The following is a 121,896-nucleotide window of genomic DNA, read 5'->3' as shown; positions in this document are numbered from 1 at the left end:
TTATACATTTTACATTAAAATTAATTTGCACAATCATACCTGCAGTTGAATAATTTGCTTAATATAATATTTAGATTTTGCAGAATTTTGAGAGACTGGGTTTCGCTACCGCATTGTGGAGACAGGTGGGGGCACTCTAAACCCAGCCGAGGCCTACCTTAGTGAAACATAATCATCACATTTTAGACATCTTTCTGCAGTCAAGAGGCCTTTGTAAACATGTATAGCATCACTGCAAAATGCTATGGAGTGCAAAAGCTAGCAACTGTTTGCTGTATAAATAAGGTTACCGCTATGACATCCTGGGTAAAATGAAACTGAACCAATGTATCTAACAGAAAAGAAGTGAGATGCTTTTATTAACTTAGCAAGCACTAGAAATTGGAGAATGTATGAAGGTGGTAATTTCAAGAAGCTAAAAATAATAGGAAGCCCAGCTGCTGTAATAACATTTCCTTTAGAATATTACAGATCTGATGAATGCTGACAGGCACACATAAACAAGTATTATATATTCATTGAGAAAACTTTATTAGTATCTTAGCATGTAGGGTATCTTTTAAATTTCTAACAACCTGATTTCTGTTTCACTAGGCAAGTTACATAAGTAAAGAACAATGGATTCATGGCTTTTAATTTCAATAAGGAAGTCACAAAATATTTGTTGTCATATGAACTTTGATTAACTGGCAGGTCGTCTTGGGATACGTTCCATTAGGATCAGCCACACTTCTCTCTTACTTTCACTAAGCACTTTGCATATCACTAAATATTCTGTCTTTATATGTACTCTTTACCTTTTTGACATTGCAATACATTGTTCTTAAAAATCTACACACTCTACCCAAACAAACATGGCACTACCTCAAATCTGTTCTCCATCATTCCAGAGTATTAGTATGGTAGATCAATTTCAAGCAAGGGTTCCGGGCAAGGGTTCTTTTCAATATAGGCAAATTCTCAGCACAGAAAAGGACTGCAAATTTGCTGTTGATGTGGCAACTACACTATTATTACAATGGTCCCAAATGCTTAAAAAACAACAACACTCTCAGTCTTCAGTATAGAGGTCTTTATATTTAATGTTCATCAAGAGTTTAGTTACGAATACAAAGCCTTTACTTTAAAGCCATGTTTCTAAAGATCTGACTGTAAGAATAGAATACTGACATGTTTTAATGTGATTATTTATGTCATTGCCCGTAAAAAGTGGAAATTATACTTGAGACAAGGATGCTAACGAAAATTAGAGCTGAGATGAAATGGCAATCCAAATTTGCCACCGCATTTGTAGGTAGAGATGTAAAATTTTAGAATATATTAAAGCCATAGGAAAAAATAGTCATTGCCCCCAGACTTCCATTTTTTGGGGGGAAAACCGGAAATTTCGGGGGGAACCGAAAAATATTCAATACTATATTGGCACCCTTTACAGATCTAAAATTACTTGGTTACTTTAGGAACATAAGATGCATTTTATGTATAACTTGGTTTGCCTATAAAATTATCTTTAAAATTAAACATGTTTAAAAGTAAACTCAATTAGTAAATTTGTAATTATTGTTTGAGTAACCTATAGTTTTAAATTTAATATACCAAGCACGATAATTTAAGAGCAAATCAATACATATTACATTTTAGGTTCCTGTTTCACGTCTGACCAGGGGGAAGAAGCCAGAAGAAGCAGGAAGAGCAGAGGCAGAGGAAGGCTGGTATATAGCATCTGTTATTGTTTGTGAGGAATTGATTAGGATGGAATTTAGAGAAATCTGGTCTAAAGGAAAAGCAATTGAGAGTTTACTCTTACCTGTTAGGAATGGTAACCTAGCATGTTTAAGAACCCTGAAGCAATCTCAACCTGTTATTTGAAGAGTGACATTTTATCCCGTTTTGTAAATAAGGGCACAATCCTATGCATGTTTAGACAGAAAAAAAGACCTGCAACTCCCAGCCTCCCTCCAGCCAGCAATGCTGACTGGGGGATGATGGGAATTGTAGGACTTTTTTCTGTCTAAACATCCACAGGATTGGTCCATAAACGTGTTAATTTTTGAAAGGTTTTTCTCTAGTGGTGGTGTCAATCCAGTGCTTACACCATAGGAACCAGGCTACTGAGTTTCTTTTTGGGTATAGAGGATTTCTTTTGGTGGCAGCAGTTAAAGGTTTTATAGTTAAAGGTTAAAGGTTTAAAGCAGTTAAAGGTTTTATAAAGTGCCTAAAAACTTTGAGGCAGCATTCTCTAACAGTAAGATCTAACTGGGAAATTTATGACACTGAGTTCCATAGACTCAAGCCTCAAAGTTTTTTTTTTTTAAAGCATAGGAGGGATAATTCATGCATTCTGTCTCAAGTGGTAGCAGTGGTGGGAGAAACCACAGTAGTCCTGTTCAGGCAATATCTAAATGTATAGTTTTAAAAAGCAAGGAGGTGGAGCAGTCCAGCTCTGCCCCCTTCCGTTGTCACTCTTGTCACTCTGTACTCGTGGAGGATGAATCTGTGAAGACGAGAGCCGTCTCCTATCCATGAGAGGTCTCCGTGCAATTAGGAACCCTAGAAAATCAGACTGAGCATGACTTGGAGCATCCCTGTCTATCACTAAAAGATACATTAGATCAATAACTTTAATAAGGAAGAAATAGCTATGCTGGGAATCTTTACAGAGAGGATTAAAAAAAAAATTCTCCCCATTGCTTCAAGATTTCCAGAAATTTTACATCTCTGGTCTTACATAAAAAGTCTTCCTATTGCGTAGTTTTTAGAAATCATTTGGGGGAAGTAAATGCCAGAAGGAAATATATGAAGACTTTGTCTTAATAACTGCATTCATCATTCTAAAAGAAAATATTTCATTTTCCAAAGTTGGAAAGTTCATTTTCCAATTTTTTAGAATAAAAAATCTCTGGGAAAAAACCCAATTGTTTTCGAATTTTTCCAGTTCTTTTTTCAGGCCTTCACATCTTTATTCTTAGGTGGCAAATCTGAAGTGCCATTTTGCAGGTGGCTGGACTGGTTCATCTAATTTCAGGCTTCCTTTTTCTCACATTTAAAAGTCTCTGCCTGTAAGGGTAACAATGGTGGCAGGCTTCCCTTGTCGACCCCCCAGCATTTCAAACTGAAGGCATGGTGGAAAGAGCAAGAGCTCTGAAAGGAAAGGTTCCTCCTGTGCAAGCACCGAGTCACTGCTGACTCCTAGAGGACGCCGCTTTCGCTGGCGTTTTCATGGCAGACTGTAGCGGGGTGGTTTGCCATTGCCTTCCCCAGTCGTGACTACCTGGGTACTCATTTTACTGACCTCGGAAGGATGGAAGGCTGAGTCAACCTGAGCCGGCTACCTGGGACCCAACTTCTGCTGGGATGGAACTCAGGTCATAGGGAGAGTTTCAGTTGCAATACTGCCACCTACCACTCTGCGCCACACGAGGCTCTGACCACTGCAGTATTAGTTTTAAAGAGCAGTTGGGTGGGTGAAAAGTGAAATCCTCACAGGCAGCAAATTTTAAAATGTTTTAAAAAGAAAAAGAAAAAGAGACCCCATCAGTACGGTAAGTACTCCCACCCGAAACTGGACAGACCTGTCCCCCCCAGTCATGCCCCAGCTTTGGGGAGAAATCTAACCCTCCCACAAAAAACCTGGGGCAAACCCTGAAACTGGGCAAACGTATCCCAGCGAATCAAAATTAAAAATTAAAAAGAAAAATCTCCTACTTGGTGCAAGATGGCGAAGACAATTATTTCTTTAAAAATTTATGAAGTTTTACTTTTAAAAAAGCACACTTTTCCAAAAAGCAAAATCCCTTTAATAGGAAGACTCAACACCACAAATACACTTTTAAAACACACATTATTGTGCTTCACCTTAGCCAATTGAAAGGTGGCCCTTTTAGAGCTTTATATCCCACATTAATGATCTGGCCATGAGAAACTTGGGACTTCCTGTGTACGTTACATAGTTTGTTCCACTCTTTACTAAAGAAATGTTAAAACATCTGGGCGGCAATCCAGCCAGACAAACACTTTTAAGTCCCATTGATTTCATTGTGAGAATTAAGCACATCTGCACACACACAATGTGCCTGCTTCCAAACACTAGTAAACCAAGGTAAAGAGTCATTTCCCACCAATATCTTGACATCTGTACTACTAGTAAAGAAAATGTTTTTCATTGTTATTGGTAGTGTAAATAAAAATGAAGCTACACAGCTTCTCTCTTTGCCCAGAAAATGTCCATCACATAGCATGCTGATGGGGATAATTATTAAATTATTATTAAATGAAATGCATTTTTTTTTTTAAAAAGGAAGAAGCCTACGTGTTTAAATGAAAAGGCAGTGAAGCAGTTATTAAGCTTAATTAACTGGAGATGATTTCAGTTAGGACCATCACAAAAGTGTCATCTGATGGAGGCTAGTTAGAGTAGCTTAAAATGGCTTTTCCAAATGTTTATCAGCTTCTCAGTGTGAGCAGCTCATTTTCTACTTTCACAAAACAGAAGATAAAAAAGAGTGAGGTTTTTAGTCTGGATAGTTTTTGTGGACTGGGCACTGGTGAGTAAAAACACTGTCATCCATTAGTGATTTAAGAAGAGCTCATAAGTTTGTTATTTCCTCTGCTTCAAAGACCCCTCAATGCTGTCCATAGTTTCATTACTAGTTATCCATCCAGCATTAAATTCTCACGTGTGCTGAGAATTAAAACAGCAACAAAAATTCAGTTCTTTTTCAAACCACAGAATGGTCATTGCTATGTACTCCAGCCAAGATGGTGTGATTCAGCGATGAGGCAGACCGGTCAGAGCCTTCTGTCGGGCCGTTGGCACTCTCGCTGCGCTGACAGCAAAGAATTTGTTTAAAGGTGGCACTCATTTCCTTGTCCCGGTAGGAGTAGATGATGGGGTTCATGGCAGAGTTGAATTCAGCAAGCAACAAGAAGAACTTCTCATATGCCAGGACATTGCATTGTGGGCAGCAAACATCAAGCAGGAGCAAGACTAACCCTGGAGTCCAGCAGATTATAAAAGCACCTAGAAAGGATAGAGAGATAAATAATTATTTTTCTATACATTATCACATTTGTATCCCGCACTTCCTCCAAGGAGCTCAGTGGTACGCTTGAGTTTTGCCACATTTTATCCTCAGAACTACTTTGTGAGGTTTGCTAGGCTGAGAGATTAGTGATTAGTTTAAGGTAACTAAGTGAGCTTCAGGACTAAGCAGGGACTGGAACCTCTGACCAGGGAGTCAGAGTCTAATACTCTAATCTTGATGCCACACTGTCTCTCAAAACTCCCCCCCCCCCCGTAGATTTATAGTTTGCTATTTGGCCCCAAGAAGATCCTCAAGGCCAGCTTATAATAATAATAATTCATAAAAGCAGAATTCACACACATAAACCATCCCAATTTTTAAGGAATAAAACATCAAAATTGAACTTGGACTAAACTTAGCAGACCAACCAGCAGGTTGCCTTCCAAACTTCTCTAAAGCCTATGTAGAATGAAGAGGCCTGACAAGCTTTCCTAGCTAATGAATCCCACAGAGTAGGCACCACCACTCCAAGGGCCCTGTACCTTGTACCTGGCAGCTTCACCTCTATATTTGGAATCAATACACCAAAAAGGCAAAACTTTAATAGTAATCTGGGTGGCTTGGGAGAAAGTCTTATAGCCAGAAGGGTAATTTATTCCCAAGCCACTCAAGAGTATTGCACAACTGTGATTTAGATAATGAATATTCTACTCTATATAAAACCAAAAGCATATATCCTGGCCAGAAACAGCATGTTTTATTTTCACAGGTGAAAACAACAGATGTGAGGAATAAATACCAGAAAAGCAACATTTACTGAAAAAATTGTACTGAAGAAAAAATATATTTTCACCAAAACGGCAATTCTGGCTTGAGGGCATTTTCCAACTTCCATTAGAAGGATAAATCAGTTCATTTATTGCACAACAGAGGGAATATGTCTTTCCCTTTCTCTCTCTCAGACTTATACAATTAAGAGCGGGAAAGAATAACCCTAAAAGAAAATACTGTGTGAGATTTCCGAATTAATTTTAGGTCCACTGTTTAACTGAAAAGTATTGGACACATATACTTAGCATCTTAAAATGCCATTTCAATAGCTGTTATTTCCTTTCACCCCTAAACTCTATTCAACTGTAACAAACTGCAAGGCTCTTAGTGTGTTGAGCAATAACACAGCATAGACAAAAGAGAGTACAGTTCTGCTTATTTAAAAGTATCCCTTCCTTTTCCTCATTTGGAAGGTAAAGTTCATGATATCATTCAGTATTTAAAATGCTAATATGAAACTGTATTTATTATATGAATAAGGAATGATGAGTTGGCACTAGCATTCCTCTACATGAAGGGGTAGACAACCTTTTTGTGCCCATGGGCACATTTGGCAATTTGAGATACTGTTGTGGCCACCACCACAAAATAGCTGCCATGGGAGGTGTGGCTAGTCACAAAGGCTAGTCACTGTGTAGCCCAGATTCATTCACGGGAGATGAAGATGATGATGGAGGCTCTCATATTGCTTTGCAGCAATCCCAGCTGTCGAGGGAGAAAATGCACAATTTATTTATTTATATTTAAGCGGGAGGGGTAGGGCACCTTGGCAAGCATAAAGAAAAGTGTCCGTGGGTCACATTGGTGCCCGCAGGTGCCAAGCTGCCTGCCCCTGCTCTGCACTGAAGCACTTACACGTAAAAGAAAAGAAATGAAGATACGGTCTGTGAGCTGGACCCAGCAGAGCAAACTGCATCTGAAGAGTTTTCTGATTAGCTGATGCAAGAACTTGAACCTGAACGGGGAAACTGGCCATTCAGGTTAGCCATAGTATCTAGCCACATGCTTCCCCAGCTCTGGCAGGGCGGAAGTCCCAACTTTACATACTGAGTGGTATACTTGGATTCTCTTTTATTGGTGTGGTTCACAACCATTCCCTTGATGCACAAACACCAAATACACTGATACATGAAGTTACTACTGTGGACACTCAGCACTATATGCTTCAATGTCCCAAACTAGGCTATGCTAGGGGAACTGAATTTGAGATGGAGAAAGAACAAGTTGTTACAAGCTGCCAATTATAATGGTCAGGCTTCCATGTATAGGCAACTCCTGAGGTTGCCAAATGTTGTGCTTCCACTCAGCATTAGCAAGCCTTGGAGTGGGAAAGAGCCTTAATTCAAGGAAAGCTTGTAAGATATATTCAATGAAACATTGGATGCACTATGTCATGTTTCCTGACAATTATGAGAAAAATAAACGCAGTACTCTGCTTTGTATCCAGTATTGGTCGTATTTCGAGTCAACCCTTTGAAATGAATGGAATGCAAGTTAGACTAACATCGGATACAACCCTCTTACTCCCCTTCTTTAGTCAGATTCTCTTTTTATTACCCTTTTGCAGATATGCCCACGTGAAATGAGTAACTCTACCAAGGAGGACTGACCTTCCAAGATCTTGAACAGACGGCCCATTCATTATAGGTACGTGAGTAAGCAAGCAAGCAAAAATCATCCAGCTGATCTACTTGGCCTTGGGTGTTCTCCCTGTCCCCCCCTCCCCCCAAATAACTATGTGGATTTCTACAACTCAGAGTCTCCTCATGTTACTGGCTTTCTTACTACCTATTTAAAACACCCACAATGAGGGTGTGTAATAGTACATAGACTATTTTGATGATGCTATCCAGCTTTTAAGCACCCTAGGGAAATGGTTGTATCAAACAGCTAAACAACAGCAAAAGATACAAGAGGAACATGGCTAGGTGCCATATTTCTGATCTTTGAACACACCGGCTGAAAATCAGAGGGTGCAACCCTCTTGAAATGAACTATATATGTAATCGTGGCATTTGGAAGAATCCAGCATACTATTAACTCATGATCTACCAACAATGCCAAAGGGATTAAAATAGTTGTCTATTTCATCTCTCCCAGCATAGATATACTTAAAAATAAGGCGTTATACAGTAGTTTGTTGATTTAATTATCATTGAAGCCTTATACCAGTGGTTTCAGACTCTTCCTAGCAGGTCCACATCAGCACCTGGCATCCTTGGACACTGCTGACACCAGCATTGGACCTCCTCTCTTAAAAAAAAAATCAGGCCTGGCACTTCAAACAGCACTGAGCAGCTGCATCTAGTCACCATTCAAATTACCTACAATTAGGGTGGCCTCTTATGAACCACCAAAAAAAGGACACCGATTTGCATAAAATGTACATATGCTAAGTTATATGTATAGACACAAATTTAGAAATATTATTCAAATCTAAATAGAAATAAAGTACATCTCAACATAGTGAGACTGTGACCAGGTGACCTGAGTGCCTGCCTGTTCAATCTGCTGTTGAGGTATTAACTGTTGATGGGCATCAGTTCTTATGGTTCATTTTCTTTAAAATGGAATTGGATTGGGCATCCCTTCAAACTGAGGACTGTTTTCTATAAAGGAGGACACATGGCCACCCTAAGAGCTATGCCATGTTGGGGACATTGCTGGGAATTGAAATGGTGGCTAAACGTAACTGCCTGGTGCTGCTCAAGGGTTGCTACTGCCTCTGCCAGGTAAGCCACCAGGACCCACTGATGGACAATGGGCCCTACCAGGAGGCACTTTGCTCAGGAACCGCCCAAATCTGGAACTGGCTGTAGTTCCTAGAATAAGAACAGTTCCATAAAGAGAAATTCAGTAATAGCAAAGAGACTACCTGCAGACTGTTGGTGATGTTCTAGGATGCACACAGTTTACATGATGTGACAGCTAGGCCTGACATGTCTGGCCTACACAAGGCCTTATTTAAATGTGACACTGGGCATGTAAGAGAAACTTATCCATATAAGGTTCTATGCACCCAGTGTCTCGTTTAAACCAGGCTGCTTCTCTTGTGCGTGCACCCTTAGCACACTAGGGACGTCTGGTTAGGGGGAGCACTAGCATGCTAACTTTGAACATGCAGTGGAGGGGTACAGAACCTCAAGCCCAGGGGCCAAATGGTGTCCTAATCTGGCCCTCCAGGGTTTCCCAGATGCCCATGTCTGTTTTCCCTGGCCCAACTCTCTTTTCCCCAACCACTGGTCATTTCATGGTTTCCTGGCTTTTGTGCAGTTTCCCCATTCTAAAAGACTGAAATGCCTCTCCTAAGGCTTGGGGACTAAAAGCTTTAAGCGAAAATATGCTTGTATTTTGGCCCTGCCCCTTTTGCCTTTGGCCCTGCCCATCCCTGGAATGCAGTCCCCAACAGCATCTCCAAAGTGGAATTTGGTCCTTGGGCTGAAAGACATTCAACACCTCTGATGTAGTGGCTGTGCTCTGGGCTCCATTTAAACACAAAGCTATCTACATAGGTTAAGCTTTTCTTACACACTCAGTGTCACCTTTTAATCAGGCCTGAGTGTGCACCCTAGAATGCATCTCAGAATTTTCAGCAGCAGATCAACAGAGCAGACAAACTGATGTGGAAAGGGTTTTCTGAGGATAAGAACTTTGAAATCCAAAGCTTGAAACCACTGTAAATAACTGTGCTGTTTTAACAGATCTACTAATGGCAATGAGACATATTCTCATAATAATATATGGAAGTATACTTGAAAAGTTCTCCAATAAACAGATGAAGCATCTTCCAAGCATTACCCCATATGCAAAATGAAATGTGTAAGAGATTATCTGGTGACAGAGGAATGTGTCTGCCTCTTCCAAATCACACACCACTGGGAGTCTACTATTCTAAGCTACTCGATGTTCCAAAATATTTCCTCCCTTTCTCTTGAACATGAAAAGAGATCAGCACTTTTCATGAATTTAAAAAAAGGGGAAATGTTTGTTTCATTTGGAGAAGGAATCAATGGGGCAAAGCTAGAAGGAATGAACAGAGAATGCCAAAGTAATAAAAAGCTAAAAGGTGAACATGGCAGAAGGAAAAGGAAGTTGTTTCAAGCCTTTGATAAAAGGCGATGTATTCAAAAGAACTTCAGTTACTCCTGAATATATTATACCTCCTGGCTTCTAGGCCTGTATTATTTTTATAATACTGAGGAAACTATTTTGTTTTCCTCAACATTACTTCCAGATACCTAAATAAGGGATAATAAGGGCTGGGGTATGTGAATGTTTGCATATCCCAAGTTGTGGTCTAAGTCGCTTCAGCCCTGGAGTAGGTACCTGGTGGAGCTGTGTAGTGTAGCACGGCAAGATTAAACTTGGACTGAAGAGATCTGTATGTGAGCCTAAAAGCAGCCTTCCCCAACTGATGCCCTCCAGATGTTTTAGACAGACCACAACTCCCATCAGTCCCAATCAGCATGGTCAATGATGATGGGACTTGTAGAGGGCACAAGGTCGGGGAAGGCTGCATTGGAGAAAAGGTGAGATAAAAACTGGATTGGTAACAATTTGGCTTCAATTGACTTTTTTTTTTACCTAGTGTACCACCTAAAATTAATATCTGGCTCTGCTAATATAAAGTCCGTCATGTTTCCCTTTATTTTTGCTCTCTGCGCACCCAGGAACCTATGTTTTGCCGACAGAAGGAGACAGATCTGAGCTACAGCCGGTCTTTATGTTTTCAGAAATGGGGGTCAGTCATTGCTTTTTTGTCCCAGAATGCTAGGCGTAATCTGATACCTGCAACACCTAACAGTGACTCATTCATTCAGTCTGCAATCTCCATTTTGAGACCGAGTCTAAATTGCAGACGCTTCTCTTTCACTCTCCATCTCCTGCTTTTTGTTCTACTTAGCCTGATTTTGAGTTCCAGAGACCTTAAACGCTTGTGCAATCTTGTGTAGCATTTTGGTTGACCTTAATAAAAAAAAGGTATTGCCCAACTGTGGATTTTGGATTTTTTCCCGGATGTTGGATTTTTTCCCCATGGACCAGCATGGCCGGCTTTTTTGGTATTTTCAGTCATTTATCTTACTCTTTCACCTTATACTGAGATTGCCTGTCAAGTGGCTCTGGCTCATTGTGGGGTAACTGGCTCTCTGAGCACATGGTAAAGTAATCAGAAACATGCTTCTTCATATACCAACTGCAATTTGGGTTGAGCTTGACCCTTAGGTCAATACAAAGTCATGTGAATTGACCCTTATACTCAGCCACCTGGGGGAAAAATGTATCTGAAGTTTTCCCACAAATCCTACTTGCAGTTTCTCCATGTTACTTATTACTCTTATGTCCTTTGCAACTGGAGCAACTGAAGATACATCTTGGAATGCTTAGCAGAGAAACAGATATGGAAGGGTCAGGATATAGAAAGCACAGGATGAAGAGCAAGGTCACAGAATATCTTAATTGAGGCTGCAATCCTGTATCCAATTTACCAGGGAGTAAGCTTCATTGAAATCAATTGGACTTACTTCTGAGTATGCATGCACGTATAGGATTGTGCTGTTAGAGAAACCTTGTTCATACAGTGTTCCGAAAATAACCTCCTACTGTGCCACTGTGTTCAGCACAAACCACATCACATGCTTCCCTAAGGTCCACACTGTGGCTTAGCCAACACCATGCACACTTGAGCTGTTAGGCTTCACACATACATTTAACAATCAAACCTTATCAGCACCTGACTTCTTTGATTCTGAAGGACGAGGCAGCATTTGTGTCAAAATGGGGAGACAAAATGGCATAACTTGAGGGTGCTGTGTAGTGGCATTTTCTGTTTCAGTCTCAGGTGGGGAAAACTGAATTCACATCAAATTTAAGGAGTGGATTTCTTTATGACTCATGAAAACTGAGTTTACTTTCTTCAGTTTAACGAACTGAAATACTTCGATAAACAGAGAGCTTTAAAGATGACAGGAAGTCTTTAAATGAAGACTGTCAGGATTTTCAATGGTATCTAAAACCAGAAAGATATGTGAAACTAATGGTATGAATGAGTCCCAGCTGTTGTCAAGACAATTTGGAATATTTATCCCCTACAAAAGGGAGAAAACAGTCCCTATGGAATCTCATGGCTGCCAAAGGCCTAACACAAACAGGAAGCGTTTGAGTCTTTATCATCTTGTATCAATTATACAACAGCTCTGCTATGCTGGTCAGTGCAAATATTATTTAAAAAATAAAAGATATGGCATTGAACCATAACAGACATTTGGCCAACATTGGTACCTAAAACGTAACTGGAACAACCACACAGAACATTACACAACGTCTTTTAATTTGATATTTTAGGAGTAGCCTGCTAGTCAGAGAAAGTGTATTCTATTGTTGTTTTCCCCTTCTTTGAGGGATATGCCTGCACTCTTTACAATACTCTCAAATGGGAGATATACATAATACAGAGTAATTTAAGCTAAAGGAAAACATCAGTATTAGTAGGGGGGTGGGGTGGGTTCACATATGGTTTTGCCTCCCTGAAAAGTGCCCCTCACCCCTTCTGACTACTTTTTGTGGAAGAGTTCATGCGGTGGGAACACACTGGTCTGCCAAAGCAACAGGGCTGACACTCTCTGTCTTCCTTGCTGCGTTGGCAGTTTCCTTGCTTTCAGTAGCGATGGGGCAGCACACATTCCCTCTCCCTTCTCTCCAGTTAAATAAAGCCCTTGTACTGTCCTCACTAGAAACAGAGGGGAGGGGACACATTGACAGTCAGACTGATATATCGCCTCCATTCAGAATGTGGGGTTTGTTTGCCCTTAGTGACATCACCATGTCGCCAAATGGTTGGCTATGTAGCACTGTGGAGAGCCAGCGTAGTGGAGATGTTAGTGCTGAACTCAGAAGACCCTACTCAGCCATAAGGCTCACTGGGTGACTTTAGGTCAGTCACTGACTCTCAGCCTAACCTACCTCGCAGGGCTGTTGTGAGGATAAAATGGAGAGGAGGAGGAGGATCACCTTGGGCTCCTTGGAAGAAAGGCAGGATAGAAATGTAATAAATAAATACATAAATAATAATAAATAAAAGAATATCACAATGTGATCTCTGATTGGCTGGAATCATGTTGTGAAGAAAGAGAAATGGCACCGATGGCAGCACACAGGAAGCCCACATTGAATGGGAACAGCCATGAACCCCTCTCCCCAAAAGTACATTAGGCTTTTTTTTTGTAAGGAGAAGTGAAACTGTGGTCCTATTCAGTTATCGGCAATTGTCCCACTGAATTTAGTGGGATTATTTCCCAGTAGGCGTGCATAGATTGCATTGCACTTCTCATTAAACTCAGTGAGGCTAACTTCTGCGTAAATATGCTTAGGACTGTACTACAATTGCTGTATGAACAGTTTTAATCCAGTGTTTTAGGTCAGGCCTTGTGGGAAAGTGGATGGCACAGGTCAGGATAAACGCGGTTCTACAGTTTTTTTGGGCTCAAATATTTTGGCCACCTAATGCAAAGAGAAAAGTCACTGGAAAAGACCCTGATGCTGGGAAAGATTGAAGGCAAAAGGAGAAGGGGATGGCAGAGGATGAGATGGCTAGATAGCATCACGGATGCAATGAATATGGACTTGAGCACACTCCGGGAGAGAGCGCAGGACAGGAAGGCCTGGCATGCTATGGTCCATGGGGTCACGAAGCGTCGGACACGACTGCGACTGAACAACAACAACAAGAGTTCTTGGCCACACAACACAAGGGATGTTAGATGTTATTTTTAACCATGTGTTCTTGTGTCACTACAGCTGCAATCCTGTATACCTGGATGTAAACCCCATTAAACACAATAGGGCTTACTTCTGAATAGACATGCATATGATTGCATTGTAAATGCAAGACCATAACTTGAGTGAGAGTTGCATAACTCTCAAGACAATAACTCATGGCAACCTATAAATCTGGATAATATCAGCTAATTTATTAAGAATGTTTAGATACAAGATATCTTGCTTGAGGGCTGCATTGGAGGATATTCTTTCTTTCTGAAATGCTCTAAAAAAAAACGCAGTTGATGAAAGACTAATATAAGGAGATTTGTGCAGCATGTCTTGCCAATGGCATGAACCAAACAACATACTGTCACTCTGTAGGCATCAGGCAGGACAATTAAAGGATTCAGATTAAAGAAGGGCTGGTAACAAGAGAATGAGGCATTCATTAGGGAACATTCATCCTCTCCCCGCTCAAGGTTTTAATGTTGAATTGGGTTCATTAATTTTCTGATAGCTGAATGAAGCAGGTTGATTTTTGATGGCTCCCACATTCTGAGCATTGTTTTGGGAAACACCATGTCTATGTAAGATGGCAACATTTAAAAATGTTGTAATCTAAAGCTGCTTTTTAATACACAGACAGGGCTGAAGTTTCCCACAGCAGACAATGGCAGCCTAAACATATGGGTGTGTTATTCTGAGAAAATACCAAGCAACAATCCTTTGAAAACATTTCCCCTGATGGAAATACACAATGTAGGCAAGTCGAATCGTTTAGTCACCTTTCAAGATCGTGCCCAATACATTCAAAACCAAAAACAATTGCCAAATTTGCTTTAAAGGGAAAAAATAACTAAGTGTCTGTGAATGCCTACAAGTATTTTGAAAGCAAAACAGAATTCCTTTGAAAGAAGGGAGAATTATTTTGACAATATAGTCTTTGAAATTTTTCCATGTAAGCTATGAAGCTGCAATGCAACCATATTATTGCAATCTCTTTGGCTCACCACAAGAGGGCACCTGAGGCATGAAGACTTCGAAAGCTCTGAATAGTTCATGAACAAACTGTGTTCATGGCTGGATTTCTCAGTGCATGCTTAAGGAATTTAAGACCTTTTAAGAGTTTTATAATTTCTCTGTTTTTTTTGACCATCAAAGGGGAAAAAAACTTTTTAAATAGTGAAGTAATATATTCACTACCAAATATTTACATACAGCATATAAAGTTCAGCATAAAGTACTGCTCTTTTTTATTAATTACATTTTTTTAATAAAAAAATGCATGCCTAGGAACCTGGCCCAAGGGTATGATCCATCAGTAAGTTCTCCATAAAAAAGAATGAGATGCTTCTGCACAGCTCCCATTCATTTCAGTGGGGTTTACATTGCACCATTGACCTTCCTAAAGGATTCTGCCCCAAGTGACAAAACTGAACCAGTCTACGCTCTGGAACAAATTAAAACCACATTTCTTGCTTTATGCTTTTAAAAACATAGGGTTTCTACATTTTCCTCTGTTGTTAAAGTATCATATTTTACTAATACTTTCATGTTATATTTGCATGCACTCCAAAAGCAGATACTGACTTACACTGAGATTTACAGCCAGCCCTATCCCAGCTTAAATATTAGGAGCCAAAGTTGTACCATTACAAAAAGAAACGTGACAGCGGCACACAGAGAACACTACACAAGGGCTACAGAAATGTAGTGGTAAATAGTGCAATCCTATGTATGTATACTTGGAAGTATGTCCCACTGTGTTTAATGAGGTTTACTCCCCAGAATGTATGCATAGGTTTGCAGCCTAAAAGAAACAGCTGTGAGCTGTGAAGTCCCATTCAAGCCTCACATAAGCTGTCAGTTCACTGGGTGGTTTTGGCTAGTCTCAGCTTCAAGCTCTCTAGCTACATTATATGTACAGTATTATTTGTTATGTTGGAAATCTGTCCAATAACAATGTTCTCTGGGTGGATTACAAAAAGCTAAAAGAATAAAATAAAATACAAAACAAAACAAAACAGCAGAGGAATAAATATAAAATATATAAAAGCAGACATAAATCTAAACACTAAAATGCCTGGGAGAAAAGAAAAGTGTTTATCTGGTGCCCAAAAGATAACAATGTAGGCACCAGGAGACCCCCATTGGGGAGGGCACTAGATAAACAGGGCTCTGCTATGCAAGAACATTGGGAACAAGGAAAGTGCCTTATACCAGGGCAAACTATGTGTCTACCTAGCCCAGTATTGTCTGCTCTGACTGGCAGTTCCATTTAGGGCTTTTCATGGTATCTGGGTCTTTAAGTGGAGATGCCAGGGATTGAACCCGGGTCCTTCAGCATGCAATGCATGTGCTCTGACACTCAGCTATGGTCCCTCCCATCAGCCTCCAGCAAAGCACCTGGGCGGCAAACTGCACTTGCTTTCACCTAGGTCAGACACAACTGTGTTCAGACATGCCTCTGCTTCCGTGGGAGGGGCCCTGGCTCAGTGGCAGAGCGCATGCTTTTTGTGCAGAAGGCTCCAGGCTCGATCTCAGCATTTCCAGGGACATATGGGTGAGGAAAGACTCCTGCCTGAAACCCTGGAGATCTGCTGCCAGTCAGTGTCAACAATACTGGGCTAGGTGGATCAATGATCTGACTCAGTATATGGCAGGCCCCTATGTCCTCCGTCTTCTAGCATTATGCCAGCTTCATGCATGGCTCAGGTTCTCAGTCCCGAAGCTCTTTAAGACAAGGAGGGAGAGCGAGAGAGAACATTTATGTTCCAAATGCATCTGCCCTAGAATTGCACCAAGAGCTTACCACAGTGCTGTAAGGAGCAGCTGCTGTTTGCTACTTTCTCAAAGCAAGTAATGATAAATTACAGGGCTGATTTGTAACATGCTTTGAAATATGAGGAAACCACAACAATTGGTTACCAACAAAGACAGTATAAGATTAAGTACGCAGATGGAAGAGGGTATCATGGTGGCAGCTAGTCTTTTCATTGCCTTACGTAGATCAGAACAAAACTCTTAATTTAATTAAATCAGCTCAGACATAATTTCTATGGAAAAATGTGGACCTATTGTGGCTAATTTGCAGTGAAAGCGTCATCTAATAACACATTTAATTTGTTACATCAAGAAATCAGCATAATGGTGTAACATCAAATTCCACGAAGCCAAGAGCAAATTCTCTCTCAGGGTGTTCAGTTCAAAGTGGAAGATACAGTATTTCCTTATCTTAACTGAAGGTAAACAAATGATTTTTTTAGAAGTACATGTATGCCCAAGCACTGGCATTCAGAAGAGACTGAAATATTAAAAATGTATGTTCTTTGAAATCAAATAAAATTGTGGTAGAGACAATGACCCAGAGATTCCCCTCTCCTTTTCTTTTCAAGCCTATGCACACTTACGTAGGAGAAAGTAGGACACACTTGGGTCAGAAACAAACAGCCCCTCTACCGCTGCTCCCCCAAAATAAATCATCATAAGAAACAAGAGCAGTGTCGATGACGAACGTATTTTCTTTTATATAGCAAAAAGATTTAAAAGGAGAGAAAATGTCTACCATGCCAGAGGAGCAGTACAATGGCCAGCAAGAAGGAAATTGTGAGACATTCACCCAGATAAATTGCAGCAAGGTTTATTCTTTTGGAATGAAGTAGAACACTCATTGTGATAGAGCACAGGATGACGTGTCAGCTGTGCCAGTCCCTTGCACTATTTTCAATGAAAGATCATGTGAAAATGAGCTGGTGTAGACATCCAAGATTACCAGATTACTTTGTTGTCCCTTTGGTTTTATTTTGTTTCAGAGCTTGTCACCACATCCTATTTCTTTTTCTTTTTTTTTCTTATGAGAGTCAACCCTGCACAACCTTCATCACTGCAACAGGATAGCTGCCTTTCTGTGCTGGGATTAGTACTCAATATTATCACTGTTTTAAAAGCTAACAATCCTGCTGTCAGATAACACAAACTGTTTATGACCTGATTCCCTGTTCAACATGCAACTGGACCATCTTTCTGGGATATGCCAGGTGTGTGTCTGTGTGTTTTAAAGCAAATAAACAATTAAAGCATTCAGTAATACATTGCTGAATGGAAGAAACGATAAGCAAGAATTCAATCAGTTCTAACCACTTTCAGGGTCTCTCTTTGTTGGTGCCCCTTTAATAAGGTATTTGTTTTTAAAAATCCCAGTACTTGGGGTTAGTTAATAAATGTTAATCAAAAAACTGCGGTACAGAAAGACAGAGAGAGAGAGAGAGAAGCTTGGGTAATAAAGTATGTTTCTTCCTTGGACAGTGATTATTTGAGGGCCTGTCTAGTGTTAAACCTAACTGGGGACAGGGCGAGAGAACAGGGACAGCAAACAGGGCAAGTGAGTCACAGGCCCAATAAAATGTACATGATCTTGAAAGGAGGGGATAGCTTGTGTGTACACTCCCCCCCAGCTTGGATTGTCAACAATACCTCTAACTCCGTAGAAAAAAATAGAACTTCTAGGTATTTAACTGAAAACACAATGAGTAGCATCCACTGATGAAAGGCATCTGTCAGCAACATGGGAAGAAGTGATTTTTGGAGATTCCCCTTCCCCTCTGCACGTCCTCCCATGTTATTCCAAAGGGTCCCCTAACCCCATGGAACAAAGTGGGAGGGGCAGGGGGCTGCAAGGGGAGGGGGACTAATTGATAACTGTGCCTCTCCCTATTCTGCTCATATTTCTGCCTTTCATCAGCAGACGGACACCAACTGGATACCACCTACTATGCTTAGATTACAACTGGGCTTGCATAAATAAATGATTGGTGGTGATGGTGGAGATAAACCACATATTTGCTAAGAATTCATTTTCAGGGAGGAATAAATGTGCAGACTAGCTACCCAGTTACACAACATTTCCTGGTTATCCTATTATTTACCCTGTCTGCATGTATACCTGGTCTAGGTATAACTAGTTCCAGCCTAGACAGTTCACTAATTTAGCATCTTAGTAGGTATACAGACTGCTAGTTCTCTACTGTACATGCAGGTCTCTTGAAATCAAGATCACAAAACCCATTTCAATTTCAAAACAAGTTATATCTTTAGTAAGCTATAATAAACAAAGATGTAAGTCTTGTAGTAGAACTGGCCACACTGTCTTCTCAATTCCCACGCTGTCTTCAAAGGAGTCTGTATCTATGGGTGGAAATACTAAGTATGTGTAGTTTGTTATTCCTTTTAGCAGGTACTCTCTCTCCCCTCATGTACAATGCAGCAATTGAGGCTGCATTTGAAAGGGAATACCGGTACTCATATCTTTTCCACAATGGGGGGTAAAGGCATCTTGGGAGAGGGTTTTTCAGCAAGAAAACATGTCTCCTCTGCACCAGTCTTCTCCATCAAATTCCAGTCTTAGCAGCTGCACTGTGTAAAAGGCAAGAGAAATATCTAAAAAGAATCAGAACGACATGTAACAAGAAATTCTACTGTAAAATGCAGACACTGCTAGAAATGGGATGCTTTGCAGTATGAATGGTCACATGCCAATCTTTGGATGAGACAGCAAATTTTAATAAGGTTAAAATTAGACATTCTTAAAGATTTTGTCCAGTCCACATTTTTAAATGAACCAATTGACTCACACTTCCCAGACTTATACACAGATTGGAAAGCAGTTATTCTTTGGTTTTCATACTTCTCTGGATTTGCAACACACTTCTTGACTCAAAAAAGTACCTCTCTGTGAGGCCTCTTTCTCCCTGGAGCGTCAGATGTTAATATGTGATGCCTCAAATGCTGGCTGTCTCTCACATGCCAGGAACCCCAAGAAATCTAATTTTCCCTGGTGCTTAATGGATTTTGTTAGTATGGATGTCAGGAACCCTGCAAATGACATGTCCCAGGGCTCAATGCACCTGGACTGCTGTTACGAGCATGTTTTGCATGAACCCTGGAGAACTACAGTTCTGATGCCCAAGACTCTGCTGTTCTAGTGTTCAAGGAACAAGGAAGGAAGGAATGGAGTCCTTTTGGAGAGGACTCCCCAATAGGACAGTTGCTACTGTCCTACAGGAAGGGGGTAGAGGCAGCACTCAAGGGCTCACAGGGGATGTCTGTTGGCTTGTGAGGGGAAAACATTCAGACCATCTTTGCACTCCTGATGAGGTCATTGGGAGTGTGATGGGGCTGAACTCTGGAATGGGCTCATGAGAAAAGGGATTATTTTCAGATTGTTTGTGACCATTAGCTGAGCCCATTTGAACCAAGTTAAGGATAGTTTGTTGATTGCTAATCTACTACTGAGCCAGATTGGAGACACTGAGGGCAGTGCAGGCCTATGCTATAGGGTAGGAATTCTCTAGGGATGGCGGAGAATTTCTCCCCGAAACTTCGGGGGACCGAGCGCCAACGTGTTCGGCCCCCCGAACAAGTTTCGGGGAGAAATCCTCCGCCCCCCCCGCCCCCGCCCCCCCCCGGGACGGGACTTACCTTCACCGAATGTCCCCCCCGGTGGCTGGTCCGGCCGGCGGTTCGGCGGGTGTTCGAATGAGGCGGGAGCGGCAGCCGGTCTTTCGACCGGCTGCCGCCGCCGCCATTACAATGAAAGAAAAAAAAAAAAAAAACAACGCCCCCTGATAGGCTACGTGACGATTCATGTAGCCTATCACGGCTAGATTTGCAAAGTCAGCCGTGATAGGCTACGTGAATCGTCACGTAGCCTATCACGGGTGACTTTGGGAAAAAAAAAAAAAAAGAGTGTACGGATAATGGCGGCCCCCATAGGGAGCCGCCATTCCCGTTCCTTATTTGGTCGCTGTAGTCTACGTAAATGTTTACGTAGACTACGCCGAAAATAAGGGCAACGCTATTATACAATAGCGTTGCCCTTATTTTCGGCGTAGTCTACGTAAACATTTACGTAGACTACAGCGACTAAATAAGGAACGCGAATGGCGGCTCCCTATGGGGGCCGCCATTCGCGTACGCGCTTTTTTTTTTTTTAAAGTCACCCGTGATAGGCTACGTGACGATTCACGTAGCCTATCACGGCTGACTTTGCAGATCTAGCCGTGATAGGCTACGTGAATCGTCACGTAGCCTATCAGGGGGCATTTTTTTTTTTTTTTTTTACTTTCGCGTTCGCGGCCAGGCGAGGCGAGGCGCCTCCTCCCCGGCCTGAATTTCGGCCGGGCGAGGCGGGAAGCCTCCCCCCCCGGCCTGAACTTCGCGGGGGGAGCAGCGAAGCGCCTCCCCCCCACCGCAAACGGCCTTTGACGACAGGTAAGTGACTTTTGTCCACCCCTAGAATTCTCTTGCTCCTGTCTAGGGGGCTGTCTTCATGAGCGATTTAGTGCGAAGTTAGAGTAGTCTGAGGTCCTTCTCAACAGATGACGTTGTCACCAATCCGCTGCGAACCAGCTGCTTCCCTCTTGAAAAGCTACATTTTCTGAAACTCTTTTTACTCTGACTTTTTTTTTTTTACTGAAAGTGGCTCCCTGGTGGTTTTACCAAAATGTGCCATGGCCCCCTGCATTAAATCCTGGGTGTGCCTCTGTGACCTGGCAGTGATGTGGTCAAGGGTGCGGGGCACCCCATTCCCTTGTTTCCCCTTGTCAATGGGAAGTAATTCCCATCTTGTCAATGGGAAGTAGTTTTTCCCATTGACAAGATCCCCAGGAGCACAGCAGCAACCCCTCACATTACTGCAGTAGACACTCATTCACCTTAGCTAGCCTGCTTTTAATCTTTAACATATCCCCCCCCCTTTTCTGTGCATGTTTACTCAGAAGTCAGAAATAAATCTCACTCTCCTGTGGTGAAAGGGTTAAAGGCTAACTTTGGTAACTTGCCCTAAAGCTTCTTTCAGTCTCTAAGATGTTGTGCTTCTTTGATGTTGGGTTTACTCATTTCCAGCAGAGAAGGGGTGGTGGTGGTGGAAGCAATAGGCAAAAGTGCACACTTAGGAAAAAATGGGGTGGGAGCAATAACTCTACACAGATTGCTGGGATGCAGTGAAACTGGGGTTGTGGGGAGCTCTCAGGAGCTTTCAGATGATGCGCTGGAGAACTGGGGATTTTGGTTTCCTCAGGGTAACACACACACACACACACACCACACACGGGGAAAGTTCTTTTATCTCTATTCATAACGTAGTAGCTGTAGGGAGCCTGGACAGGGGTGGGAAACAAGCCTCTCTCATCGGTTCAGCAGCCCCTGCCAGTTTGATGATGATCAGTTCTCTATTCCCCCCACCCCACCCGGAAGTATGTTCCTTTCAAGCACTGAAAACCAGAATTTAAAGGTACACTACACTCAGCTTATCTTGCTTCATGTGTCCCTGACGGACCAAAGCCGATTCCATAAAAATTCAGCTTAATACTCCAACGTGCTTCTCATTCCGTTGTCATGAAGATTCTGCCCCCCCTCCCCAGAACCACATCCCTCATCTGCCTGTTCCTCAAGCTGGCTTGCCATACAGCCAGTCTTTTAAAGTTCAGATGGTGTTTCCCCAAATCACTGAAGAGTCTTCTTCTAAATAGCATAGGTTAAAAGTCAGGTTAAAAAAATACCTAACCCGAAATTACCTCAGTACAGTCATTTTGGTGAGAGCAATAGCAAGCATGCTTATTTCTGCTACTTAGCCCCCCCCCTTTTTAAACAAAGGAAGTGTCCCACTGTTATCACTAAACAGATGTTTCAGCTGAAAAATCTTGTAGACAATACAGCTGTGACACTACTGGTAGAAATGAAATTCAGTTTAAAAAAAAATTATTATTATTAGACAGACCACTTGGGAAAGAATACCCTTAGGGAATTACTTTGGTTTACGTTGGTACGCATATTGAATGTTAATTTCCCATTACGAAGCCCTCCAATACTTTATATTTAGTTGTTAACTCACAATGTCAAGTTGATGCAATATGATCTTGAAGCACGTTTATACTGGAATTTCTGACTGGAGATATCTAGTAGGAGTGTGGCTACAGTCCGATGCACACTTACTTTAAATAAAACTCTATTGAGTAAAGTGGAATACACAACCCACAAGAAATAAATAAGATCAATAATTAAAAACACATGTCCTGAAATGACCATGCATTATGAAGGTGTGTGACGTCTCCCTACTGGTCTTCAATTAAAAAAGAAAAATACCAGCACTGGATAAGCACACCAGAACCACGAATGTATAGCTAGGGAGCACACAACTACCAGAACATACAGTCAGGGCCAGAAATATTGGAATAAGGATAACTATTTTGGCAGTTGGCCTCTGTATACCACCAAATTGAAGTTGAAAGGAAACACACCCAGATGGGAGCGAAGTCAGGACTTCCAGCTGTAATTCAATTGGTTTGACAAAAGTGGGGCACTAACCATTCAGGAAGTACAGCCAGTGGCATACACCCCCCCCATTGTTGGTGGCTCATAAGTAATGGAACAAACCAACATCATTTCAAACTTAAGGATCGCCTTTAATACCTGGATGAAAATCCTTTGCAGTCAATGACTGCCTGAAGTCTGGAACCCATGGACATGACCAAATGCTGAGTTCCCTCCCTCGAGATGCTTTGCCAGGCCTTTACTGCAGCTGCCTTCAGCTGCTGCTTGTTTGTGGGTCTTTGGGTTGAGATCAGGTGACTGACTTGGCCATTGAAGAACATCCCACTTCTTTGCCTTGAGAAACTCTTGGGTAGCTTTTGCTGTATGTTTGGGATCATTACCCATCTGCAATATGAAGCGGTGTCCTACCGGTTTGGCAGCATTCGGCTGAATCTGAGGAGAAAGTATAGCCCTATACACTTCAGAATTCATCCTGCTGCTTTTATCAGCAGTCAGGTCATCAATAAACACCAGTGACCTCGGTTCCATTGGCAGCCATACATGCCCATGCCATAACACTGCCTCCACCAGGTTTGACAGATGATATGGTGTGCTTTGGATCATGAGCTGTTCCTTTCCTTCTCCATACTTTTCTCTTCCCATCATTCTGGTACAGGTTAATCTTGGTTTCATCAGTCCAAAGAATCTTATTCCAGAACTGGGCAGGCTTTTTAGGTGTTTGCTAGCAAAGGCTAATCTGGCCTTTCGGTTCTTGAGTGTTACTAGTGGTTTGCACCTTGTTGTGAAGCCTCTGTATTCACATTCACAAAGCCATTGCTTGACTGTAGATGTTGACAATGACATGCCTGCCTCCGCAAGAGCGTTCTTGACCTGGCTAGATGTTGTGAAAGGGTTCCTTTTCACCATGAGCAGAATTCTTCGGTCATCCACTTTAGCTGTGTTCCATGGTCTTCCAGGCCTTTTGCTGTTGCTGAGCTTGCCAGTTAATTCCTTCTTTTTCAGGATGTTCCAAACTGTTGTATTGGCCACTCCCACTGTTTTTGCTATCTCTCTGATGGGTTTATTTTGTTTCCTCAGATTAATGATGGCCTCCTTCACTCGCATGGACACCTCTTTGGACCTCATGTTGGGAGTTCCAGTGAACAGCTACGAGATGCAAATGTAACACTCAGAACCACCTCCAAGCCTTTTATCTGCTTGATTGGTCATGGGTACCCAGGAAACAGGCCACACCTGGCCATGCAGCTGCTTGTCAGCCATTCGTTCCATTACTTATGAGCCACCAACAATGGGTGTGTGTGTATGCCACTGGCTGTACTTCCTGAATGGTTAGTGCCCCCACTTTTGTCAAACCCCTTGAATTACAGCTGCAAGTCCTGACTTCGCTCCCATCTGTGTGTGTTTCCTTTCAACTTCAATGTCGTGGTGTACAGAGGCCAACTGCCAAAACAGTTATCCTTGTTCCAATATTTCTGGCCCTGACTGTAAAAATATCCCTAAATAATAAACATTTCTTAAAATGTCATAAGTATTATGGTTTAGGAATATTGAATCACTTGCTACTAATTAAATGCCAGACAATAAGCAATAGGGGTACTGTGATACTTGCCCATGAAGCATTCAACATGGAGGTTGCAATAGCTAAGAATGCACTACCAATGGAAGAATCCTGTTTTTATAGGTATAAAATAAAGTGTATTCTGAAAATTCCATAGCCCCACAACAGAAATGTAGCACTGAGAGAAGAGGCTGGACTGTACATAATGAATGGACAACACTATGTATTTATCATACTAAAAGCTGTGTGGGAACTGTGAGTAGTACCAGTGTGGGAGATCTATGTGGAAGAGCCATATTAAAAATGGCTAATTTATGTTTAGGTGAACATTAGCATATATTTGCATCATATGTTTGTAGTGTCAAGTTACTTGTAGTGTGCCATGTTGGACTCTGGCAATATTCTTAACTGTTATCATTACTTGAGTCAGTTCTTGAATACTTAATTAAGGCTTCTAAATGTTGTTTCAGTGTTTCTTAACCTTTTTTGTCACCCTAATTTCAGACCCACCCATACCGACTAGAATTTTTCTTCTTACTTAAGTCAACACTGGGATTCTAATGATAGAAACATTTGTAAGCAGCACAAGTTTCTTGGAGGCAGTATTTTTGGTTTATTTGCCATATGCTCTCTCCCTGCCCCCGCAGATTTAGGGGTAATTTATTGCACCTATCTATTTCTAAAAAGAAGTTAATTGTCATCACTGAGGTATAGTATCTTATCAAACACTTTGAATAGGGAGAAGCTACCAAAAAGTTTCCGATCAGAAACCTGTAGCTGGGGAAAATACATTGTTGAGCGGACGACGGCTGCTGAATGAGAACAGCAGTTTGCTCAGAATTATTTATTTTTAGCTGGGTTCTTCATCACCAGCACTTGTTATTTCAGCTCAACCCAGCATTAAGGGCTTCTATTGCTTTTCCACATGCACAGCTACTGGTACGTTTAAATTCCTCTCTCCTTAGTGGAAAACGGCCGTATTAACTCCCGGAATGCTAGGGGTGCAGTGGACCTTAAAGTCTGTATTTTTCTCACTTTAACACCCCACCCGCAAAGTGCCAAAGACCTTGTTTTAGATTCCCACAATGGACTATTTCCAGACTAGACATTAAATAAGGAGTCTGCCATAATGAAAATTAACCCAAGTAAATTCAACCCAAATATTCTCAAATGAGATGATATTCTTTTCCTCGCAAAGGTATTAATTTGAACTCAATTAAGGGTGTGTACTGGTGTGCCTTGTTTTGCACACCAAAATAAGCTTGGCTCCCATAGCCCCCTGCATGCCACAAATGACAAGTACTTGCTCCAAATCCAACACTGTTTCCCCCTACTTTCTTTTTGCCCCTCCCCTCAATCTTCAGATAGATTGTCCATTTTTTTACTATGCACCTTGCAAATTTATCTAATTAAACATTTGTGTGGCACCTTATTTAATTTTGTAGAACTTGAAAACTGTTCTGGGGAAGGTCTGTGGATTCATGATTGTCAAAAGGGGTAACCCATCAGCACTGTGCTCATCCCTTTTGGCTGCAGACAGGAAGAATAGGTTTACCCTGAACTTAATGCTTAAGAGAAGGTTGTACATCTGACCAAAATGGGCTCACATGTGCATGAAGAGTGTGCGCACGCACGCACGTGTGTATGTGTGTGAGAGAGATTTGGGTTAAAATGAGGAAAAATGCTTTTCGGTGGTTAATGAATTGCTGTAGGCTTAGTAAGTTAATAAAAGAGTAAAAATTGCCTTAGACCTATTTGTTGTGAACTCCTGCTCTATACTGAATGAGAAGTACTATAGAAATTACTAATAACAAGGATAAAAGATGATGGGTTGGATCCAGACTTAGTCAAACTTAGAGCAGACCCACTGAAATCAATGAGGCTTCAGTTAGTTGTGAGTAACTAAAGTCCCATTGGTTTCAATGGGTCTACACCAAGTAAGACTAAATTTGGATCCAATCCAAACATTTAGAGAGGTTAAGGTCAGTGACAGTAACTAAGCTTTGCTTGCGTATTGGTTAAAACTCACAGCTTGTGCATTTTAAAAATATACTTATCTAAGAAACCCACAAAGACTAAAATACTGCGGCTCTTGTGTCAGAACAGAAAATCATTGATGGACATGCACCCACTGGCGATGCCAGTTCCTGAGTTTACAGGCTTGTTGTTCCCCCTGTTAGCACTGAATCAATATACAAGCATCATTACTGTTTGTCGGGGGTCAAGTAGGGTTGGCAAAATAGAAAAAGGCTTCCAAATGTTGCTCTAGTGCTTTCCACTCACTGCAGCACCACTTCTTGAACCCCTTCACTCAATTTTTCAGAGCTATTTCTCAATCAGGTTTCATGACCTCATCAAGGTACTTTCTCTACTGAACATTTTAAGTAGTAAATGCCACCTAACTTCCACTGGCATCACCAATCGCCCTATGAAAGCTATGAAAATGTAACATTTTCCCCAAACCCTATAGAAAAAAGACAGTAAAATCTGTGTGTTCTTTAGATCAGCATCAATCTTGCAGGGACAGGATGAAGAGCAGAAACCACTGGGGGCAAGGTGGAGGTCCAAACTGCAGAATGTCCATTTAATCTCTACTCTATTGAACGATCCCTTCGTTGGTTTGTTGCATTGCTGAGAACCACTTGAGTCATCAAAAATAAAGCTTTCCTCTGGCAGAGGAAAGCCACGACCAAGCTGTGCCTATACCATACACCAGTCACCTCAACATGTAGCTGTTGTGTATAGGTCCGTCTGCTGTACTGTTGGCCAGGTAAGACATTTTGTAAGCTTTAAATTGAATCATTATTAACAACAATGATAAATAAGGCAATAACAAAAACAACAAAGAATATAAAATGTATGAGTCTGACAGGATACAGATTTTGATGATAGGATTTGTGTATAAAATGAAGTCATTGTGCAGAGTAAAACTACCTCCTTCCCCCACCTCTACTCCCTCTCTCACACACAGAGCAAAGTACTTGGACATACCCACTCTAAGAGGCATTTTTAGCTGCAGCTGTGCAAATAATGATCTGCTCCATTAAAAACCCTGAAATCCCAGTTATCTTCTAAAATCTCTAGGTGCACCAACATTGGTGTGCCAAAATACCCCTCAAACTGAATTCAATGGGGTGAATACTTTATTAAAGATAATCGCACCAATCAGCCAATGTACTTAGTGCTCTCTCCCATGGACTTGATTGTACCTAATATATTTATTCTATGTATACCCCATACTATCCCTTGGAAACTGTGTTGCTTACAATTGAATCAGTATCCATCTCTGTCAGCAGAGAGCTCGCTCTCTAAGCAATTTTGCTGAAATCATTTCCCCCTTGCAGAAGGAGACAGTAAGCTGGTCCATACCATCATATCTCAGCTTCATAAGCCAAGGTATGAATGAGTCTTGTGGCTGCGCTCTCAGGCTCTTCACTCCTCTTTTTGCAGCGGAAGTGGACAAAATCGGAACCTTTCAATTAACTATGCTTTCCCACTGTATCTGAACTGGGACACTTTGGTTTAAGGCTTCAGAACAAGCCAGGATATTAAGTCAATCTCAAACCATGGTTTCATATCCTGGCTTGTTCTGAAGCCGTTAACCATAGAAGACTTCCTGGTTTGTTCACTCGCTCATATAAAGGAACAAAGGGGCTGCATGCGCAACCACAAGTCTTGTTCATATCTCAGCTTATTTAGCTAAGTTATGATTGTCCTGATGCAGCCGTTATGTTTGCCACTGCAGTGCCACAGAATACTCTCTCACCCATGGCAACTGATTGCCACAGAATATCCCCTGTGCCATGGCAACTGATCCCTCACCTTCCTATAGTGCTCTTTCCATGTGCATTGGGGTCAATAAATTGTCAGTTTCCATTCCCCTTCTACATATTACTGGTAGTTTCAGCAGTGAGGACATGGCTACTTCCCACACCATTGGGGGCATGGGACACAGCCATATGTAAGCGGCTCCTGAGCTGCAAAGTTAACATACAAATCATGTTTTATTTGTTTAGGAAATTCTGCAAATCAAACTGGCAAAATTTGATTTTAACATTTCAGTCCTGAACAAAGTCTACTCAGTGGGATTTCAGAGGGACTTGGTTCCAAGGAAGTATGCTTGGGATTTCATATTGTTTGAAGCACAAGGATGTTGCACCAACAATGTTCCCACAGTGTTGCTAAATGGTCTAAAGCACATTTCAAATATAAAATGTTCCTATTATAATTTGAATCACTGCCTGACCAAGGTCCATTTTCATGCCTAAGTATGCTATATAAATCAATTCTATGTAAACCCCAGAGCAGAAGAGGCATGCTGTGGAGAAAGATTTTTATGTTCTCTATTACTTTAGATATTTCAAAAGCAGCCTTGTTAAAGAGAGAAAAGGGCTGAAACTATGAAATCATTTCCGTCTGTTTAACATATTTTGCTCAGAGGGGGGAAGAGAGCAGAAAGGGGATGGGGGTGGGAAAATCTCTTCTGTTTTGACTCTGCCCTAAGATGCAACATTTCAGCAATCCTGTGGGGTGATGCAGTGTGCCAGCTCCCGACTGCTCCAGCCAGAGGTTCAAGTCCTCTTAGTCATAACAAAAAACAATGAATCCTCTTATGAAACTAGATTGGATCCCACATCACTCATGCCATCAGGAGGAGATTTTTACCCCTCTGGAGAAAGGCTGGCCATCCCATTGGCGCAAAGCAAGGCTGTAAGGAGATGGCAGGCACAATGTCAGGCATTTACTGGAGCAGATAAACAAGCTTCTCTTGTTTGGCCCTTGAACAAGTGCAGGGGATGAAAATTGTTTTCTAGGCACTGGAAATATCCCCCAGCCCCCTACTATACTAGCAAGGGAGTAACTTGAGAGAGAGAGATTGCTTGAATTACAATGTGGGTTTAGAGGGAGTCACAGGCACATACAAACGATTGCATTAAACCTCTGATGCAGTATATCTTCATGACATGAGTGGGCTTATTTCTATTTATGTTTACATTTCTTTTGGAAGGGTTGCACAGTGTCACCATGTTCTATACTAGTAAATGCAGCTTGAATTCTGCAAACATGGGGTTATATCAAATGGTAGACCTACTGAAATTAACTGGATTTCAGCTGAACTACCATTCGATACAACCCATTGATATGTTCTTGTCTGCCACTGGGACTCCCCCACCCCCTGCCCCAATCCAAGAATTTCTGACATATCTGGAAGGAGAAGACTCACACGTTAATGGCTTGTGGCATTGCCAGATGATGTTCCTAGCTGTTGCAAGGGAGAACTCCCATGTCTCTTCATTCTGTCACATGTGCAGGAAGGCATGCTTTCTGTTGGTGTGCTGGCCGCTCCCCTATGGCAAGCTTTATCATATGTTCACGCAGTGGCCATGCAAATATCCTGCTTATCCAGTAATCAGATCTGGTGTGTACCAGTATCAGCCTTCTTGTACACTGTGGAAGTATTTACCTTTTTCTACCATCCCTCAGTTAATGAGTCAGTGAACGAGGCTTCTTAAATATATAATTTCAGTTCTCCTTGGTGCCACCATATGACTTATGCCACTGTAATCTGATTCTCCAAGATAAAAAAGACTGTTCAAACGTCATTACTGGGCTAGCTGTAGGGACTTTTCCTTCAGATGAACACAAATATTTTCTTTGCCCCTTCCCTCCTTCACAGCGAGAGACTTCATTTCGGGTCAGATACAGATGCAACAACCTGGTCCTAGGCCACTGGAGAAGCCTGTGTGCTTCTTCTCCACACAGTACTGTGTACAAGGTTTACTGATGCATAAAGCCCAAAGTTTATTTGGAAAAATCCATGCAACATGCGGATAAACATTCAGTAATTTTTTCCACACGCATGTCTGAGAGCATATATTAGGCCAATTTAGCTTTTCCAAGATCAGGAAATACAGTCTTGGCAGAGACAGATGGCTAACGTTGCTATTAATGCCATATAGAAAGAAATGCCCAACGCAGAATGCTGAATTTTCCATTCATTTGCTGTTTTAATGACAACTCTCAAAATATGAAGGATAATTGGCAGGTTAACCCTCTATTTGGGGAACCCTATTAAACATTGCAATTTGGAAGAACCCAAGTGTTTGATAAACTATAGCAGAATTGCACTTTTGAAGGTTTAAATCTGAAAGTTCAATTAGGAACTACTATGTCCCCAGTTCTTTAAGTCTACTAATCTGGTGTTGGATTCTGAATGATCATGCTTCTGGCAGTAAAGAAATAATTTGCCTGGGATATCTAAGGCAAAATATAGGAAGTGTGATTCAAACGTCCAAACAAAACCTACAGATTTTGGTTGACAGTCAGGCTGATATAGCTGTATTCAGATATGCTGAGCCTGACTGAGCTAAGTAACTATTTAAAGGTACTCCAAACCACAACAAATGACCAGCAATCATGCATCCAATTTATAAATTTAGAACAGATTTTTAAAAAATGTTTTAGCATAAAGTGCCAACCTCAGTCACAATTGAGAGTATGCTGCAATGCCATTTATAAACTGCAATGCTACTTATAAACTGAGCCAGAACCAGTCAGGAACAGACCAGGAACAAGACTCAATGGGAAACTAAGATTAACAGTTGACACCTGTGTTAACCAATCAAAACGTATTAATAATCACCATGGCTTGTTTCATCACATCCATCATATATCAGGTTTCAACTGATCAATAAAACATCACCTCCTTAATCTTTCTCCTTTGGAGGCTTCATTCAATTGCCAGCAAAGAGATCTTAACTGAGGCTGGTCTACCAGCATTTTTACCCCTCATATGAAGGGACCACAGTTTAGCAACCCATGTGGAATATCAATCAGGTGCTCCTTATATAATTTCAGGAGAGGTCTCCCAGTTTCACCAATGTAAAAAAGCACTGCATTCTAAACACTCGATTTTGTAAATAGCACCCCTAATTGCACAATCCCCTTTACAGATCAGACATTTCCATGTCTAGCATTTGTTATCATACAACTGAGATTTGAAAATATTTTGTTTCAGTGTCACTGGGGCAGTACAAACAACATTAGACTTGATATTACAGCAATCAAGGAACTTTTGGGCTTCCCAATCAAATCCATCAGTCACAAATGGAATTTTCAAAACAGGCTTCACACACCTAACAACTGGAACTAGCAAACTATAATGATTGACCTCTGCCAATTTTACTGCCTTTCATTTTGATTCCTCAGAGTAATTAATTGTGGACACCCCAATAGCTTTCTGAATCATATTCTTTACAACCTGCCTTTTCACCAGCACAGTCTGTGCAGAATTGCCATTCACTGGTATGTTTGTTTTCATGGGTTTCTTGTACCACCTTGTTTCTAATGGCCCATTACAGATCTTTAATTCCACATCCAAAGAGGGAAGCCAACCATCTACATTTGGCTGCTTCCATGTTAACTTTATGCTCATTCATTGTACCAAACTCTTTATCTGCTTCTATAACCCTATGTGTTATAATTATACTATCATCTATATTCAGACAATACACAATGTCATGATCAATACAAAAGGTATTTAAAGAGCAAGTTATTTAAACCGGTCCTGAAAGGAGAAGGTATAGAAATTGAAGGGTTGTGTTTTAAAAGTCCACTTTTGTGGCTTATTTCTGTGCTCCATTTTCAAGTGGGCTGTGCTTTGTATGTGTGAAAGCTGTTGCACTGGGGCTTACTCCTGAGTAGGCATGCATAGAATTGAGGTACGTCTTGTATGCTTGGTGAGAAAATGTCCAAATTGCAATGAATTACATCTAGTCCCACCCATTTTGCTTTGGCCCTGCCTACTCTGTTCTTGGCCCAGTCCCTGTTCCTTTACACCGCCCACTCTTAGGATAGGATCCCTGAGACCTTTCCCAACTTGGAATTTGCCCTGAGCCAAAAAGTTTCCACACCCCTGAACTATAGTTTCCTATTTTGTCCAAATTGCAAAAGTATGGTTAATGGCTTCAGAACAAGCCAGAATTTGAAAGCTATGATTTGAAGTTGACTTAAGAAACTGGCTTGCTCTGAAGCCATTAACTATAGTATCCCAGTTTGGATGCAATGGGAAACTATAGTTAATTGAAGAGTTCCTGGTTTGTTCACTTCTTCTGCGAAGGGAGAAGCAAAGGGATGAATGCATACCCACAAGACTAATTTATGTCTTGGCTTATGACGCTGAGATATGATGGTCTGAACCAGCTCACTCTCTCCTTATGCAAGGGGAAATAATTCCAGCAACATAAATTACTCAGAGAGTGAGCTCTCTGGGGACAAAGATGGATACTGATTCAGTTGGAATAATGCGTGGCATAATAAATATGTTAGATACAGTCAAATCCATGGAAGACAGCACTAAGGATATTAGTTGTATGGTGCAACTGTCTTTGATAAAGTATTCACTCTACTGAATTCAGTTCCTGAGGGGTGCTCTGGCACATTTAGAGATTTTGGAAGATAACTGGGTTTTAAGGGTTTTTAAATGGCCAATGGAGTAGATCATTGTTTGCAGAACTTTAGCTAAAATGCCTCTTAGAGTGGGTATGTACAAGCACTTTGCAGTGTGGGTGTGTCTGTGCACACGCCTGCATGAAAGTCAAAGAGAGAAGAGGTAGCTTTTCTCTCAACAATAGCTTAATTATATACACAAATCCTGTGATCAAAACCTTTATCCTGGCTGACTCATACACTCTATATTCACTGTTTTGTTGTTGCCTTATTTATAATTGTTTAACAACAACAAAAGCAACAAATAAAGCTTAAAGATTTCAATACGTCTTGCCTGACCACTAGTACAGCACAAGGACCTATATACACGGCAGCTGCATGTTAAGAAGACTGGTGTATGGTGTAAGCACAGCTTGGTCATGGCTTTCCTCTGCCAAAGGAAAGCTTTATTTTGATGATCCAGTGGCTCTTGGCAGTGCAACACATCAACTAAGCCTAGTGTGTTGTATAGATAAAAAGATTTGTTGGAGAAAACCAGCTGTTCAACTGTTTTAATGCATTTCTTTCTTTAAAAAGTAATTTAGAATTGGACTGGATGTGAGGCTGCTGGCCCTAGGTGCTGATGACAAAGCAGCCCAACCTGAAGAAGTCAACTTCAGAATCATGCCACTTTTCTTCTGTTACGTTAAAGGATCTGGAAACCACTTTTGTAAAGTAACTGACACTAGACATGAGGGGTTGGATCGACTGGAAATGGACTTCCCTGGCCCTTCATTCCCACAGGAAGCCCTCCAGCCCCTTGAAAATGCTTTACAGAGAGTCAGGAGCCCCTGTTGAATGGGGTAAACTGTGGTGTGGGGTGAGCCCCCAAAACTGGGCATAGGGCACTTCCACAAGCAGAGTCCTTCCTCTCGTGGAAGTAGATTCTGGATCCACCCTACCAACATGGAGGAAAATGCACCATGTTGCAATGAATTTAACTGTGTAGTAACGTATGATAATCTATAAAGAATCCTGTGGCAGATTTATTTCTTATATGTAGTAAATTGTGGAACACTCTGATCCAAATATATTGTGAATGAAGTATTTTAATCAGTGTTCTTCAGTATTATTCCATATCCATACAAGTTGCTGTTGTTCAGTTGTTAAGTCGTGTCTGACTATTCGTGACCCCATGGACCATAGCACGCCAGGCCTTCCTGTCCTCCGCTCTCTCCCGGAGTGTGCTCAAGTTTATATCCACACAAGGATCAAACCATAATCACTCGCTATAGTCACTATGGCATAGTGAGTTCTACATACCACGGCACAATTTTCTTTTATTCTGTACAAGGTAATAATGTAATAAAAGGGGAAAACCCTTCTAATTTACTGAAATGGAAAAGAGTTTTAGTGCCTATGACAAAATTACACCCCAGGCAACGCCGGGTATATCAGCTAGTAATGTAATAAAAGGGGAAAACCCTTCTAATTTACTGAAATGGAAAAGAGTTTTAGTGCCTATGACAAAATTACATCCTGGGCAACGCCGGGTATATCAGCTAGTAATGTAATTAAAGGGGAAAACCCTTCTAATTTAATGGAAAAGAGTTTTCTGAGGGAAATATCTCCATGCATATTTTTCACTCATCAAGGAGAGAGACTGTATAATGAGAACTGAGACTCCTGAGTCCTATATGTGTGTTTAAATATTCAGAAAGCCACAGCACGTGCTGGCTGCAAGTCTAACAATTACTATCAAAACAATGTAAGAGTCACCACTGTTACTTCATGAGGCTTGCAGTCATGTTAGGTATGACTAACACTAACCAACACACAGGGCTGTTGTTCTGTTTTCAGCAATGATATGGCAAGGAGTGTCTCCTTAGCTATCAGAATATACTTCCAGAATTCAGACTGTGCTTGTCTTTTTATTGAATCAACAGAATAAAAGAGAAAGATGCTAAATAACAGCCAACAAATTTCCTGCTGCCAGGACATGGTTAGTTGCATACACTAGGTATTAACTAATATGCAAATGTCTCTCGTTTACTGCTTTGATACAAGTCCTAATCAATATCCTTAAATACTGTATGTCATATAGACATGGAAGTGCCTCTCTTATGCCTAAAACGTTATCTGTCTCTTCCAATGTGACCTCGGCAGGAAGGAAGCCATTGCAATGGGCCCCCTTTCCATGCTGCTCCAGCAGCACCAGAAATCTGAGCTCATATGGGAAGACTCCAGGATATGGGTCTATCCCACACCAGCATTACTGCAGAGGCTCCCACACTTGTGAGATACCATTCAAAGGGCAGAAAGATGCTTCTTGAGTTACTTCATCTCAGTGCTTAAAGAGAAGTACATTAAGGGCTGGCCTGGATGGCTGATAATACCACTAGAAAAAGGAAAAAGATAACTCTGGAACTTGCATAATTTAGAATAGAGTTAGCCAAATTTTGAGTAAGGTAGCATCTAAAACCAGAAAAGCATATTAAACAAGTTATCCATCTCGGAGAGCAGTCTGTAACTTGGAAGTCACTGAAGGCAGCACTATGGAAATAGGAAATATTTCTATGTACATGTCAACATGTGTGTCTCCAGAGAAAGATTTTACAATTTAAATTCTTTTAATATGCAGTATTTCCATGAAATACAATACTGCAAGAAGAGTGGGGGTGGGGGGGACAAGTCTTTCCATCTTCCCAGTAAGGATTGAATGGTGTTCTATTGGGACGGCTGTGGGAAAAATGCTGTCACAGATACTCACCAAGCACGATGACCACAGTCTTCAGAAGACTCATCATGGTGTCCCGATTCCTACGTGGTCCAGAACTATGTCTAGACATTCTCATAGTCCTCTGGCGCACATACCCAAAGATATGAGCATACAAGACCACCATGACTACGAAGGTGACCAGGTTGAAAATAGCCCAGAAGACCAAGTAAGAGTCACTATAGAGTGGTGCCATGTTGGAACAGTGAGTGAGGTCACAGATGCAATTCCAGCCCACACTTGGTATAGCACCCATGACGATGGCCATAGTCCAGATGACAACAATTACCACCACCACTCGCCGATTACTCATCCGTGTATGTAGCTGCATGCGGAACACTGTGATGTGCCTCTCAATGGCAATGGCCAGCAAGTTGGCAACAGAGGCTGTCAGGCTAGTGTCAATGAGGCCCTGACGAAGGAGCCAGGTGCTTACAGTCAATCTTCTAGTGTTGGGTCCCGTGTTAAACATTAGGTAAAAATATGCCAGCCCTGCAAAGAAGTCAGCAGCAGCTAAATTAGCCATTAGGTAATAAATAGGAAAGTGAAAACGACGGTTGACATAGATAGCCACCATAACCAGGAGGTTGGCTAGCATGATGAAGACACACACTGTAATCCCGAGGCCCATCACCAGCTTGCTCACAGTGTTCCATTCGGTGGCTAAATATTTCCCACTTCTGTTATAAAAGAAGGCAATGGTTTCATTGTAGTAGCACTGAGGTTCGCTCATGGCTGTCGACTGGAAAAGAACACAGAGCAGAATTAGAAGTTAGAATGTGAACATACTGCAATGTCAGAAAAACACACACAACGTCTCTAGAAGAGACAACCAAAAGCAAAACAGAAAGGGGGAAAAGACGTGGATCTCCCGCAGTATAATTACATTCTAAGACTGCATTAAAATTATGGTTATAAAAAACCCTGGAAAATGACAATGCAGTTCTTCTGAGATGGACACACTGGTGGAAGCACAGTTTGTCCAATTTAACAGAATGATAGCAGGTACATCGCATATGCCAGTTCTTTAGTTATTAAGATGTTCCCATAATAAGAATCTGTAGTAAATAGGGATTCTGGTAAGCTCTCTGGGCTCAGGCCTCACCTAAAGCACTACTAAGCCCCCAAATGAAAATCTGAGCAGGAGAAGAATTCCCAGCTTCCCTCCACACCAGCCTCCTGTCCGATTCCCAATCTGCCATCCTCCCTCTCCTTTAAAGTTAACTTATTGAGTTGGCAGTGATAGGGGTAGTGGTAGTGTAGGAGGAGAGGGAAGGAGGGAGATCTGTCCTTTTCCACTTCCCTCTGTGGTGTATCTGGAACAAAAGACCCAGTAGGCTTTGGGAGATACAGAGCTTTTCTACATCACACTGTTAATCCACTGTATCTCCTTTTGTTTTGTCACAGAATTGAGATCACTACACAACGATTGTTTCCTTTCCTGCTTTTCCGCTATGTAACCTCTAGGTGGCACTGTGGTAGAATGAAATAGTGCAAATACACATATAGAAAGAGCATTTTCTTTCTCTTGCTTTAAAGAAAACAGCATTTTCCCTGCTCTAAAAAAAACTAGCCAAAAGTGCTGTTAAAAACAGACGTGAAACTGGAAGGTCACTACGTTGTCTAAAGAACCCGTAAACAACTGTGACTTGGGAATGATGAGTGCATGATAAATGCCTCATGTAGAAAAGCTTGTAGTTCTTCGCATGGTAGAAAGCCTTGGGAAAACATCTCCCAACAGCGTTTGGTTCTGCCCTACTCAGGGCACTGAAGATGGGGAGGGGGCAGATCTGCCTCCTTTTGTTTTCCCATGTGCTATGGCTGCTGCTCCCACTGCCACTGACCTGATCAATTATCCTTAAATGTAAGGGAAGCTGGTGAGCAACCAAAGGTCAGATTGTCTTGGAAAATATTTTTTTAAAAAAATAGCTTGGCTCATTTTGGGGGAGGCTAGCCCTTCTTTATAGTGAATGTATAGCATTAAAGTAAAATACAACAGAAGATACCTCTATAAGTAACAAAGTAATTAACAGATAAAACAGATAATTAACAGATAAAATTCTTCAGAGTTTAAGTAACTTCCTGCCTTCTTGCCTAAGCTGTGTTCAAATACATTTTATATATATATATTACAAGCCATGGAACAAGAAATAGAAATTCAGTTAATGGAGCTTTACACCAATATTAGGTTTGCTGTCCCTCTTGCTGAATCACTTGAGTAGTGTAGAATATAGCTGTACTAAAAATGTAGGGTGCTTCCAGTCGAGGCTTTTATTATGCAGTTGCCCTGCCTCATTCATGGAATTTTATGGGAGTCCAGACATCTTTCACTTCTTGTTTTCCTATCATTTCCATGTTTTTTCCTTCCACAAAAAATCCGTTAAGGAGGGAATAGCTGCACAATGTCTTTTGATTAGTAGTGCTAGGAGCCCTCAGTCTCGAAGCACCCCTAGATTACTTTTATTCCAGTTTATGTGTTGTAGCTTCTCCCAAAGAATGTTGAGAACCGTATTTTGATAAAATTGCTGGGCATTATCTGTTACTGATCCTTAGCCTGCCTTACAGAATTACAGTTCCAAGGATTCTCTAGGGAAAAGGAACAACTGCTAAACTACTTTATGTCTGTAATGTAGTTATGCCCTCTGATGCTTAGGTATGTTGCCATATGTTCTTAATTATGTAGAGAAGCTAATGCATACAAGTAATAAAGTTATGAATGCCTATGGATTTCAATTTTTAATGTCTGAAAACTATTAAGTAGAAAATGAAATCTTTGTCAAAATTAGCATTTCTAGTAGGAGTGCCCACATAATTTTGCAGTTCCTGTTGTTCATTCATTCTATACCATCAGCTGCAATTTCCCTTTTAGAAAGTCAAGCAAGAGCTGAAAAGTCAATAAACAGGTGGATTTAGGAATGTGCAATCCATCACTGCTCCTCTGTAACAGACAACGGAAATTATCTGAAAGGCTGAAACTAAGTATATTACAAGCACACAATACTGCCTACCTGTTTACAAAGTTAATTACAAGCAGCAGATTTTATCCCGGAACATGCTCCAAGCTGCTAAACTCCTGACCACAGAATGTAATTAACTGAGTTTGTTATTAGCTGCCTTCTGTGTTATGTATTTATGGCCAGGGCAGGCCCAGCACATTTTGCTGCCTGAAGAAGATACCCCCCACCCCCACTGCATTCCACCTAAAGCTTTTTGGACTGGCAGGTGAATCTTACTTTGACCCTGGTGGGACAGCATCCTTCACCATACCTGAGCGCAAGAAGCTATCTTAGTGACACACACAGCTCTGTTCTCCAACAGAAGGGAATGGCCAAGGGGCAGCAGCTGCTAACCCTTCCATATCACCCAGTGTCTGCCACCTGAGGCAAATGACTCACTCTGCCTAATGTCAGGGCTGGCCCTGTTTATAGCTAATATTGATAGAAAACCAGGGAAACTATTATTTGGGTGCTAGAGATGTCCTGGTCCTACCAGCTGCAAGACAGTAAATATTATGCTGTATAAATTGTGGTTTGGGGCAATATGAAAATTTCAGTTTGGGGAACCCACTCTGTCCCCTCTTCTCATACACGCTGTACCTTAATGTTGTTTGTCCACCTCTTGTATCAACTGCCTAAAGCTGCTGTCACTGGCATACATGCACACAGTTATATGTTGGATTATTTCAAGTGCTGGTAAATCAAATTACTGTAACAAATACATGAACAGGAATTAAGAGCTGTGGTGTGAGAATACCAGATTATGGTTCCCCAATGTTTTGATACGCTTTAGACAACTTGCTACCTGTGAATTTTTGTTTAGCAGAAATGGTATGCTAACCTGGATTTCAACAGAAATCTTTTTTAAAGCTTGAAATACCTGGAGTGAGATAAGAACTTTTTGCCCTTCTGAATGGGATTTAAAAAAAAACTTGGAGAGAGAAGACAAAAGTTAGTTTCCAGACTTAAATGCTAGCTAATGGAATATATGTTTATAGCTTTTCGATATGGCTTTTATCCAGCCTAGGATGTTTGCCTATGATAGTTTCTTCCCACTTCACCCTAGAGCCTTGTACTAACATTTCTCTCCTTAAATTATGCTACAGAACTTTGGCACAAGAGCCAAACAAAGGTTTAACCTGGGATAAGTTAGCAGACAGTTCGGCCTCATGGTCATTTTGCCTCATAATATACATGGGGGCGCGGGCATTTTAGCATCTTGATTTCTCTGAGGGAGTTTGTAAATTCATTAAAACACAACTTTTGAGGTCCTAAAGTGCTTAACTCAATAATTATCAGACTCACTTGTCTGCAGGCATATTATACTAATTTGTGTAGCACAGAATCTCAGTTCTGATGCATGACATGAAGTATATGCAGAAAAGCAAGACAGACTCTTTTAGGTCCATAAATAAATCCTGATAGCATTTCTCATTGAAAATATTAAGCCATGGGCCACCTACTAAGTTTGTTAAAGAGTTTTAAAATGAATTAATGATAGTGTTATTGCAGTTATAAGTATGTGGTACCTTGTCTGCATCACAACAATGGGTAGCCCAAATAATCAGACATTAAGATTTTATAAACGTTACTATTACAACCAACCTCTATTTATAATCCAGCAGAATGAAGTTGTGACAAAACTGATGGTCCTTTTTTGTGGTTTTAAAAACCACTTTGGAAGAGTGCAATTGATGGTGGAGAACTGGCACTTAACTCTTTTCCTGTCTACCAGATTCTCCACTTCAAATCACTCCCCACCCCCAGAAGCTTCCACCTCGCAGGCTTGAAATGCATGCTTGCCAATTTAAATCCACAGAGGCTAAGCTGTGGGGGAGGAAGGGGCTTTGGAGTGGGGATATGACAAGCAGATAAAGGTTTAAGTGCATCCACCACTTCTCTGCTCAAACCTTCTGAAATGGCTTAAAAAAAAAAAAGTTACCATAATAGTTATATGCATTTTACTTTAACATATAACTTGGGCCTGAAACTAGATGCCAAGATAAAAAGACTCTCATGCTAGAGGACTAAATACAGACTGTTCAAGAAAATACAAGATATACAAATTGTATTTTGTATTGGACAAACAAGGGTATAACAAATCAGCTTTCTTCTTCCTTCAGTCATGTGATCTAGCCAAGCTGGTCAGGAATTGGAAGCAAACAATTATTTCTGTTAAAATACAATTTAAAATATGGTCAAAGGGTTGAATTATGTGCAGGTGTTTTTGGACACTGTATTTTTAATGTTATGGTTACTTGCTTATAAAAAGCAAACCATAAACCTTTGAAGAAAATTCTGGTTTGAATATCTCCATGTTTGACCTGTCTAGCAGCTCCTTGTAAGTATTTTCACTGCAGTAAGTTGAACATTATTGTTTGTATCTTCAATGACCAAAATAAAGACACAAGAAACCCCGCCCCCATCCATTTTCTCCAATTCGCACTTCAACTGGAAACCTGAGTATGTAACATGCACCAACTGTCAAAGAAAGTCATCTGAGCTGGACAGTATGTATGGGAAAGGAGATTCTTAAAAGTGTGTACTACTAAAAAAGGATTTTTGGCAACTGGGAGGCTGTGGAAACAACTGTGTATCAGGAAGGTCAGAGACCTCATTGGAAGCTATGATTACAGTCAGAGACCCTGTTGGAAGCTGTGATTACAGACCTCCATAGACCGCCAGTAAAAAACCAAAGAGGGTGTTGACCTTTCTTACTATGTATTCATTGTGAAATTACTACAAAGGAAAAACAAAATGAAAAATAGCTTTCAAGAAGGGGAAAAATAGAACATACACAAGGAAATCATACCATACTATTTCAGAAGGGGCCAATGAATAGCCTAAATGCAAAGTGTCACATTCCGAAGAGCTACTTCCAGCCTCTTATCATTGCAGTTTATATAAATTGCATACCGTGGTCTTTCACTGGAGTTCACGTTGTGTTAAACTGAATCCATTGGCAGCATATAAAAATAGCGGTGGCTAGCGCAGATCGATCTAGCCCACAACATGCTCTCACAAGGAATTTGTGGACCAAAGGCTCAACAAAATCCCTACTGTGCTTATCCGGATTCCTCTTTCTCTTCCCCTCCCTCTTACTATAATCCACCCTTACTTTTCTGCTGTGGTGTTACCACCAAGCCTGTGTCTCAGCCCCTTAAAGCTGAAGAACCTTTTTCATGCTACTTCAAACCAGGAAAAATGCAGCATAGCACTATGTTCTAACCTTATATGAGTGATCAGATCTCAGTGTTCTGAGACTCACAGCCTCCAAGTATGTAACAAAACATGTTAACCTTCTGACCACAGAAGTACTCTGTATTTGAAGTACTCTGTATTGTGATGAATTTTTATTTTTCCTTATTATTCTGTAAACCTTCCCATAGGCAGAACCCCCCCCCCTCCTGCATTCTAGATAGGTTTAACTACAAACACAACAGTAAAATCTATGTCCCAGGGGCAATAAAACAGAGACCAATTCAAATAGTTTTATGTGCGTGACAAGGTGTATTATCCAGCAAGATAACCAAATTAATGTGGGAGGGTGAGTTTAGTTGGTAAAACTCTAAGGTGTTTTACCAATTATATTTTTACTGTGTAAAAGATTATGCGCGAGAAAAATACTTGCATATATGTCTAGCTGCAAGTATATACACAGTCCTCTAATTTCCTGGTAGTTTTAGTCTTAAGAATACAATACTTATGCATATCAACTTTAGATTTTTAGGACATAAATAAAAAAGCAAGACCACTTGTTGCTCATCCCAGCTACAGTGTTAAGGACATAAGGTCACCTCATTTATTTTTAAAAAGTAGTCATGAGTCCTCAGTGTGACCCACATTAAAGAAAAGTTATGTCCTGAAGATGAGTTGTAGTGGCTTAGGATAAGACTAAAAATCCTTTAAAAGCTAACAAATCAGCACAAGCCTCCAAAAGCAAGAATTTGTAGAGTTCCAGGGATTTGGTGACCATTCCTTATTTCAGAGCCTGTGAACTGAGAAATATTTACTACGGTTCTCAAATTCAACTCCTTCTGTTTTATTAGATAGCGTGAATGGTTTTTTTTTTTTTTTACATTGACTAGTTTTAACATACTGGGGATGAAATACATTAAGTTTTGGACAATACTTAGCAACCAACCAGTGAAACTCATGGAATGGTAGAACCAGTAAGCAAAATATTTATTCAGAAACCCACTATGTAATGTAAGGCATTTTCCTTTGGATAGGGGACAGAAACCTTTAATGGGAATGATCAGACCGTTCAATATTTACTTCACCCAAAAAACAAACAAACAAAAAAGGAAAATCCTGGCAGTACACTGGACTTCTGCAAACCCAGATTACATTAATCTAAGGCTTTCCTTGCTTTGATAGACCTTTCCAGGAAAAAAAAATGTAAACAGAATATACAACTACGTAAACAAAAGTCTCAGGCTTTGAAAACAATGGGGTCTCTATCAGTGACCCACTGAGGCCAAGGGCAGGCAAGGCCAGAAAAACCAATTCCATTCTATGCTAGGATATAGCACATAATGTATATCATGAACAGTAAACATTCCATGGATTGTCATGACCAACGGCAAACGCCTGGAACTCTACAAATTCTTGCTTTTGGAGGCTTGCACCGATTTGTTGGCTTTTTAAGGAATTTTAATCTTATCCTAAGCCATTACAACTCACCTTCAGGTAACTAAGAGCCTTTTCACTCAAGGCATTTATTGTGCGCTCGTGATCCCTCACTTATGGTAGTCTGCAGGTCCGTTACACAATGTCGTCATCCTCCAGGGCCTCTCCTGTGCTTTATAACCATTTTACTGTGTGTGTGTCTGCGTGTTTTCTAACGAGGAAAGTATGGTATTATTTGTGAATGGCGGCATCCAGCCTAGTGTAATTGCACAATTCCGCTATACCACAGCTCCATCTAGTACTTGTATAATGGAACATAAGGCAAGGAAGAGAAAGACGCCCCCTGCCAACCCGGAAAAAACACATTTAAAGGAGCCAATCTGAATCCTGGAAAGAATCCAAAAACAGAAACCTCAGTAAAGTGGAGGGTTAAAAGCCTCATGTAGAAAAGCCCTAAGCAAGTTAATCATCTGAGAGTGGAGGAAACATATATACCATGCATTTATTCTGCTGACTTCTGTAACAGGAATACCAAACAGAAAACAATATAGTCAGAGTGCCACTTCTCAAGACACCACAGAAGCTGCTTGGAGCTGTTGTTCCACATGGTCGTCCATTCTGTGAATACAGGCTCACTCTGTGGATTACCATATACTAAGTCACTTATCTCCATGCTGCAGCAAGCTGCCACCAGCAATGTTTGGTAGTGACATGAAGACAAGCCAGGCACTGGGGGCCAAGCCACATGATGAAATGGCACATACCGAATGACTTTCCAGATAAGCAGCCACCACATGGAGGCAATTTCAAATGGACTCTATGTGGTGGCCATACTGTGAGAAGCATTGACAAAGCAGAAACTGGCAAACTGGAAGGAGAAGATGGAGAAATCCAGTTTATAAGCCACAGTGATATTACTATTTAAACTAGCCCTATTTTGATTAGTCGCTTAATTAATTTTGAGAAATTCTAAATCCTTATCTAGCACTATCAGCTTTGAGACAAGGTAATATTTATTGTGATAAATCTATTAAAAACAGGAAGTTATTTGGCTAACAGAATTCAACAACCAGAAATCTTTATCACTTTACAGCTTCTTAACTGTACCTTTTACAGATTATCAGTTTACTACAGGGGTGAGGAACAAGTGGCTCTCCAGATGTTGCTGGACTGAAACTCCCATCAGCCCTAGCCAGCATAGCCAATAGTGAGGGATGATGGGAGCTGCAACCCAACATCTGTTTCCCCATCCCTGGTTTACTAACATAATGGTTAACATGACTTCAGAGTCACCTGAGGAAACTTTCTTTCATTTTATCTTTTAAGGATAAATATAGGACAAACAAAACACCATTCACAATGCTTTACCTTATCTAGGATCATTTGGTAGTTTCCCCATTACAAGCCATAAGTAACCTGACCAGACATGTTAATTCTTGTAATGTTCTTATGGTCAAAACTATTTTACATCCTGTCCTGCGAAACAAGATATAGTTAATATATAATAGCGCCATCTGTACATCATTTGCCTGATATTAGCTGAAGAAACTTAATAGTTTTTCAAAAATTTGTCCAATTCAAAGACACACCTGAAACCACACCTGACCCTACCTGCAGTGCAAATAGATATAAGTCTGCTTGGTGGTGGTGGCTTGAAAAAGGTTAAAGGACTGTCACAGCATCAGCTATTTGTGGGATGACCTACTGTTCACTCTGGCCATATATTATGGTACATGACCCTCTGACCCAAAGATCTTAGAAATGTATGCGTGACAGCCACACAGACATACAAGGTTTTATTAAGCTCTACTGTTAAATTTAGAACTGTTTCCACATACCTCAATTAGCTGTGGTTGTGTCATCATAGAAAAGGGTACTTCGGCTGAAGGGTCTGCCATGGTTAGACAACAAGGTTAGCGGTCTGTTAGATCCCTTGTAACTTCCACGTGTCAGATATATGGCTAAAGTCTTGAGATTCTTGGTCAGTTCTCAGTCATGCTGACATTTGGGCCTAGAAGGAACGAAACGTGCTTTAGAATCTTAGAAAAATCAAAAGCAATTCCTAAATTGACTCTGAATTTCTAGTAAACATTACTTAACTCAAGCCATCTGTGTGGGCAACCATTTACCAAAACTAGTATGAAAGACACTAGCTCAAGTACAATTTTTGAACACAAAATATGAAAGGTTGGTATTAAGCAGCCATTTTTATCTTACCTAGCCATGCACTCTTTCACACACAGAAAATATTACATCACAAGTTACAGGTTAAAATTACATTTAAGAAATACTGAAGTGTTTTAATAACCCAATAATATGAATCTGCAGTTACACAGCATCTTATGAAAATGGGAGGTGGGGTACCAGCACCAGTGTTAGGGCAGAATCCAATGGGGTACTTATGCCTCTGCTGATTTCTTTCCATCCCACCAATTCCCTTCTGCAAATGGAGGGTCCCACCAATTCTGTTACACAAGCAGAACCCACTGCTTACACAAGGGACATTTAGCGCTCCCTAGGGAGAGCTCCGAAATGAGTGGAAATGCTTGTTTCTGGAAGGAGACAGATTGGTGGAGCTCCCTTATGTGAACTCCACTGACCTGCCTCCTTCCAGAAATGAGTGTTTATGCTCATTTTGGATTGCCGTGGAAGTGCTAAATCGCAGTTGTGCAAGCAGTGGAGGCCACTTGCGTAATGAAACTGGTGGGGTAGAAGAGAATCGGCGGGGGTATAAGCGCCCTGTTGGATTCGGTCCTTAGGATGCAAGTTATCCCTCAGTATTAATGCTGCAGGTACTTGCCCCATGGTTTCTCAGGTTCTATGTGGCACTGTTCTATTTCCTTCTACAGGATCCTGAAAATATTTAGAAACTTCTGAGTAGGTGAAGCCTGTATCTTACGTTTTAGCCAGCGGGAACCCGCTGGGTCTTTAAAATGGTTTTGCTTCTCTTAGTAGCACAGGTGCTGAATTCTTGAAGCATTGCCTAAATGTTAGCTCGCCTAACATTTTCCATTTTCAAGTTGTGAAAACTGTGGCCAGATTCAGATGATCCTCCAAACCATGGTTTGGAAGACTGGGAATAAACAGCAGATCGTTTTGAGCTTGTGCGCTCCCTCCTTCCCCGAGCCAGAGGGAAGAGATCAGCTTCACATTAGCAGCAAACCATGATTTGCGGTTGTCTTGTAATGCAGCTAACGATTGTTTAAGCAAACCTACTGTGTTTCATTTGGATGCTATGAAAATCTATGGTTTGCCACTAACTAGAAGCAGAGGCTTCAAATCTCTTCTCAGGTACAGGTACATGGAAGAAGAGAATCTGAGTTTTGCTGCTGAGGCTGTTTATTCCCAGTTCTCCAAACTATGATTTGGAAGATTGGGATTAAGCAGCAGTAAAACTCAGATTCTCTTCTTCCCTTCACTTGACTCTGAGAAGAAGAGATTAGAAGCTTCTGCTTCTAGTCAGTGGCAAACCACAGGTTTCTGTTACATCAGAATGAAGGAAACTATGGTTGCTCAATTATATGGACTATCATCCGATTACAGCCTGTATCTATATATCCCATACAAATTTATATTATACGGTAACTCCCACGCCCTATTTGTAGGGTTTTAGTCAATGCTTTTTCAGTTGAGATTCCATTTGTGTTACAGAGTCCACCAAATCAATGGCATCAAAGGAAATCAATCTAAGTCTATTAAACCCTTGCTACACCATCACTTATGAAAAGATTGCTAAAGCGTTTCATTTATCGCCTGTAAAACCAGCATAGATAGCAGTGCACAGAATGTTATCCCATTGTTAAACAGAACTAGGCAGCTCCAGCAGCAAAATGTTGCCATATATCCTGAGCCCCAACAGAAGTTCCGCTGTTCAGAGCTAGTGTGGTGTAGTGGTGAGAGTGTTGGACTGGGAGCTGGGAGATCCAGCTTCTAGTCCCCGCTTGGCCATGGAAGCTCACTGGGTGACTTTGGGCCAGTCACAGACTCTCAGCTCAACCTACTTCACAGGGCTGTTGTTGTGAGAATAAAATGGAGAGGAGAAGGATAATGTAAGCCACCTTGGGTTTCTTGCAAGAAGAAAAAGGTGGGATATAAATGCAATAGATAGATAGATAGATAGATAGATAGATAGGAGTCGTGCAGCGCTGTTTGGGACTCACAGACCTGGTTTGCACAACATGACAACCCATGGTGGTTTGTCAGTGTTGTTATTTCAAAGTGGCTTGTCGTGTAGTCCAAACCCAGAACGATGGCTTAAGTGTGGGTTGGTAACTATACACACACTCCCCTGAGAACCCATGGCTTGTTGTTGGGTTGTTCAGGGTGGCTTGTTTTCAGAGTGGCTTGTCATGACGTGATGCTTGTGCATGGCTTGTTTGAAAGGGCTACAGAGATGCCTGGCAAGAGTGCTGAAACACCCAGCTGTTCTTTGCTATCTCGCTTGTTAACTCTGCCTGGCAACAGTGTGTGGTAGTGCCTCCTCCCTTGTCGGTGCCCTCCATCCCTCCTCCTCCAGCTTGGTGCTTCATTTGACAGCAATCGGCTTCTTCCCCTTGTGAGCCGAGTTTCTCTTATCTTCACTGAGCAGCCTTGACTGGCCATTCTTCCTATATACTCTGAACGTGATTTAGCAACTGTAGTTATATAGCAACATTCCTCTTCCTAGCCCATCTATGCATGCATGCGTGATTGACTTACCTCTGGGTAAGCATGCGTGGCCCCAATTTGGGACCATGGCAATTTAGGAGGGGGGAGATTTAAGCTCTCTCCCCTCCTGTTTTCATGCCCCCCCCAGGGAGCCTCAATTTTTTAAACCCCCCCCCCCCCCCACAGCTGCACTAGGAAGAAGAATGTTGCTGATCCCCGGCTATGAGGAGCAAACAAGGTGGCTTTTTAAAAAGTGTTAAATAAAGAAAATAAATAAAGCCTTCAACCACCTTATCCTAAAAAGTAAGGTAAGCCCCCGCTCTCCACTCCAAAAATTAATACCACACTGTGTTGTACCACAGTTATATATGGCATATATATATATATATATATATATATGCGCTTCACAAGACAAGAAACAAGGGGGGGTGACGGAAGGGAGAATCTCATCACAGTACGAGTATAGAGGAGTTGTGTTGCCCCTGGGATACATGCTGGGAGCAGGTGGGAGGACGAAGGGGGAAACAAACCGTGGCAAGTGCCTTATCATCTTTTGGCGGTAGCGTGGTTTAGTGAACAATTAACTAATGCACCATGGCTTGTCTTCAATGTGGCTTAAAGTGATGTGCAATCAGGCCCACAGATAATAACCCTTTTCTTTTTCCTTTTTTCCACACTGTGGAAAAGGCTGAGTACCTGGGCCAGCTCCCATCTTTGAAGTTAAGTGTTTTATTGCTATATAGGAAGGATGGAAATATAGTGTGAGATTTTTTTAACCTTATAGCATGCAGCAGTCCCCCTCCCCCCGTCCCAATGATTACATTCAAGATACTATGCAAGATACTATGTGCAGTTAGGGTCAAGCAGGTCAGTTCCTTTCCTCCCATTGCCCCCCCCCTTTTAAAGTGACACTTTCAATAATTCATGGTTCAACAGCCCTCAACATAGACTTAATTTCTAGACTCATCCAATCTGCTGATGCTCAGTCCCTTTAGACATAGATGTCCAGATTCAGTTCCTAGTACTAAGTTATTCATGCTCAGGAAACACTGTTTCATTACCTTTCCATACTGACCATTCATACCCCATTGAACAAATAGCTGGCATTGGTGTTGCTAATAGTCCAGATTTATAGTATCAAGAAAAAGTCTCTTTTTTCAATATTTTTCCTCTACAGCTAGCATTACTCATGATGTCAAGTGAGAGCAGTGCTTTTCTGAGTCAGATTTTGTTTTTTAAGCAAACAATCTCAAGAACTGCAAAGAAACTCCTCCTCCCTCCCTTTAAACAGTTGTTACAAAATGTTTTCTTCAGTGTCCTACACACTTCAATACTCCTTCAACGGTTTATTACTTGTTATTTCCCAGGCATTACAGTCGGAGTGGGTTTTATTTCTCCTATTAGTACAGGAAGGGTAAAGACAGGCATGTTCCACCAACCCTTCCAAATATGTTTTTGGAGGAAAAGAACCCAAAAGACATAACGGCATATTCTGAAGGTGATGACTTTCCATTCCGATTTTGTTATTATACTCCCTTTCCTCCCTTTCTTTTCTCTCTGTACCATTGCCTCTCCCTTATCCTACCAAGGATGTGGGATTATATCAGGCCATTACCCAGGGGCTCTCACCCACCCACTTGGTTTAATTGCCTATGTTAGTTTCTTAGTTTATCTTCACAACATGTTTCAAAACATTATCATCTATGTCTGTCCACCTCATGCACCTCATCAAATAGCCCAGGTTTGCTTGCAATCTACCAAACAAAACACAGTCCACCATCTATTCTGGCAGCCCACCAGGAGTAACATAAACCAATTTTTGCTGCCTACTGAACTGCAAAACAAGAGGGTACATGAAGCACTAAGCCAACTGCCAGTCTTCCCTGTGTGGGCTGTGTTCAAAACAGGCCTGAAGTAGTACATGGCCCACAAAAATCATGAAAAAATAAAATGTTTCCCTGCCTCTCCAATGCCATGACTCCTGTAAGGTGACATGGTCCAGCTTTAGAATTCAGAGATTTTCCTTCAGCGTTTTCTTATGAAATTGTAAATCATCATCTCTCTTGAGGCTTTACTCCTTTGTGCCACTGTTCACCACAATATTCCTCATTTTGATTCCTTGTGGAGAGGTGAGGAAAATTGAACTCATGTTTTCAGGAGAGTTACAGTAAAATATAGGTTACCAATGGTTCATAATGCTTTATTATTTACTGGTAATAACATTTTTCAGTTATTGACAGAAATAATGAATGAAATGCACAATCATAAGGACGCTCCATGGGGAAACAACTGTAAATCTATGGCTTGTATCCAGGTTTAGCCACATGCAATGGGGCTGAAGGAAGCAGGCCTCCCCACCTCCTCCACCCCATGGCAGCCCCTCCAATCTCCAAAAAATGCTACAAAGTCAGTGGACAATGCTGAATGAGGAAGGCTGTAGTGCAGGAGGCTGACAGGAAGCAGGGTTCCCATGATCCTCCTTTGTGCTGAGGCAACTTCCATAAGCTCATTTTTGGGGACCCCTCCTTCTCCTCAGGCCCTTGCACCACAGCCCATCATATTCAGCAGGGTCCCATGATCCTCCTTCTAGCATCTGCAGGAAGCTGGGGTGGCTGCCATATAGGGAAAAGGGGCAAGGAAATCCACTTCGGGTAGTCTAATTCCACACACCTAAATCTGGATCCAATTCTATCTATATTATTTTGGGTATGTTTAAATAAGAAACATGTAGGTGGTCACTATAATTTTAAAGAGAAGCTACATCTCTACTTTGAAGATGGTGCAGAACAGTCACGAGCTCTGTGAACTACTGAAAAGTTCCTATATAATGACCAACGGCAAAATCCAACAGGGTGCTTATGCCGCCTATTCCTTTCTACCCCGCCTATTCCCTTCCACAAGTGGTGGGTCCCATCAATTCCATTGCACAAGCAGGACCCAACGGTTACACAAGGGAGATTTAGCACTTCCTAGCAGAAGCCCTGAAATGAGCAGACATACTACTTTCTGGAAGGAGGTACGTTGGCGGAGCTCCCTTATGCTACCTTTGCCAAGCTTCCACTCGTTTCAGGTTATCTCAGCAGCACTAAATCGCTGTTGTGCAGTTGGTGGGTATCACTCGCACAATGTAATTGGATGGGTGGAAGAGAATTGGCAAGGACATAAGCGCCCTGTTGGATTCTGCCCCATGATTCCACAAATGCAGCTGCAAGATTACCAACAGCAATGGTGATTGCTTGCTCAATCCAAACATGATGAGAGAGACCTCTCCCCTACGGCCTCCAACACAAGTTACAGAAAAGTCAGAGAGGGGGTGGGCCTCTCACTTTTTTCCACACAGGAGAAATAGATCCCCCCATTCCCCCCAAGCGGCATGCACAAAGGATTCCATGGAAGGAAGGGGTCAGCCTCTTACTTTCCACAAAGTTTTGCAGACAGCAGCAGCAAGAATTTGTCTTGCTACTTCTGAGTGCCTTCAAACACAGCACACAGTAAATTAATGACTCACTACATTCCCTGCTTTGAAAGTACTCAAAAGCAACAAGAGGGATTCTTACTGCTTCCAAGTGTCTGCAGAATGAGAGAATGACCCTGCTTCTCTCAAGCGCTCTGTGCATGCCAGAGGATTCAAAGGATGAAAGAGTGGGGTGACTACAATGAAGACTGGCTACTAGGGCCAGCAAAAATCTATGGCCCCTGATAATGGCTAATAGAATTTGCATCTGTGTAGAAGAGACCTTAGAAATATTTCACTTAAATTTCATAGAGACAGTATGTATGTATACCTAACTATATAATCTGTCCTACCCAGTAATCCCTTTTTATTTGTGTGCCAAAACAGATAACTTTCCTTACACTAAAGACTTCTTGTTCCACATGTAATTTATTCACAAATGTGCAGATTCTTTGTCCAGGATCCAAAAGCTGTTTTAGGCATGCCCAGAGTTTTGAACATACCCATTAGGAATTTTGAATCTAATTCTTCAGAAACCAAGTTCTCTCTTTTGTTCCAGTTAAGCATGACAGCACACATATAGCCCTTTAAAAACATATATTTTTAGAAGAGGCACCACTTAAACACCAGCAAAACTGCCTCTGTCCAATCCTGCAGCAATGCTACACCACTTAATCCTTTTTTATATACATAACAATACCTTTTAATTTATTTCTTTGAGGACTATGTTTTTTCCTGCTCCAGAGCTAAAGCACCCATCTCCCTTGTTTAAAACACAAAGCATCAAAAACAGTAATGCAGCCTCCCCCAACCTGATGTTCTCCAGAAGTTTTGGGCTACAGTTCCCAGCATTTCTGAGCCCTGGTCATGTTGGTTGGGCTGATGGGAGTTGAAGTCAAAACATTTGAAGGGCACCAGGTTGGGGAAAGCTGCAGTAGTGCTCCCACATTCTGCAGCAAGCCTAACCCATTATGTGAAGATGGGATATTTTGCTGCTGTCATTAGGTCCAGGTTAGTGCAGATGTTATTCTAGGGGGAGAATCTATTGATTTGTTCTGGGTGGAAAAGCTTTGAATTGATATAAAACTGCATTCACTGTGATGATTTTATGATTAATAGTTTTATTACTTAAATATTGTAATTCCAGACAAACTTAACATTCAAGGAAACACCCAGCACCTTGATGAATGCAACATAGGAAGCTGCCTTATACTCAGTCAGAACACTGGTCCATTGTCTACAGTGACTGGTAGCTGCTTTCCTGGGATTCAGGGAGTCTTTCCTGCCCTACCTGGAGATGCCAGGGATCAAACCTGGGACCGTCTGCATGCAAAGCTGGTGCTCTACCACTGAAATTAAGAAGTCTGGACAAGCTACAGTTTTCCGAGAATCCTTTTCCTGACAATACTTATCAGTTGATTATGCTACTCAACCGTGGGCAGTAATGGAGAAATGGATAAAGAAGTGCCTTGAATTATATTGGAACTGAAACATTAAGGCAGCAATCCTCTGCATGATTAGACGTTAGCACCCAAAAAGCAGACTAAACAGGCACACAGGGCACCTGGTCACAGTCTTCCCCACTATGGTGAGATGTATTGTTTTTCTATTTAAATTATAGTAATTATTTTTAATTTTGCAACTATACATATACATTAGCAAATGCAGGTTATATGCAAATCAGTGCCCTCTTTTGTCCTCTTTTTTTGTGAGGCTTTTCCCTTCTTTGACAATACTAAGTAAGCATACAATATGTGGTGGAAGGGAACACAAAAGTCTAGTCTTGCTCTTGTACTGTGCCCTGACGAAGAATCTACATTCTACCCAACACCGCAAGCTGACAAAATCTGTACCATTTTCATAGTACTGCATTCTCTTATTCAAGCATTAAGTCCTAACAGCACAACAAACAAACTTCATTAGCTTGGACTCTGCACTGCTAGCATATTAAAAACTTTTCTTAAACTGGGCAGACATGTGGCCTGGACTAACTGCTCAAAAACGTCCAACATAAAATAAAATACAAATAGAGAATACTGTATTTCCTTGTTCTCAGGGCCTTGTAAGAGGCAGCCAAGATTGAGATGTAGTTTTCTAGCTCATAGTATGATTTTCTAGCTTTCTATAATTTAACTGGAATACATCTTTCATGAAGTAAAGCCACAAATTCTGCATCTTGATTTACATTTGGAATTGAGGACTTTATATGAAGATGAGCATTGTACTGATAACCCTTTATTTCCCTACAAATAGGATATGGCCATCAATTAGAAGATCAAGCAGTAAATATGACATCATTTCTCCAAAAGAATTCCAAATAAGCAAAAGGATTTGGGGCTTACAATACACTTAACAAAGCATTAGTTAAATTATATTTTTGAACAAAAATTCTCCTGAAGTTCCTGCAGTGTTGTTTCTCTTGTGAATCCATGAGCATTTTAACCCTCAACTTTGGTTAAAATCTCTTATTCTGGGAAATGAGTGGGGAGGATGGATGCAAATGAAACTAGCTACAAGAAGACATTGTACCCATCCTTAGAAGCTGAAAAAAGCTTTTATGCAAAGTGGGAATTTAATTAGCAATAAGCAGTAGTCCCCTTGCAAATGGAATAGCATCTACGCTGGCTACAAGTGACCTTCAGAAAAAACAATTAAGTGATGGCAGCTATTGCTAGAGTGACTGCTGGGAGCACATAGAGCTTTTGACAGTCACTTCTTCAAAGCATCATAACCTACTTCCTTCCTTCCATTCTAAAAATCCAAGATGCCAAGCCTGCACCACAGCAGTCAGAAAAAACTCTCCTGCATTTACAGGCAACAGAAGTGTTTTGTTAATTGTTCAGTAACTTTTACAGAATAGTTGCAGTATTTCAACAAGAAAGCCATTCTTTCTTAGTCCAACTTCTAAGAATTGTTTTATGAAGATAAAACATGTCTGGGGACCTACTGGCTGAAAAGTGGGATATAAATATAATGAATGAGTGAATGAATGAATGAATGAATGAATGAATACTGCAACCCACATGAAGCCCTTGGGACAAGGCAACAAAAGCCCCAAAATAAATAGTTGCTTCTTATTTATTTGACTATTCAAATATACTCATATAGATTCCCCAGCTCATCCAAATCATAATGCTGTATTCACAAGTTTATTAAAAGGAAAAGGTTCCTAGGGCTGCATTCCTATACACATATATGTAGGAATAAATTCCATTGAACACAATGGGACTTTACTTCTGAGTAGACATGTATAGGATTGCATGTTAAGGGTACATTTCAATACACATTTCCCTAGGAGTAAGTTCCATTGAACTCGGTGGAATTTACTTCTGAGTTGACCTGCCTAGGATTCCACTGTTAGCATCCTAAACACCAACCTGAATGGGAGGTTATATGCAGAAAGAACATAAAAGCACTAAATTAATACAATTATCATTAAAATTCCTAGCAAGAGTACAACATAGATAGTTGTTCTTCCAAGCTGCCCTTTACCCTTTCAGCATGTCAGAGTCTCCAAGAGTAAACAAAGAAAAAAGAAAAAGGGGGACAAGAGGGAATACAGAGCTGGTCCTCCCCTTATATTTTCTCCCCTTGGCACTAAGAGCAGTACTGCAATTAAGTGACAGCAGCTTAAAAGTATTAATGAGAGCTTATGAAACACAACACTGTATACAGTTTTATTCTGGGATAGCATACTTCCATGAAAAAAGTTGCCTTGTTCTTGCTGGATATGTTTTTCCCCTCCAAATTCACCTGGCATGTCTTTGTATCAGTTGCTAAAAAAAACACACAACCCACCAGATAAGCCCAAAGAATGTTGGGTGTATCTTCTGATCTTCAATACACCAACAGGCACTGGGTAATTCAGGTTTATATTTACACCACCTTGAAAGTCAACAGACAAACTTAGTGACACTAGCTAGATTTGCAATCCTATACATATTTACCGGGGAGTAAGCCCCACTGAAAAAAATTGGACTTGTTTTTGAGTAGACATGTAAAGGATTATGCTGTTAATTTATTTGCAGATTACTATGCACAGTTCAAAGCAATCCCCCCACCACACTTTGTCTAAAATCAATTTCAACTTTACTTAGTGTTTAATAATTAAAGCAATAAAATTTACTCCTGGTAATTATCCTTGAAGTCCTTTCCTGACTACTCAACCTTTATTTAAGATCCTAAACTCTGACAAAAATGTGTTCAAAAAGGACTTCAGATTCTTTTCTTTCTATTGAATAATACATACCAATTCCACCCAATTCACTCTATCGACTTCAGTAATGATTATTAAAAAGAAACACTGGGAAAGCTGGCAACTTCCCGAAGACATAGGATTTATGTTTCTATTAACCGAGTCTTTCATAACTATTATAAAGATGTTCAATATATTTCAACAGCCAGATATTTACTTTAAAAATGAATATGAACATTACTTTACTTGTAAATCAGACATTTATTTTATATAATTATGGCAATTAAATCTTGTAAATGCTTGGCAATTTCTAACAAAATAAATTAAATATAAAATTGCATTAAGACTTACAAACCAAACTACAAAAGAAAAAATGACCATGTAAAAAGCCTCCTTTATGTGAACACAGGGTTATTTGTGTGTGTGTGTGTATATATATATATATAAAAAACTATTATTTCCACAAGTTTACTCTACCATAGTTTGTAGAATTGGGAACAAGTCCTCAATGGGCATGCTTGGCTGAATGAGCATGCTTGGCTGAATGAGTAAGTTCCTAAGTTTTGGCAACCATAGCTTGCCATTACATCTAGCCTAGTAAACTAAGGTTGTACAATCCTTTAAAACCAGGGTTGCAAACTAGAATCAAACTGATCCTCCAAACCATGGGTTCTATCCAATGTTAATCTAAAGCCCCACTCATTTCAATGGGTCTACTTTAACTAGGACTAACACTGGATACAACCCCATGGTAGCACTACTTCTCTTAACCACCCCTTCCTGTTCAAGTTTGGAACTCATTTTCTTTCTTACTGTGGCAGCAAACCCACATTTGTCATTGAGTATACACTCTTCAGAGGGCGACAGCCAATCCCAGCTCCCTTCTGAATATACCTGAATGATATACACGTTCGCCACATCCACACTTTGTATTTAGGTCTACTCTTAAAAGAGTATTGAAGCACTAGCCTGGTAGCCACAGGAAAGAAAGGAATTCCATGCAGGTGAGTGAGCAGGCTGATGGAAGACGGGCAGAGTGCTCCATACTTCCTTTACACTCAGCATAGATGGAACTCTTCCTCTGTTTTCTATCAGCCCAAGCAAGTTAATTCTTTTTGGCAGGCTGGTAACTTTTGTGGACTTATTTACAAGGCTGTCTTAAGAACATCTTAAGCATATACTGACATATCAAGAGTTTTCCACAAACTTCTTTTTAACGACAGCAAATGCTCTGTATTTCTCCAAATCATGTACTAATAATCAAAATGTTTTGCAACAACAACATGATTACAGTTTTATTCACGGGGCAACTTGTGCTCTCTATCTTACATCAGTCAAACGCTGAGTAGATGCTTTGTTGACAGACTGATCATTGAGAGCATTGTGGTGGCCTATTAGTAATACATTCAGTACTACCAAAATGTTTCCAAAGCTCTGTTGGCTGGAATACATTTAAGCAAAAGGCTACAGCAGAAATGGGTAGAATGATGTTTTAGGAGCCCTATAAATGGGGTTCTGCATCTAAGCGCATCACTCCCTTCATGTCTGATCTTCAGACATGAGTGCTGTTGCTTATGTAGTCAAAACAGCTTATGGTCTTGGGGGATTTTAATATTCATGCTGATGCTACTTTGTCAGGAGCGGCTCAGGATTTCATGGCTGCGATGTCAAACATGGCCTGTCTCAAATAATATCCTGCCCAACACATGTGACAGGACACGCTCTGGACCTGGTTTTCTGTGCTGGATTGGGAGAAAATGATCTACGCAGGGGGGAGCCAGGAGTGACTCCTTTGGCATGGACAGATCCTTATCTGACCAGTTTTTACTTTCAAGCCACCTGGAACCTCCGCAGGGGTGGGGGACCAAATTTGATGGTCCACCCCCAGAGACTGATGAATCCGGATGGATTTTTGAGGTCCCTTGGAGATTTTCCTGCAGGCTTAGCCAGCAGTCCTGCTGATGTCCTGGTCACCACTTGGAATGACGAGATGACCCGGACTATCGATACGATCACTCCCAAATGTCCTCAGCCTAGTCGTAGAACTGTGTCAGCTTCTTGATATTCCAAGGAGCTGATGGTGATGAAATGACTGTGTCGATGATTAGAGAGCAAATGGTGGAAGACTTAGAATGAATACAGTGGAACACAGCTAGGAATCCTCTTGTGATCTTATTCTGTGGCGGTGATGGCAGTGAAGAAATCCTACTTCTCTGCCACCATTGCATCTGCTCAGTGTTGTCCAGTGGAGCTCTTTCATGTGGTTAAAGGCCTCTTGGGTGTAGGCCTTGGAACACAAAAACTCAAACCCTCAAAGGCTCACTGTGAACAATTTGCCAGACACTTTGCAGATAAAATCGCTCATATTGGTGCCGACTTGGATGCCATTGTTTTGACACAGCCTGATATGGATGGGGCTGGTGCACCATCTAGTTATGTTATGGATATCTTTCGGCATGTGCAATCTGAGGATGTGGACAAACTGCTTGGAGGACTGAGGCCTACTACTTGCCCTTTAGATCCTTGTCCATTCTGGTTTGTGAAATCTGCCAGAGCTTGGCTGGATATGTGTACCTCCGAGGTGGTAAATACCTCCTTGAGGGACGGTGAGGTCCCTGCAGCTTTGGGAGAAGCTATGGTGAGGCCCTTGCTGAAGAAACCAAATTTAGATCCTATGGTTTTGGGTAACTGCCATCCTGCGTCAAATTTGCCATTCTTGGGCAAGGTGCTGGAGTGTGTGGTGGCCTCACAACTCCAAGCCGTTTTGGATGAAACTGATTACTTAGATTCATTCCAATCAGGTTTTAGGCCTTGTTATGGGATGGAAACAGCCTTGGTCACCCTGGTTGATGACTTATACTGGGGAATGGATAGGAAGAATACAACCCTGTTGGTTCTTCTGGACCTCTCAGTGGCTTTCGATACCATCAACTATGGTATCCTTCTGGATCGTTTATCTGGATTGGGCTTGGGAGGCACGGATTTAAAGTGGTCCCAGTCCTTTCTTGAGGAGTGCTCTCAGAAGGTGGTGCTAGGGAACTTCTGTTCCACCACCTGGCCATAAACCTGTGGGGTGCCCCAACTTTCCATCTTGTCCCCCATACTTTTTAACATCTACATGAAACCGCTGGGGGAAGTCATCAGGAGGTTTGGGCTGAAATGTCATCAGTATGTGGATGATACTCAGCTCTAGCTCTTGTTTCCATCTGGACATCCCAGGAAGGCTGTGGAACTCTTGAACCAGTGTCTGAGGCTGTTTTGGGATGGATGAGGGTGACCAAGTTGAAACATAATCCAGACATGATAAGAGGTACTGTGGGTTGGGAAACCAACTACTTCAGATGGAGTTTTCCAATTGGTCTTAGATGGGGTTGCACTCCCCTGGACGTCCAGGTGGCTGCGGTGTCCAGGAGTGCTTTTACCACCTTAGGCTGGTACGCCACCTACGTAGGGATGTTAGAGAATTCTAAGACGGATCTCGGTGAGGCCGAATGCCAGTGCATTCGGCCCCCCGAAATCCATTGCGGAACGGCCTGCCACCCTGCCCGCGGATCCCCCCCGGGACAAGACTTACCTGAAGCGGATGTTCCGGACGGAGGTGGCTCCAGCAGCAGCTTCGGTGGTGGCGGCGGCTGGTCTTCTGACCGGCTGCTGCCGCCGCCATTTGCAGTTTGTGTCCTCCCCACCCCAAAGACATGATAGGCTACGTAAAGACTTACGTAGCCTATCACATCTGGGTAAAAAAAAAAAATGCGTACGCAAATGGTGGCGGCTACGGCCGCCGCCATTTGCGTTCCTTATTTTTCTTCGGCTTAGTCTACGTCAATATTTACATAGACTAAGACGAAGAAAAGAAAGGGGAACGCAAATAGCGCCCAGTACGCTATTTGCGTTCCCCTTTCTTTTCTTTGTCTTAGTGTACGTAAATATTGACATAGACTAAGACGGCAAAAAATAAGGAACGCAAATGGCGGTGGCCGTAGCTGCCGCCATTCGCGTACGCGTTTTTTTTTTTTTTTTACCCAGAGCCCTCAATGGCCGGAAATCTGGCTGCAGACGGCCCTGGCCTGGCCGGCTGCTCTGCTGAGCCGCCGCAGAGCACAGCTGGCGGTCGAGGATTCTGGGGGGGAGGACCGGATCGCCTCCCCCCCCGTCGAGGATTCCGGGGGGAGGGACGGAACGCCTCCCCCCCACCATGAACAGAATCTGCAGAAAGGTAAGTGACTTTCGTACATCCCTACACCTACGGCCCTATCTGGAGAGGATGGATCTTGCCTCAGTTATTCACACACTAGTGACATCCAGGCTGGACTACTGTAATGCTCTGTACATGGGGCTGCCTTTGAAGATGGTTCAGACACTCCAGCTCATGCAGAATGCGGCTGCCTGACTACTGGTGGGGGCGAGGCAATTTGATCACATAATGCTTATACTACACCAGCTGCACTGATTACCAGTGCATTTCCAATCCCAATTCAAAGTGCTGGTGTTGACCTGTAAAGCCTTAAATTATTTGGGACCAAGTTATTTGAAGGACCGCCTTCATCCATATCAGCCTGCCCACACTTTAAGGCCAGAAAAAGAGGCCCTTCTCATTTGCCTACCTGTGAGAGCATTTAGGTGGGTGATCACACGAGAGAGGGCCTTCTCTGCAGTGGCCTCAAACCTTTGGAACAAGTTGCCATCTGAGCTCCTCCATGCTCCGTCGTTGCAGACTTTTAAGAAGGCCTTGAAGACATATTACTTTATCGTGACCTTCTCTTGATATGACCGCTGTTGTTGCTGTTACTGCCATTGTTGTTGCTGGTTTTACTACTGACGTTTATTGTTGTTATTGTTTTTAATATCTTAACTATTTTTATGTATTTTATTCTTTTAAGCTGTCTTTGGAGGGCTTCTGCCATGAAAGGCAGCCAAGAATTTAAAACCCCCCAGAACCATTCATACACAAGTGGGAGGTATCAGGCTTGGGGAAGCTACAAGGTTTGCAAAACTACAAAAAATATTTAGGGGGGAAACCCCTGTGGCAGGGTCAACACATTTCAACGAGGACTGACTATACCACTGCAGTCACTGAATACTGACTGACTGTCAGGGGAAAAGTGGAAAACTAGGTGGGATGGGCAATGGAATGGGAAAATCTTGAAAGAAGGAATTGCTGGCTGATTAGAACAGTGAATATCAACATTCCACACTGCAATACTTTGATGCAGGTCTCACTTAATTTCTATTTGTTGTAATAGAGCTGGACATAAATTGAAGATTCCAAAATCTATTATATTATTTAAGCAATGTAAGCGAGTGTAAGCAGTGGTAAAAGTTGTAATCTCTGAAAGTATTCTCTCTCTCTTTCTCCCTATTTACTCTAACAAAAGGATTGCAGATATTTGCCAGAGTAGCATCACCATTTCCCCACATATTTCCTGTGAGACTGCCACATTATATAAGATGTGTAGGGTTAAAGCTACAGATAAAGACAGACTTTGGCTGTGCTTGCAGGTAATGCTAAACCATAGTTTAGCACTATGTGCACAAACAGAAAGGAGCCCATGTAAAGCCCTAAGATTGAGCACACTCCGCCCCCCGCACAACCATAATACAGGAGGAGGAATAAACATTCACTTTAACTTTGCCCTATTCCTGGGTTGTGATTACATGTGAACCAGAAATTGTGGTTTAAAACAAACTCTAGTTTGCTAAATAAGCCAGTCAAATAATCAAAGGTCTATAGTTGGCTTCTTTACCAATTAACTAGAGTTTATTTTTAAATCATGATTCCTGGTTTACATGTAACATCAAGGCAGGAATCTGGCAAAGTGAAAATGCATGCTGATTTACTCCTTCTCCCAGCTCTGCAAGAGAAAGATGAGAGAAGAGGGAAGAGTGTGCAAGCTGAATGCTTTGCTCAAGCTTTCTGCTTGCACACATAGCAATAAACCACAGTTTAGTGTTATGTGTGAACCCCTCCAACTCATGAGTGTGATGGAAATGGGTTGAACAATACATATTCTCTACTCTGAAAAGAAAGTCCTCAGAATGCAGCAAATATCTATTCACACCTCAATGTAACAGGGCTGGTGTAATTTGGAGGCCTGCTTGGGATGTGTGTGTCAGGGGAATGAGGGGGCTTAAGGATCCTGTGAATCCATGGTCTCCTCTGAGACCTCCTTTGGACTCCCACAGCTGGATGTTACCTATCAAAAATAAGAAAAAAATCTAATGCTCCAGTGTTCTAGTCTTGACAGCAATTCTTTAAGATTAAATCCACAAAGAACATTTTATTGTTTTAAAGTCTTTACAAAACATCCCATCATGATTCTAGCTAAAGATATAGTGATATACTTATTAAAAGACGTGTGCAAAACAATTACTTCCTTCTTCTTAGTGCACTGAATTGATTTCTATCTCTAAGAAGTTCACTTCCTCAATAGTAAAGATCTAAACCTAAACAGCACATTTCCTGAAGCTCCATGTCCTTTTAAAAAAATAAACAAATGATTAAGCTAGTGTATTGTATCGGTGAACAGAGAGAGTTGTAATGCAACAGCACCTTCCTCAATTGGTCTGAAGTGCAAGATATTCTGATCTCAGCATACGTACTGAATAATCGGTAGCAGTACAGTAGCAACTTCACTGTGGCCATTAGAATTGAGAAAGCATTATTTAACATATTCTTTTGCCACTTTTCAAGATTTGTTGTTGTTCAGTAGTTAAGTCGTGTCCGACTCTTCGTGACCCCATGGACCATAGCACGCCAGGCCTTCCTGTCCTCCGCTCTCTCCCGGAGTGTGCTCAAGTTCATATTCATTGCATCGGTGATGTAAAAACAAGAGTGTGGTCAGATACAAGACATAACAGCCACCGTGGCAGAATACTTTGTAAAGCTGCTTTGAACACACAAGCCAATTATGAATTCATTCACTGAAGGCAGCTTTAAACAGAAAAAGCAGTATCCAATGGTGTTCCAGCACTAGTGCTAAGACATTGTATTGGCATAAACCAACGCTCCTGCAAGATAACTAGCATTTGCTAGCTCAATGGGGGAAAGCGGTGATTTGCTGCTCAAATTTGGTGGAAAATCACTGTTTGCCCCCCATTGAGCTAGAAAGTGCTAGTTACAAAGCACAAATGTTGGTTTACATTAGCACATCATTAGTGCTAGCGCTGAGACACCACTGGATACTACTCATAGGACTCCAGGTGAGCAGTAAATACCTGCACAGAAGGGGCTAGGTGCATGTCAATATGAAGGGAGTTCCACAGTGTTGAAGCTACCACCTGTTGTGCTTACCACCCTAACAGATCTTAATGGCAGGCACTTGAGGAGGACCCCCAACAGAGATCTTAGTTTACAGGCAGGATTATACAGTTGAAGGAAGTCCTCATCCCAAGCTATTTAGGGCTTTAAAGCACTTTGAACTGGGACCGGAAGCTTACTAGCAACCAGTACCACTGGCGCAAAAAATAGTTGTTTTCTGATTTCCTGGTCCCCATCGGCATCTGGGCACCCATCCTTGTACCAGTTGCAGCTTCCAAACAATCATCTGAGGCGAACTAAGATTGTAACCATATGTGAACTTTCTTGGGAAAATGTCTCACTGCACTCAGTGAAATGTACTTCTGGGTAAACATGCTTAGGATTGCAATGCATGACTGCAATCCTACACACACTTACCTTATAGAAAGCTCCGTTTAATTTAGTAGGACTTACTTCTGAGTAAACATGCACAGGATTGGCACAGGACTGCACTGTAATTCAGGCAGTCCACAATGGATTGCAACCTTCTACTGCGAACCACCCAGAGAGCTTCAGCTACTGGGCCGCAAAGAAAACTAATAACTAAATCACTAACTAAATAATGCATTCATGTTTCTTCACAACCCAACTACCAATCAACATAAATAAACATAGATTCCAAACCCATTTACATGAAGAAACCTCTTTACTTACATTTGCTCAGTATCTCAGTTTAATTTACTTGATTTTGAACTGCTGGATAGGGGAAACAGATTAAATGAAACATGAAATCCACTTGTGAATATTGACCATGTTCTCACTGTTCTCAGCAAAGATGTTCCAAAGTCCTAACTGTTGTGATTTGCCTTGCTGATCAGAAAACCAAAATTCATTTCATGTCTACTAACAAAAAGTCAGTGGCACCAAGAAACAAAAGTGACATAAAATCAGTAAGCACCTGTTCATTTTTGTGCAAGCCCAGTTTGTTGGAGAACAACTCCTTCGTCGATGCAGTGCTAAGGAGCGTAGGTAGCCCCCGAGGAAGGAGTAGTTCTCTGAAATGTTTGACTTGTACAAAATAAACAAGCACTTTGTGATTTTGTAACACTTCTGTTTCTTGCATTTTCTATAACTCCGTTGCTGGTTGGGCCTACTAACAAAATCCTACCATATGAAAGTTTCTTCCATTTTTATGGTAAGATTTTTATAATGAGTATAAATCCAAGCTTAATGAATTCAACAATGCTATTTCAACTACTCGTATCTCCTCAGATAAGTTCTGACTCTGTAAAACATAGAAGGAAGGCAGAATGAAAAATGAAAGTCTATGTGGCAATTAAGGCAACTTCAAATGCCCTTCATATTTCTACTTCTTGTTTATGGTCTTTGTAAAGGTCTTGTTTTCACGAAAACAAGAATAAATGAACCCTGACAACTTCCCTCACCCCCATAGCTGCTTTATGAGTGGGCAATCTGGAAGAGGGAAGCAGCAGGGGGAATAAGGGGTGGAATGAGAATTCAAGGCCAGATGTTTGACTATGCGTGTACCCATGCTCAAATTCTTGTGAGCAGAATCGGGGCAGTAACAGCCCAAGTCAAACTGGCCGCTGCCATGATTCTGCTTGTAACCCTCACCCCTCTGGCAACTACTACTCCCTCCCCTCTGCCAAGGAGAAAAAAAAATCACTGCAAAGAAGACTTCTTTCTTCTGGACTCTGCTCCACACCAGTGGGATTCTGCTTTTAACCTCTAGTGAGTAGAGGAGCAGGCACAGGCTAGTCAAGAACAATCAGAAAGCTAGACACAAAAAGGGAAAGAGGCTATGGAAGGACAAGACTCTCCAGTGGTGGTGACCTGCAAGGTGTGTGCAATGTTTGTTTTCTTGCCTGAGAACAACATGGCCTATACCTCCAACAAGGGCAAGTTGATCACGCTGCTGGAAGAAAAAGTAAGTGGACTGGAGTGGCGACTGTCGACCCTACGGGGAATAAGGGAACACAAAGAGTTCTTGGACAGAATGGGGGAACTACAGCAGCAAAGGGAAGACCAGAAGCTTGAAGAGCAACAGCAAGCTAAGGAAGAAGTGGGAAATGCTGAGGTGAGGAAAAATGGAGTAGAGGATACTCCTTGGAAAAAGGTGACAGTTAGGAGAAGAGGAACTAGACGCCACTCAGCACCAGGGGAAGCAGTGGAGCTGTGGAACCGATTCCAGGTACTTGAGGATGAGACTGGAGGACAGCCTGCGGAGGAAGAATTACAGGGGAACCTGCATGAGAGTGAGCAAGAGGCTGAAGGTCAGTCAAGCAGAGGCGATGAAACCCAGGCCTACAACAACAAGAAGAGTAGTAGTAGTGGGAGACTCCTTGCTGCGTGGGATCGAGACCCAAGTATGTCACGAAGACCCATGGACTTGCCAGGTATGTTGTCTCCTGGGGGGACGGATTAGAGACGTGACTGAAAGGTTGCCTGCACTCATAAAGCCCACTGACAGGTATCCCTTTCTTCTCATCCATGTGGGAACAAATGATACTGCCAAGCAGAGCTACAAAGAAATCACGTCAGACTTTGAAGCTTTGGGAAGGAAACTCAAGAAATTTGGGGCCCAGTAGTAAGAAGAGGGATAGAAAGGGAAAGAAAAATACTCTGGGTGAATGACTGGCTATGAAGGTGGTGCCAGCGCGAGAGATTTGGATTCTGGGACCACGGGCTATACTTCCTGGAAGATGGGCTGTTCGCAAGGGATGGGTTGTACCTCACAAAGGCTGGGAAGAATGTGTTTGGCCACAGCATGAAGAACTTCATCAGGAGGGCTTTAAACTGAATCCTATGGGGAAGGGAGATGTAAAGTTGGGGGTAACAATGGACGAAGGCTCATGCACCGCAATGGAGAGAACAGCTCTGATAGTGCCCAATAATAGTCTTCAGACACATGTAGGAAGAAAGCCAGACTATGAAGCAAATGGTCTTCAATGTCCATATACTAATGCCCAGAGTATGGGAAACAAACAGAACGAACTTGAACTCTTAACACAAGAGGGAAATTATGACTTGATAGGTATAACTGAGACTTGGTGGGATGACTCTCATGACTGGAATACAGCAATTGAAGGATATAACTTGTTCAAAAAGAACAGGAGGAACAGAAAGGGAGGTGGAGTTGCACTATATGAAAAATACATATCTCTGCACAGAAATACAGGAGGATGAGCTTGGTAGCCCCATCGAGACCAAAGAATAAAAGGAACCTGGTGGTCGGAGTCTACTACTGGCCACCCAATCAAGGAGAAGACGAGGATGAAACTTTTGAAAAGCAAATAGCCAATGTTCCAAGGAAGCATGATGTAGTAGTAATGGGGGACTTCAATTTCCCTGATATCTGTTGGGAGACAAATTCTGCAAAACATGGCCCCTCCAGGAAATTCCTGACTTGTGTGGCGGATAACTTCCTCCTACAAAAAGTAGAGGAAGGAACTAGAGGATCGGCTATCCTTGACTTGATCCTAACCATCAGAGATGACTTAGTGGATAAAGTAGCAGTTACAGGAAATCTGGGGGAAAGTGACCATGTTATACTTGAGTTCTTGGTTCTAAGGGAAGCAAAAGCCAAGTGTAGTCAAACGCGTACCCTGGATTTTAGGAAAGCCAATTTTAATAAACTCAGAACAACGATAAGTAAGGTCCCATGGCAAGTGACTCTAACGAGAAAAGGGGTCCAAGATGGGTGGGAGCTTTTAAAAAAGTAAATTCTTAAGGCACAATTACAAACAACTCCAACAAGAAGAAAAGGTGGAAGACAACAGAAGAAGCCAATGTGGCTTCACAAAAATCTAAGAGATGACCTGAAAACAAAAAAGGACACATATAGGAAGTGGAAAGAAGGCCAAGCTACAAAGGAAGGGTACAGGCAGGTAGCACAGAATTGCAGGCATGGCGTCAAGAAGGCTAAAGCTGAGAACGAGCTGAGGTTAGCGAGGGATGCAAAAAGCAACAAAAAAGTTTTCTTCAGCTACATGCATAGTAAAAGACAGAGGAAAGAAATGGTGGTTCAGCGATTAAATAAGGATGGCAAAATGATAACAGATGACAAAGAAAAGGCAGAAGTGCTCAATTCCTACTTTGGCTCAGTCTTCTCCCAAAAGAGGGTCTATGACCCCTATAGCAAAGGCGAAGTATAGGCTGAAGGGGCAGGATTGCAGCTTGAGCTCAATAGGCATATGGTCAAGGAACACCTAATTACTTTGAATGAGTTCAAATCTCCAGGGGCAGATGAACTGCACCCTAGAGTAATCAAGGATCTGGCAGAAGAACTCTCAGAACCACTGTCTATTCTCTTTGAGAAATCGTGGAGGACGGGTGACATGCCAGATGACTGGAGGAGGGCTAATGTGGTCCCTATCTTCCAAAAAGGCAAAAAGGAGGAACCTGGGAACTACAGACCAGTCAGTCTGACATCAATCCCTGGGAAAATTCTGGAGCAGATGATAAAGCAATCCATCTGGAAGCACCTTGAAAACAATGCAGTGATTACTCAAAGCCAACATGGATTTGTCAAGAACAAATCCTCCCAGACAAATCTGATCTCATTTTTTGATCAGGTAACCTCCCTTGTGGACTGTGGGAATGCTGTAGACATAATATACCTCGACTTCAGCAAAGCTTTCGACAAAGTGCCCCATGATATCCTGATGAGCAAACGAGCTCAAAGTGGGCTAGATCCAGTGGATCCACAGTTGGCTACAGAATCGGACTCAAAGAGTTCTTATCAATGGGACCTTCTCAAACTGGGGAGCGGTAACGAGCAGGTTACCGCAGGGCTCAGTCCTGGGCCCAGTGCTCTTCAACATTTTTATTAATGACTTGGAGTAGGTGGTGCAGGGAATGCTGGTCAAAGTTGCAGATGACACAAAATTGGGTGGCATAGCTAATACTTTGGAAGCCAGAAACAAAATTCAAAGGGATCTGGAGCGCTGGGCAGAAAGCAACAGAATGAAATTTAATAGGGATAAATGCCAAGTTCTGCATCTAGGAAAAAGAAATCAAATGCACAGTTACAAGATGGGGGATACGTGGCTCAAGAACACTACAAGCAAGAAGGATCTTGGAATTGTTGTTGATCACAAGCTGAATATGAGCCAACAATGTGATGTGGCTGCAAAAAAGGCCAATGCTCTTTTGGAGTGCATTACTAGAAGCATAGCTTCCAAATCCCGGAAAGTACTAGTTCCCCTCTACTCAGCACTGGTGAGGCCTCATCTGGAGTACTGTGTCCAGTTCTGGGCACCACATTTTAAGAAGGATGCAGACAAACTGGAGAGAGTTCAGAGGAGGGCAACAAAGATGATCAGGGGACTGGAAACAAAGCCCTAAGAAGAGAGACTGAAAGAACTGGGCATGTTTAGCCTTGAGAAGAGAAGACTGAGGGGAGATATGATAGCACTCTTCAAGTACTTGAAAGGTTGTCCCAGAGAGGAAGGCCAGGATCTCTTCTCAATCATCCCAGAGTGCAGGACACGGAATAATGGGCTCAAGTTACAGGAAACCAGATTCCGGCTGAACACCAGGAAAAACTTCCTGCCTGTTAGAGCAATACAACAATGCAACCAATTACCTAGGGAGGCAGTGGGCTCTCCCACACTGGAGGCATTCAAGATGAGGCTGGACAACCATCTGTCAGGGATGCTCTGACTTGGATTCTTGCATTGGGCAAGGGGTTGGACTCGATGGCCTTGTAGGCCCCTTCCAACCCTACTATTCTATGATTCTATGACTATTCTATGATTCTTAAGATGAGATACTATTTGGCAGAGGGCACTGACCAAGACTGGAGATTCAGGGATCTTCTCCTCCTTCATTCTATTGATGCTGCCAGTGCCAATTTCTGCTAGGCATCTTGGGGCTTGTAGTTCAACCCCATGATCCCTGGTTGTATATGACATTACCAGTGTCATTCGCCTGAAGGAAGAGAGTCCCATCTTCCTCAAAGCCCTCCACTGTCTGCTATACCATCCTTCTTCTCTACAGTGAGTGTCTCCCCACCCCCATCTTGGGAGAGGGGTAAAGGGGCTTGCATCTAACAAACTGTTCAAAGTGGAACTGACTCAGTTTTTTACTAGAACCCTGAGATCCAACAACCTGAGCTTGATACAAAACTTACAGTCAAAGTATTCTGATCCAGGAATTTGTATGGAGTACTTGAGCTGAATGGAGCTCACAGTCCTTCTACATAAAACCCCCCACTCCTTGTTAAGCCAGGACTCATTTTGTTGTTATTTTTAAATACTTGCGAGTCAGAAATCCTTGCTGATCTACTGCAAATAAGCCATATACCAGTAGATCCACCTTCTGTCCACCCCTGCATTAGAACATTCTTGGTGGTGTTAACATTTTCTCCTACAAAACCTGAACCATAAAATGAAAGCACGATACCTGTTAATTGCTTTCTGTCCTACACCTTTCTGTGGCAGTACCAGATGCCAGTAAGGCAGATGTTGTGTGTGTGCCCCCCCCCAGCAGAGAAGCCTCCGCCCCATTCTAATCCCCCCTTGGATGGTGTAGAATTGCATTAGGGGGTTAGGACTGCATTGTAGCTCCTATTGATTTCAATAGGAGCTAAATTGAGCTAACCTAATCTCAGTCCAGCCCAGCGAAACTTTGTGTTCATTAACATCATGATTTTCAGTTTGAAATCCAAACACCTGTTTCACCCCTGCATGATCCATTTTACTGGGAGTGGAATGGAAGATGCGAAATAGATTACAATGAGATATCTCAAATGACGGCTCTGGAATAGTAGTAATCAACTGAGGCACTCTAACTTGTTAAATGGTTAGGAATATAACTGCTGACTCTCAGTCAAACTAACATTAATGTTTTGTTATTGAACCTAACATTATTTCCAACTGTAAATTATCCTCCACCTATGATCCAAAATCTTTTATAGCCTAGTAATTAGGTGTAATACTACCAAGTAAAGTTGGCGATACTCTAGTACAAAGGTTAAGGCAGTAAAACATTACCTCAGGCTAAGGAGCCAAATTGCCATTTACATCCTGCATTAGTATTCCATTACCACATCAAAGCAACGTTCTTCCATTCAGAGTGGGTTCCCTCACAACTATATACACAAGTGCAAAACAACCTTCCAATCATTCAATCAATCACTAAAAATACACCTGCCTTGCAGCACATGCAAGACACAGACTAACATGGCAACTGATCAACAATCTGGGATAATCATGTAATTTCAAAAACAGTAACAGCAAAGAGGCCTTTTGTCTAGTTATCTTCTCACTCACATCTTCCCTTTCCTCTCATTACATTATGGCTTAGAGAGCTTGGTGGCGGCTGCTATTACTTCCTCCTTACTAATCACAGAGTCCCCTTGGTCCTTGGCATTGCTTTCACTAACATCACAGCACAGAATGATGCCATCTTACAGAATTTGTGGTTCTGACAAGCATCAGTCTTTTGTGGTTACCCAGCTAGCACTAACAGGGCGATAGGCAAAGTTGTAGCCAAATAAAGAGTTGTTGCAGAATACCCATGTGCACACACCAGGGAGGGGAACTTGTTAGTACAGAAGTTTACCATTCAAGAGGAATGTGGAGCCTGAACTGAACCAATTTCTGCAAAAAGAGATGGGAGGGCAATTGGCCCATGAGATAAAAGAAATAGATGTGGTATATTTCAAGACTTTCTTCATCTAGTTCAAGGCTGCCAAATGTCCGGCTTGCAATTTGCCTGCAGTGTTGTATTTTTCTAGAGGGTATGTTTGCTTTGTGATATGTTGTAAAGTAGATGTGAGACTTAAGTCAGCTTTTTCTTACTGGAAAATGCAAATGTAAAATCTCTAATGGCTGAAATGTCCATTTCAATTGTCTTTCATATTCTGTCCCACAATAATGTTCTCATGTGCCCTGCAGAAATAATGGGAAAGATGCTCAAAGATTACTTTTTAGCTTCTTGTGTGAAAATGCTCATCAGTTTAAGTGTAAGGAACCAATGTAATAGTTTTCTCTCATGACTGTCCCACTTCAGGTTATATGTGGGAAATTATTTGAAAATATTCTCCAATGTGAAAGTTATGTTATTCTTAAAACATATTGTTTTAAACCTCTTTTGTTTTTTTTCTTAGGAGTTGCAAATGGGCAATGCTTGGGGAAGTGGTGACCCAAGTGAGTTGGTAATAGAATAGACAAACCGAAGTATGCAACACAATTTCTATGCTCAATGAAAATGTAAGAGGTTCTATGACATATAGGCCCACTGCAGACATAGTGCTGCCCGACCACAGTTACATGAATGGAAACAGTCCATAAGCTTGCACAGCTACCCTCTTGGATGGCAATTTTCTCCTTCCTTCCCTTTTCAGAGCTAATCATGGTCAGCATTACATGTATACCAACTTTAATGGTAACCATGGTTACCTACAAATTCATGTTCAAAAACCCAGTTCTAACCATGATTGTAAACTCTAGCTAAAATTAGTGCACAGATAATGCTAGTCTTGGTTAACAACCAAAACGGAAGTAGGAGAGAATTTGTGCACTCCAGGGGAGGTGGAGGAAACATTCAGGTTACTCTCAGGCTCCTGTGGTGAGGAGACTGGGCATTATTTATTGAATTTATATACTGCTCTTCATGACAAATCACAGAGATGTTTACAAATAAAAAAATAACAATACAAAACACAACCACTAATAAAACAACACTATAAAACTCTAAAATTCATCAAAATCTACAAGCAGTGAGATAATACCTATCAAAGACTGTTCAGCACAGAAGATTCAAAGGTCTCAAGACCCAAAGGCCTGGGTGAAGGGGCTGCAACTTAAGTAAGCAACAAACCAAAGCTACTGAACATGCCCGAAGCACCTCCAAAGGCAGGGAATTCCATAACAAGGATGCCACATCCAAAAAGGCCTCACTTGGGTCACCACTTCCCAAGCATTGCCCAGAGGCAGGACCATAAGCAGGGCCTCCCTCTAAAGATCTCAAAGGCTGGGCAGATACATACCAGGAGAGGCAGATCAGCAAGTATTATGTTTGTATCAGGGCATATATTATGGGGTTATACCATTCCATCATTCGGAACAGTAAACCCTGATAAAGATCACTTTTGGAGTATCTCACAATAAAATCACATTGAGATATCTGTTGCAGCCACATGAAGAAAACATACAAGCATAAGACTTACTCTATTATTAATATCAATAGTAATTGATAATATAGAGTATTTTTCCTAAAACCTTAAAGCATTTCATATACCAGTAATTCTTATTACAGTCATATAACGTAAGACACCGTTATTATCATCTGCATATTACAGAGGGAAGGCTGAGGTTAAGAGACAGTGGGTTGCCTAAGACCAATTAGAGAATTTGTGGCAGAGGTATTCTGGCTCATTTCTTGGGGTTGCACTTAAGGAAGAAACTCCACAGAACTCAGCAGAACTTACTTCCAAGTAAACATGAATAGGATTGGGATGTTAATCACTAGGCTAACTCTATTTTCATTGCCATGCTCTGCTTCAAAGATAGAACTGTAGGATTAAATATATCATATAAAATCTATGGCAGCCTTCCCCAACTTAGTGCCCTCCAGATGTGTTGGACTACAACTCCAAGCATTCCCTAGTCAGCCATGCTGGCTAGGGAATGCTGGGAATTATAGTCTGACACAATTGGAGGGTACCAGGTTGGGGGAGGCTGATCTGTGGTAATTCAGCATATTTCTTCAGTCAAACAAGGGTCAAGAATTTGTCCTCAAAAGCTATCCTTATTTAAACAACTTGTCCCATTTGAGATGTGGATAAGAAAGAGAAATGGCAAACATAACAGCAGATGGTTTTCATACTTTACTGTATCTTCATTTTGTTGTTGTTAAAGGCTATGGCCTATTTCCAATGCTCACATGTGTTTGTTTTCACATAGTGCTGAAACTGTGCGAATGAACTGGCAATCCTTCCACTTATTTTAACACAGCTATACCATAAAGATAAACCAAGAAAAACAAAACCTAAATCTTTAGAAATGTAAACAGAAAGAACAGCAGTTCTTTAAAAAAAACAAAACTGTTTTCTTCACAGCCACAGTAAATACCTTGCTTGATCCAAGCCTCCCTGAGATGCAGAAGAAGGTTCAATGAATCACAGAACTTGAAGCAACCTTGAAGATCTATCCTACAGTAAGAATGTTAGCATATAAGATCCACACCATCTAACCTAGAAGCAAAGCAAAAAAAGTAGGGGTATCAAATTACACAAAGCTACAGGTGCCCATAGGCAAGGAATTTCCAGGTAGCTCAAGTCAGTCAGCAAGCCACATGCTCAATGCAATGTGAACACACAATACCATCTTCCCATGTTTTTTAGCCAGTCTAACTTAGAGGAAAATCATTTCTCAGCCACAACACATGTATATAAATTAGGAGATAAACATAAAGCAATAAGCCATCTGCATGAAATTCTTCTAGGATTACCTGTTCTTAGATATACCCACACACATACATTGTGTAACACAGATACAACCATATGAAATGTATGCAGAAAAGAAGCTCCCACGTTATGTGTAAAAATTACACAACAGTAAAATCTTCGAACTAAACAAGTACTGAGTTCATCCTTAAATCAATTCCATTGACTTAAAATATTCATTTAAACATATGTGTATATATGAAATTATAAGAATAGAGTGTAACATTGCAAACTAATAACAGTATTGTTACGCTGGTCACAGATCAAGGACACACTAACATTACCTTGATATCACCACCCATTTCTGTGCTACGGTGAGGATGCAACCCTATGCACCCTTATGAGACTTAATTCTGAGTAAATATGCATAGGAATACACTCTGTCTTGTGCAATGCTGCAACTATACTTCTTTCAATTGTCGCTGTTCCTACCTGTCAAAGGTCAGGCAGCAGGGAAATAATCAACAGAGTCTCAGAGCACCCAAGCAGGCTTATATAGAAGGAGGCAGTCTTAAGATATCCTTAAAATAAATGGCCCCATGATGGCCAAATGTCCTTACAATAGTGTATATCCCTAGTTTCCCACCATGTATATGACATAACAAGACTGTCATGATACCATCTTGAAGCAGGGGGGAGATATCCCATGCTCTTTGCACACATTGCTGGCAGCATGCCATAGAACTGATTATCACATTCAGTTGACACTGTAGTTACTGCATTCCATCTCCAATGTATCTGTGATGTTACTGTGCAGCTTTCCCCAACCTGGTGTTCCCTAGTTGTTGTGGACTTCAACTGCCATCATCCCCAGCAAGTATAGCCAGTGGTCAGGAATGCTGACAGCTATAGTTCAAAACATCTGGTGGATACCAGTTTGGGGAAGGTTGCTACAGTGAATCACGGGCTCTAGGTTTGAGTTATTTCTATATGATTGAGGGGAGCTTCTGCGTAGGTCCCAGTTGCTGTGAGCAATTTAAATATATATTTTAAAACTGGGCCCTCAGAAGACAGAGAACTGGCAACTGGTTGGCAATCAGTGTTACAGGAAATTAGTTAATTTTGAGAGGAGTCAAGTGTGTATATTTGCTCCTGTGAAAATAAAGGATGTCCTGGAAGTAGCCCGGGGTGGGTGGGTGTTAAAAAGATAACCATTACCATATCTTTAGACAGCATTGTAGGTTCACTGGGTTATTTGCAGAATATTGGTAATCAATCCCAGAGAGATGCTGTGTTTTGTTCAATGTCAGCTGTAAAGATGGTTGTTGCTATTTTTATGTATTACTATCTATTAATATATTAGGTTGTATCTAATGATAGCCCTACTTAGAGTAGAACCACTGAAATGAATGGAACTTAAATTAAGACTAACATTGGATAAACCCATCATTTTGCAAAGCATAGAAAGTGTTTAACAAAAAGCTAAAGTTAACCTAGAACAGTCATTTCAAGAAAGATTAAAATATGTCTGATCACTGGACTAAACAGGAAAAGTATGTTTTTAATATGTATGTGGAAGTCAATGAACACATGACTGAAGAGCAACACAATTAATAGTATAGGCTACAGCAGTTTGTTCCAATTGCCAAGTAATTGGTTATCTTTATTTTTTATCTTGAAAATTAACAAACTGCTATTGAGAAGTTGAGGTAGCAATCAAAGGCAAGTCAAATTCTGTAGGAGGAATATGGATATTAAGGCTACAATACTGTACACACTTACCTGGGAGGAAGCCCCACTGAATGCACAGGGGCTTGCTTCTCAGTAAACATTCACAGGATTGCACTGAGAGGCCTTGCCCATGCAAGTACAGTGCTTTTTCAAATGGCAAGGCAGAACCTACAGACATGCCTGCAGTTTTTTTAAAAAAGGATTACTCTGAGCCAAAATTACACCTCCATAGTTAGATAAATACCAGCCATGACATGGATTCCACAAGCCAAATGCACCAAATGCTAAAAATGGTTATACATATACATCTCCTGTATGACAGCAATGTAAGGATGTGGGCCTTTAACAATACCAGCAGACTAGAGAACCGGCAATTTTCATTGCCAAACTGAAATTAGATTCCCTAACCTGAAAAAAAGGAGTCATTTCACAGCAAAAGGCACAGTACAGCAACAATATTTTGGCACCACTAAGTGATTGCTTTATATTTTTCAATAATTTTGAAGAGCAGCATCCAAAACTTGACTATATCAAAAATAGTGTTAAACTACATTTTCTCCAAAGATCTCACTGATCTTATTGCTGCTAAAGAGCCTAGAACAATTCACTAAACCATTTTTGATATGTTTTAAAAGTTTATAATCAATATATCCATTCATTTAGCTACTTCCATTCCGTTCCCATCATTTCCCAAGTATGTAATGAAGGTAACAAAAATTTAAGAGGAAAAACAGCAGTACACCAGCTTGCTTGGAAACTTCAATTGATCCGGACTCTGTGGCCAGACTGTTGACTGGGGCTGGTTATTGGGAACATATAATGCCCTTGTTACACAACAACTTGACTGGCTGCTTGTTTATGTCAAGGCATAACTCGGAATGATGGTCATGACCTTTAAAGCCCTAAATTGCTTGGGATCAGGTTATCTGAAGGACCGTCTTCTCCAATAGGAACCTGCCTAGAATTTTAAGACCCTTCTTTGCATCCTGCCAACACCTGAAGTGCATTTGGCAGGGACTTGAGTAAGGACCTAAGTGCACTTAGGCTCTGGAACTCCCTTTATTTATAAACAGACTTTCATGACACAACTGCCCTCCCAAGGCGGTGTACAAAATTTCATAAGACCATCATCATCAAAACATAACAACACACCACCAAATTAAAACTACATTACATCCCCATAAAAATGAGCAGAAATAATTTATCACAATGATTAATAAAACAAATGAACAGTGGCCTAAAATAAAAGTGTATTAAAGAGTTATTTTAAAACTTTCCAAAGATGGGTTCATATGTATTTCCCGGGGGAGGAAATTTCATAGTTATGGGGGCACCACTGAAAAGGCTGTATCACTATCACCCATCAACCTAATATCTCTTATTGATAGGCCAGTGAGCTGATAATAATGCCCAGGCAGGCTCAGTAGCTGATAATAAAGCCTGGGCAGGTGGTCCTTTGGAAAACCTGGCCCCAAACTGGTTCTGGTGTTAAAGGCCCATATCAGTACTTTAAATTGGGCTTGGAAAACTTCTTTCTCCATCAACTAAAGTTTCTGAACCATTTTTAAATGCAGATCCACATAGAGTGCATTACAGTAATCCAACCTGGATGCAACCAGACAATGTGTCACAGAGGCAAAGTCTGCTTTCTCCAGATAGGGCTGCAGTTGGTGAACCAGCGAAAGCTGACAAAAAAGCACTCCCGGCCACTGATGTCACCTGCACCTCCATCAACACTGCAGAATCCATACCCTCAGACTTTGTATGTGACTCTTCAGGGGTGTGCAACTCCATTAAAGACAGGCTCTGTACCTCCATCCAGATCAGCGGGTTTCCCAACTTACAAGATCTTTGTCTTGTCAGTATTAAGCTTCAGATTGTTTACCCTCATCCATCCCAAAACTGCCTCTAGACACCCATTCACAACTTCTATCGCTTCCCTGGAATTAAATGATGAACACAAGAGGTAGAGCTACATGTCATCTGCATATTGGTGACAACACAGCCCAAACACCCAGATGACGTTTTACAGTGGCTTCATGTAGATGTTAAAAATTATACTGTAATCATTCCGTTCAGAGGTGAGTGTGTATTCCTATGTAGCCAAAACTGCACCACCCACACACAAGAGGGTATCAGTAGGCTTGGTGTTTGCATATGTACTGTACTGTACAGAGGCACTCTCTCATGCTCTGGCACCCTTGACAAAAAGATTGGCCACCACTGCTCTAAGGGAAGGGAATTCCACAGTTGTGAGGAGGCCATCCAGAATGCCTCTCTACCTGCCCACACGTGTTTAAACTTGGTGCATCAGTGACAAAATCAGTTCTTGGTTGATCCTGAAAGTCATAATGAAGAAAAGAAGATGGTCTCAGAGTATGGCTGGCTCCAAAACAATAAAGGCTTTATGGTTCCAAATCAGTTCCTTGAGTTGTGCTCAAAAGAAAACGGGGAACCAATATAGATAACTGGAGCACAAGTGTATGTGTGTGCATGCACATGTGTGTGAAGGTGAGCTGGTACATTCCAAACAAACTGAAGCTCCTAAACAGTCATCAAGGGCAGCCCATATAAGAAGGTTATGGTAGTCTAATCTTGAGGTTACAAAGACATGAATTGCAGTTGCCATTTCCTAATGAGACAGGCATGGGAATGTTACATCTGCCAACCATAATTATTTCAAACTAATCCTGATTCAACTCTAATCCTTGTCCAATTTGCTTCCAAAATGTCACCATGGCCAGAAACACTGATACTGCTGGATCCAAGTTACATGAAAAAGAGGAAGAATTTCATAGCATCACTGATGCAATGAATATGAACCTGAGCACACTCCGGGAGAGAGCGGAGGACAGGAGGGCCTGGCGTGCTATGGTCCATGGGGTCATGAAGAGTTGGACATGACTTAACGGCTGAACAACAACAAAATACAGATTTCAGACCTTCACACGGTCTTGCCAAGAGCCTCAAACACACATTCAAATGATGTGGACAAGATAGATCATGGATAGAGAGATGTGCAGTTGTCCAGCATTGCCTTCTGTCTCTTTTTAACTGAACTAGAGCAAAAACACTATGTAAAGCAGCCTTCCGCAACCTGGTGCCCTCCAGATGTTTTGGACCACAAGTCCTATCAACCCCAGCCAGCATGGTCAATGGCCTGGGATAATATGAGTTGTAGTCCAAAACATCTGGTGGGCCCCAGGTTGGGAAACGCTGCACTAGAATGATCAGGTCCTGCAAACAACAGTATTGGAGGCTTCAGAAAAGCCTAATATGACCAGTGCCAACCAACAGGCAGTTTTAAATCTGCATATATTGGCATAAAACAGCAAATGCAAATTCTGAGACTTTTTCCCCTACTGAGGGAAGCTAGAACCGTAATGGTAAATAGTAGGAGTGATGGATGTTTCAATGAACACGTAGTGGCATCTTTAAAAACAAAAATGTCACCGCTTAATGGACAGAAATGCAAAGAGGATGGTCTTATAAAGATGTGATGGGATGCACCAGTAGAGTAAGATGCTCCATTTTAAACAGTCAAAGAATACAGCCTCACATAGAGACTTCATCTGAAGTGAGATTCCCAATTTGACACACCAGGGTCAGGGAGCGAAATACCAATGAAGATACCACCTGGTCCACTTTAATTCTAATACTTTTCTTTCTACATTCTTTTTCTTTCCTTTATTTTTTCCCCTTACCTAACTATACTTGGTTATGCTTGCTTAGCCTCCCCAAGTTAATGAAACTGGGCAAGGACTGCAGCTCTACACTCTTAATAGTTGTGTACTTTTGTGTACACCTTCTTTCAGTGAGCTTCTCTACTCCGACCACTGCATTTTAAAAAATTCACTAAGTGATGTTGCCATAGCCTCTCTTTTTTTTTTTTTTCTGGATTGAGCAAGCACATGTATGATTCAATAGGAGGGAGGAGTGGGGAAAGTAAAGAACGTATGAAAGGCCTCCTTGGTCTAGAATTTGTGACGTTATTCATATTAATTAAATAAATATGCATCGTTTAGTCTATGCAGACGTCATTGCTTTGCCAGTTATGCCAACTAAAATGCTTTGTCCACTAAAAAAGACACAGCAGCGTGTGGATATGCAGCATTTCAAGCACACTCCATCCTGTATCTTACCCACACATTCCACTGAATGTTGCCAATATGAAAATGAATATAGGGGCTCTTTAAGATCCAGCTGTAAACTTCGGCTACAATCCTATACCCACTTACCTGGAAGTAAGCTCCATTGAACTCAGTGGGACTTACTTCCAAGTAGACATGCATCGGATTGCACTGTAAGTACATTTACTTGGGAGTATATTTCACTGAACTCGACAGGATTTATTTCTGAGTAAACATGATTAGGATGGGGCTGCAAGACTCATTAGGACTAGAACAGATCTTTGTACCACCATACAGTTGCTAAGACAGAACAGGCATGCATTGCAAAAAGGGGCGGGGGGGGGGGAGATCAACTATTTTGGAACTTTTCAACCACCCCAACTGCAAGTCTCAGTATAAATAAGGTGGTTAAAACTTGTTAAGGGATTTATAATTGCCCCTAAACGATATCACCCATGCTCTCTCTTTAAGAAACAGGCTGTCCAGGAACGATGACAGTTAAAGGGTTAATACTGGAAGACTGGAGCTTTTCACGTATCCAACACCTCAGTTTAGGATGGAAGCACGAAGTCTAGGGTGTCTTCATTCTTTAAACATCAAAATGCCATATGGCTTCAAGTGAGGGGAAAAAATACACTTTACGCCATTTGGAGGTTAAGAATCCAAACTATACAATGATTTCATAGATGGCGGAGGAACCCTATTTACTATATTCAGGAAAATTTATCTTAAATTTAAGCAAGCCCACTCTAGAAGCAACTGTATTGGAACTAGAAACCGAACTGCATCTAAAGACAAAGCCACCGCCAACGAGAAGTGTTCTGCGTTTAATTTCCATCAACATCACTAGGCGAGGAAAGCAAGCGAATACTACTAATTTAAAAGCCAGAGACGTGTCTGCACGGAGGAAAGAAAAGCCCGGGGGGGGGGGACTTACGTGAGGGAGGAAAAGTGTCCTTTTTACAGCCTTTTCAGCGTTTAAATGCAACGCACAAGCAGCAAGTTAAAGAGAGAGAGAGAAAGAGAAATATCTTGAAGCCAGAGAAAGGGAGAAACACCAGTAATCATAAGGAACAGAAAAATACATGCACTGTAACCAGTACCGCATGGAGAGAGAGAGGGAGATCGACTTTTAACTGTTTTAGAAACTTCTGCGGGAAAGGAAGAAAGCAGGGATTTTTGCTAGGGATTGATGCCTGGAAAAGCGATCTTCCTCGCTTGCTTACGGAACAAACCGGCCGAGAGTCGCGTCTGAGAGAAACCGAATTCGACAGGGGAAGGGAAGGAAGCCAGTTGCCCTTCTGCAGAAATGCCCCTTTCTCAGTCCCCCAACCCAATTACCTGGGCCAGGCGAAGTTCCCCCCAGGCTGCCGCGGCTGCCCCCACGGAGCTTCTCGTCTCGCGGCCAGCCAGACTGACCTAGAGGGGTCTTCCCGCCCTCGCCGCCGCCTCTTCCAGCCAGCCAGCCGCCTGCTGGTGCCTCTTCCCAAGGCGGCGGAATCTCTCCAGCCCTTCACTTTGCCGCGGGGCGGCCGCAGTGAGGCGGCGGCGGCGGCGGCGCGCGCAACACCATCCTCTGCCCCGCGCTTCAGGGGGGGGGGCAAGCGCGGGCGGGGGGGGACGCGCCGCTTCTCTGAGGGACGGAGGAGGTGAGGCTGCTGCAGCCTCCTCAGTTGCAACTGTGCTCATAAGCAGGGCGGGGGGACCAGCAACAAGGAAAGGCTGTGGCAGCCGCCGCTCCGCCGGCTGGGTGCGTGTGGGGGACGGTGGGTGGGATGCTTGCTTCGAGCTCTTTCCTCCGCCCCACCTGGCCTCTGGCCACCGTCGAATTATGACCCTTCCCGCCCACAGGCAGCTCCGCGAGCGGGGGCTTCTCCTTGCCCCGCGACATTGGCGCCTTTTCTCACCTGCCTGACGCGCTCGCGCGCTCGAAGCGCCGCCGACGGCGCGCGCCTCCTCGGCCCCCATTGCTTTCACGTGCCTCCCGCCGCAGTCGCCCTCCGCCTCACACGCCGCCCTCCCCCACGTCGTGCTCCCCCTGCAAAGCCCTCGTCCTTGCCCTTCTCTCTTCACCTTTTGCTCAGCCGCTCCAGCTGACCTGATACACCAGCAGGAGCGAGAAAAAACTCGTCCTGGGGAGCGGAAGGGTGACAAAACCATCCTTTGCGAAGCAAGGGATTTAAACCAGCTATACAGGAGCTTAATACTATGACTGGGGGAGCGCCTGCTACCCCAAGTCATCCCAAGAAGCCACTTATGGGGCCCCTCCACGGCATACTTTTGGCCCATTGTGAATATTCCTCCACAGCATTTTTACCTCTGGATATTATGAAGTATTTAAAAAGTAACCACATGAAATGCCTTTAAAATACACTGAATTCCCCCCCATTTGTTCGCAACCTTATTGGTCATGCCCCCTTTTGCCATCGGCCCCACCCACCACTGGATGGGGCCCCCAAGAGCTTCTCCAAAACTGAATGTGGTCATTGGACTGAAAGGCGTTTGACACCCCTGTCTTAGATCACCATCTGCATGGGGCTCAAGAGCAGCCCTTGGAAGCTTATGTTGCCCCTCTCCACTGAGATTTCTGCCTTTCCATAGAAAATAGAGCCCTGCTGCGTATGCACACACAGAATCATAGAGTAGTAGTTGGAAGGGGCCTACAAGGCCATCGAGTCCAACCCCCTGCTCAATGCAGGAATCCAAGTCAGAGCATCCCTGACGGATGGCTGTCCAGCCTCATCTTGAGCGCCTCCAGTGTGGGACACTACCTCCCAAGGTAATGGGTTCCATTGTCATATTGCTCTAACAGTCAGGAAGTTTTTCCTGATGTTCAGCCGGAATCTGTCTTCCTGTAACTTGAGCCCATTATTCTGTGTCCTGCACTCTGGGATGATCAAGAAGAGATCCTAGCCTTCCTCTCTGTGACAACCTTTCAAGTACTTGAAGAGTGCTATCAATATCTCTCCTCAGTCTTCTCTTCTCAAGGCTAAACATGCCCATTTCTTTCAGTCTCTCTTCATAGGGCTTTGTTTCCAGTCCCCTGATCATCTTGGTTGCCCTCCCCTGAACCCTCTCCAGTTTGTCTGCATCCTTCTTAAAGTGTGGTGCCCAGAAGTGGACACAGTACTGCAGATGAGGCCTAACCAGTGCTGAGTAGAGGGGAACTAGCACTTCCTGGGATTTGGAAGCTATCCTTCTATTAATGCAGCCCAAAAGAGCATTTGCCTTTTTTGCAGCCATATCACATGGTTGGCTCATATTCAGCTTGCAATCTAAAACAGTTCCAAAATCCTTCTCACTTGTAGTATTGTTGAACCAAGTATCCCCCATCTTGTAACTGTGCATTTGGTTTCTTTTTTCCTAGATGCAGAACTTGGCATTTATCCCTGCTAAATTTCATTCTGTTTTGTGCCCAGCACTCCAGCCTATCAAGATCAGTTTGAATTTTGTTTCTGTCTTCCAGGGTATTAGCTATCCTACCCAATTTTGTGTCATCAGCAAATTTCATAAGCATTCCCCGCACCTCCTTATCTAAGTCATTAATAAAAATGTTGAAGAGCACTGGGCCCAGGATAGGGATGGGTGGATTACTTTCCCCGTTCCGGTCCAGGGCGTCCGCGGTGGGGGGAAGGAGATCCATCCCTCCCCCCAGAATCCTCCCTGGCTGGCTCTGCTCCGCGGCAAGTTCATGGAGCTGCTGACCAGGTCCGCCCACCCGCAGCCAGACTACCGTCTGTTGCCGGGCTGCAGCCGCAAATGGAGTTCGGCGTAGCGGGCGCCATTTGCGCCCCTGCTCTTTGCCATGATAGGCTACGTATATATGTAGCCTATCACGGTAAAGAGCAGGGACGCAAATGGCGCCCTCTATGCCATTTGCGTCCCTGCTCTTTGCATGATAGGCTACGTATATATTTATGTAGCCTATATAGGTAACGCAGGGATGCAAATGGCGTAGCAGCCGCCATTTGCATCCCTGCATTAGCCGTGATAGGCTACGTATATATTTACGTAGCCCACAGCTTTCCAAACTTTTTGTGTTGGTGACACACTTTTTAAACATGCATCATTTCGTGACACGGTAACTCAGTTTTACTAGCAAACCGGAGATTAAACTAACCCGTTATAAGAGATACGGACACATACATAAATTGTAATAACGAAATGTATGGGGATACAACCTATCTCATGAAAACCTTTCATTAATATTTTTAAAAATATATGATTTGTAAGATAATAACATACATTGTTGTCATTTATGAGTAACAGTATGTAAATATGTGCAAGAATTTTAAAAAGTTGAATAACACCAATAACTACTTACTATTTTAATGGGATGTATGAGGTTGATGGGATGAACACAGCTTTTCAATATTTGGTGGAATATTAGATAAAGACACTCGCATTTCGTCATCAAGCATTTTTAAGCTTCCATGTTTCAGTGTCTTTAACTTTGCCATCGTTGAAAAGGATACTTCACAAATGTATGTAGTACAAAACTGCAGAAGATTTTTTAACGCTTTTTTAGCTATGTTTGGATGCATTTTTGAAATGTGAATCCAAAAGCTGTCTAAGTCACCCTGTCCATGCATCATTAACAAATTTCGATCATTTTTTATGTCAGCTAATTCTTCTTCTTCAATAAGTGAAAAATTCCTCATTGCAGTTGAAAGAAATGGATTTCTGATCCAATCATAGTCTTGGATTTCAACATTTGGGAAGTAATGATGAACTTTCTCTCCAAGCAATGTTAAATGGTCAACAATTAGCGAGCTGATATCACATTTTAGCTGGCACTCAGCAGTTTTGGAAAACATTTCAAAATTTCCTTCTTTCACTTTCCTTTTCCAAATTGCTATTTTGCCTCTCATAGCACAAATTTTATCTACCGCTGTTAAGATATTTTCTCCTTTTCCTTGCATACTGGTGTTTATTTTATTCAAATGTTCAAATATGTCAGCAAGATATGCCAATTTTTTGCACCAAAGTTTGCTTTGAATTAGATTGCAGAATTCATTCTGCTGATTTTCCTCAAAAAGTTTAAGCATCATTTCCCTCAATTCATATACACGACAAAGCACTCGACCTCTTGAGAGCCAACGAACTTCTGTGTGTAGTAGAAGCTTTTTAAACCTTGCCCCCATGTCTTCACAAATATGAGCAAATAATCTTGATTGAAGAGGTCTACTTTTAATGTAATTGACCATTTGAACCACTTTGTCCAAAACTTTTCTTAATTCATTTCCAATGGTTTGCGCGACTAGTGCTTCATGATGTAAAAAGCAATGAGTAATTATAATATTTTCATTCTCTTTCTTTGCTAAAGCTATAAAACCTTTTGTTGAACCAACCATTGAGGGTGCGCCATCTGTGCATATTCCTACACAATTTAACCATTGCAAATTATTTTCCTTCATGAAGCAATCAAAAGTTTTAAATATATCTTCACCTCTAGTTCTCATTGGAAGTTCTAGACAACACAAGAATTGCTCAATAATTCTGTCAGTATGAATGAAGCGTATAAAAACCAATAATTGTGCTAACCCACTGACATCTGTTGCTTCATCTAATTGCAATGTAAAGATCATATTATTGTCTTGAAAAATATCCTTCATTTGCTGCTTAATGTCATCAGACATGTCTTGAATACGTCTTCCGATTGTGTTATCTGCCAAAGGGTTTTTATTAACTTCTATCTCAAATTCGGGCCCAAACATTGTTTGAACAATAGCACAGCAAGATTCCTTTATGGTGGTGTTGGCAATAGCGTGTGGGTCCTTGTTTTTGGCAATTATTTGAGCAACCAAGTAACTTGCCTTTTGAGCTTTCTCTGATGTCTTCATTCTCTTTGTGAATGATGCAGACTGCTTCTTTATAGATTTTGAAAGCTCAGTAAAGTATCCTACTGGTTTTTCTGACAAATGACAGTGTTTTGAGGTAAAATGACACTTCAATTTATTTGGTACCATACTTTCATGTTTTTAGTGCTTATCTTTCTCTGTTTTTTCTTATGAAAATAACAGCACCTGCGCTTCACTCCCACAGCGATACAGTGAGATAAAGATAGGAATCAGGACCAGGAGAAAATGTGAAAAATAAACAAAATTAACTAAAGTATTTACAATACATATTAGGACACATAGGTCCAGGTAGGAGCTCAGCTGCAAAAACACATGAAGTAGAGAAGCAAAAGTCCAACAAAAATGGTGTAAATATATATGTCTCACTACAAGGCTATACTGCTGTAAATATTTGCAATGCCTATGTCCAGAGTCCAGTTCCAGCACTCTCCGGTGGTACACTGTCAGTGGGTGGTTAATCCACAATTACAGCAGAGTAAAAATAAAAATAAATGGCAGAAATCAACTGAGCTCCATTCCGACTGGCCAAGATGGTGGACGGCCCGCTCGGTGCAGTCCCAGGTGGCGTTTCCACCTGTGTGGCACTTTGGCCAGAAGTCCGCGAAGGGCACGCCCGAAACCACGCAGGGCTGGTGGCCGCTGCCAGTTCTCCGCGCTGGTGTCAGCCGAGCTCTGCTCCCAGGGCAGTGCCTCCCTTCCCCTCTCTTTGCCCCACGCCTCTACCTTTCTGGGGAGCGCAGGCTCAAAGCTCCTCACCTGTGCGGTGCAGCCCTCCCTGCTCTGGGGGCGTCCAGCGGGCCGTTGTTCTCCCCGCTGCCCTGCAGCCACACCGAGGATGTGGGGAAGCCTCTCGCCTGAGCTGATTGCAAATTGCTCGACTAATTGCTCTGCTAACTTGGAATTCTCCACACTCCTCGTGCAGCCAGCGTTTCCACACTCCTCGTGCAGCCAGCGTTTCCACACTCCTCATGCAGCCAGCGTTTCCACACTCCTCGTGCAGCCAGCATTACCACACTCCTCGCCGTACCGCTCCAACACCGCCAGTCACGTGCGTCCTGCATCAAGACGCCACGTGATCCTAAAGCAGCTAATGTTAAAGCACCTAAGCCATAGCAGCTAAGCTGCTTTAACATTAGCTGCTTTAGGAAGTTCCGGGGGAGGGACCAAGCGAAGCAAACGTGAGTAAGGGAACTCCGCGGTGCCCTTCCGCACAATTTTCGTGCGACACACCTACACACTGCCGGCGACACACTAATGTGTCGCGACACACAGTTTGGAAAGCTCTGACGTAGCCTATGATGGCAAAGAGTAGCGACGCAAATGGCTTAGCGGATGCCATTTGCATCCCTGCTCTTTGCAGTGATAGGCAACGTAAATACCTACGGAGCCTATCACGGCTAAAGTAGGGAGGCAAATGGCAGCTGCAGACCGGGGCAGCGGACGGACCAGACCGGCCGACGTCAGGTACGGTCCGTCCCAGGAAATTTTCGTGGGGTGGCGGGGGGGAGTGCTCCGTTCCGCCATGGACTCCGGGGGGGGGGGATTCTTTAGAATCCAGCCTTATTGGAGTCCGTGGGGAAATTCTCTAACATCCCTAGCCCAGGACTGAGCCCTGCGGTACCCCGCTCATTACCTCTCCCCACTTTGAGAAGATCCCACTGATAAGGACTCTTTGAGTCCAATTCTGTAGCTAGCTATGGATCCACCTGATAGTTGTTTCATCTAGCTTACTTTTAGGTAGTTTGCTCATCAGGATATCATGGGGCACTTTGTCAAAAGCTTTGCTGAAGTTGAGGTATATTATGTCTACAGCATTCCCACAGTCCACAAGGGAAGTTATCTGATCAAAAAATGAGATCAGATTCATCCGGCAGGATTTGTTCTTGACAAATCCATGTTGGCTTCGAGTAATCACTGCATTCTTGTCAAGGTGCTTACAGATTGATAGTTTTATAATCTGCTCTAGAATTTTCCCAGGGATTGATGTCAGACTGATGGGTCTGTAGTTCCCAGGTTCCTCCTTTTTGCCCTTTTGGAAGATAGGGACAACATTAGCCCTCCTCCAATCATCTGGCACTTCACCTGTCCTCCATGATTTCTCAAAGATAATACACAGTGGTTCTGAGAGTTCTTCTGCCAGTTCCTTGATTACTCTAGGATGCAGTTCATATGGCCCTGGAGATTTGAACTCATTCAAAGTAATTAGGTGTTCCTTGACCATGTGCTTATCAATCTCAAGCTGCAATCCTGCCCCTTCAGCCTGTACTTCGCCTTCGTCAGGGGGGGTCATAGACCCTCTTTTGGGAGAAGACTGAGCCAAAGTAGGAATTGAGCACTTCTGCCTTTTCTTTGTCATCTGTTATCATTTTGCCATCCTTATTTAATCGCTGAACCACCATTTCTTTCTTCTGTCTTTTACTGTGCACGTGGCTACAGAAAGCCTTTTTGTTGCTTTTAGCATCCCTCACTAACCTCAGCTCGTTCTCAGCTGTAGCCTTCCTGACACCATCCCTGCAATTCTGTGCTACCTGCCTGTACTCTTCCTTTGTAGCTTGGCCTGCCTTCCATTTCCTATATGTGTCCTTTTTTGTTTTCAGGTTTTCTCTAAGCTTTATGTGAAGCCACATTGGCGTCTTCTGCTGTCTTCCATCTTTTCTTCTTGCTGGAATTGTTTGTAATTGTGCCTTTAGAATTTCCTTTTTTTAAAACTCCCACCCATCTTGGACTCCTTTTCTCATTAGAGTCGCTTGCCATGGGACCTTACTTATTGTTCTGTGTTTATTAAAATTGGCTTTCCTAAAATCCAGGGTACGCATTTGACTACACTCGGCTTTTGCTTCCGTTAGAGCAAGAACTCAAATATAACATGGTCATTTCCCCTCAGAGTTCCCGTAACTGCTACTTTATCCACTAAGTCATCTCTGGTGCTTAAGATCAAGTCAAGGATAGCCGATCCTTTAGTTCCTTCCTCCACTTTCTGTAGGAGGAAGTTATCAGCAACACTAGTCAGGAATTTCTTGGAGGGGCCATGTTTTGCAGAATTTGTTTCCCAAGAAATATCGGGAAAATCGAAGTCCCCCATTGCTACTACATCATGCTTCCTTGAAACATTGGCTATTTGCTTTTCAAAAGTTTCATCTTCATCCTCTCCTTGATTGGGTTGCTGGTAATAGTCTTCGACCACCATGTTCCTTTTATTCTTTGCTCCATTTATTTTAACCCAGATGCTCTCGATGGGGCTGCCAAGCTCATCCTCCTGTATTTCTGTGCAGAGATATGTATTTTTCACATATAGTGCCACTCCACCTCCCTTTCTGTTCCTCCTGTTCTTTTTGAAGAAGTTATATCCTTAAATTGCTGTATTCCAGTCATGAGAGTCATCCTACCACGTTTCAGTTACACCTATCAAGTCACAGTTTCCCTCCTGTATTAAGAGCTCAAGTTCGTTCCGTTTGTTTTCCATACTCTGGGCATTAGTGTATAGACATTGAAGACCATGTGCTTTATAGTCTGGCTTTCTTCCTACATGTTTCTGAAGACTATTATTGGGTGCTATTAGAGCTGTTCTCTCCATTGTGGTGCATGAGCCTTCATCCATTGTTTTCCCCAATTTTACGTCTCCCTCCCCTGTAGGATTCAGTTTAAAGCTCTCCTGATGAAGTTCTTCATGCTGTGGCCAAACACATTCTTCCCAGCCTTTGTGAGGTACAACCCGTCCCTTGACAACAGTTCATCTTCCAGGAAGTATAGCCTGTGGTCCCAGAATCTAAATCTTGTCGGCACCACCTTTGTAGCCAGTCATTCAACCGGAGTATTTCCCTTTCCCTTTCTATCCCTCTTCTAACTACTGGAAGGATGGATGAAAAAACTATCTGGGCCCCAAAGTTCTTGAGTTTCCTTCCCAAAACTTCAAAGTCTGACACAGACCCTCTTGTTTTCCCTGAGGATTGCAGTTAGAGAGGTGGAGGAAATTAAGGAGGACAGGTCCTCCTCAGTTATTTCTGTTTTCCTCTTTGTATCCCCCTCAAAATTTCTAGTGTTGAAAGCAAAATCTCACCCCTCCTCTCTTCCACATGGAGGGTTCAGTGTGCCTCAAAGGTATTTTTTTATGGAGGACATGGTCACAGTGTCCCCATCAGCATCACCATGTTCCAGACAACTATCAGGAACACTTTGTCTTTTTCAGCTTTGGGTGCCAAATACAATTTGCCTGCTATGACTGAATGGCAATACTTGCAACTGCAACATTTATTAGAATCTAGGTTTGGCCCACTGCTTTTACAGCTTCAGAGTCTCCTTTGCTATTGGAAACACTTCTTAAGGCTGATCAGCTATATTGACCTATGATCCATGTTTATAAATACTTATTGTCAGTAAATAAATATACACAGGGTCTTAAGCAGGAACAGAATAGGGAATTGGATCATCCCACTTTGCTTAATCAATGGATCACCACTTTAGTGTCTGTATCTAAAGTGTCTATGGATCTCAGGTTATGTCTTATTCTACAAAAACTCCTGTTCTGTGTTTATTGGTTGCCACAACGTCTCTTCAATAAGGGTTTGTCTACATCGGGTAATTGCTGGAAGTATAATAACCGCTGATGCTTGTCTTAATGATATGTTTTGGCAATGCCCCACTGTTGCCTCTAAGAGGGAAGAGGTTATTATATGGATAAACTTTATACTGGAACAGTTTAATATTTACTAATGTACATATTCTTTTAAATTATCTACCTGCTTCCTGGGAGTTAATGCACTGTCAGTGTAAATGGATTCTCCATGCCCATTTGACAGCTAAATGACTGATATTACAAAATTGGAAGGATACATCCTCACCTCCTCTAATGCAATGGACTGAAGTATTAATAAAGCTTTCAACATATTTGGTCTGCCTTGAACTTTATGTATAATTTCTTTTATTTTTTAGAAAGATGTATGTATACGCACGCGCACACACACTCACTTCATATGTATTAACTGAAACCAATACTTTTCATCATGTCAATATACTTTTATGGTTTTGTTTTGCTTTGTTCTGTTAATATTTACAATAATTTTTTTTAAAAAAAAATTCATAGAAAAAAACAACCCTTAGGGGCACTTACATTGCAGGCTAGTTTGATGATTGTTTCACACTGAATTACTATTGTTATAAAGATTTAAAAAAAAAAGAGGAGGAAGAGGAAGAAGAGCACATAAGAGCCCTGCAGGATCAGACCAAAGGTCTATCTAGTCAGCAACCTGTTTCCCACAGTGGCAACTGGCCTATAGAAAGCCCACAAACAGAACATCAGAACAACTTTTGCACTGTTCTTCCACAGCAACTGGTATACAGAGGCATGCTGCCTTTTATCCTGGAGATAGTATATTGCCATCATGACTAGTAGCTATTGATAGCCTTATCTTCCATGAATTTGTCTAATCCCCTTTTAAAGCCATCTAAATTGGTGGCCGTCACCACATCTTGAGGAAGCAAATTTGATTGTTTAACTATGTGTTGTGTGAAGACTGATGTCCTTTTGTCTGTTGTGAATCTCCCACTATTTTGCTTCGCTGGGTTCTAGTATTGTGAAAGAGCGAGAAAAACTTCTCTCTATCCAGTTTTTCCACACCATGCATAATTTTATACACGTCGATCATGTCCTCTCCCCTTTACTCCCCTTTTTTCCTCTTTAACAAACTAGTCCCAAATGTAACTCTTCCTTGTAGGAGAGTTGCTTCATCCTCCTCATCATTCTGCATATGTAGCCCTACACAGACGTTCTACATCCAAGTAAACTAAACGTGTGAGGAGGAAAAGCACACTAGCCCCACCTCTTCCTCATTTATTTCTCTTGCCATCTACTCATGGAGTTTGTCTCTCTGAAGACAAGACCCTCCTGTATCCGTGGGGGCTCTAGCTCTACACATGATTTTGAACACTGATTTTCCAGCATTCCAGATCTCATGGAGATCCCACACAGATACAAAAGGCTCTCCTCTCCACAAGTGGAGGGCAATGGAAACACATGAGAAGGGGGGTAGCAGGTGTCTCTGCCTTACATGTTTAGTTTACTCGGCTGTAGAACACTTGAACAGGGCTTAAGTGGAAATGTTGCCATGTCCTAATTCACAAGCATGAGAATTTATAACAATTATATTGCCAGGCACATCTTAGATGGATTGACCATATGTTGAATGGTCTTCTCACATTGTTAATGTCTCTCACTGGCCAGAATACAACTAATAATACATTTTGTTCCATGCACTCACCACAGGGCTTTTGACTTGTGGTTCTTAAACAGCAATCCCACTCCTCACCTCCTCTCCCTCTCTATGCTGTTCAGCAAACAAATTGCGATATGCCTTGGATGAAAAAAGAAAAGGAACAAAGAAAAGAAACAAAAATCACACCAGGCACTCCCAGGGTACACATAAAGCAGCTTTTGGATGCCAGCTATTATACTTAATTTTCCTTATACAGTAAACAACAAGAAGCCAATAGGTTCATAAATGATATTAATTTGCAAGTAAAACATTAAAAAATAAAATTCACTGCTCCTCCAGCACCATCTGCTTGGAAGAACCACATGCAAATGGACAATTATGTTCCTTCTGTAGCAAGCATCCCCCAAGAGAGAGCAACACAGACATGGAAAAGGAGGAACCATATAATTTGCCCTGCATAAGGGATACCTCTATCTAGAGCTCGCAGGAGGAACACTTTGAAAAGAGAGTGGCAGGGCACCACCAAGTCCACAGTTCTCTACAATGAATGGCTGTTGCCACAGCAACCACTGTTTCTTTTCACATGTTTCTTGAAACCAGGACCAGGGGGATAGAGTTGGCATTTCTCACAGTGCCAGACTTGGCCCTGGGCCTTCAGTTACTGACCTGACCCCTAATGTAAATGTTACTGGAGTAAAAAGCAACTGGATCACAAAGTGGATTCCCATCTCCTGCTGTAATGTATGAATTAAGCCTTAAGCTCACTGGTTTCTCCTTTCCCCCAGTTTGTCAGGTACATACCCAAAGTCCTCTGACTGTGCTTCCCTGTTAACTTCCTTCTACTTTCTAAGAATGTCCTGTGCATTATTGTTGTCCTAAAAATAACTACAGTTTCTCCTTCCCTGTTCTATGGAATGTATATCCACTTGGTTTATTGATTCATGACATCCCTTTTCATTGTTAGAGTTGTCTTATATCTTTCTTGGGCATCAAAATATACACTGTTCTCTTTTTTAAAAGAATGAAAAAGGAACTAGGATTTATCATTATGTTAAGAACACAAGACTCAATACATATAGTTTGTGAATAGTTTGTGAAGGAAATCTTTGATTAAAGAGGAGAGCAGTTGGACAGGTGATTTCAGTTTTTGTGATGTTCTCTATTTTGAACAAGTGATTATATGTAATGTGTAAATATACTAATTATTTGCTTGCACAAAAGTTTAATATAGCTCTATACAAATACATTATTTCCCTGTTTTAACACATACTCCATATTAAGATCTCTGCACTTCCTAATTTACAGATAAGGATGATAAATGAGTTTAATAAAATGCCTGCTTTCCCTCAGAGGCCTTCTAAGTTTTCTGTCTTCATGCCACTTTCTGTGAGTAGCCTCACTGAAATTTCAGCTTGATCTGAAATCTTAATCTCAATTTGAGAATTACATCCTTTAGAAGAAGGTATTGTTGTAGTACCATTTGGCAGTGATAAAGGTAAGACAATTAGAGAGAGTTTGCATGTAAAGCTAAACCAAGGTGTAGTATTATAAGAACAAAGAACAGTGAGCTTTGGACTTGTGTGCTCCTCCCCCCCTCTCTTCCTTGGGTACAGCTGCAATCTGGAGATCAGAAGCTTCTGTTTTCAATTAACCGCAGTTTAGTGGTACATTTAAATCTTACACTGTGGTTAATCTTAACTATGGTTTGTTGAAACAAGACAATTTCTTAAACTATGGTTTGAAGTTGGCTTGTTTCAACAAGCCACAGTTAAGATTAACCACAGTTTATCAGATTCATACAGCACAGCAAGCTATGGTTAATCAAAAATGGAAGCGAACACTTCTGAACTCCTCATGGCCGCACTGGAGGAGGAGAGTATGCACAAATCCAAGGCTCTCCTAGGCTCATTCTCATAATCATCTTAGTATCTCTTGAAAACTGATTCACATCATGATCCTAAGCATATTCATTCAGAAACATCCCACTGATTTCAGTGGGATTGATTCACTCCATAGCATCCATAGGTTTGCAGCTTTGAATTTAAATGAATGAAGCTATTCCTGCCTATTATTTGACCATGACTGAATATTGTCATGTATTCCATGAAGCCAAGCATGCTGTCATGCAGGTAGCAGCTTATCCTTTTTATTACATCATTGTGTCACTTGAGAGCAAAGACAGGAGTAGTTACTTGACAAACATTTGTTGACTCCATTTACCAATTATTTGGGACTGGCCAAATGGTCATCACAATGTGACCTGGTGGCTTGGAAGTGGTAATGTTGGCATAGGAATCAATCATCTGATTAGCAACCATATCCCCTGTTTTCAGGCATTACCAGAGCAGTGTAGGAAGGAGGTCCAGGGTTCTGCAGGAAACAAGGGGCTTGTTCATGAAGGTCAGTTGAAGTACTCTATACTCAAGGGCCGAAGATTACTGAATTGTTTTGTTTTGTCTTGTCTTGTGATCCCTGTTCTAACAGCTCTAAGGTAGGTTTACATGCCTTCTACCCTTTCCCTGATTCTTGCACAGAAAAATTGCCAGGAACATCCTATGGGACATTAATTTAATTATAAATCTATACATCAGTTCTGATGCTAATACCTATACCTACTTTAGGAAGTTACCAGTAACTTGGATGATGAGTAAGAGATTGAAATGCAAAGGATTTAATTATGCTTATAACCTCAGCCCTCTTCTTCTTTTCCCCATAGAGTGGCTGCAGTGACAGGTCCTCCTGTTTTTTTTCCAGTGAAATGGCCCTTGACCACTCTGACACTCTCTCCCAAAAATCCACGATAACCCACAGACTAGTGGTAGCATCATCCACATCCATTTGTATTAATGGCAATCATTTGCATAGTATCTCACTGTGAGAAATAGAAGAAAACACATGATCAAGTACCTTTCAAACCTTCTTTGGTCCTGCACTCTCTTCCTTTTCTTCTGACTTGCTTGCTCACTCTTGCAAGCTGCTCCCCAAACCCTGACATTTCTGTTGGTCCACCTCTGTTTGTACCATTGGGTGATTGCCTTTTATTTCACAGTTGGGCCAGCAGAGATGTTGTGAGTCTCTGGTTGCCATTGGCCTAGGTTCTCTGATGCCATAGAAAGTCTGGACAGGTTACAGATAGGCAGCTGAAAGCTAGGAAAACTTGTGAGACCTTAGAATTTGAATTCCAAGATCCATGAGCATCATGTGTTTTATTGAACCAAATAACAATTGCCTACATGCCATAAGAGGCTCCTCCTTGGCGCAGATTAGCTGAGTGGTTTTGCAGCCTTCAGATGAAGGTAGAAAGAAGGACAACAGTTTATGCTTATGAGATAGGTCAGCCCTTCACAAATGAAAAAGAGGAAAGCCATATGGTTTAGAAAGACTTAATAAATGTAACTTCCATTACATCAGGTATATACAGTTCTAAGAAATTAAATATATATGTAATTGTGCACAGATGCACACTATCTGATTAATTATGGAAGCTACTTGCATCTCAACATCTTAAAAACTGGGCAAAGGATAGTATTCCAAGTGGGTATTTCTGCAGTGATTTAGATTAAAAATTAATTTAATACTAATATGTGTACTTAAAAGAAAATACGATATTTCCCACAAATCCAGAAACTTGTTAAAGTCATACCTTTCCTATAGAGATTTGTTACTTAATTCTGTTCCATGTTAAGTTTTTCTTTAAATAAAATAAAATAAAATAAAATACCCTATTTGAATGTCTGATTTATGCTCACAAAAGGCAGGAAGTTCAAAATTAAGATGAAAAGTCTGTTTTCTACCCACTCAGTCGATGTCTGTATAATATTACAAGTTTCTTTTAACTGTGATTTTTAGTTATGATTTGAAGCTAATACCTTTAGGCACAAGAAATTTAATTAAGGGAAACGTTTCAGCTTAAACTAGACGCAATCTGTTTTATGTAAGGTCAGGAAACCAAAACCCAGATCCCTAAAATGTATCTGACCTAAGTATAGTTGCCTTCTGATACCTTAGAAACACATTATAAGTAAATGTTGTTTACCAGAAGCGTATAAATGGTTCTGAAAAAGAAACTACAGTCTGAGCATACTTTAATCAATTCTGTTTACCACTGTGTTTATTGCCACTATGTTACAGAAAATGCCAGTGTTCAGGAGCTACAATTCACGCAGCATTTCTGTAAACATTTTTCTGAAGCAGATATCTACTATATTTATTGCCAGAAATTACAAAAAAGTACTTTCCCCCTTTCTTCTTTTAGGTAGAACAAATAATTATTATTATTTAGGTAGAACAAATAAAAAAATATTATCTGAACAAATAATTATTACCAAGGACACAAAACATTTTGCAAAATTTAAGAGCTAGCTAGGGAAAAGGAAGAGCCTGAGACAGAGGGCTTCTCCACACCAGGCTTTTTATCCTGCAACTTTACCAGGGCTTCTGCTTCCATATTCTTTGTGGGATTAAGATTGCCCCTTTTCATGCACTTCTGCTTCCCCCCCCCCGGGAGTTCCTTTATCTGCAAGCTCTATATGTTTCATTATACAGCCACTAGATGGCACTGTGTTATAGTGCCACTTCCTCTTTTCACTAAAATCAACTTGCAATATTTAAATTGCCCATTATCCACAATCTTAAAAAAACTGGGATAAAGGTCAGAAAGCATTGGAGAGCTCCTGGAGTTTGATGACATCATGTAACGGACCTGCACACTTCTGTGAGGAACCAATCTCAATTGCAGGATAAAAGCCCCATGTGGAGAACCCCAGAGAGATGGAAGTGTGTCAGTGAGCAATGATCATGTTCTAAGGGTCAGATTGTGCATTAGGCATGGGTTTGTTATTAGACTCTTGGTTTTAGACTTTAAAAAGCAATGGACAGGGAGTAAATTGGATCAGGGCCATGGTACTGGGATGGGGGTGTTAAATCTTTTCCCTCTGTGCCATTTCATCAATTTAAATTATTCCCCTGAAAAACTGCTATTAGTTATGGGTGTGGGGAGAGAAACAGGTACCCCTCTTTTTTCTCCTCAGCTTTGGGAGAGGGGGCAATTAGAGAAATAGCATGGGTGGGAGAGGATATATTAACCCTGTCCCCTCCACCCAGCACCACAGCCTCAATCCAATTTGGACCACCACCCACTGGGACTGCTTTTAAGCCTATACTGTGGTATCTCCTCTGCAAAGTAGACTTTGGCCCTTACTTGGCATGTTCTGGTCTCCTCACCCCATTTTCCTTCCAGGCAGTGTTTAATTGAGACATGCCATGACTGAAGTCTACCCGGAAATGATAGGCTCTGACTTGGAAGCCCTTCCTTCAGAGTGTGGCTGCTGGTTGCAGTTAGGGACTATGCTTACAGCTGTAATCCTCTACACAGTTACTCCCAGGTCCCACTGAAATAATTGATTTTCTGACTAGGTAGGCACATGATTGCACTCTAATGAAATAAGAAGGAAGAGAAAGTAGCCAGGTTGCATACACGACAGGATATATGGGAGAGGAGAAACCTGCTTCCTTGTCTCTTCAACAATGCAGGTGTCAGTTACCAAGACCAGCCTTTTAGGTGCTGGGTACCTGGATTGTTGCACCCCTGGTTAGCTAGTCTTCCCAAAAAATAACTGATTCCTTGTATGCCCTTGAAACAATGCACTTTTGTATCATCCCAGAAATTCAGAGCCTCTGTTTTCAACCATGAAGCATTTGCTGGTAATTATTTCCTTGACTAAATGGAATAATAAGAAAACAAGGCATGGTCCTCCCTCAGTAAGCAGAAAGGAGTGTATGCAAGGCACCCAGTGGGAGCATATTGGAACCCTTCCTTGCTAGAAACATATGTGTGGAAATGTGGCTGTTTTGGTGGGGGAGGATTCTTGCATACTTCATTGGGGTGCACTGTAGGAGGAATGGAGGATTGTATTTTAGTATTTATATCAGTTGTTTTTACAACGATCTAGTATTACTTATTTAATTGATTATTTACCATTCTTATACTTTGCCCTTCTTCCACAGGAACACAGAGTAGCTTACAATATTAATAAAACAAGTACCAATAAAACAACAATAGAGTCCTACTATCATAATAAAACAATTTAAAATACAGCAGCAATAATCTAACCTAAAAACACTAGGGATGGCAGAGAATTCCGCCACGGACTCCAATGGGGCCAGATTCTAAAGAACCCCCCCCCCCCGGAGTCTGTGGCAGAACGGAGCACTCACCTCCGCCTCCCCATGGAATCCATCCAGGTCGAATCCCTCTCGACGTCGATCCTGCGGAGCCGTCCACCTGCTCTGCATCACTGGCGAATGTCGATACAGCCAGCAGCCATTGCCGTGCCATATTGCTGTATAAGTAAGTCTCCGGATGCAAATGGCGTAGTGGGCGCCATTTGCATCCAGAGACTTACTTATACAGCGATACAGCACGGCAATGGCTGCCAGCCGCCTGTTCGACGAAATTCATCAGTGATGCGAAGCTGGCGGCTGGCTCTACAGGATCAATGCGGAGCGGAGCGGCCTGGATGGATTCCAGGGGGAGGGAGGGATTGCCTCCCCCCATGGGTGGATTCCCCTGCGGAATGACAGATAGGGAATCCACCCATCCCTAAAAAACACCAAACCAACAAGCCAGGAGCCAAATGGTTTTATAAATAAAAAGTTCTTTATTTTACATTTTAAAAGTATTCATAGTGGGGGCTAATAGAAACTGGCCTAGGAGGAAGTTCCACAAATGGATGGCCACCACTGAGAGTGCCATATCTTGCATCCACACCCTCCTCACTTCATTTATTGAGGGGACAGTGAGCAGGGCATCTGCCTTCAAGATGCTTTGAACAACACTGGCTGGGAATAATGGAGGGTGGCCCACTTGGCTAAAGAGATGCTTATTCATCATGAGCTTTTGGCATCCTCCATTGGCAAGGAAGCCCAACAGGAACTTTAAAGGGTTTTTTCCAGTAAGGATTTTAGCAGGCAAAGGGAGGAGCTACTTGACATTTCCTGTGTCATGTGTGATTAGTCTGTCTCCTCTGTAGGGAATATATTTTTTTTAAAAAACCTTCTATACGGTATTATTAGCTTCTGTTTTACAAAGTTGCAATAGTTTTTCCAGTTATTCATATCTAAAGCCATTGGCTTGCCTTGTCTGCATGTTGCCCATTCAGCAAGAATGAAAACAGAGGTTACAAAGTAACTGGTTCTTGTCCAGTGCATCTTAGGATGGCTTAGCATGGGTGTCACCTTTATAGGTATGGAGGCTTGGGAAATGTGATCACACCAGGCTTCCAGCCCCAGCTTTCACATCAGACCTGGAACACGGTGCAGCCCTTCTAAAGCAGTCCGAGTGGTGCAGCTGGGCCTGGACCTTGAGGCTAAAGTCCAGGGCCTCACTGTCCAGCACCCCTTCCCAGCATCCACCCAGAGAGTGGTGGATGATAAGGGCATCATGGCAGCAGAAGCAAACTCCATTACGTAGTCATGATGGTGCTATGATTTCAATATCATCCCAGAGATTCAGAGCCTCTGTTTGCTGCCATGAAACACTTGCTGGTTAACTATTTCCCAGATTAACAATAACAGGAATAATAAGACAAATATACTTTTCAAAAGTATAGTTTGGAGTGAGCTGTTTTTGTTGTACTAGAACAACAATGCAATTTTAGACATGTCTACTCAGAAGTAAGTCCCACTGAGTTCAATAGCAATTACTCCTAGTAAGTGGGTAACAGATTGTGCTGTTATGGGCTCTTTGCCGCTGAAGAAGATCTAACAAAATGTGGTTGGCATTCTTCCTTAAAACAAATTACTAGTTTCTAGCACCAGCTTGTGGTCTGTCTGTTCCTTTGGTCTTCTGTTTTTTTCTTTTTTCTTTTTGGTGTTACATCCCCGCCCCCATGCTCCAAGTCAGGACATCTTTCTGGCCAATTAACTTAAAAGAAGGATTTCTACTGTAAAGGTTAAAATCTGTGATTTCTTTTATTTGCTGGGCAGATAGAGCTAGGAGGGAGTGTAAAAAGTATGTGAACAAATGACTAAAATAATATATTGCGCTATGGATTTATTGGTTTTATTTTGCATATGTGGATTTCATTAAGGCATTGGCTAAAGAAAAAATCTACTGAATGCCTCCTTAAGCTCTAAATGCACTACAGACAAAAATGTGTAAATCCTGGGGAAAATACCGTGAAATCACTAAGGTCTAACATACATGGTTAAAAAAAACAAGGAACTAGCACATGCTAGCTGTTTTTAACTCCACTTGTTAAGAGTCACAAGAGAATCAACAAATGAGTAATTTATTTTACTAGACTAGTTCTTCACCTGTGTAGTAGCATTTCTTTCCATCCATCCATTTTCATGATTGTTGTTTTTTTCAGAGTAGGATTAGCTATATTGGGGTGCTTCCAGATGGAAGCATTGAGGTGCTTCCAATCAAAAGGCCTTGTGCAGCTATTCTGTGTTTTTCACCTTCATGAATTTTCTGAGGTAAGAAAAAAGATGCAAAAACTGGTGGGAAAATACAGGAGGGCTACAAATAGAAGATGACGTCACCTGAACCCCCATAAAATCCTGAGAATGAGTCAGGATACTCCACAGTAAATGTCTCATCTTGTAGCACCCTTGGAAAACAGGATCTTTCCTGGACCAGAGTGAATAAATTGTCATCTCATTCTTTTCTCTGTTTTCTTAGAGCTTGATCCCGAAGCTGCAGGATGCCTTTTGTCGAGGTGTTTAATGCCCTCCACTGATTACAATGGCACTGAAAATGTGTAAACTTCGATGGACTGGAAAGCCTCAAATCTTTAATAGATAAAAATAGTGAAAAGGAGTTAGGGTGTGCATACCTGTAATATTAGCCAGTCACAACGTTTTTGATATATTTCAGTAATGAAAACCCTTGCTTGGAGGTATGAGTGGATCATCTATGTCTGCATAATAACAATCCTGACAAGGAATATAAGAATTCCAGATGGCTGGAACTGTTCCATTAACAAACTGATATTTTGACTGTTTTGAATTTGTTTTTATAGCTCTTCCCTCTGCCCCCACTACAATTATTCAGTTGCAGATTTTTTCTTTTTGGTGTTACATCCCAAGTCAGGACGTCTTTCTGGCCAATTAACATCTTTGATCATTTCCCTATAAATCACAATACATGTTGTATCCTGCACTTCTATTTTCCATTAGCCCTACTGTTGTGTGCGGGACTTGTGACTGACCAACACTTGTAAACATTAAGGCAATGCCTACATGTAATTCAGTGGTGCCAGTATTTTAGACTGGGGATTAGAATTTCATGAAAGCATTGCCCTAATGTTTAGAAGTGTTGGTCATTTACAATTCTCATACGCATCAGTCAGACCAATGGAGATGCTTTTTCCTCCCTGGAAATATTCAGTTGCAAGTTAAAGATATCAAATCTAAAGAGATCTGTCCAAAGTTCTACAGTAGGTCAGTGGCAAATTCATATCTGTAAAAAATCATGAGAAAATCATGACTGTATAGCCATGGGAAGATCATTTTAGATTTTATATCTTTACTTTCTCCTTTGTACTATATCTGTGTCGTAAGAATAATAATGATGGTGATGATGATAATATATTGCTATCATTATTATTAATAATATCCTGCTCTTTTACTAAGAGTACCCAGAGTGGCAAGCATCATCATAATAAAATAATCTAATATAATCAATAAGAAGTACTAATACAACAACCAATTTCTAAAAGAAATAATAAAGAACATAACAGCCAGCCAACATTTAAAAACAAAAACCTAACAGCAGCAAAGTTAAAAGTCGCTACATATCAAAAGTGGCAACTATAAAACTAGTTGTCATACACTAAAAGCCCATTGAAATAGAAGTGTCTTCAATTTCTGGAGATACACAAAGAGGGAGTCTGATAAATTTCAGTTGGGATTCCAAAGTTGTGGTACCACTGCTGAAAAGGCCCTGTCTGCTGTGGTAATCCGCTGACCCTCCGGAGATGGCTCCAAGAGAGAGCAAGGCTTCTGACATTGATCTTAATTCACAGGTAAGCCTATATGGGAGCAAGCAGATGAAAATCTTGAGAGGTATAAAGTTCTGGGATCAAATCCTGGCTTGGTGGCTTTTACACAGGTGCAAGGCGAAGACATCCAAACATGACAACTCATTGAAAAAAGCCTCTGAGTCTTAGCTAAAAGACTTCTAAGGTGGTGTTGCTAAGCACTTAAATTATTTGGGGCCAGGCCCATAGGATACAAATCTGAATAAAATGTGTAAATTTTGATTTATATCTCTGTATGAGAATGTAGAAATAATTTATATGATTTATTTAAATCTCACAGGAGGCCAAGCCAGCCAATTAATATCTCATCCAAATAAACTCAAATAAAATACATTCTTCAATTAATTTGCACCTTGCCCCAGATAATCCCAAGCCAATGGAAAAAGTTTTTTTCTGAGCTTAATTGCCATGCAAGCAGATATTGGGGGAGGGGGAACATGTAAGGAACAGAGAGTAAACCCTTCTCTCTCCAGCTGCAATCCCCCTTGAAAATCACCCCTTGCATGGCAATTGCTACATAAAAACCCTTCCATTGGCACCAATAGACCCTCAGGGCTCTGGGGAATAGATCCAGGGCTCTACAAAATAGATTTGGGCCAAGTCCCATGAGCACAGACCGAGCAACACCCCTGTTGGTGACAGTGTAGTGATGAATAAAAAAATCATGAACAGTGTGGAGTGGGATCTCTCTCTCTCTCTCTCTCTCTCATATATATAATAATTGTACAAACCGAGCTTCCCAAGAAAGTAGGTATGTTCAGGAATGGCAAAAGGAAAAACTTCTTAAAACAGCATGTAACGAACTGATAGAATTCACGACCACAAGTTGGGATGACAGCCACTAACACAGGTGGCTTTCAGAAATATTAGGCAAATGATAGTTCCATAATGCTGCAATCCTAGACGCCAGCCTTCCTTAACCTGGCACCCTCCAGATGCTTTGGACTTCAACTCCTTCAGCCCCAGCCAGCATGGCCAGTTGTCAGGAATAATGGGCGTTGTAGTTCAACACATCTGGATGGCAGCAAGTTGGGGGAGGCTGCTACACACTTACCTTCTGAGTCAATATGCACAGGATTTTGCTGTCAGCGTCTATTACTCCTGACAGCTCCATGGAACTTCTGTGTATAGAAGTAGCATCTTTTGAATATCAGATGCTAGGTTCAAACAACAGGAGAAGACCACTGTCTCATGCCCAGCTTGTGAGGTTCCTGAGGTATCTGGCTCAGGGCCAGATCCAGGTTTATGTGAGCCCTTGCCATGCCCACTGCCTGCCCACCCCCCATACAAGGTACAATAGGCAGCCTCAGCTCTTCCCTCTTTGATGTCTCCATTACTTTTCAATTTAATATTTCTAATGTAATCTGAAAAGCGTTTTGACTTTTCAGTAGGACACTTGCACTACAGGAAGGGTGGGGAATCTTTTCTCTGTTGGGGTAATCATTACCCAATCATTACCCGCATTCCCTCAGGGGTGATCGGTCAGGGGCTGCATGGTGCCAGTGGGTGAGGCCAAAGCTAGTAGTGGGTGTGGCCGGAGCCAAAAGTGAGCAAGGTCTCCCCTTTTCTCTTTCTCTGTTTCTCCCTCTCCCCCACCCCGCCAAGCAGGCTTCCAGGAGAGGGACAGATTGCTCTTGCTAGAGGGTTGAACTGACTCCTTGCAGAGGCTTTTGAAATTAGACCAAGGGCTGCTTTAAATTGGTTGCCCTCCCCTGAATTATGGGATGGAGACTACAGAGAGAGCCCCATTTCTTAATCATAATCAGAAGAAATTAAGTAATTAAAGCCCCAGGCTATATTCCCTTGGGGTTTTTCTCCCTCCTCATGTAGGCATACAGTTTTATTTGCCATACTGTATTATAGAAAAGTACTGATTCTATTTGAAGACTGTGTGAAAAAAGCTAACTCTAGAATGCGAACACTTTGACGCTTTGCATTCAGAAAGGTTCTGAAGTTGTTGGTACTAGACATGGAAAATGAACACCACTCATTTCCAGAATACTGTTTCATGCTTGTCATGTTTGCAATTAATGGAAAATTAATAGAGTGCATATGGTTGTGTAAAAAAACAAACAAAAAAGAATGTCATGTCATGTTTGGCAGGATTGATATAAATGCTTATATGACAAAAAACAGAAAATAATGAAAGACAATACATGAAAACCGAATGTTGTACTTGCACTTTTTTACACTTATTATTACAGACTGCTTGTGTTTTATAATCAGGACAAATAGCAGCTTCTAGGAAGGGAAGACTTTCAGAGGGGGAAATGGTACAGGGCAAATGGGTTAGTTCCCCCCACCCCCCAACTGTGTTACAGTCCCAATTTGGATTGGGTCCCACACACCTACTATTTGTAAATGAACTTGACAACAACATGGGGAGTTCCAACCACAGAGCTCCCACGTACCCATCTATGTTGGTCCTAAAAGAACTAGAAATTTATCATTAATTAATCCCTAACACCAAATTTATCACAATGCTGTCTAATTACCTAGTGTCAGGCATTGATCTTTAAGCAACTCTGAGTTGGATGGGAACATTTAGAATGAGCAAAGCTACTTCCTCTTCATGGCTCTCACCACCATATATCTTATCCAGTTATGTCTAACCGTAACATCAATCACCAAAGGTCTAATGGCTACCATGCCCTGGCTTTACTTTGATCCATCCTCAAATACACTTCTAAGCTTATGAGAAAAACTAAACTTGCCTATCACTCAGAAGCTAGCCTCGTGGGAAAAGCATGCTGATTGTTCAGTTTTAACTTAGTTAGCCCTAATCATGAGCATTCCTTCTTACCTTATGTCCATCGGTCTACCTGAATTAGTAAAATTGCAATATGACTAGATACAGTTATGACTTTTTGCAGAAATCTGGGCCTGAAATACCACCTCAGAACATTTTGGAGCAGGGATGGGGTATGAGCCAGTCTCCAGCTGTTGCTGGATTGCAACTCCCATCAGCCCTAGCCATCATAGCCAATAATGAGGCATGATGGGAGCTGCAGCCCAACAACATCTGGAGGGCCACACATCCCCCATCCCTGTTTTAGAGGTTTTGCCCTTTCTTCTAAGACCAGGAGTAATATTGTGTAAGTTCACTTCAGATGACCTTGCAATTGACTTGGACTATTTAAGCGTAGATTGGGTTAAAAGGGCCTAATGTTACTCAACCATGAGGAAAGGCTGGATTTAAATTACTAACTTCATCATCTGTGTTGACCTATGACTAACAGCATGCTCTTATGCTTGTTTATTCAGAAGTAAACCTCACTGAATTCAGTGGGGCTTATTTCCAAAGAAGTGTTTACGGGATTGCAGTTTATGGCTAATTCTTCAAAAATTATATATTCTTCTCGTTCATCCGCCCCCCCCCCCTGCATGTTCATGTGGGCATTGTAAAACACGTAAATAATAGAAATATGACAGATCAACAAGTGACTTTGGTGTATTTGTTTTGGAAATGCCTTATTATTTAATCCTTGTAGAAAGTTATCATTGTCAGGATTAATTGTCTTGCCTTCCAATCTGGTACTCTGATTCAATCACTGGAAGCTCCTTCCAATTGCCAAATTCTGGATTGCCAGATCTCCACATATTATTTTGCAATTTTCACAGTCTCATTTAAGATGTTTTAGATATGCCCATTAAAGACCAACCTATGTCTTATGAGTAAGCACAGTAGCCTGAGAATTCCCCCTATAAAGTTGGATGTTCCTTAGTAGGTAACAGATTAAGTAGCAAGTGGGCATTCACACAATAGGAGCCCGCTTGAATCTGTCTATTCTGTGTGTATTTTCCCTGTCAGCCATTAACTAAAGCATTTATGCTAACTTAATTAGAAAAAGGCGTTAGCAAGGGAGCAGAGAAAAGTTTCATTCTTGTTTCCCTCTCAAACAAAGCAACCAGTCTTGTTTATCTAAAATGTGGCCTTCATGTATTCTGTGGTGTTATCTGTTTTACAGCCTAGGCCTGGGAAAGTGTTAGTTATTGTGCTGATGGCTGGTGACCTATTTAAAGAAGCCTTATGTCAGACATTTCCCCATGAAACCCATCCCTATTGCTTTAAAGTACCCAGATGTCCAGATGAACACCAGCATTGAAACAACTTTTGGATGCTAGCCAGTAGATGCGAGCTTCATCTAGCAAAGTTGATGACCACCAGTAGATCAGCCTTCCCTATTGGCCACACTGGCTGGGAATGATGGGACTTGTAGTCTATCCCATCTGAAGGGCAACAGGTTGGGAAAGGCTGCTGTACATGTTTGCTTAATTAAACAAAGTAGTGTAAAAGCTGACTTAGAAATAGAAAGCCATTGGTAGTCTGCATTTTGAAGTTCTCTATGGACTTTCCCCTGGAGTAGCTGGATAAGGGACCAGGTATTCTAAAAACAGAGCTTCAAACTGAAGTCTATCCAAAGGAATTGGTATATTTCTGGGGATATGTAAGCCCTGTTCATGCATTCACTTGAATGTGTGAGGGCTTAAACGGGGTAGAGGGATGGGGCCCACAACCCTACATCCCTGTGCACACCAGATCCCGCTCCCTCTGTCCCCCAACCTTGTCGTGTTGAGCAGCATGGTCTGAAGGAACATTCTACTCATGTTCACTTGAATGGGCGTACAACTCTCTGGGCAATTGGGGACCCTGCTTTATTAGGGCCAGAACAGACATTACTTTAATCTGTATGTAGGAGCCATGTTTATATTTATTAATTACATTTATATTCCACTTTTCTTCGATCAAGGAACTCAAGGTGGCTCCCAGGTGGTCTCCCCTTCAAGCACTGACCAGACCCAAACCTGCTTAGCTTCAGCAAGGTGGCTGCCTCATATGCCTTCAGACTATGCCCTGGGACCATGTCTTCTTTTTTCGTTTTCTTTTTTACTCTAGAGTAGGTGCAGGCCTCCCAGTCCAGATTATCTATCTATCTATCTATCTATCTATCTATCTATCTATCTATCTATCTATCTATCTAATCTATCATCTATCACATTTCTATACTGCCCAATAGCCAAAGCTCTCTGGGCAGTTCTCAACATATTGGGACCATGGTGGAGGCAGAGAAAGGATAAAGCCCTCCTACCCTGCCAAGAGATGGCCACCATCCAGACTGGGGGGCCTGTACCTACTCTAGAGTAAAAAATAAGTACATAAATAGATGTAACTGCTAGATACAGATTTAAAATAATGTCTGGTTTGTCCCTCAACTCCCCGATTGTGTTCAAGCAAAGGTGTGTAGAAACCCATTCAGACCTTCCAGTCAATGTGGTTGGGGACTGAGGGGGTGGGGGCTGATACACACAGGGACATATGGGGTGAGGCAAGCATGCGTGGGCCTGTCCCTCTACCCAGTGTAAGCCCCCACATGTTCAAGCAAATGCCTGAACAGGGCTTTCGTTTGCTTTGTAACAGGGTACAAAGGTTTTATTTGGCTATTAATCAAACATTGTGTTTCAGCTGACATTTTAAATAAGAATGAATGCCCACAAGATGAAAGGATTTCCCTCATTCCATTCCTTTATCGTTTTGCAGGTTGGCTGTGCTCTCTGTGCTACTCCTCCTGAACTCTGGTTTAACTGGGACAATATCAAAACTTAATTCTGAAATTAAAGCATGCATAATTTGCCACAGCTTTCAGTTACTTTCCCTCCTTTTCTGTCTCAGTGATGAGGCATGTGTGTGCACATTGATAATGGCGAACAATAATAAATAAAACCTACTACTACTAATGTTTTATCTGTGTTTTAAGAAGCTATTTGTTTTATTGCATCTGAACAACAGTGAGGCCCACATATCACAGGGAAACAATGCTTTATAAGTGACCTAAGCATAACAAATAAACGAGAAAGCATTTCCCACACAATGCAGTCCATCAACTTTGCCCCATCATGTTGTTGTTTAAAGGAAACAAGGAGCAATGCTATCTGGGTGAGCAGTCCCATTACCAAGGGATTATGTAAAAAATCCCCATTCCAAAAAACACTTCCTGTCCTTCAGGAAGGAGGAGTGCTTTTTACAGGAACTCAGGGGAAGAGTGGCACAGCCAGAGATAACATGAAGGAAATATAAACTTCATTCAGGCTGTCTCAGCCACCCATCCCCATTGTCCAGATACAGTTGTTCAGCTAAAGGACATAACCCCTTCCAGATGAGACTTTGCCCATGGGAGAATCCACAATCAGCATCAGACGTGTGTTCCTTCCCCCACTTTCCTCACCATGGGGGGATGTGTGAATGAATGAATCAGAGGGATCTGCCCTCAGATAAACTGGGATCTTGATAAATGTGTTCATTTTCCCCTCTAGACGGAGCTCATAAACCCAGTATCTGCTCCCTAAATGTCCCAAAACATAATATGGGCACCAAAGCGTCACCCAAATGGCCCAGCTATATTGGCATTGCTGGTACTTAATTATTCTTCACCTTGAAAGAGAGAAAAAACAGGCTGTATTTGGCATTAGCAAATAATTCTCCTCGTCCTCACTGTGAATAGCTGAAAGACACTCCTGTTCCATTTCTGTAATATGAACTTTCGTTTTTTTAAACTAAGGGATGTGGGCCCAATAAAAATAGATTTGTTCCAAGGTTTGCCATTATCTGGGTCAGAATATGTTTCATAGCATGCATTTGTTCAGATCATAATGCTTGGATGTTGTTATGAAGTGTTATCTCCAAAAGCCCCTGCCCCCCCGCCATGAATGTAAAAACAATATTTTGCACATCTGTGGTGACCATTCAGGCTGACCTGCTTTTTAGACACATGTGCAAAAGTTCTTTAATGTTACCCCCTTACTCTGGTTGCAATTCTTATTGATTGCTGTGAAACTATGTGAACTATCTGCATTCAGATAAACTGGCTCAGAATGCAGAAATGAGTTTCTGCACATCTACTGACCTGGCTGCTTTGAAGTTCTTTAATGTTAACCCCTTTACTCCTGATGAAACTCCTATTGCTTACAGTGAATTACATGACCAGATGATGCAACCAAACACCTTTTTGGTTGAAGAGTATCTTCTCCATTTGGCTCAATAAATTCTCTTGATTGTTTTTTTTTCTGCAAATATTCAGTGCCCCACTGAATAATATTTATAATCCGGTGGCCAGGTTCCAAATCCAAATAAATTTAGTCATACTTAAGTCCCCTTGAAATTAACGGGACATAAATGAGTTACATTCATCCTATGGATTTCAATAGTTACTGTTGATGACAGCCCATATTATCTGCCATGAGTTACTTGAACAAAAATTGTCCTTGTTTTTGGTCACCCTTTAGGAAACGTTGTATAGCACAGCTGTATAATATTTAGACCATTGCCCTGTATATGGATATTCTGTGGTGGAACCTTGTCACTAACAGCAAAAACACAGCTTGTTATTTATGAATGCTATGTACAGATTTCTACAGGGCCAGCCTTCAGGGTGTGAGTTTTCTCTGGGAGGTCCAGCTCTGTACTCCTGCCCTACACATCTATTTGTACTTCCTGCTGGTCTCTGCTTCTTCTGAATCTGGCTCTGGATCCCAAGCCCTTCCCTCTGCTCCTGGGCTGAGCATGAGAGTGAAGCATAACTCAGTGTGCTTACAGAGCTGGTACTCGTAGCAAATTGTCCCCAGTTTCTCCAGCGTAGGAATCACTCCTGGATATACAATACAGCAAAGAGGGAAAGTTTGGAGCGCAAATGCATACGATCGGATTTGAATTCGTTTTCTAACAAGGAGTCTGCTGAGCTTTGAAATCTTCGTGCCTCAGCTTGGAATTATTTGACTGAAACTCCGCCCCTCTGCTGTACAAAGGCAGAGTGGAGTTTCAGAAACTGCACACTGCAAAACTGTGAAAGGCCAGGAAACCATAAAGTAAGCACAGCTGTAATCCATAAAGTCTCCCTTCAGTGCTGAGGCTGCTGTTAAACCAGTCTAAAGTTGACTGTTTTAGAATTTCTTTCAAGGCGAAACACAATTTGCAGGGGAAGCAATTTTTAAAGAAATAAAAATTAATAAATCAAATCTCTATTTTGCCGAATTTCTCTAATATATAACTTTAAGTGCATTTTGCCAGCCGCTCACTGGAATACTCACCAAAGCCAATGGGAGTATACCAGTGTGAGTGCTTAATGCTCAACCTAAGAAACTGAACTTATATATTAATTTTCTAAGGCCTCATAATGCCAAGCTTGGGGGAGGGTATTTTCAGGGGAGAATTGGTGGGAAGAAAAGGGTTCTTAATCCTTTCTAACCCCACTGACTTTACCCTGCAAATGCTGTCCCCAGCCAAGGCCTGAGAATGAAAATAATCCTGACTAGGAAAAGCACACACACCAGATGAATCTTTTGCTAATCCCTGTGAGTAATTTTATCTTTAACAAGTAACCAACCGGTGTGACCTTCCCCACCATTTTATCTCCATGCTGGGAAAGACTTCACCTGTTGATTCCTTCTAGTTATGCAGCTGTTAAGGCAAAGAGTCTGACAACTCATTACTTGCAGTGCAACAGATTAAGCCAGGGTGTAGGACCAGGGAGCCACTTTATATAACTTGACCTGAGATTGCATTCATGGAGTATAATATTTTTTTTCTGTATATTTTACAGAATAAAAATATATAGTTAAACAGGGATTAGATCATATTTATAAGTGGGCATTGGGGAAATCTTTCACCTAATTTTATATAATGAAGTATGCAACTTCTTTTCAATGAGATAAATTAGGTATTAATCTTCATTTTTGTTATGTAGTCAGGTATTAAAAAATGATACCTGTTATTTAAAGTCAGCTCTCATTTACTCCATGTAGGGAGACATACTTAAGATCACTACAACTGGATTTGTTTCCCTTTAATTCCTTTAAGTACTCTGCTATTTTATTAGGTAGATAAAATTGAATTTTTGCCACAATGTTTGTAATAAACTATTTATTAAACAAGCCTTACACAAAGCATATATACTTAAACATGATAAAAGTATATGCAACATAAATTACATAATTACATAAATTACAATAAAGAAAAATTAAAGAAGAAAGGGGGAGAAAGACAGCCAGCCAGAAAGAAAGAGAGGAGATGACTGGTGGATTAGTGGATGGTGTTGACACTGGACTCTGTGTGATTGTGTTAACCTCTTTATACATTCAGCAGAATAAAATGACAATACATTTTTAGGACTTATACTACTTTAGGCTGTACATGGGGGTTGCATGTTTAGAGCTGCAATGAATTATAATTCCCCCAAATTTCGGGGCAAAAGGGGGCTTTCTGAGTATGATCATAGAATCATAGAATAGTAGGGTTGGAAGGGGCCTACAAGGCCATCGAGTCCAACCCCCTGCTCAATGCAGGGGGTTATGATGAAGTCATAACCCCCTGCATTGAGTTACGCATTGACTTATGATGAAGTCATAGCAGCACACAGCCAATTACAGTCAGGGCCAGAAATATTGGAACAAGGAAATATTGGAACAACTGTTTTGGCAGTTGGCCTCTGTACACCACGACATTGAAGTTGAAAGGAAACACACCCAGATGGGAGCAAAGTCAGGAATGTCAGCTGTAATTCAAGGGCTTTGGCAGAAGTGGGGCACTAACCATTCAGGAAGTACAGCCAGTGGCATACACACACCCCCATTGTTGGTGGCTCGTAAGTAATGGAACAAACCAACATCATTTCGAATTTAAGGATCGCCTTTAATACCTGGATGAAAATCCTTTGCAGTCAATGACTGCCTGAAGTCTGGATCCCATGGACATGACCAAATGCTGAGTTCCCTCCCTTGAGATGCTTTGCCAGGCCTTTACTGCAGCTGCCCTCAGCTGCTGCTTGTTTTGTGGGTCTTTCTGCCTTCAGTCTTGTCTTCAGTAAGTGAAAAGCATGCTCTATTGGGTTGAGAGCAGGTGACTGACTTGGCCATTGAAGAACATCCCACTTCTTTGCCTTGAGGAACTCTTGGATAGCTTTTGCTGTATGTTTGGGATCATTACCCATCTACAATATGAAGCGGTGTCCGATCGGTTTGGCAGCATTCGGCTGAATCTGAGCAGAAAGTATAACCCTATACACTTCAGAATTCATCCTGCTGCTTTTATCAGCAGTCAGGTCATCAATAAACACCAGTGACCCGGTTCCATTGGCAGCCATACATGCCCATGCCATAACACTGCCTCCACCAGGTTTGACAGATGATGTGGTATGCTTTGGATCATGAGCTGTTCCTTTCCTTGTCCATACTTTTCTCTTCCCAGCATTCTGGTACAAGTTAATCTTGGTTTCATCAGTCCAAAGAATCTTATTCCAGAACTGGGCAGGCTTTTTTAGGTGTTTGCTGGCAAGGGCTAATCTGGCCTGTCTGTTCTTGAGCATTACCAGTGGTTTGCACCTTGTTGTGAAGCCTCTGTATTTACATTCATAAAGTCGTCTCTTGACTGCAGATGTTGACAATGACATGCCTACCTCTGCAAGAGCGTTCTTGACCTAGCTAGATGTTGTGAAAGGGTTCCTCTTCACCATGAGCAGAATTCTGCGGTCATCCACTTTAGTTGTCTTCTGTGGTCTTCCAGGCCTTTTGCTGTTGCTGAGCTTGCCAGTTAATTCCTTCTTTTTCAGGATGTTCCAGACTGTTGTGTTGGCCACTCCTACTGTTTTTGCTCTCTCTCTGATGGGTTTATTTTGTTTCCTCAACCCAATGATGGCCTCCTTCACCTGCATGGACACCTCTTTGGACCTCATGTCGGGAGTTCCAGTGAACAGCTACCAGATGCAAATGTAACACTCAGAACCACCTCCAGGCCTTTTATCCACTTGATTGGTCATGGGGTACCTGGGAAACAGGCCACACCTGGCCATGCAGCTGCTTGTCAGACATTCGTTCCATTACTTATGAGCCACCAACGATGGGTGTGTGTGCATGCCACTGGCTGTACTTCCTGAATGGTTAGTGCCCCACTTTCATCAAACCCCTTGAATTACAGCTGAAAGTCCTGACTTCGCTCCCATCTGTGTGTGTTTCCTTTCAACTTCAATGTGGTGGTGTACAGAGGCCAACTGCCAAAACAGTTATCCTTGTTCCAGTATTTCTGGCCCTGACTGTAGATTGTGTTGTTTGGTGACATCGTTGCAGGCAAATGAAGTTCTCTTATTGCCCTCACTCTGAAAGGGGGGGGGGAGGGAGTTCTCTCTCCATTGTCAAAGCTACTGGGCCATACTTCCTGTTTAGCCGCACTCTGGGAGTTGCAGAATAGTGTATCTGGGAGTTGCAGAATAGTGCCTCTCAAAAATCAGTGAAAAGGGGGGCACTTTGGAGGGACTTGTGAGAAGGATTACTAAATTCAGCCCTACATTTCAGCTCAAATACTGTTTCAATGCTCCTCCACACACACACAAACCCATTGCATATAAAGTTAGCACATCAGAAAGATGAATTTAGCCCAGCTTTCTTTTTTGTTGGTATTCTATGTGTAATGTTTTTGGTTTTTTTTAATTGGGGGGATATTCAGACGTGGAGCCAAACACAGACACACCTGCAGGCCACAACAGTAGAATCCAGGAAAAGCTTTACTACTTGATTCTGCTGAACATATGAACTGCCTGTAGTCACACTGGATTAATTAATATACCATACAAACAGTGGTGCAGGTAAGTAATTTTAGATCCTGGACTTAATGGTCTTATGGTCTCCCTCGTTTAGATGGCTACAATCAGTGGTGGCTGGTGATTCCAGTTCCATTCAGATGATTCCATTCAGGGTTTTAATTACTACCAGCCCAAACTCTAAAGGTGCTATCCAAGGTGCTTAACCCATTTGGGGGATAAGGTTCAGCACCTTGGATAGCACCTTTAGAGTTTGGGCTGGTGATAACTATTATTAATTATTATTATTATTAATTATTATTATTATTATTTATTACATTTCTATACCGACCCCATAGCCAAAGCTCTCTGATCAGTTTACAGAAGTTAAAACATTAAATACAATATAAAAGTTTAAAAGCCATTTACATAAAAGCACACAGACAATATACACAAACAACATATAACTAAAAACAACTTTGAACAGTCAGTCATAACTAAAGACACATCCAGGACCGATTAAAACTCATCATGTGGTGCCAAATGCCTGGGAAAAGAGATAGGTCTTAGCCTGGCACCGAAAAGATAACAATGTTGTTGCCAGGTGGACCTCATCGAGAAGCTAGTTCCACAGATGGGGGGGCACCACTGAGAAGGCCCTCTCCCTTGTTGCCACCTTCCAAGCTTCCTTTAGAGGAGGCACTTGGAAGACTTGAGATGTTGAACATAGGGTATGGGTAGATTGATTTTGGGAGAGGCTAGCAGTCAGGTATTGTGGTCCCAAGCCATGTAGAACTTTATAGGTTAAAACCAACACTTTGAATTGAGCTTGGAAGCATATAGGCACCCAGTGCAAACGGGCCAGAGTGTGGGCCTTCTAGTCCCAGTTATCAATCTGGCTGCTGCATATTTCATGAGCTGCAGCTTCCAAACCGTCTTCAAAGGCAGCCCCATGTACAGTGCATTGCAGTAATCTACCTTGGAGATTACCAGAGCATAGACAACTGAAGCAAGGCTATCCCTGTCCAGATAGGGGCATAGTTGGACCACCATCCAAAGTTGGCAGAAGGCACTCCGTGCCACTGAGGCCACCTGAGCCTCAAATAACAAGGATGGTTCCAGGAGGGCCCCCAAGCTACAGACCTGCTCCTTTAGGGGGAGTGCAAGCCCTCCAGAACAGGTTGAGCACCCTTCACTGAGTCAGCAGAATCACCCACCAACAGCATCTCAGTCTTGTCTGGACTGAGCTTCATTTCATTGGCCCTCATCCAGTCCATTGTCACAGCCAGGCACTGATTCAGCACATCCACAGCCTCACCTGAAGAAGATGAAAAGGAGAAATAGAGCTGCGTGTCATCAGCATACTGATGACAATGCACTCCAAAACTCCAGATGGCCGCACTCAGTGGTTTCATGTAGTTGTTGAACTGCATGGCAGACAAAACTGACCGCTGTGGAACCCCATGTTGGAGAATCCACGGGGCCAAGCAGTGTTCCCCAAGCACCGTCCTCTGGAGCCGACCCTCCAAGTAGGAGCGAAATCACTGCAATGCAGTGCCTCCCACCCCCAAGTCAGAGAGCTGTCCCAGAAGGATACTATGCTCGATGGTATCGAAAGCCACTGAGAGATCAAGGGGAATCAAGAGGGTCACACTCCCCTTGTCTTTCTCCCAACATAGGTCATCATACAGGAGTGACCGAGGCTGTTTCTGTGAACCCTGACTGAAATGGATCCAGATAATCGGTCTCATCTGAGAGCGTCTGGAGCTGGTTTGCAACCACCTGCTCAAGGACCTTGCCCAGGAATGGAACATTTGCAACCAGCCTATAATTATTAAGGTTTTCCAGGTCTAGGGGGGATTTCTTTAGCAGCGGTCTCACCACTGCCTCTTTCAGGCGGCTCGGGACCACTCCCTCTCACAAGGAGGCATTAATCACATCCTTAGCCCAGCCAGCTGTTCCCTCCCTGCTAGTTTTTATTAGCCAAGAGAGGCAAGGATCCAATATGGAAGTGGTTGAATGAACCTGTCCAAGCAGCTTGTCCATATCCTCAAGCTGTACCATCTGAAACTCATCCAAGAAAACTGGACAAGACTGTGCTCTGGATACCTCACCAGATTCACCTGCAGTAATACTGGACTCTAAGTCCCAGCAGATGCAAGAGATTTTATTCTGGAAGTGCCTAGCCAGTGCATTACAGCAAGCCTCAGATGGTTCCATAGGGTCCTTAGGACCAGAATGTAAAAGGCCCCAGACAACCTTAAAAGACTCCACTGGGTGGCATATAGATGATTGAATAGAGGCAGTGAAATATTTTTTCCTTATTGATCTCACTGCCTTTGAATATACTGGCTATAGGCACACACCAGGATTCAATTGCATACACTAGAAGTTTTTCTCCACCTGCACTTAAGCCGTCTCCTATTTTGTTTCATCACTCTCAGCTCCAGGGTATACCACAGAGCCGTACAAGCTTTAGTTTAGAGGGGGTACCCAGGAGCAATCGAGTCAACCATCTGGGTTATTTTTGCATTCCACAGGTTGACCAGGGTTTCGACAGGATAGCCAACCATATCAGCTGGACCCCCCCACCCGAGCCCTCTGGAAATCATCAGGATCCATTAGCCTTCAGGGGTGAACCATCTTAATAAGTTCCCCACCCTTGCAGAGGAGAAAAGCGCTGTAAGTCTAAACCTCAGCAAGCAGCGATCTGACCATGCCAAAGGGACTGGCGCTAGGGATGGCGGAGAATTTCTCCCCAAAACTTTGGGGGGCCGAGCGCCAACGTGTTCGGCCCCCCGAACAAGTTTCGGGGAGAAATCCTCCGCCCCCCGCCCCCCCCCCGGGACGGGACTTACCTTCACCGAATGTCCCTCCCGGTGGCTGGTCCGGCCGGCGGTTCGGCGGGTGTTCGAGCGAGGCGGGAGCGGCAGCCGGTCTTTTGACCGGCTGCCGCCGCCGCCATTGTAATGAAAGAAAAAAAAACCACGCCCCCTGATAGGCTACGTGACGATTAACGTAGCCTATCACGGCTAGATTTGCAAAGTCAGCTGTGATAGGCTACGTCAATCGTCACGTAGCCTATCACGGGTGACTTAAAAAAAAAAAAAAAAGTGTGTACGGATAATGGCGGCCCCCATAGGGAGCCGGTATTCCCCTTCCTTATTTGGTCGCTGTAGTCGACCAAACAGTATTTAGTCACTGTTTAGACTACAGTGACTAAATAAGGAACGCAAATGGCGGCTCCCTATGGGGGCCGCCATTAGTGTACGCGATTTTTTTTTTTTTAAAGTCACCCGTGATAGGCTACGTGACGATTGACGTAGCCTATCACGGCTGACTTTGCAGATCTAACCGTGATAGGCTACGTGAATCGTCACGTAGCCTATCAGGGGGCGTTTTTTTTTTTTTTAACTTTCGCGTTCGCGGCCGGGCGAGGCGAGGCGCCTCCTCCCCGGCCTGAATTTCAGCCGGGCGAGGCGGGAAGCCTCCCCCCCGGCCTGAATTTCGGCCGGGGCGAGGCAGGAAGCCTCCCCCCCGGCCTGAACTTCGTGGGGGGAGCAGCGAAGCGCCTCCCCCCCACCGCGAACGTCCTTCGAGGACAGGTAAGTGACTTTCGTCCACCCCTAACTGGCGCAAAATCCCCCACCTTCAGATCCCCATCTCCATGTCCAGTTGAGAAAACCAGGTCTAGAGTATGCCCCGCTACATGTGTTGGGGCGATGACATGTTGGGACAGTCCCATGGCTGTCATGGAGGCCATGAAATTCTGAACCACCCCAGACAAAGTGCCCTCAGCATGAATGTTGATATTTCCCAGAATCAACAGTCTAGGGGATATCAGCAGCACACCCGAGACCACCTCCGTCAGCTCACCTAGGGAGTCTATTGAGCAGCGGGCTGAGCAGTACACCAACAGAATCCCTAATCTGTCCCGCTGACCCAACACAAGGTGCAAACACTCCAGGCCACTAAAGAGCACTCAAACCAACACTCCAGACCACTCCAACTAAAACTCAGAATGGAATTACCGCCCCTTCAAATTGTGACGCACACAACTAGCATTCCTCTTCTCTCTCCTGCTCCCCCTCCCAGCCACCATTCCATCCTTTACAACTGCTTCTACATACCTGATATGTTAGAACAAAAAACAAAACAAAATACTCTGAGCATGTGCAGCTTCACATTTGAAACTCACTACAATCATAGCACCATCGTGGCTACAGGAATAAAATGGGGTTTGCTTCTGCTGCCCTGATGCTAACACATTGACTTAGGGATAAGCTCCAGGGCTGGCCCAATACATTTTGCTGCCTGAGGCAAATGACAAGATGGAATCCTCTTCCATTCCATGTACTAAAGCTGACTGAGCTGGCAGTTGAATCTTTCTACAATGCTGGCAGTGGGACAGCTACCTCCACTGCACCTGATGGCAGTAGGCTAGCTTAGGGTGGCTCAGAGCAGGCCATGTGGTACACAGCTCTCTCCTCCAACACCTTGCTGCCACCTCCCAGCAACTGCTGCCTGAAGCAACAACCTCACTTTGCCTAACAGTAGGGCTGGCTCTAATAACCACTATTTTGTTGTAGAAAATGATACTATATTTTAAAAGTAAAAATAATAAAATAAGCATCTATAACCATGTAAATGTCAAGTTGGCTACCCCTTGATTATTTATTTATTTAGGGATGTTTTTACCCCACTCTTCAGCAGATAAAGGCTCCCAGAGTGGCTACAAAGATGAATATTAAGGCAGTCCCTGCCCTCGAGCTTCTAAAAGACACGACACAAAAGGAAAAGGGCCTGGGAGGAAGGAGGGGAAGAAGAAGAAGAAGAAGAAGAAGAAAAGCTATAGTGAGGAGCATCAGCCTGATGGGCCCCATCATAGACATAGACTAATAGTGTTGGAAGAGGCCTACAAGACCATCGCGTCCAACCCCCTGCTTAGTGCAGGAAGCCTGATTCCCAGGATGTCCCCCATCCAAGTACTAACCAGGGCTGACCCTGCTTAGCTTCCGAGATCAGACGAGATCAGGCGCATCCAGCCCTTTGCTCGCCATGCCCATGCCTGCCCAGGTGCTGATGCTAGCCCTATTTGCCACAGCCCCCTATTACCTGCCACTCTCTGGGTGATTAATTGCCCCACCCCGCCCCGGGCTGGAAGATCCTGGATGTTCACCCTGAGGTCCAGTCCCAGCTGCATCACTGCATACAAAGGTCAACCTTGTATATGTGGTGCAAAACCTATTATCTGGGGGTGGAAAATGGGTGGATCAAAGATCCATTTAGCCAAGAATTGCTTGAATATTTTGGGGCAGCACCACTTATCCATATATTCCAAGAGTATGGAACAACACAGTTGCCTCTTGTGTTTTTAATAACCTAGGATGTTTTCTTCTACTACTTGGGAAATTTATTTAGCAGAGCAATTTTAAAAGAAGATCCCCTCGTGATTTTCAGAAATGAGGCAGTCTTCTTCTTCCTCCACAAAAACAGGATGGAGCCCATAACAACAACAACAACAAATGTATGGAAATAGAAAAAAATCTTAATTAAGGGAGCAGCTCAGTGGAATGATCAAGATATCCTAGTAGTCAAAGGTTAAGGCAGTGTTTTCCTTACTTCTCAGGGTTGAAGCATGCTGTTTTCAGAATTAAAACTGGGGAGATACTTCACTCTTCCTTCTGCCTCTCCTTTGTTTCTGTCTGAGTCACTGTTCTCGACTGAAGCAACGACTCATGCAGAGAAGTAGCAGGCAGCTTCCTCTGAAGGGTTTGGCAGTAACTGAATTATTGAATCACACCAGATGCAAAATTACCTGCACTGGGGATTTTTTTAGAAGGAAATCTGGTACTGCACAGTGGTATGGAATTGTACATTGCATGCATAGTGTGTGCCATTACAACACACCTGTTCTTTGCTTGTGCACAGTGCTTTATTGCTTAAGCATCAAATTCTACTGCATTTGGAGCCAAACTGCACATTATGTTTATTGCATAGCTGAGGCGTATCTTACTTTTTACTCTTGTGTAAGCATGCACGGCGCTGATTCGGATCAGGACCATTGTGGTCCAGGAGGGGAGAGTTAGAACTCCCCCCCATTCCCCCCCCAATCCCTCCCAATGAGTTTTTATAAAACAAACAAGCATCCAATGGGAAAAATGGGTGGGGGAATGTTTACCCCACCCCTCCCAGAGTGGTGTGGTCCTGATCTACTTACACAAGAGTAAGAATTAAGATAAGCTTCAGCTACATGCTACCAATTAGCGTAAAATGTACTTTGGCTCTTAGAAGCTTTCACTGAGTGGGAGACAATCCTCAGAACTGGGAATCTGATAGCACCAATGCAGAAGAGCGTTGTGTTCAATATTCACACACTGGGAACCAGGCTGGATGCTGCGCTGTAATGATGCTTTCAGACACAAATGTTTTATGTAGCTTTGCCACAATAAAGTCCCCATTAAGAATGGCACGTTGGATATTTTCTGTCCTCGCTGAACTTATCATAACACTGACAGCTTCACAACTTCATCTTGGAAACACAGGCGAATATTCTGCGGAGAGTAGCAGTGGAGCTTGTGGGCAGTGTCTGTGGGAGAGTGAGGAGAAATAAGTATGCTTGAACAGGGTCTGCGGTTCTAGAGGAGCCAGGACTACACATTTTACTTTTCACATTGTTATCAGTCACTTTTTGCGTCAGCTAACATCATTCAACTTTTTCATGGCTTTAATTTTTGAAGTACACAAATGTTCTTTTGGAACTGCATTTTTTCTTCCCCCTGGAACAGCACATTTCGTGCCCCCAGCAGAGGGAAACTGGAAAAAAAGCAGGGCAAGATCAGTTAGGCGGGACCAAAGCTCAGTGGGAAACACATTTAATATGTAAAAGGTCCCATGTTCAATTAAGGGTGGGTTGAAAATCCCCCCCCCCCGTCATAGAAACTTTCATCTCAGCAAAAGTCGAGGGGGGGGTTGGATGCTTTGTGCTGGGGAGTGGGGAGTCGGGTGAATTTCCCTGAAGTTTTCTGCAGGGTTGGCTTACCTTGGTTTTAGAGTAGATGAGATCGCCAAGGGTGCATGTGTGTTTTCTTTCTCTTTATGTTATAAAAAGCCTTGCAACAGTAAAGGTCTCCACACAGCCTCCTGCCTCGTTTCCAGGATTAGAATGCCATGGGAATGACAGGAAATGCAGCTGGAAGCAGCAGAAAGCCTTACGTTTGTTATGAGCCGCCATGAGGCCTTTTTTAAAGAGAAAAAGCCCCTCTAAAACTAAGGTAAGCTACCCCCGTCCCTCAAACCCTTTAGGGACATTTCCACACAACATTTCCACACAAAACATTTCCACACAAAAAAGGATCAGGTAGTAGGTGCTGGCAAAGGCCTCAGCAGAGACAGTACTAAGCTAGATGGACAAATCGTCTGATCTGATATTTTATTTATTTAGGGCACAATCCTATGCATGTTTAGACAAAAAGAAGTCCTACAGCTCCCAGCATGCTCCAGCTAGGATCGTGCTCTTATTTATTTATTATGTTTCTGTACAGCCCAACAGCCAATGTCGAACGTCGACTTGCAAGCAAGCCCTACATGCTGGCCACGCACCCTCCTCCCCAGCTCTGCGCACTCTGCTTTTCCCAGCTTGGGAGGCCCACTTTGACCCTCCCATCTTCCGCCCCAGTGGGTAATTCGCGGCGCTAATACCGCGCAGCTCCTACCAAGCAAACAATGAAATCAGTGCCATGTAGATGCGGCCTATAGGTTAATCGTGGGATAAACAGCCCACAGTTAACCTACATTTAGTAGTTTGGTTAACTCTGGGTTGTTTAGCCCACAATTAACCTATAGTTAATTGATTACATGGGGGGGGGAACAGGAGAGTCACTCCCCTTCTGTGTAGCAATACACCCAGAACGTCCCTGACATTTAGTTTTGAGTTATGATCAATGCAAGCGTAACAGATAGTTAACATGTATAGTAAGATCTATAATACATTCCCTTCAACTATGATTTTACCTGCCTATCTTATCTATTTTTATTTTCCCAGGCATTTTAGCATTTTAGCTTTCTAAACTGTTAGCTTTGCTGTTTTAAAAATCTGTATTTTAAACTCCTGCACTGCTGCTAGGTTTTATTGTGGTTGTATTGTTATATTATGGTGTTAATGTTCTATATATTTTAAATGTTTTATTGTGTGGTGTTTGGTTTTAATTTTTGTGAACCGCCCAGAGAGCTTCGGCTATTGGGCGGTATAGAAATAAACAAACAAACAAGCAAACAAACAATGCTCTCTGGGCAGGTCACAACAATTAAAACCATAAAATACAACATGATAAAATATAATATAAAAGTTTAAAACGACAGTATAAAATAAAAAGTAAAAATAAAAACAAAAACAAAAATGTCCCGTGTTCCTGGCAGCTCAAGACACAGAGATGGAGTAGACAGTAGGGATGGCGGAGAATTCCACCACAGATTTCAGTGAGGCCAAATGCACTGGGACGAAGCTTACCTGGGGCGGATGTTCCGGATGGCGGCAGCTCCAGCGGCGGCGGCGGTGGCTGGTCTTCTGACCGGCCGCCGCCGCCATTTGCAGTCTGGTCTGTTTTTTTTTACATTGATGTGATAGGCTATGCAAAGACTTATGTAGCCTATCACGCCTGTGTAGGTTAAAAAAAAAAAACGCGTACGCAAATGGCGGCGGCTACGGCGGCCGCCATTTGCGTTCCTTATTTTTCGCTGTCTTAGTCTATGTAAATATTTACGTAGACTATTACGGCGAAAAGAAAGGGGAACGCAAATAGCGCCCACTACGCTATTTGCGTTCCCCTTTCTTTTTGCCGTAACAGTCTACATAAATATTTACGTAGACTAAGACGGCAAAAAATAAGGAATGCAAATGGCGGCCGCTGTAGACGCTGCCTTTTGCGTACGCGTTTTGTCTTGTTTTTTAACCTACCCAGGTGTGATAGGCTACGTAAATACTTACGTAGCCTATCGCGGCTAAATACAGGGACGCAAATGGCAGTGGCTACAGCTGCCGCCATTTGCGTCCCTGCAGGCTGCCCAGTGGCCGGATGTC

General features: G+C 42.1%; 1 protein-coding gene across 4 annotated transcripts; it reads right to left on the bottom strand.

Moving 5' to 3' along the window:
• Positions 1–509: 509 nt before the first annotated feature.
• Positions 510–81,249, bottom strand: LPAR1 (lysophosphatidic acid receptor 1). 4 transcript variants are annotated; one of them, XM_084834650.1, is made up of 5 exons: positions 81,048–81,166; positions 72,966–73,087; positions 45,171–45,343; positions 35,699–36,446; positions 512–5,020 (listed from the first exon to the last, which is right to left on the bottom strand). In XM_084834650.1, the coding sequence occupies exons 3-5, from the start codon at positions 45,228–45,230 to the stop codon at positions 4,719–4,721; spliced, it is 1,110 nt and encodes a 369-aa protein (XP_084690776.1). In that variant the 5' UTR covers positions 45,231–45,343; positions 72,966–73,087; positions 81,048–81,166; the 3' UTR covers positions 512–4,718. The 4 variants fall into 4 exon arrangements, with proteins under 4 accessions (XP_084690774.1, XP_084690776.1, XP_084690775.1 ...); XM_084834649.1 differs by lacking the exon at positions 81,048–81,166 and adding an exon at positions 80,482–81,045; XM_084834648.1 differs by lacking the exon at positions 72,966–73,087 and having other exon boundaries at positions 510–5,020; positions 81,048–81,249.
• Between the last annotated feature and the right edge of the window lie 40,647 nt (positions 81,250–121,896).

The sequence above is a fragment of the Heloderma suspectum genome, chromosome 2 (assembly GCF_057233095.1).
Source record: "Heloderma suspectum isolate Gila_16-S chromosome 2, 16-S_ref, whole genome shotgun sequence".
NCBI classification, from domain to species: Eukaryota; Metazoa; Chordata; class Lepidosauria; order Squamata; family Helodermatidae; genus Heloderma; species Heloderma suspectum.
Note: the sequence above shows the minus strand (reverse complement) of the source record. Positions and strands in the feature narration are given on the sequence as shown.

Bases quoted from the DNA above. Each gene is read 5' to 3' on its own strand.
- LPAR1 (XM_084834648.1), bottom strand. From the start codon at position 45,230: ATGGCAGACCCTTCAGCCGAAGTACCCTTTTCTATGATGACACAACCA. The intron at 36,447-45,170 runs GTATGTGGAAAC...GTTCTTTTCCAG, and splicing joins CACAACCACAGCTAATTGAG to TCGACAGCCATGAGCGAACC. The intron at 5,021-35,698 runs GTGAGTATCTGT...TATCCTTTCTAG, and splicing joins GACTGTGGTCATCGTGCTTG to GTGCTTTTATAATCTGCTGG.